Source organism: Chelonia mydas, chromosome 4 (assembly GCF_015237465.2).
Source record: "Chelonia mydas isolate rCheMyd1 chromosome 4, rCheMyd1.pri.v2, whole genome shotgun sequence".
Classification (NCBI taxonomy): domain Eukaryota; kingdom Metazoa; phylum Chordata; order Testudines; family Cheloniidae; genus Chelonia; species Chelonia mydas.
The window spans coordinates 121,740,480-121,884,658 of NC_057852.1; the positions used below are offsets into that span (position 1 = coordinate 121,740,480).

Genomic DNA, 144,179 nt, shown 5'->3' on the forward strand with positions numbered 1-144,179 from the left:
TCCTTACCTGTAACTTAAGGATATGTTATGTATAGAATTGCCAAAGTTTAGACATCTTATAGCATAGTTAAGGTTGTGCCAAGAGTTCTGTTATAAGCCTTACCTTTGACCAGGTGCATTTTGACTTTTTATAGGAAGGAGTTTTTCCTCATGAAATTTTTAGTAACATAAAGAGGGGAAATTTTCTGCCTATTTAAAAAAAATTCCAAGAAATCTTTCCTATATAAAAGCGTCCCTGTGAAACTTAAGATGCAGAAGAACTATTCTGCTTTACTCACCTAGCTGAAGCCAGTCTCTGGGCTTTGAATTTTGTCACTCCACAGCTACACACGTTCACATCTGGAGTTTATTTGGTCTGAAAAATACATTAAAAAGAACTGAAACAGCAGGTAGGAAAATAGGGTAGAGTTTCTGGATCAGAAGGGTGATTGATGCTGCCAGATTTTCATATTATCTATTTAACCTTGAAAAATAATGACTTTGTGTTTCACACTAAAATAAATAAATACATTGTTAAACACTGTAATGAGTCTAAACAGAAATCTACAATAGTAGATCAAGCTGGTTAATGATTGCATTAAAAACACCAGATTTTGGGGAGGATGATTTCATTGGTAATTATTGGTCTGAAAAAGATCAAAGGCAAGTGACAAATTTTTTCTTTTTAAATTGTTACAATACTACGACGTTTCTGAAAAATCCTTTCTGAAGTGAAAGCGAGCCTTTGAATTTGCAAGTGGTTCTCATCTCAACTTTTAAAATCCTGTAAACATCCTGTACCTAACAGATTTTGGGTGGAGTTCTCTAAATGAATGACCTGTATGATTGCTATAGTGTTTCTAGATATATTTAATAAACTCATTGATATAGGATTCTTACCCTTTCTTTAAGGACACCTTCCTCATCCTTGAGCATTAAAGAAAGGAACAGTGCCAGTCGCAAAGGTTTTGGATTCTTCATAGCCCAGTTAGAACTGAAGAGAAACTAATGTAAGAAACATCTGAAAATAGATCAACGGAAGAATTGAAGAAATCAAGGGATGTGTAAAGCAAGGAGGATGAGGATGAAACATGGCCAAGAGAGATTACAAGCCAAATGGGTACAATCTGCAAAACATCATTCAGGAAAAGCCTGGTATTGATGGCAATAAACAGAAAGTAACATTTTCAAGAATACCTAGGTATGATTTGAAAATAGTACTTAAGTGACCACCGTATGAGTATGTCTACACTGGAGCTGGGAGCGTGCTTCACAGCATCAGTAGATGGACGCACCAGCTCTACTTGAGTAGCATGCTAAAATATAGCAGCATGGCTGCAGGCTTGGGCTAATCACCAGTTTGTACCCGAGGGTTGGGTAGGTAGCTCAAGCAGTCACCTGTGTCCCACAGCCACACTGCTATTTTTAGTGTGCTTGCTTGAGCAGAGCTAGTACATGTCTGTCTGCCCATGCTGGGAAGTGTGTTCCCAGCTGCAGCATAGACATACCATATGTGTCTGGCAGCCATTGGAAAGGCAAACAGAAGTGGGATATAAGTAAAGCACAAATCACAAGAGATTGTTGAGGCACCATACTCACAATTTGTGAGGCCATCTGTCCCATCTGTACCTCTTTTGTCATGTTTTCTGTAATTCAGTATATTAGGCCTCAATTCTACAGGCTGTTCTCTCACTGCACCAGAGTGAAGGCCTATCAACTTTAATGGAGTTGTGTGGGAGTAGGAGTTCATCCATGCAGAACAGCTTGCAGGGTTGTGGTCTATGTGGGTAACAGTTTCAATACACAAGAGGGCCCAGACTGATATGAAGGAAGAACTAGTCACATTACGGGTTGTTTAGAGCAGTGGTTTTCAAACTTTTTTTTTCTGGTGACCCAGTTGAAGAAAATTGTTGATGCCTGTGATGAGGAGTTTGGGGTGTGGGAGGGGCTCAGGGCTGAGGCAGAGATTTGGGATGCAAACGTGAGGGCTGCAGGGTGGGGCCAGGAATGAGGGGTTCAAGGTGTGGGAGGGGACTGTGGGCTGGGGGTGCAGGTTTGGGGTGGGGGATTTGGGGTGCAGGAAGGGGCTCCAGGTTCGGGGGGGCTCAGGGCTGGGGATTGGGGCACAGGGTTACCTCGGGCAGCTCGCAGTCAGCGGTGCAGTGGGGTGCTGAGGCAGGCTTCCTGTCTGTCCTGGCACCGTAGACCATGCTGTGCCCCAGAAGTGGCCAGCAGCAGGTCTGACTCCTAGGCGGAGGCACAGAAGCAGCTTCACGCGGCTCTCACCCACAGGCACCCCCTCCCACCCGATCCCATTGGTTGAGAACCGGCCAATGGGAGTGCAGAGCCGGTGTTTGGGGCAGGAGCAGCGCACAGTGTCAGAACAGGTAGGTACTAGTCTGCCTTAGCCGGACAGCACCACTGACAAGACTTTTAACAGCCCGGTCGGCAGTGCTGACCAGAGCCACCACGACCCAGTACTGGGTCGCAACTTGCAGTTTGAAAACCACTGGTTTAGAGGGTAGTTAGTGTGGAGGGGATAGCGAAAAGCAGGAGAAGCAGCTACACCGAAGAGCTGAAAGCATTAAACAGCCTCTTAAAAGCATTAGACAAATGAAAAAGGAACAATAATGTGACTTTCAAAAAACAAGAAGTCTCCTAATCTTATTTTGTTGACTTGCTCTTTTTGCCTCACTCAATTTCATCTCCCCTTCTTCAAAACATATTGCATCTAAATCAGGGGCTAATCCTGCAAACAGTTACTTCAGCAAATATCCTGTTTCCATGAAAAATCCATTTGCTTCAGTGAGAATGTGTGATAAGGTTATACATGGAAATGATTGTTTGCAGTGTCTAGACTGTAGGCCCCTCAGGGAAAGAACCGTGTCATGACCGGGTTGCATGGCCATCTCCCTAACAAACAGGGATTAGATGCTATCATTAGGGTATATACAGGATAGGTAGTAATGGATAGTCCTGTGTTTGTGGCACAGATTGGGAGTCAGCAGACCTGATTTCTGTCCTGGCTTTGCCACAGACTTCCTATATATCTTCAACTCACTGAACCTCTTTGTTTCAGTTTACCCAGTTGTAAAAGTGGAGGTACAGAGGTGTGGTGAAGCTAAGGTTTGCAAAGTGTTTTTCAGATGGAAAAACTACAAGTTATTCTATATTTAATGAGCTGTACAAATAGTCTGGCATCCCCCAACGTTCCTATTGCCGAAACAAAAAAGTGCCTCATCAAATTTTAAAGGAAACTTTGAACATTTAAGGGGCTAGAAACCCTTTTGAGATATCAGATATGTTTGATATGGGGTCAAACAGTTTTCCAGCCAAAAATATTTCAATTTCACAACAATCAGCAGCAATCCTGTAAGGTTTTGGGATAGAATAAATATTGATTTGTCGTGAGACCAGATGCCCAACATTGTGCAAATACTATAAACGGAAAGTGTTTTTCCTAGAGTAATTTAAACATAAGGAATATCACAAGAAATTTGCCTCAGTCTTTCCCTTGGCCAAATCCTGTCTTATTCAGGTGAGGAGTGCTACTGACATCTGTGGAACTACTTATAGGAGAAATGTGAGCAGGATTTGGTCACATGATGTTGCACCCAAAGCCAGTTACAGTAGTGTTCCATCCCATCAAGTTTTCACTTGATATTGAGACTTGAGCTTTAAGACTCTAGCTTCTGTTAAGAGTTTCACAAGTTCATATAACAAGGATTTTTTCCAAATCACCCAATCTTTGTTGAATGTATTCAGATGTAGAATTTATCGTGCATGGTGCTATTCTACTGCTTGACCAGTTGATGTCACCAAATTCAAAGCAACTGCCACAGAGGCTCAAGAAATCTAAAAAAAAGCAATGTTAACTTTGACAACAAAATCTTCACAAAGCATGAAGCAGCACAGACCATATATGTTATCACACTGTTTTGTATGTGCATGTCAGTAAACTTCAATTTACCTGCTTAATCTCTCCAGCTACAAACATCAAGGGTACAATACTTCCAGAGACATCTGTAACAAAGGAACAATGTACAAGCACCTTCATTGTCTAAGGACAGAAAGCAAGTAAAGCTAATTGGAAATATTTTAATTATCAACATCTCTATGTTTATAGCTTCCTCATGATAGTATTTAACACTAGAAATGAATATTCTGATTACAAGGCTAAAATGGTAGTGGTTTTAGCACACCAGCTGCATAATCATGTTGACCAGTATTGTCTAGTTTGTGCTCCCCCATCTGTCTGTCTCCACCTGTTGTCTCGTCTTGTAAACTGTTTTTTGCCTCATATCTCCCCATTGGCTTGGCCTACAATTTTCTGTTTTGTTGGCTTTGCTGAGAAATGCCTTTTTAAAGCGCTTTATTGGTGGAATTAAAAAGATATAAAAAGCTTGTGATGGGATGTACGTACCCCACATTCAGATAGACAGGGAAGGAACTAACTAGAGGCTACAGCTGGAATATTCTCCCTCTACTTGGCTCTTGAAGGGATTATATCTAATGTTGCACTATGTCCTATCTTGTAGCCTGAAGACTGGCTGGTTGGCCTTCTCTGCCCTTCTGAAATCTTAAAGAGATAGCAGTTGTTGGGTGCTGGTAAGTAGGCAGACCCACTGTCACCCCCCATAAACCCAGTGGAAGGTTCCTCAGGGAGACTCTGTTCCTTGCTTGATTCACACATGCCCATTCACCCAAGATGTTCTTCATCTAATTCTGCTATAGGCATCGCTCAGCATTTTGTGTCCTTAAGTGAAATTAGCATTTCAGTGCTTACTTCTGGATGCAGGGGAAGAAACCCTAATGAAAGTGGCTAGCACTGACAAGCACAATCAGTGGTGTATCAGTTGGTATAATACATCTGATAGAAGCACAAACTTCTAGTGATAAAATCTAGACAAGATCTTTGCTGCACAGACTGCCTCACTTCAATGATTGTATGCAGTATTGTTGTAGCCGTGTTGGTCCCAGGACATTAGAGGAACAAGGTGTGTGAGGTAGTATCTTGTTGGATCAACTTCTGTTGATGAGACAGACAAGCTTTCAAGCTTACACAGAGCATTCAGTGACATACTCTCAGCTGGGGACTGAACCTTAAACAAACCGCCAAGTCTGTAACCTGTTGGGGTCTCTTGCTAGAGGCACAATTATGGAATAGATGATGGGACTCCCGTAGGGGCATCAAATAACCTCTGCATCCAGACAGTTCCACTACACTTTGCTGGGCTGATTCTCAATTACATTAAGGCTCCCATGTTTAGTGATTTTTTCTCCTTAATATTTATTTATTGATTGATGCACCTCACAATAGGGTACAGTTTCATGATCACAGAATCGTAGAAATATAGAGTTAAAAGGGACCTCAAGAGGTAATCTAGTCCATCTTTCAGCACTAAGCAGGATTAAATATACTTAGACTCAGGGCTGGTTCTAGGACATCAACTTCCATGGGAGTATCTTTGTTCAGTTTTGCTGATTGGCTAGCCAATTTTGTTTAGCTGCTCAGCAGGGGTGGAGGGAAGGGGTTGCTGAAAATGTTTTCCATTCTGGCTTGCAAAATGCATAGGTCCACTCCTGCCTAGGACCATCTCTGACAGATGTTTGTCTAATCTATTCTTGATACACAATTATTTGCAGAAATAATGATTTTCTGAAAGATCTTTCCATATACAACATTACTTCTCAATGGTGCTGAAAATCAAAATCAAAGAATCAGATGCTCCTTAAAGATAGCACAACAAAAGGAGAAGTTTCCTTTTTAGTGTGTATGGTAGGTCAATGAAATTACACAGTTGGTATGAATTCGTCTTAAAAATTTATTTACCTCAGAAATGTATACATTCATAGGTTTGTCACAAGGAAATTGGCAGTAATTCATAGAAAATGAATATTTACATGTGTGCAAATTTCACATATTACACAAGACAGTGTTATGTAGTTTTACTATACTGTGTTATGTGAGTACTTTTGCAGTTTAAGGCACTCAAGATGAATAATAATAGTCGTCAGAGGAAATAAACAAAATGCTAGTATAATTCTATATCTGAATCAACTGCTTCCTTCAAGACAGTATATTGTAAGTGTCAATGGTCTGGTATGACCTAGTCAGTTGTTTTCAGACAGGGCAGAATTCATTTGATTAAAATCTGCAAAAAAAAAAAAAAAAAACAGAGGTCGAAAGTAATAAACATTTTCTGGGTTACCTCTGAGAAATCCTCTCATCACACTAGTTCTCTCCACATAGAGTAGAACCAGCTCTAATTACTTTTTGCAAACACTTGATTGACAGCATGCTTCACATTCAGCTCTTCATATTAGAGGAGAAGCAGAGAAACCTAGAGGATTCCCATTAAAACTTCACAAATATTAACCTATTAAAAGATATTAAAAACTTGCATAGTGCTTTACATTTCCAAGCACCACATAAACCTTAGTTTATACTCAACATTCCTTTAAGGTGGGCACATAGATTAAGTGACTTGCCTAAAACCATACACTGTGTTAAAAGCTGGGAGCTGAACCCAAGGATTCTGGCTCGAAATCCAGTTCAAAGATCACATCTCTCTTTTCTAAAGGAGAATTCAATCATAGGTAATATCTAATGTGGATCCCTTTTTATTATTTTTATAAATAGAAAATCTTACCATGTAACACCTTTGTTAAATGCATGTAATAACTTAAATACAAACAGTGTCAGAAATAAAACCTGGTGTGCATAAAGATATAAAAGTCAACACCAGGAGAGATTATTGACCAGTCTGGATTCAGAAACCTTATCATACAAACTTGGATCAGTTCTATTCTCCTTCTACAGAGTTTGAGCTCATCACCATGTTACCATTACAGTACTCTTGAGACACAAAAGTTAAGAAACACAGGACATTAAAGTAGGGTATTTTTTCCCTCCCTCCCCTTGTTAAACAACATACACTGGAAAAGTCAGTTATGTGGAAATGTTGCTCTTCCTATTAACACCTTGGCTTTAGGATTTTCCTACACAAATATATGTCAACAAGAGTTACATGCACCTACCATTAATAGGGTTGTTAATGCTGCAGTTTTATCTTAGCTGACAGGAAGTGAGAACAGTAGGTTTGGGATCATTTGTAATACAGCACTTTATTTTATACAAGGACTCCAAACTGAATAGACATGTTAAAACCAACAGAAAGAACAATTTGTGATTTACACAATGTATAATGGGACCATTGTGCTCTACATATACTGAATTTGATGTGCTGACAACTTTATCCAAGTGATTTAATAGAAGTTTTATGTATTATTTACCATCCTTCCTATTGCCTTTGATAGTGATGATATGGGAGAAGTCTGAATCTCAATCTGGGTTACTCTCCAGATTATTCTCCACTTCAGCCTATATCCTCCTTTTTTCTTTCATACATACATGAAAAAGTTGTTTTATTGGCAACTATCTTTCCGATTGAGAACTTGTGAATAGGGTTTCTGATGGAGCAAACTTAATACTGGTCCACAATTGTCCAGAAAGGTTATCAGTAAGCAATATATAAAACTCCACACCCACCATCAGAGCTGAGCATACCACTGCAGGCACTGGGAGGCTGATTGCAGGAGTTAGAGATGGGCCTTCTGTAAGGCATGGCTTACAAGGCCCACTTCCTTGATTTCCTATATCCACATTGAACCAAGTTATTTCCATAAGCATCCTTGTTATTTACAGATTAATTATAAACTATTACAAAATCTCAGTTAAGCACCAGTACTGACTCAAGAAGCAATACAAGTCAGAAAATTAGTATTCCCTGTCACAAATGGACAGTGCTTTTCTTTCAAAAGTTCTCCTTTCCTAATAGTTTTGTCCACAATGCCTCTTTGGCCAGGTCCTTCCTCCAACTTCACATCCACATGATTAGGAAAGTAGCAGCAGCGATTCCTCAAACGGCATGTCTTGTAAATACCTTTCACAGCACAGCCAGATCAGCCTTTTTTCACAGAAAGAGCTGTAACGAGGGTCTGAAATCCAGCAGCCTGGTTTGGAAGGGCTTAACAAAGAGATACTTTAAATGCAAGTCTGTAGGCAGTGGGAGAACAAATGGCAGAAACAATTTCTGTGTGCAAAGTTCAGGAAATCAAACCCAGTGGCATGGGAATTCCTATTTAATTTTGGAGGAAAAACTACCATCCCTCTAAGTGCCCATTTTTCCACAGTGTGTTTGATCTTACAGTCAGTTAATTTTGCAGGCCGTGTCACCTTGGTCCACAGTAACCATAAGGACATTTGAGAATCAAGCTGTCATGGCTGGGTAAGACATGGGTGGAGTAGTATTCAACCAAACTTCCAATGTTCCAAAACATGATTTCTGAGTCCAAGTAAAACTGTGAATCCTGTTGTAGGGATAGAAAATACATCTGTAATCAATGGCACCTATGAAGCCTTTCCAAACAGACCACTACTTTGCAAAGTATTATGTACGTGACCTAAGCTCTAACCCTAAGCTCATGTCACGTAAATGATAAGCCCAAACCAAACCTGGGGATCCAAACACCCTATAATTTTACTGAAGATCATATTTGGATCTGAACATTATAGACTTCCTATCTTCATAAATGGAAGGCCCAGATCAGAGATCTCCGGCTCTAAATCCAGATCTGATTTTTGCAGCTCAGGCCTATCTGTACTTTTTTTGCGGAGGGGGGAGGGAGGAAGGGGGAGAGAGGGTGTTTGGAGGTAACGGGAAGCCTTAGGCTGATACTATATGATGTAACTAGAGCAGGTGTAAATACCATAGAGGCCCTTTTTATATACAGCATTCATACCAACCTTTTCAAAGATTCTATAGTTTCTCACTTTCTCAGCAGATTCATCCCATACAACTAATACCTTGAAAAAGAAAATGCAATATTACATTCAGCATGCATAAAAAAGTCTTCCTAACAAATTTATGAAGAAAAAACTCAAAACTACCTTTTTTGAGGAATCAGTTACATTTCTTTCAAATAACTGAGCATTGAGCATTATGCAAGTTAGGATGTACAGCTACTGCTTCAGACCTACTTCCCTTTTTAAAAAAGGGCATATCTAAATTGCTAAATACATTACTGTAATTAACTCCAATATCGTTAATTTGCAAGTAACAATTAAATGGGAGTTACATTTAATTAACTTATAGCACAGGTTCCCCTATTGTGAGTTACCTTTCCAGGCTTGGTAGATGAATTCCTAATACAGTATAATCCATTTTGTGGATGTCCTCTTGAGCTAGTAGCTTTGAACATCCTAAAATAATATGGAAACTGTAAATATCACATTCAGAAAATACTAACAAACTTAACAGATTTTGGATAGAATGGATATGTCTACATCTCAAAATCCTTAATGTAAATCATCATTTCAGTGATTGTAATGATTTAGCCTAAGAACTGATTAAAGGCTGGGAAGGCAGTTTCACAGACCGATGGTAATGGACACTTAATAGAACCTCATCATTTTAGGAAGACTCATTAGGGTCCTTAAGCAGCTAGTGTATAAGGAGGTAGTGATGTCTTAGTGGATTGCGCACGGGCTGGAAAAAAGAAACTCTAGGTCTCTAATCTCTACTCTCTCCCCAACTTGCTGTGTGGCTTTCAAAACATCACTGACTCTCTGCTTCAGTTTCCCAATCTGTATTTCCCTACTAGGATGGATGGTGTGAAGATCTCAGTTGATTAATATTTGCACAATACTTTAGACTCAATTTTTTTTGTAACGGATTCTGTGCTCATGAAACATGCTGACTGGTAGCACTGAAGCATGAAGGTCTCTTTCTCCACAGACCAGTGAATCAAGTTACATTCAAGTCAAATTGCCTGTTGTTCCCCTTCTCCTAACATATCTATGTCTCTGTCTCTCTTTAGATCATCAGCTTCTCCGGGCATCCTTGGATCATCTTCCTGAGTAATGCAAAACTCACTAGCATATATTGGATGGTACGAAACATAAACAACAACACAGCAGGCAGTAGCAATACAATTTTCTCATACTGCGCTCCCTTCTTCTCCCCCCTCCCGCCCCCCAATTCTCCAGCTTTTACTTGGAGGGATCACCTTGAGGGCATGAGAGGACAATTCAGTCGCACGCGTTCTATCATTGGCCTCTCTGCTGAGGACTGCCAACAAGCTTATGGTGGCAATTGTTGTTGAGGATACTTGTCCATTGGGAACTGAACTAAGACCATCAAATTCATTTCATATAGGTCATGAAATGGCCATCACATTATGACGACTTTTGGTCACTACCAGTCTGGGCTACATTTGAACCAGTGACCTAGAGTTTAAAAGTTCTACAGAACCCTAAGCCAGATCCCAGTCCAATTCATTGTCCCAGAAGGATACTCTGGATATAAAGCCCAATGATGGTATAAATCTTATGCATTATTACTTTATGGTCAATACTTTAACATGTAATTAGCTTTCCTAGAGGCCTCTGGTTTTCAATTTAAAAGACTTGTAATATTTTATTTATATACAAACTAATGGTAAATTATTTCATGCGTTCAATAGAAATCTCAGGTTGATTTACTAGTCTTAACTCTCACAATATGGCTTTCTAGACTGCAGGTCATTTTATTTGAGGATTTATAAGCAACTCCTCTTTCAAAAAAAAAGAAAAAAGTTAAGTTTACCTTTCTACTTCAATGGATTCATAGGTCTGGACAAATACCGAATTAGGCAGTTCAACCTGTTAAGACAGCATTTAAAAAAAATTAAAATGTGTAAAGTAAGGTAAACAGCAATATTTTAAAAAGATGATTGGAATAACTGAAACAGAGCAAAGTGTCTTTTGACATACTGGAGCTACCTAGGATTCTCTAAACTCAGGCCCAAATTTTATAGGTAACTTCTATGGTACAGCAAATATTTTGTAGAATTAAATTACACCCGTGGTCTCCTGATTTTGTTACTACACTATTATTCCCTATTGTGTGCTCCTTCAAAAGCGCTAATACATTCTTGCGTATCTGACATTACAATCAAAATCTGTTACCAGCGCTCTCATAAATTTGGCCAATGCAGTGGAGCAGTATTCTGAAGTGAAGTATTGTTACTAATTATACTAACTCCTTTCTAACTTACAGACCTGACTCAAGCCCAAATTTACAACCCCCTAAAACTTAGAAGTGTTCTCTTTAGGAATGTGCCATCTGATCTTACTTTTTCATAATCTTCATCTGAATCTTCACCAGACTTGTTTTGCTTTGAAGGTAATGCTGGTTTCTCAAATGAGAAGCTTCGGAAACTCTGCCCATCTGGTGGCGATCTCCTGGAAGAAAGAACAAAACTGAAGAACGTTTCTGCAGAAAAAGCATTCAGAGACAATAAATGCAGAACCAGTTTGTTCTGTTTCTGTTAGCTCCTTATTAGTCATTTAACAGTTTTTATTATTCACTTCAAAACTGCTGAGCAATGCGATGGACATAGAGGCTTTCATCTGTAAGGACATTTTTGCAGATATACACCATGTCCCTCACTAAGGAATGTACTTACACCGAAGCATGCATTTCCTTCTCTGTAAGAGCCTGCATGTGCTTTAAGAGCACAAAGCTATTTTTTCAATTCCTGTTGAAATCCTGATGTGAAGGATTTTTACCAGCTACAGTCTAAGACTCTATTGTATCTTTTCAGCATAACCCGACACAGACAAGATACACTTTTGTTCTTATGTGCTTTACTTTAGGTTGTATAATACTTATTCCTGTATTTCCAAGAGCCACAGTTTATTGCAGGGTTTTCAAATGCTGTGCAGTTAAGATTACAGACAAAATCAGTGACTATATAATGTCTCATAAGGAACATCAGACGTATTCACACCCTGAAGACAGTAGGGGAATACCATAAAACTTCCAGACAGATTCCTTAGCGTAGCAATTTTTAAACATGGAATCATAGAAATATAGGGCTGGAAGGAACCTTGAGAAGTCATCAGGTGTCGTCCCCTGTGCTGAGGCAGACAAAGTAAACCTAGACCATTCCTGACATGTTTGGCCAACCTGTTCTTAAAACCTTCCAAAGATGGGGGATTCCACAACCTCTCTTGGAAACCTATTCCAGAGCTTAACTACCTTTATAGTTAGAAAGTTTTTCCTAGTCTCTAATTAAAATGTCCCTTGCTGGAAATTAAGTCCATTACTTACAGTCCTACCTTCAGTAGACATGGAGAACAATTGATCACTGTCCTCTTTATAACAGCCCTTAACATATTTGAAGACTTATTAGACGTCACCCAGTCTTCTTTTCTCAAGACTAAACATGCCCAAGTTTTGGGGTTGTTTTTTTTTTAAACTTTTTTATCATTTTTGTTGCTCTCCTCTGGACTCTCTAATTTATCCACATCTTTTCTAAAGTATGGTGCCCAGAACTGGACACGGTGCTCCAGCTGAGGCTACATCAGTGCCAAGTAGAGCAGGACGTTTACCTCCTGTGTCTTACATACAATACTCCTGTTAATTCACCACAATATGATATTAGCTTTTTTGCAACTGCAACACATTGACTACTTATATACAGTTTGTAATCCACTATAACCTCCAGATCCTTTTCAGTACTACTACCTAGCCAGTTATTCCCATTTTGTAGTCATGCATTTGATTTTCCTTCCTAAGTGAAATACTTTGCACGTGTCTTCATTGATTTCACCTTGCTGATTTCAGACCAATTCTCCAACTTGTCAAGGTCATTTTGAATTCTAATCCTGTCTTCCAAAGTGCTTGCAATCCCTTCCAGGCTGGTGTCATCTGCAAATTTTATAAGCATATTCTCCACTCCATTATCCAAGTCATTAATGAAAATGACCCAGGACTGATCCCTGTGGGACAGATACACCCACCGAAATTGACAGCGAACCACTGACAACTACTTTGAGTACAGTCTTTCAACCAGACTTGCACCCACCTTATCGTAATTTCATCTAGATCAATGGTTTTCACCCTTTTTTCAATTGCAGATCCCTAAAAAATTTCAAATGGAGATGTAGAAATCTTAGTCTGTGGAGCCACAGGGGTCTGGGGACCACAGGTTGAATACTACTAATCTTGACCATATTTCCCTGGTTTGCTTAAGAGAATGTCAGTGGGGGACTGTGTCGAAAGCCTTTCTAAAAAATCAAAATATGTCTACTGCTTTCCCCACACCACAAGGCCAGTAAGTGGTACGATCTTTTCTTGACAAATCCATACTGGCTATTCTTAACATACCTATTATCCTCCAGGTGCTTACCAATTGATTGTTTAATAATTTGTTTCAGTATCTTTCCAGGTATCAAAGTTAGATTGACTAGTCTATAATTCCCAGGATCTTCTTTGTTCCCCTTTTTAACAATAGGTACTGTTTGCCCTCCTCTTGTCCTCTGGGACCTCATCCATCCTCCAGGAGTTCTCAAAGAAAATTGCTAACAGTTCCAAGACTGCTTCAGCTAGTTCCTTAACTATCCTAGGATTAATTTCATAAGGCCCTGCTAACAAGAATACATCTAACTTATCAAGATAAAGAATATTTAGATCTTTCCCTATTTTGGCTTGCATTTCTTCCCCCGTGTTCTTAATGTTGATTGTGTTGAGTATCTGGTCACCATGAACCTTTTTAGGGAAGACTGAATCACAATAGGCATTAACATCTCAGTCTTTTTCATGTCATCCTGGATCATGCTTACATGTATCATGACTTACAATCACCCACACTGCATCTGTTCTATATCCCCTTGAGAAGTATCATATCAAGTTGGCGTATAACAGTAAAACTAAGCATTGGTTTATTTACTTTCACTGATGAACATTACAAAAATGTGCAGTAACTTCACTGCAAAGCTTGGGGAAGAGGGAGAATGCTGACTTGGGCCTGATGAACTAAGTATCAGAGATATCGTTTGGTAAATATGCTACAGAAAGTTTGATCTGTTCTCATACTTACTGTAACTGGGGAAGTAAAGATTTCTCTGATCTCGATTTGAATACAGGCACAGGCGGTTTAGGTAGCACTTGTGGCACGAACAGTCCAGGTTTGCCATGTTCTTTTGGTGCTCTGGTCTCCACTGGCACTTGTGGAACAAACATCCCAGGTTTGCTGTGTTCTTTTGGCACTTTGGCCTCCACTGGCTTCTCCATTAATAGCTTGGGTTTGTTGCTTGGTAATGGAGGTGGGACCCGTGGAGAAAGGTTCATTTGTTTTAGCCCCTCACATCCTTCACTGGCCATTAAAATGCAGGCTAGAGGTAGAATCTCTGCTGATGGCGAGCAGCTCTCTTTGACACAGGAAAGATTTTTGAGATGAGGCATAGGGGGCACCGGCGGTGGTAGATCACTTACTCTACGGCTTGATGGCTGTATTTTTAGATTTGACTCCGCTCTGCAATGAAACTGGGATTCTCCGCTTGTATTTAAGAAATCCTCTGGTTTTATATCAGGTAAGCTTCTTTTAGGAGGTGGTGGAGGAACCATAGGCCCAGTGGACTGGCCTGCGTAGGAGTGCACCCTTGTCTCTGCATAGGGAACTTTTCTGATGTGAGGAACTGGAGGTGGCGGGTAGGCTGGTGGGAGGATCATGTTATCTGTGTAAGAAAACCCCACAGAACATGAGGAATTAAATTTAAAAACTGAAAATAAGATTCTCCTTTTGTTTGAAGTGAAGTTTCTATTTGATTTAGGATATTTTAGGGCATCTATCATCATGATATCTCAGTGCCAGATGGACACTTAACTTTGAAACACAATTCTGGACTTTACTAAGGGCCAAACCCTGCAGTCCTTACTCAGGCACAAGTCACATTAACTTCATTGGGTGTTTTGCCTATGTTAGGATGGAAGGAAGTCCAAAAGCATGTTGAAAAGAATCATCATTCATCGATGAAGTGAGCTGTAGCTCACGAAAGCTTATGCTCAAATAAATTTGTTAGTCTCTAAGGTGCCACAAGTATGCCTTTTCTTTTTGCGAATACAAACTAACACGGCTGCTACTCTGAAACCTTTACAGGTTAATTATTGTAACTACCCATGGCGCTTCACACATACTGAGTTAAAGCATCAGCCTATAGATGTTTTTATATTTCACATGAGTGTCACCTTTACCGGAGATCTTTAAAAGGTGGTATGACTGGTGAATATTGTCTTACCATCTGGTCTCCCTAAATCCGTAGAATCTGGCTGTAAGTAAGATTCCTCATCTTCTTCCTGGTCATAATCTGCAGATAAAATTAAAATGTGTTTAAAACTGTAAAGTACTCATTGGGATCTGATCACAGGGAACATGCATAGGCTGATTTTTATTAAAAAAAAATAGACTTTTTTTTAATTAATGAAAGTCTGGTTCCATTACAAGGGAAAACACAAGACAGAAGATTAAGTAATTTTGGCTAGTTCCACTCAGGACAGAACCACAGGCGCCAACTTTCAGCGTTCTCCACAGTTGCTGGGCTCTAAAATTGCAGCATAGACATTTGGGCCTGGGACCCTGTGAATGGGGATAGTTCCAGAGTCTGGAATATAAATATAAACTGGAGCTATAATATAAAGTATTATAGCAATTTTACAGCCCTGCAGCCCAAGTCAGTTGACATGGGCCAGCCGCAGGTGTTTAACTGCAGTATAGACATACCATAAGTGACATAAAGGCTTTTGAAACTCCATTCTCAGCAGAGTCCCCAAAGGCTCACCTTTCCCACGAGTCTGCAGTGTAGACATACCCTTACAAGCTTAAGTCCCATTGAAAATTGTACCCACTGTCTCTGTCATAGGCCTTCTCAACCCAGCTGGTCTATAAGGCCCTAACGACAACTCATTCCTCTGGAGGAGGACTCCTCCAGATGCAAAAATATTCTAATACTACACGAATGGTTAATGGGTTAACTTTACAGTTTGTGCCGGAAGCAGGTGGTTTACAGAAAGTCATGCTAAAAGTCCACATAATTCACTGTATTGCTTCTTTTTAAGCTTTTAGAACATATTATATTTAAGTGATTATAGCTCTAAGAGGCTCCTGTAAAAGTAAAGGGCATTTAATCACTCTCATTGTCAGCTTTAATAAAGATCATTTGGCATTCCCATATAGGGCAGACAGACATGGCTGAATGTTCCAAAAAGAAGTGTCTTCATCCATGCTTCAGTCAGATGTATGGGCAAGAAGAATGACTTTCTGACATTAAACTGATGGACAACTACTAAGAGCACAATCTTTTACGGTGCTTAGCAACCCCTGTAAGGTTGCTTCTTCAATTGCCACTGACTTCAGTCAGGGGTTTAGGATGCTGAGCATCTCTCAGAATCTGATCCCAAGTGTCCCTTATTTTACAATTATTGTAACCTTGCATGTATTGTAATGTTATCATAGGCATTAACAATTTTCTATTGTAATACTAGGCCAAACATTCTTACAATATTTCAGCTATTTGAATTTTTAATTAAGCCCGTAAAAGTGCTGCAAACTCAGAGTGGTTTGATGAGGAAGGAGTGATCAAAAAGTCTAATTTATTGATGGAGTAAGGAGTAAAAGAGGGAAACATTCAAAATTAAAGTCTCACCTTCATTTTCTGTTGAATGAGAGTAGTTGATATTGATGGGGCGTTCTACTGAGCCATAGAAACTGTCTGCATCAGAACCAGAGTCACTACACAAAGAAAAGGAAAGGGATTTTATAGTAAGAGGTGCACTGTTGCCTTAACGAGATTTAACAGTAGATATTCAGGTTAAGAGCACATTGGCAAGTGCTGGTCTTAGAATATTGAAAGCAGCAGAAAAACTGATCTAGTCTCATTTTTCAATTAACAGCCAAATAAATATTTCTAATTTTTAAGGACTTATAAAGTTGATATTTCAAGTGCTCTTTATAAAAGGTTTATATTTTGTTGTACTTAACCTACCTAGTAAGAAAGTCATACATAGTTAGGAATTACTGTACTTGCTACTGTTTAGTGGTAATAAAACAAACAAAAAAATCATGTTTTGTCATCAGGTGCAAAGAATGGGAAGCAACTTTATAAACATATGGGCCCAGATTTTTAAAGGTTTTTTTTTTTTTTTTTAGGTGTTACTGTGCTCAGCATCACAAGGTCAACTGATTTAGGAGCCCAACTCTCATTTTCAAAAACGATGTAGGACCTTAGGAGTCCAAATCTCCTCATTTAAACAGTGACTGTAGCAATGCCTAATAAAAGCAAGGGCCTTACTCTTTACTAAGGAATTTTTGATAAAGTGCAAGAATCAAGAAAGTGATTCTAGAATTAGCAGGTGCATACCTTAAATCTGTTACAGTTTCCTTCTTGTCATGGTAGTAATCTATTTCATGCCTCAGTGAGACCATCCACTTCTAAAAGAAACAATTTCATGTAAACTTACTCTATTGCTTTTAGTAAAGAAATGTATAAAGCGTCTGCCCTCTGAAAGGCTGGAGGTGCTAGCAATTATGGATTGACTGCATAATAACATTTACTCACTCACAAGGGTGTTGTAAGTTCCTGTGCTTTGAACATATAAAGTATTAGAGCAGTCTAAAAATGTTACTTACCACTTACTGAAATTTTGCTCTACAGATCTCAAACTGCTACTTAGAAAGCCAGATAATTTAATATTCCCATTTTATATATGGAGAAAGGATTTAACAAAGTCATTTTCCATGTTTATAAAAACTTTTATAGTGTTTATTTCTTGAACCAAAAGTCAGGATCTGAAGACATAACATGCTGTACCAATATCTGGATTAGTACAATAGCGAGAACTCAGGCTTTTCAAATGAGGCCAAGGAGTTAGGTGCCCAAATCACAGTAAGAGAATTAGGCACCCAATTTCTAAATTCCTAGGAAAACATATTCATTCCCTCCCCACCCCCCTTGAAATATATTCTTGGGTCATGGGAAGTTATTCACCTTTCTTTCATCTTCAGAGGAGGCAGAAAAAAACCAGGTCCTGTGCTTCTTGCTAATATGAACTAATTTGAAAGGAAACACGTTGTTTGATGTTGTCTCCTCAGCTGCCCGCATAACCCTGAGAAACAGAACAAGCAACAGTGTAAAAAGCCTAGTCAATGCAGTTATTTCTGTTGCGCAGGTAAATGTAGGGTCCTAATGTTCAGCTACAAAATGGCCCTTCAAATCAACTTTGTCAAAAGGCTAAAGAAAATCTAATACCCATAGTGCCATCTGCAGTATTTATCTCATGAAAATGGAGGATGCTAGCCAAAGAGAAAGGGAGAGATCATTCACTAGCGAAATCACCAAAAAGGATACCTGCTACATTTGTAACAAACTTGTTCATTATAGATTTTTAATTTTGTTATGTTATTGTACCCCAATTTCATATCATGACAGGAGGTATTTGTGTGGTTGTGCTCCTCATTTCAGGTGTCCTCACAAGGGAAATTCACGACACTACTTTTCCATTAACATAAAGGAGAACTAATATTAACTTTAGGCCTTATTTTGCCTTTCCACTCATTTTAGTGTAAGAGAGTCCTTTTAAAATAACTGATGCTTAATGACACGTGTCATTCAGCTCCTTTGAGGAGCTAGGTTAGATATAGTTGTTTCTGTTTTCCCCTCCTCACCAGGTAAGACCTTACTCTCAGGTGCACAACTCAGACAGACCTCACATGGAAATCGCTTACAAATTCATAACATGGGATTTTGGGGAGAGAAAAAGAGGTTTGGGGCTCTCAGTGCTAAGATTTTTGGTAGTCTGAAAAAATACTTGTATCCACAAAAGCCAAAGGGAACTAGGCTTATGACTACCATCACAGTTACTAGTTCATAGCTCTCATTAGGAAGTGGTTTTCAATGCTATTTTTAATGCTCTTTTCACCTCTTTTCAATGCTATTTTCCTTCTAAAGAACAGCTTTTCCTAGAGTCACTAACTCATTAGAAGACCCTGAACCAGCTGGATTTTGAACTCCAGGGAGAGATTTTCAGAAGCACTCTGCTCTCATTTAGGCAGCAAAGTTAAATATATTTTTTTAAATCTGGCCAACATGCAGCAGCTGCCATTAAGGACTGCTGAACACTTTAGAAAGATCTATGGCCAGATATTCAAGATTCCCTGTCTAATTTTAAATCCTAGGCTATAGTTTGCTGACATGGAGTCTTCACAGAAAAGGTTAAAAATGCAACAGGAACATGTTCTCTTACTAATTAAAGACATAAGGAAGTCAGTGTAAGAAATACCCACGGTGCTTTAGGACTGGTGTTGGTGAGTCAAGTGACATCACTCTTCCTTCTGAGTCACTTGAACCCAATGCTCCTCTGTACTTTTAGACACAGGACTGTTGAACGTGAGATGTAAAACCAAGGTCTACTCAAGGACCCAGATCCTCTTTTCAGACAAGTACGTGCAACTCCATTGATATGAATGAGAGTTGCACACATTTTCTTAGATTGTAAGCTTTTTATTCAATATCTGGGGCAGGGACAGTGTTTATGTCTGGGTTTGAACACCACCAAGCACAACATGGCCCTAATTCCTGGGACTTTTGGGTGGTGGTATAATATAAATATGTAAATCAATACATCACCCATGTCAATGACAGTTCCCATATTTCACATGAACACAGGTGTTAACCCTATTATCATGGCCAAATTTCAACTCAGTTAACTTTATTCTGTTTATATAAATTCTCTGTGCACTTCTAATTGGATATGGTGTTTTCTGCTATCTTCCCTTAAGAGTTGTTTAGCATGGCTGTGCACTGTTGAAGAACTGTCACACATTACTAATACTTTAAGGCTGAAAATCCCCTACAAATAAGTATGAGAATGCGTATGTGGCATTAGAGTGAAGAATCAGTAGAAAAATAATAAAACTCATAGGTTTGTAGATTCCAAGGCCAGAAGGGACCACTGTGATAATCCAGTCTGACCTCCTATATAACACAAGCCATAGAACTTCCCCAAAATAATTGCTAGAGCATATCTTGACTTCAGCGGTTATGACTAACATGGCAATGTACTCCAGATTCTGTATCCAGTTTGGTCTTGTATTGGCAGTAACTATAGTGCTGTTTTTCTAAATCAGTTTTGATTTATTAATGTGACTCTCATATATTCTGTACAGACCTATCAAATTTTGACAGTACTGTACAGCTTGAAAGAATGTGTCAATTAGATTTGTCATCACCGATTTTAAAAGCAAATATTTAATTTACATATCACATACATAGCTAGATGGGTTACAGATTTTTGCATGCATATTCTCTTGTTTATGACCATATGGGTGGTTTTGTATTGTTTCCTTTTAGCATGTCCTCTATAAGGAGGCAACATTGGCTAGCACCAGTTAACTCCAAAAGTATTTCTATTATTTTCTGATGATGATGAAGATAATTAGAAAACATGGGTTTTCTGTGATAATATCTGCCAAAAACAAAAAGGCCACATCTATCAGTGTAAATCAGAAATCAAGTTGATCCTATTTGTTAGCATTTTGACAGCTTCTCTGAAGAAATGGTAAAAGGTGAAAGGAATAGGATCTTCTAGCAAGGAAAAACATCATATTACCTATTGGAGCAGAGATCTCACATTGCAATACGGTGTAACACCAACAGCAACAGTGAGAAGTCTGCCTGTATTATGGAGTTAATGTAGGTTTTCCTCCCTGAATTAAACACAGACACCAGCAGTATTACTGTAAACATCTGTAGTGAATATGTATTTATAAAAGCATGTGCCTTTGGCACATAGCCTATGTCTCTAAGGGCATTTATGTTGACAAAACAGGTTATTCAGATAACATAATACCAACAGTTTGCAGCTTGAAACGGCAACCCCAAGATCCCTTTCCCAGTTGCCTGATCACCATCTGATTTGTATGGAGTGAATGGAATAGTCCTTAGGGAAATGTCACTGTGGGTGCATTAAATGTTCCTTAAGTAAACTATAATTAACAAAATCTGCATAACTAGAAAAAGTTACTTTTCCCTGAGTCAATGTTACTTAAAACTTAAGTAAAAGCCATGCTTTTATCTTAAACGGTGTCTGTGTATAATATAAATATTTTGTACCACTCACCTGTTATAGCCATTTAAAGAGAAAGCACCCTGTGGAGATGCAGATGTGCTAGTCTTAAAGTAGTAAATACATCCCTCATGGATAATCACAAATCTCAGTGGCCCTTGAAAGAGAAGGTGGGAGGAAAAAAATAAACTCAAAGTGAGTGAATTACTAAGCACTTTCAAACAATTCTGCCTGAATTACGCAGTTCTGGCTAGTTTAATAGATCATTATAATTGATTATTTTTTTAGCTGAATGACAAGTCACATGATACTGCAGTCAACTCATAAGCCTATCAGAATGTAACGTGCTGTCAGTTCTCTTCATTTGAGAGACAGCTGCTCTGAAGGGGAGTGGGGAGGTACTTCAAAGGATGTAAGGCTGACCCATACCTGCATTTCTCTAGTGGAGGAAAGCACTAGCATGAGACTGCAGCCCAAACCACATCCAAGGAACATAACCCAAAGGCCAACAATACCCGATCTCTGAAAAAAGCCACACTTCGTGACTGAAACTAAAATCAAAACATGTTCACGCTGACTCCAAAACCAGAGCTAAGCCTCCCTTGCCTTTATATAGTTAGAGAAGTTGGCAATAAAACTGAGTAGTTTAAAAAAAAAAAAATCAAATTCCAGTGTTTCTCCCTCCTATATCAAAAGCAGCAATTTCTTTCCATATCTGTTATAATGAAACTATATTTTATGTATTTCCTAGAAACAAAGAAAACACACAGCCTTGGATTTCTTACCTTAAAGGTATGTGGATTCCAGGAGCAATTACTGATATGAAAAATATGTTTACTCTAAATCTTAAGGTAGGGGGTTTGGGGGAGGTATACCTCCAGTTCAGAATAATAGATTTCATACATTCCAATCTGGACAAGAAGTTGACTAGAACTTTGTTTTGAAAATAATGGACCAAAATGTTTGAAATAAATGAGGTATTCCAAGTACACTGGAGAGAAAGTAGATTCATTTTCTCAGTCTTATTTTTGGAGGCACTGACATCCAAATCCAACAAACTAGAGGGAAGAAAGAAATGCACATCCTCACCCCACCCCCATCTAAAATTTTTAATATTCTAAAACAAGAAAGCATCGTCTTTAGATATTACTGTAAAATTAAATCCAATACGAACAAAACACATGAAAGGGCAAAGCTTCATTATAAACACAGTAACGCTAACTGCCTGCCTATAATGCCTGCCTGTCACTGTCCACAAATGCAAACATTTAAAGCAACCAGATGCAGTCCAGCTAACATCCTTCCCAACTTACATTTTAAGATCTGCAGTTGGGTGCCTCCTTTTTTGTGCAGGTATCCTGACTTGGTAACCCCCCCAGGCATTGTCAGTAGGTTCTGTGCTCCAATTGCCTTCATTGGGACTGGCCAGTGCTGCTCTTCTGCGGCCATTGTTCTGCAATTTAGAATGAAAAAAGTGTTTCACATTGTATGTATATTTTGCTTTAAGAAATGAACTTTCAGAAAGGAAGCTTGTTTGGAAAACATGTTTAAGGAAATAACTAACAGTACAGCAGCCAAGTATGCGGAATAAACTAGTGTCTCAGAGATTTCAGGAAGTTTGCAATGCATAAAAAAATATGGTGCACAAAGTCCCTGTTTATTTTTGTACGTATCACCAAGGTAATGACAGTGGTCCGGAGAAGAAGTTTAACTTCACGTTGTAGCAACACATTGTGAAAACATTTCCATGAAAGAAAAAAAAGGGGGGGGGCCCTCAATCTCAGTCTTTCAGAGTTATCCACTGTCTTTTGCCTAATATCCTGCTACATCCAGTAGTAACGTATACAGCCTTGCTGCCGGAAGGGTTAAGATCCACCCCCATTATTCGAAGAAGTGACATTGTGATTCAAATACAGAGTGCCCCTCATTTCTTATTTATCTCAGTTCTTTGTACTGTCATAAACCGGAGTGTGTATTACATAACATTGCTTTTAGTGTCACATGCAATACAGTGAGGATATAATCAAACTCAAATTCACCCTCCCTTGATGTTTCATTTAATGGCAGCCTACATTAATTATTGCCGCCACACTGCACTGAGTATCCTAGCAATTACAGCTCTTTCTGCTCTCCCTTCTTATGCAGTTTACAGGCTACAGAGTATTAGTTCCTTAATAACTAGTTTTATCAGCTTGGTTATAATCACAGAGAGACCCTTCTTTCTTCAACTGGCAATAAAAGGCATTGTGCAGGGCTTGGATAAATCCCTTAATTATCTAGTACTGAGAACACCCTCCATGAACTGAATAGAAACTTTGACCTTCACATACAATGCTGTATTATTCCCAAGGCTTGAACAGAGGATCTCAACGGGAGAGAGCAGGGCTCATGAACTGCTAAAGGTCCTCAGCTATTATTAGTTGATTTCAAGCTGTTTGTGACTTGAACAGATGTTGGACGCGGAGCAGAAAGAACTAAAAATTTAAAGGATCCTGTTTACTCCATCTTTTCCACAAAATATGCTAACACTGTCAGTCTATAACCTAGGAACGTGCTTTCCACACATATAATTTCACTAACTAAATTCCCTTCAGCCTAACGTGGTGACTCAGAGTACCCATTGTTAAGAGAGCAAGGAGTTTGTTTTTGCTGAATGATTCATTGCAGTCGTACAGTACATGCTTCTGTTTTCCCACGGCATGTACAGTGGGTACTTTTTTCTTTCCATACTAGTTTTCTGATTGAACAGAGCCACTAAGAATTTGGTCCATGTTTGTTTAATAAAATCATAATTATTCTGAAACGAGAGTGTGTTTGAGGTAACAGCAGTGACTCTGAAGCCATAGGCGTGAGCTGCACCACAAGTAACTAGTACCCTACTAGCTTCCTTTTCAAAACAGAGCAAGACAAAACTGCACAAGGTGCCCTAGGCCGCAAGGTTCTGAGGCATTCTGAATGGAACCAACTATCTTACCAGCTCTTGTCCCCACCCATGGCCACCTGGCTATATTTTAGATATGTATGAGGTGTCTATACCTCAGTAATGAACTCTTCCCCAGGGGACTTCCCCAATATCATTATTCCATCCACTGAGTTTCTCTGTATTCCTAATAGTCTTCCTCATTACGCTGTTCCCTCTCCGTTCTCGCTGATTCTATCCCAACCTTAAACTCCCCAAGCTACTCAGCTGGCTGTTCCCAGAGTCTCCTCCTCTTGCTCAGAAGATTGCCAGTCCATGCTGCTCCCTCTGTTCTCTCTCTGACCCGCCCTCCCAATACTTCCACAGAGGCCCCATCTCCCATGCACATGTCCTGCTTTCTCGGAGGCAGTGATGTATTAACTTATGGGCCAAAGCGGTGAAGCCATGCACACAAATGTCACACAGAATACTAGATTGTGGATTTGATTTGACCAGGTCACAATCAACATAACCCACTCTCACCACTGAGTGACACCACCTTATGTTGCCTTGAAAAAATGGTCATTAAAAAGTTACCAGAGCAGGATCCAACCTACTTGCCAGCTCCCTGCTGTGCTGACAATGATGGGGAAAAAGCCAGTAATATTTTACTTCTCTCTCAAGAGCAATTAAACTTGCCCTGGATGAGAACGTTTTTGCGAAGTGTTATGCATTTATGCATACTTGCATTGTCTGTCTGCTAAATTCAGTGCTAGTTTTCCTAAGCAGCCTAGCGCTCAGGCATGGATGTTAGTTTTGCCCTCTATTTTTAGAAAGGGTTTGAGAGATGGAGGGCGGGGGGCTGCAATGTTTTTAGTCTCAAACCCAAGACAACAGATGGAGCCATGATGGATTAACTCGAACACCACCATTAGCCCACTATAGGCTCCACCAGTATAAAGGGAACTCTCTCTTGCCCCAAATACTTTCCCATTCTCACTGAAATAGTTTCTCTTCTGCACATACGCTGTATCTGCTCCACCTTCCACTGAAGCCTCTCCCCAACCCATTACCTAATCCTTAATCATAAGATGACTTGTTCCACTGCACTCACAGAGATCTTTGATAAAAGCAACATGTTAATGAGCCAGAGATGCACTATGCACAGAAGCTTTAAGCTCCAAGAAACATTGAAGTTATTCCTGCAAACTGAAATCAAAACTGGGTTAAATGTTTTTTGTCTATACCGCAGAAGCTGAAAAGTAGGCATGAGGGAATGTGAGCACATTTTTCAGTTGGCTGTCGAAACCCAAATGTTGCAACATTCTAGTGTCATCATGGGAGTGATTTCCTTAAAATGAAGGGTGTGAAGGGGAAATCCGGGACTGACAATATTTTTTTTAAATGACAAACATCAGTCAAAATATACATTGAAATCATCAGAAATCAAACTGATGAAATTTCCTGAGATTTGGTTATGTTTAAAAAGGAGATTAAGTAAAAATGGAATCTTTCTATTTAACAGGATAGTGTCTCTTCTGTGTTACACTAGTATAACTGGAATAAACTCATTGACTTTAGTGAAGTCTCACCAATGTAACTGACCAATTTCAAGCCCCATATATATCTTCATATCACAACTGCTTACTCTATTAGGGAAAAAACATATTTTTCTAATACTACTCTTGATAATACCACAGATCCAAAAATATCTATGGAAAAGAGAGCACTAGATTCTATTCTGCCTCAGATTTCATGGACACAACTGTCAGAAAAGTTCTGATTGAAGGATCTTTATTACTGCTGATATAGGAGAGACAAAGAACAGCTTGATTTTCAAATCCCAACTGGAGTTGGCAGTTATTGCAGTAAATCACTGTATGATTTATAATCTGAGCACATTAAGCTCTCGGATCACTAATAGACAGGGAATGCCAACTCATTTTTCAGATTATGGTTACATGTCTAAATACCTGAGACTGCAGGCCAAGACAAGAGACCCTGAGCCACAGATGCTCTAAGCTGACAAGAGACAGCTCTCTCATTGACTTAATTACTCCAGCCCCCATGAGTGGCAGTAGATATGTTGGCGGGAGAAGCTCTCTCGCCAGCAGAGCGCTGTCCACAGGGGCGCTTAGATTGGTGTAATTTACATTGCTCAGGAGGGTGCCTTATTCGCACCCAAGAGACATCACTTACACTGATGTAAGCTGCATTGTGTACCTAGCCTCAATTACAGTGGTGTAAGTACACCAAGTATAACCAGGATAAGAATGGGGCCTCTTGCTGAGGCTACTCAGAAAATTTTCCCCAACTCATTCTGTGAGTTCCTTGTAACAGCAAAAAGCATTTGTTTTTAAGAAACAGATACATTCTTTTGCCTAATTTTCGTCATGCTGACCAAGCCAAGAAAACAATCCACCCTTTTCCCCTCCCAAAAAAAACCAAAAACAGAGTGGCCACTGAACACACATCCTTCCCCACCTGAAGTAGTACTGAGACTGATCCAAAGACAATCAAAGCACACCAGGAAGGGCCTTGTCCCTGTCGTACCTGGCTCCTCAGGGATCTTCTGGGACATGTCTGTTAGGAAGACTGTGCGCTCTATAGTATGCTGGGGTGGAACACAGGAACAGTAATTTATAGCACTATCTTCAATACTGAAGAGTTTTCTTTGAAACGCAGCACAGTGTGGTCACGTTACTCTCCAGCATACCTCAAAGCCTATTCATACTCTACCTAGAGCAAGTACTTAACACATATCGAGTGTTTCTTCTTTTGCAAAGCGACCATTAGAAATAGAGTTTGCAACATGTTTGGTAAATGAACGGAGTATTAAGGGGTTAGGTTCGCCTGAGTCTGTATCACAGGTAATTTGAACATAGCCGCAGTTGCTGTGATGGATCACTTGAGAAGCTATTTGGACAAAAGAGTATTGCTACAGTGTGTTTGTGCCAACGCTTGTGAAAGCCATAACAGCATACACAAGAGAAGGTGACTGAGGTAAATCTTCTACTGGACCAACTTCTGCGGGTGAGAGAGAGCAGCTTTCAAGCTACACAGAGCTCTTCTTCAGGCCTGGGAAAAGTACTCAGAGTATCACAGCTAAATACAAGATGGAACAGATTGTTTAGCATAAGTAGGTAGAATACGTGCTAAGAGACCATTCCAGTTAAAGTGACCCATTAACACCTCTGCAGTCACAGGCCAAAAGGGGTGTTAACACATCACAGATTACTGTAATAAATCATAAATCCAGTTATTTTTTAGTGTCTACCAAAATTATGAATTTAAGCTGCCAGGCACATTTCTGAAGGTGTTGTGCAGGTTTCCTTTGAGGACAAAGATTGAGAGGTCAGACATGGAGTGATTTTATAAGTGTTCACCCATGGGTGATACGGTGTTTTTGTCTTATATCATTTTTCTGTGCGAGTTCATTCAAGAATGTAGTGATTGTCTGGTTTCACTCACCTAGTTGTCATTGGGGCATTCAGTGCACTGGATGGGCACACTACACATAGTGAGAGGTATGCCTTGGATTGATGGATCTTGAAGGGTTTGTTGGTGGTGGTATCAATCATAGTAGCAGTGGAGACATGTTTACAGGTTTTGCATCTGTTGTTATGGCAGGGTCTGGTGCTACTTTGAATTGGTGGGTCCTGTGGGGAGCTTGCTTCTGATAATGAGCCCCCTTTTTTGTCCTGCGACTACAGGGACATTAATAGGCCCCTTCACTTTGAATGGTCCCTTAAATAATTGCTAACAACTTCTGCTCAACAATCTGTTCCATCTTATATTTAGCTGTGACACTCTGAGTACCTTTCCCAGCCCTGAAGAAGAGCTCTGTGTCAGCTCGAAAGCTTATCTTTTTCACCAACAGAAGTTGGTCCAATATATTACCTCACACACCCTGTCTCTCTAATACCCGGAGACCAACACAGCTACAACAGCACTGCAAACAACGGTATACGGACAGCTGAAGGCAGATGCCATTCACGTTACATTGTCCTCTTGGTAATACCACTTCAACATGAGGTTGCAGAGAGGTCCTCAATCTTGATATAATGACCTTTGGTTACTGAAACTCATCAACTGCAGAAAAGTTGCAGATTTCTGCGGCAGATGGGGTGCTTAAATCAATTATCTAAATCTTATCAAGAAATGAAATCTTATTCCTACCCATTCCTCCATTAATCTCCTGAGCACATAGGGTATATATAACAGCTAGATTCAGTTATGCATTTAGATTTACATAAAAAGAACCCAAACTAATGTAATTTTGCCCTCAAAATCTGGAGTGTATTGTAGAAGAACAACAGACCCTTTTGGCCCTAAAATCAATTAACCTAAAAATATGTGAATGTTGCAAAGACATCCAGCCTAAATTAAAGCAAATACAGATTAACAGATAAGGACTTCACCCTGCATGGCACGGCATGCCCCAACTCCCACTGAATTCAACTGGAAATGAGGCAACTTGGTATCTTGCAGTTACTGCTCAGCATCTTGCAGGATTCAGGCCTAAAAACCATGTTACTTTTATCTCTGAGCTTTCACCAACCCGAGGTTATATTGGATGTCTTAGCTTTCTGTGATATATTTACACCCTGTGTTGTTAAACACTGGGGATCAATTTGGTCAGCAAATGAAAAACAGCCTCTCAAATTTACAGCACAAAACATTAAATCTGAGTTCAGTTTGTCAGAAGTGTCTCAGCATACTATATTTGAGAATTATAAAAAGTGCCATAATTTCACATGTACTGTAGCGTTTCATCTTTAAGTCCCATCTTGACAATACACCCATGAAAAGGGAGATCTCAGCTGGGAAGCTTTTGAACCTACAAATAATACAACAAAAGGAATGGTGCAGTAAATAAAGATAGAAGGAAAGACAATTGAGAATTCCATCTTTCACAGGTGGCCTAGTCAAGAGAGAGACAACACTATACACGTAGCCAGGCTGCAAAGAGCTTGGTTACTGAAGAAAGGAAAAAAAACAGCATATTCTCAGCATGTCAGAACAAAACTCTACTATTTCAGCTTCAGCTAGCCACACATTTACTTTCTGTTCCTAAAACTGGATTTTCTAACCTTGCAGAGATCTCAGGTGCTCTTCCACTAGAAAAATCCATTTCACACTGAAACATCTTATAAAAATCAGATACGCAACATAATTTAATTTTCTCAGGTTAATCCTTTTCCTGCCTCCGTTCTCAGCAACAGTTCTGTCAGAAAGGATAATTACCGATACTGGCAATGCTGTGGAAGTCCAGTCAGTATTATGGGAAGAGAGAGACTGGGGACTGAATCCCACTGCAAAGCATTCAATTATGAACAAGTTTAATGTGAAGATAGTGTCTTCACTGGCTTTTAATTTCATGGAAGTGGGTTCCTTCCCCGTTCCCCCTGACCCCCACTTTTTTTTTAAATGAAGACTGATTCATTCTTAATCCACACAGAAGAGTCAAGAACAAAAGAGAATTCTTTTCTTTTTTCTTATTAGTTTACTCTTTATGTAGGTAAAAGGAAAAGAGCATAGATTAACAAACCACAAACTCATACTAACCTGATGACAAGATCTGACTGGCACACAGCTTTCTTACTGAACGTGGCACCGAACGAGCTTTTCCTTTGTAGAGATGAAGCCATTAGCCATTTATAATCCGCCTCAGGTAAGAAAGTTAGCATATCTCCCCGTAGTGTGCACCTATTGATTAAATATCTTTGTCACGGTTGCTGCTGCAGCTTCAGGTTTCATATTAAAAAAGGGAGGAAAAAAACCATGCCCTGACCCTTCCAGGCAGTGCAGTAGGGTCAAATGGGACGCCTCAGCAATGGGTTGCTTCCTTTTTTGTTGGCTGTGTGTGTCTCTGTGTGTGTTGCTTCCTGTTCCTGGGGTCATTGGGCAGCATTATCTCTATCAGAATTTCCTGATACACCAGAGAGGTAGTAAAACGAAACTTACAAAAATCTCAGCCTGTGGCAGACAGCTAGCCAAAAAGGGAGAGAATTTTCCATTACAGCTAGTATGGTACTTTTTTCATGAGGAAATGGAGGATTAAAAAGAGGAAGTTTTGGGGGTGTGTGGCTCTGTGCTTGAATTTACACTCAAGTGGAAGCCTGGTTCAGAATGATTGCTTAGTGCTTAAGAAGAGAAGCAAATGTTTCAGATGTTGGTGGTTTATAATAATGGAATGGATTAAATATTTATCTCTAATGTTACCCAAAGCAACCTGAGGTTGCCCTTCCTTCTTTCAACCAAAGGAACTAAAGACAGCCACCTTGTTAAATACTCATAAAACTGATGCAGAAAGTTCACCCTCTATGAAAGCAGGAATATCTTAAGTACTGTCAGCATGCTTCACCTTACACAAAGCATAAGGGAAGACAAAACCCTTCCCTAAGGCGCTTGTAACGTAAAGGCAAAATTCTACAATCGAAGGGCCATCAGATGATGATGATATATAAAATACCACTATTTTATACTGTTATAGCCCCTTCAACTGAGGGTCTTAAATTATAAAGATGCAAAAAATTCACATGCCCTACTGATGTCAGTGGGAATTAACCAGGCTGAATTAAGCAACACCACAGGATAGAAAGCACAGTAAAGCCACATAATACAATAGATGACTAGCACTGTTCAGAGTGGTGGGGACAAGACTTTTTTTAAAGAGGGATGCCATGTACTGAAAACTTATTTGGGGGATCAGCACCAACGGGCTTCAAGGAAGATGTGTGTTTTAAGAATATACGAGGCCGGGTCTCAAAAGGGAAGGGGAGAGGTTCCAAGCACAAGGAACAATATGGAAAAAGGAGAAGGCTACAAATGGTATGGTTAGGTGCATGGCTTAAGGAGAACAAAAGCTGTAGGAGAAGGATGAAATAATCTAGGTTGAGATACAGATAGCGGTGCTATTGGATAGGAAAGCAGTTCTCAACCTTTTCCATACCAGGACACCCCCGAAGTCCTCCTTCCACCTTGCCTGGACCTCTCCCCTCACTTAGTAATAAGGAATAGGCAAGGGTGGCTGAAAGTACCTGAAACCTCTACACAATCCCAAGGTTGAGTACCACTGGGACAGAGCCCTGAAGGTGAGTTATTAACATCTCTACACTTAGTCACAAATGTTAATAAAACCTCACGGTGGGAGCAGTGCTCCCGCTAATTTTTTATGTCCGTGTGCAGAATGAATTTTGTTATGTGCACCAATATGGAGGTGATGTGTGACACATTACCTTCATGTTGGTGCACACAACAAAATTTGTGTGGTGAGGGTTGGGCCGAGGGGTTCGGAGTGTGGGAGGGGGCTAAGGGCTGGGGGTGTGGGGCTGGGGATGAGGAATTTGAGGTGCAGGAGGGGGTTCAGGGCTGGGGCAGAGGGTTGGGGTGCAGGGGATGAGGAGTTTGGGGTACAGGCTGTCCCTGGTCTGCGTTGGGGGGAGAGGAGTCGTCCCCCCCGCAAGCCCTCTCTTACTGCAGGAGCTTGGGGCTGGGGGAGAGGTGCCTCTCCCCGACTGCGGCAGCTCCGGCGGGACTGGGCCGGGCCGAGCCGAGGGATGGGCTCCTCTCCCCTGGCTGCAGCAAGTCCGAGACTGGTCTGTGCTAGGGCCAGCAGGGAGGGGCACCTCTCCCCACAGCAGGGCTTAATAGGCAGCTGTGCGACCACATGGCCGCACAGCTTAGAGAGAACTTAAGAGTGGGAGGTAGGTGGGTATGCATGACGTTATCCAGGGTACAATCTGGACTGATGAACAGCTGTTCCCCCTCAGTTCTACAATCTTTTACACTGTGCCAGTGCCTTTTACACTGCTTTGCTGTGAGAGTCACCACTCCTGATCTGCTCACACACAACCTCCAGCAAGTAAGTTACCCCCATTTATATTATATGAGCTCTATAGCCAGCCACTTATGAATTACACTGCAGAGAGACACCAGCAAATTCCCCGGCCCAGACTTTACCCCAGAAATGTATGTCTTGTACTGCCCAGCTCTCTCCTGGACAATACAAGCTCATATAACACCCCTCGTTTTATTAATAGAAAATGATACGCACAAATCCTGTTATCCCAAATGGAGTTTCCCAAGCACCTGAATCCAAATATACTGAGTTAGATAAAGCAATAAAACAAGTTTATTAACTACAAAAGATAGATTTTAAGTAGGGCTGTCAATTAATTGCAGTTAAGTCACAATTAATTCAAAAAAATTAATCACAATTTATCAATTTTAATCAGACAGTTAAACAATAGAATACCAATTGAAATTTATTAAATATTTTGGATATTTTTCTACATTTTCATATTGTGACAAAAGTTCCTCCTCTGCCTTGGTGAGGACCCAATGTGCTTATTGGCAGATTTTCTCGCCTCAGAGGTTCACAGCAGCCTTCAGTTTGGCCACTTTTGTGACTCAAATCTGCCATTCACTCAGTTAGCCTCATCACTGGCCAGCATGGGGAAAGGAAGAAGAACAATCCCCACAGTCTCTGCTGATCCACCTAGTGGTTTGGAGAACAGGCCAGAGACCTTCCCCTCTGGTGGAACCCACAGTCCAGTTCAACTCCTCCAGTACCGAGTTGGGGGGAACCGGGCCCATCCTCTACTCCGGGTTCCAGCCCAGGGTCCTGGGGATTGCAGCTGTCTACAGTGGCTCCTGTAACAACTGCGTGACAGCTACAACTCCCTGGGCTACTTCCCCATGGCCTCCTCCCAACTCCTTCTTTAGTCTCACCACAAGACCTTCCTCCTGATGTCTGATAATGCTTGTACTCCTCAGTCTTCCAGTAGTACACCTTCTCACTCTCAGCTTCTTGCGCCTCTTGCTCCCAGCTCCTCGCACACTACAAACTGAAGTGAGCTCCTTTTTTAAACCCAGGTGCCCTGATTAGCCTGCCTTAATTGATTCTAGCAGCTTCTTGATTGGCTGCAGGTGTTCTAATCAGCCTGTCTGCCTTAATTGTTTCCAAAAAGTTCCTGATTGTCCTGGAACCTTCCCTGTTACCTTCCCAAGGGAAAGGCACCTACTTAACCTGGGGCTAATATATCTGCCTTCTATCACTCTCTTGTACCCATCTGGCCCAACCCTGTCACAACATATATTGTATTCTGTGCTGTAACTGAAATCAAAGTGTATATTATTTTTATTACAAATATTTACACTGTAAAATAAACAAAAGAAATAGTATTTTTCAATTCGCCTCATACAAGTACTATAGTGCAATCTCTTTGTCGTGAAAGTACAACTTACAAATGTAGATTTTTCCTTACATAACTGTACTCAAAAACAAAACAACGTAAAACTTCAGAGCCTACAAATCCACTCAGTCCTACTCCTTGTTCAGCCAATCACTAAGACAAACAAGTTTGTTTACATTTACAGGAGATAGTGCTGTCCTCTTCTTATTTACAATTTCAACAGTAAGTGAGAACATGCATTGCATGGTACTTTTGTAGCCGGCATTGCAAGGTATTTACATGCCAGATATGCTAAACATTCGTATGCCCCTTAACGCTTCGGCCATCATTCCAAAGGACAGGCTTCCATGCTATTGATGCTTTTTAAAAAAATAATGTGTTAATTAAATTCGTGACTTAACTCCTTGGGGGAGAATTGTATGTCCCCTGCTCTGTTTTACCCGCACTCTGCCATATATTTCATTTTATAGCAGTCTCAGATGATGATCCAGCACATGTTGTTCATTTTAAGAACACTTTCGCTGCTGATTTGACAAAACACAAAGAAGGAACCAATGTGAGATTTCTAAAGATAGCTACAACAGTTGACGCAAGGTTTAAGAATCTGAAGTGCCTTCCAAAATCTGAGAGGGACAAGGTGTGCAGCATGCTTTCAGAAGTCTTAAAAGAGCAAACCCCTGATGCAGAAACTACAGAACCTGAACCACCAAAAAAGAAAATTGACCTTCTGCTGGTGATATCTGACTCAGACAATGAAAAGGAGTATGCGTGGGTCCACACTGCTTTGGATTGTTATTGAGCAGAACCCATCAGCATGGACGCACGTCCCCTGGAATGGTGGTTGAAGAATGAAGGGACATATGAATCTTTAGCGCATCTGGCACATAAGTATCTTGGGATGCCAGCTACAACAGTGCCACAAGAACACCTGTTCTCACTTTCAGGTGACATTGTAAACAAGAAGTGGGCAGCATTATCTCTTGCAAATGTAAACAAACTTGTTTGTGTGAGTGACTGGCTGAACAAGAAGTAGGACTGAGTGGACTTGCAGGCTCTAAAATTTTACATTGTTTTATTTTTGAATGCAGTTTTTTTGTACATAACTCTACATTTGCAAATTCAGTTTTCATGATAAAGAGATTGCACTACAGTACTTGTATTAGGTGAATTAAAAACTTCTATTTCTTTTGTTTTTTTTACAGTGCAAATACTTGTAATCAAAAATTAATATAAAGTGAGCACTGTACACTTTGTATTCTGTGTTGTAATTGACATCAATATATTTGAAAATGTAGAAAACATCCAAAAATATTTAAATAAATGGTATTGTATTATTAACAGTGCAATTAATCGCGATTAATTTTTTTAATTGCTTGACAGCCCTAATTTTAAGTCATAACAAGTAATGAGGCATAAAAGTCAGAATTGGTTACAAGAAAATAAAATGCAACTAATACCTAATTTAACAAGCTAAGTGAATTTAAAGCAAAGTTCTCTCTCACTACATGTTACAGCAGTCTTACTGACAATTCCTTTCAGTCAGAATCTCTCTCCCATTCCAAAGCTGTTTCCTGTGTTCTTCAGATGTTGTGGATGCCGTGGGTAAAGAGAAAGGGAGGAATGATTTAGGGTGCTCCCTCTCTCATCTTATAGATTCTCGAAGAAGAGAAAACATCTCTAGCTGAGGTTCAAGAGACAGAAAGTCTGTGTGACGGGAACCTACAGCTGTTATTTTGCCAAGATAAAGATTTTTACTCACATCCTCTTTCCTGCCAAAGGATGGCCACTTAACCAGATGATGGTCCATTTGATTTGCTGACATCTGGCTGAGGCACGGGCTAGCTTTTTGTCTCTGGGGAACTGGTTTGCGGCTGCTCCTCCCATTCTTGGAACATGTCCAATAATAACACACAGAGGAATTCTATAACTTTACATGCAAAGTTGCTCCACATTTTACTAGGACAATAATGATCAGCAAATTATGAGTTTTCATATACCATCTCACAAGGCGTACTTTGTACAAAAGTTATCAGTCTTGTAACAGGGCTGTACATAGGGGTACAGACTGTCACAGTAAGTAACCCCATTTTACAGATCAGGTGCTTGAGGCATAGAGGTTATTTGCTCAAAGCTACATGGGGAGTCAGTGACATAGACAAGACTAAAGCTCTGTATTTCCGGAGTAGTAATCACTTGCTCTAACCTCTATACTGCACCATATTACTCTACATACAATACAAGGTAGATCCCAGTTTAAACCTCCTCCAAACAACAGGATGATAAAGCTAAGGACAGAATCTCCACATCTCTCCAACATCTCCTCACCAACTCCAAATCAGAGTGGATATAAGCAGGGTGGATTATTTAAAATCACCAATTTAAATTATGATATAAATCAGCTAATAGGAAACCTTGATTTAAACCATCAGTTTTAATCATGTATTGCACTCGTACATTTTAGTTATTTTTCTTAAGAGGTTATTCTTATTGGTTGGTAACCATTAAAACATGTGGATTTGCAACAAAATATAGTCTTTACACTAAATTTGGTACTTCTTTTTGATGACTAGGAGGATACACTATAGCAGCTGTGGCCAAACTGTGGCTCGTGAGCCACATGTGGCTCTTTTACAGTTAAAGTGCGGCTCCCAGAACCCCCCCATGCACACCGACAAGACCGGAGCTTGAGGCTTCTGACCTGCAGCAGCGGGGCGGGACTAGGGACTTCTGCCCTGCGGTGAGGTGGTGGGGCTAGGGTTCTGCCCTGCAGGGAGGGAGGGTCTAACGGCTTTAGCCTAGTGGGGATGGGGGGCATTGGGGCAGAAGCCCCGCGCCCCGGCAGGTATCGCCCCGCGGAGCAGGTTGTGCGTTTCTTGCTGCTCTCAAACTTCTGAAGATTATTGTATGCGGCTCGGAGGGTCAGTAAATTTGGTCACTCCTGCACTATAACTATACACAATTAAACAACTATATAGTGTAACTTAAATTTTTTTATTATGTTAGCAAAATGGTGTATAATGCAGTACATATTTACTAGGTGGTGATTACTTTTTTACTTGCTATTTGCATCAAGCGCTATTTACTTTCAATTTGAATTTGCATTAAAAATGCAAAGAAACAGTATTTTAAATTATTTTATTAAATAAAACTACCTTAAAAATGCTGGATATATATGCTTTGATAAACAATGGATTTATTTAAAAAAGAAGTATTATCTATAGTTAGTGAGGAGAACCGATTTTTTCTGGTTACTATGTCTTTCAAGATTTTAGAAATAGTAAATCCTGTCACATCTAGGTTTTATTCATTGCTTGGAAGAGGAAAACAAGCTTTCCTGCTTTTTCAGTTCCCAGCTGGTTTCTTAACTTTGAATAAACTAATCATTGAAATTAACTAATTGAATAAACTGAAATAAAGAAAATATTCACTGTGCACCTGCAGAAGAGGCTACTGCTGACGCAAGCTGGTTTTGCACTTCAACACATTCTGATTCCAGGTACTTCAACAGTGACTTCCACCAGTACAGGAGTTTGACTTTCTTTAAAACTTGGCAGCAAACATGTGCTGCTTAACATTTTGTGTATTTAATTTAAATGATTTTGATCGATAGTAAGCTTAGGCCTTAACATAAGTAGTCAATTTCAAATTTAGTTTTAAGTAAGTTTATTTTTTAAAAATAAATCTGGATTTAATTTAAATAAAATACAATTTAAATAAAAAAAACCCAAGTTATTTTAAAACAATCAGTTTTTATCAATCTTAGATGCAAGTGACTTCCTCTTTCCTCCCAAGCTCTCTACATCACCATTGACATACCATCAGCAGGCTCCTTTAACCCAGGATCAACACTTCTGTGCCACACTTCTCCATCTCCTTTCTCTGCAGCCCACATCCAGGCTGCTACCAAACCCTGTCATTTAATTCTCTATATCAGTGGTTTTCAAACTGTGGGTTGCAACCTAGTACTGGGTTGCGGAATGTAAGGCACAGGGTCATGACAGCTCTGGTAGCACCACCGACCAGGCCATTAAAAGTCCCCTCAGCGGTGCTGTCCGGCTAAGGCTGTTCCAACACCACGCTGCACCTCCAGAAATGGCCAGCAGCAGGTCCGACTCCTAGGCGAGGGGACCACAGGGCTCCATGCGCTGCCCTCACCCCGAGCACCAGCTCCAAACTCCCACTGGCCGGGAACCAGCCAATGTGAGCTAGGGGGGCAATGCCTGCAGGCGAGAGCCATGCGGAGTAACTTGTGTACCTCCACCTAGGAGCCGGACCTGCTGCTGGCCACTTCTGTCCCTTCCTTTCCACCTCTTAGGGGCAAGTGCAAGAGCCTATCTCAGTTGACTCCTGCCTTTGCTACTACAACATGCTGGTCTCCGGTGTTCACATTCCCACCTCAATCCCCTCTCATTTATCCAGAGCATATTCCTTTAGCAACTACTTGGTTCACATTATTTCTCTCTTTGAATTCCACACCGGCCTCCTTCCACACTCAAGGCAGACAGATACATAGTGCCAAAAGGATTTATCATTTCAAATTCCAAGAGCCCCTTTGGAATTTTCTGGCTGATTTTCAATTCTGTGGAGATACTCATAGGGAGGGAAATGCAGTCAAAACTGAAACTGTTTCCTGTAGAAGGCATTGGGGTTAGAGTGAGAAACTAGGTAAGAATGCTTACACAGTTCCTGATTCTGGAGAAGATGCAGTTTGAATGTGTGTCATTTCCCAGCACAGGAATAATCAGAATCACTGTGCCTTTTAGAACCATAAATGGGAAGGCTGATAAAAGTTAAACCTTCTTGAAACAGATTAACAAGGGAAGAGTCAAACTTGGCAACTTTAGGAATGTAACAGTACCCCAGTGAAACAGACAGGGAGTACTTTTACATACATCCTTCTGCACAAAGAGTGAAATTCACCCCCACAAAGAAGGCCAGCACAAGGCCTAAACACCACTAAGACTCAGTCCTTCAGTGTAGGACTCCAAGGGCTCATAGGCTTCATGCTGGCTCTGCACAGGGGAGAATTTCACCCAGAAGGATTAACTACAATTTTACCCCTTTAGTACTACAAGATTTCAATCAGGGAATTAGACTGCAGACAGAATACCACAAACCAAGGGCTCGTCTACATTACCAAGTTTTGTTGACAAAACTTATGTCGACACCGAACAGTGGACAAAACAAAAATGGCCAAAGGGTGTTCACACTTGCTCCCTCTGTCGACAGATCATGTCCACATTGGGAAAACCATTATCGACTGTGTGAGCAATGCACCATGGGTATGTAAGGAAGATGTGGGAAGGAAGACCTGATTGTTGCGCGAGTTCTCCCACAGCCCCCTCAGCTGCCGACAGCAGCACCATGAGCAGCTCTGTGAGCTCTCCGTGCTGAGGAATGGCAAAGCGGCATAGCAGTCTGCCTGCTGCCGTGTTCCTAATGCCGGGCAGAACAGGAGCATTCCAATGGTTTGCTCTTTGTTTGTTCCCCAAACGGAGCAGCGCTCAAATACTTCCAGGAGCTTTGAAAGGGCAGGGGCGCATGCCTGCAGGGCAGCAGAGATCAAAACACTGAGCAGGGCAATTAGGGCAGGCATTGTGGGCTACTGGAGGAAGCCAGTTCTGTCGACAAAACAATCAGCAGTGTCTACACTGGCTCGTTGTCAACAGTAAAGGGAGGGGAAAAGACAAAAGTCTCTCGTATGGGTGGAAGTTTTTTGTCACTAACACTGGGCGTTTTTCGTGACATAAGTCCCATTGTAGTGTGTTTGCTCTTGCATACAGCTTTTGGTGACAAAACTTGGTAGTGTAGACAAGGCCCAAGTGGCATTTGAATTTCATGCCAGCAGAAATGTGGAATTTGGATCCTTCCCTGATTCTTCTGAGTTCCTCACTCTCTACCTTTCCCAGTCAAAACCTGTTCTTCCTCTACCTTAGGTGCATGCGAACAAGAGCAATGAGATACACATCCCTAACACTGTGCTGCCCTTGCTGGCGTTCGTTCTCTAGTCCAGATGCAGCACCGTGCTGAGCGGGCTCTGCAGTGCCGCAAGCAGTTTCCTCTTGCTGACCAATTTACAGGAAGCACTGTGTGTGGCCAAGAGCAGACCGTAAGCAGCCCTGCAACAGGCCACACAGGCGAATGAGCAAAGCAGCAAGAAATGAAAATACCACTTTTTTCTTTATAAAGTGCTAATTTCTCCAGGCCCCAGGAAAAAGTCAGCTGCCTGAATGAATACCGCAGAGTATCTTTAATAACCTTGCTACGTGTCTGTATTGACCTTACACTGCAGACTTGGGGAGAGAGAGAGAGATGTAAAATAAAACAAGGGATTAAATTCCCTCTTGCTATAAGTCTGCTGGCTTCAGTGATCTTACATCAGGACTGGATCTGTCCCAGTAATTTACAGTATGACACCAGTGAAATCTAAAAGTGATCTGAAACTTGTACATTCCCAGAAATCCAAACCTTAAAATGGAGTTTGGCCATTTCAGTCACGGTAAACGGTAGAAAGCACATCATAATCATATTGACAGATGTCTCATCTGACAATGCACTCTGCAAGTGCAGTTCCTATTACATCCAATGGGATTTGCTTATGTGAATTCCACTTGTGCAGTTTATTTGTTCAGATTTACTTCTATTAGCCCCATCAGAGTTTTCTAGATGCTTTGCAGAGTGAAAATCATATCAACAATTAAAAACAGAAAATAAGGTCTCCTGCAAAACTTTCCCCAACCCAAATGAGCTCCAATCCCTTCACCCCAAACAAAGCCCCAATCCGTCATTCCCCCACTCCCCTTAGCCAGAAAAAAGCCTGAGGAAACCCGTCAGTCTTGTAGAGGATGCAGCAACAATAACTTTGAAGACACACTACTTCAATTAAAAATAGAAAAAAAAGTCAGGTCTGTCTCTCAGCTTAGAGTCTCTACCTCCCCTCTACCTGAGCTATGAACAAACTTCAGCGGAGTGTGTGCTTGGAACCTCTACGAAGCAAGACAGCACTAACTAGCTGTAGACATGACCATGACGCAGATGAAGATCCATATATCAAGTGGAAAAGGAAGAAAACTAATTTTAATGGAGCTGAACTGATTCACAGATCAACCTCACCCAAAGCTTTTCACAATTAAATTAATCTTCACAATAAGAGAAACAGAAGCATCACAGCACTGCAACTCGGCAGACCACCACTGCACTCTAACAGGTTGTCATGCATCAGTGGGATCTGGACAAGTATTTAAGAGCTTGTATACCTGGGAAAGCTATTCTATAAAAACCTAAGGTGTGCATTTAAACTGATACACCAGTATAACTCCTTGTGTAGGCACTCTTATAAGACTGGTGGGGGGTTTATCGTATGTCATATTGGAAGGGGTTTAAGCTACGCCAAAAAACCCCACTCTTATACCACAATAAGAGTGTCCACACAGGGTGTCATACCAGGAAAACTACAGCAATAACACTATATTGGTATAATTATACCAGTAAAACTTTCCCACATAGATAAGTCCTTAAAAAAGTAGACTTCAGAAAGCTTGATGCCCTCCCTTCCCCAAATCCTCAGTGTACTATATTTGTTTCTAAGACCCCAGGAAAACCTTATCTATATTCCAACACTGCTTTTAGAAAAAATAATCCTGGGACATACATCTGCTGTTGAGTCTCTCTCTTCATCATGTTAGGGAGCACAGTGAGCAACAAGTGTCTCTCACAGTGCTCCATTATAAAGCCCAAGTAACCAACTGGAGAATAAGAGACAAGAGTCACTATGTAGAATTAGAGTACTTGTGGCACCTTCAGCCCACGAAAGCTTGTGCTCAAATAGATTTGTTAGTCTCTAAGGTGCCACAAGTACTCCTGTTCTTTTTGAGGATACAGACTAACACGGCTGCTACTCTGAAACCCATCATGTAGAATTATATACAGTTAGGAATATTCCTTAACCTAAGAGAGGCTTATCTTTAATTCACTGGCAAAAAGTTCTTTAACTTGAGACCCTTAATTCTAAGGCAAAGAAGTTCTTACCCCAAACATTTTAGCCCCTCATCTTAAAGCATAATTTCTTTGGAATCTTGAGGTCCCCTTAGCTAATCAAGATTTCCATCTGTTCCCATTCACACGTGTCTGACCCTAGTTCAAGCTTTTCCCCCTGTAACTACTTCTCTGTTATATGTACCTCCTTATAAACATGGCTGTTAATTAAAGGGCTAGTTGAAATCATTATGAAGTGATTTTAGGGTGACACACACATTTAGCAAATAAAGACATTTAAAATCATGTAGGTGAATGACGTTGCAGCTTGCAGCCACCAATGCCCTATTTCTCCATAGCCCACAGACAGTGAGTGCACTGCAGATGGCTGCAATGGGAGTTTCCTCAAACATAGGGGGTGGTTTTTGGCTAGAGTTCTCAGCTCTGACTGTAACATGCTATCACTGAAGCATTTCAACTAGTAGGCTAGCTTGCGATGAACTGTTTACAATTATAGGTTGTGGGTAACACAGATGATCTCATCTATGAACTGTGCTCAGACCATACAATTAAGCTGTCAGCTTTAATAAACAGAACAGTTTGAGAGGGGTAGCCATGTTAGTCTGTATCCACAAAAAGAACAAGGAGTCCGGTGGCACCTTAAAAACTAACATTTATTTGGGCATAAACTTTTGTGGGGAAGTGGGGTTTTTTACCCACGAAAGCTTATGCCCAAATAAACCTGTTAGTCTTTAAGTTGCCACCGGACTCCTTGTTGTTTTTGCAGAATAGTTTGAGAGATCTGAACTGAAAACTTGAAAATAAATGGGCTTTAAAGATCCATTATTACTTCAGGAGTTCCAAAGTTTAAAAGCAATAGATACGGAGCTGAGTGAGCAGGAAGAACAGTTATACTGGTTTTTGCTTAGAGAGTGATATTTTAGCTAATACTTTAATTTGTATAAGTCTGCAACACATGCAAAAATTCTAGCTTGCCTTGTTGCTTATGGACAACTGAGTAGCAAGCAGCTGAAACTCCTTTCTTATCATTGAGACTCTAGTCTGCCCATTCTATCAATAAAACAGAGAACTTACCTGGCTTTTATTGCCTATTTTACTTAACACATAAAAAAACAAAACAAAAAAAACCTATCATAACTCCCACAGCAAACCTACATTAATGTCATGCGAATTTTACACAAAGATTCAGAAAATGCAGAAATGATGGCTCTAAAATCAACAATAGCTCAGCTACACTCCACATCCCACATATTTTAGGACCTACTGCTGGTCATAAAATCTATTTAACCAGGAAAAAAAGGAACCCCAGTTAATACAAGTGTGCAGTGAGGTAGAGTTACTGTTGGAACCTATTTTTTCTATTTCCTAATGGAAAGATTTTTTTTTGGTTTGATATATTTAAGGAAATCTTGGAATTTGCAGATCATCAGAGTGCAGCAAAAATTGCAAAGAAACCGAAACACTGTGGGATCCATGCTTACTTTTGTGTTTACTATTTTCTAGCTGTTCCTCATGCTAAGGCATTTTGGAAGCAGGAAGCATGTGCACACATCCCTCATTGAAAATCTCTCTAGTACAAACTTCAAGCAAAACATGTGCAGCAGTAGCCCTGGGCCTGATCAGGAGAACATGCAGGACATGGGAACAGGGTTTCATTAGTTTCCATTTTAAGGAAATCTGGGATGTTGCAGTTTTGTCTATTGTTCTTTCAAAAACATAAAAAATAACTGAGTAGAAAAGACACTGAATAAAAATCATTTAAAAGAAGATCCCTAGAGTATGACATTTAAAAAAAAAGAAAGCCCATCAATAACATCTTTCAAATATCTACCAGCAAACAGCTGCAATGAGAAAGTTTATAAATACTGTTATTGTTCCAAACAACAACGACAGTAACTCCTCACTTAACAGGTTTCAGAGTAGCAGCCATGTTAGTCTGTATCCGCAAAAAGAAAAAGGAGGATTTGTGGCACCTTAGAGACTAACAAATCTATTTGAGCGTAAGCTTTCGTGATGAAGTGAGCTGTAGCTCACGAAAGCTTATGCTCAAATAAATTTGTTAGTCTCTAAGGTGCCACAAGTCCTCCTTTTCTTTCTCCTCACTTAATGTTGTCCTGGTTAATGTTGTTTTGTTGTTATGTTGCTGATCTATTAGGGAACAAGCTTGTTTAAAGTTGCACAATGCTCCCATATAACGTTGTTTGGTAGCTGCCTGGTTTGTCCACTGCTTGCAGAATTCTGTGGAAGAACAGCCCCTCCTTGTGGGATTAGAACAGGGCGGGGGGGGGGGGTGGCGGTAGCCCCCCCGCATCTACTCCCCTGGAAGGTCTGTGGCTCGGCAGCTGCACAGCAGCAGTTCAGCTGTCCCTCCCCCCGCTGCCGTGCAGCTCCTGACCCGCCCTCTGCCTTGGAGTCGCTCCCGGGAGCTTCCTGCTTGCTGGGGGAGGGGGGAGAGGGGTGTTGATGTCAGGATGTCCCCCTGCTCCATACCCCGTCTCCATAAAGCGGAGGAGAGGCACAGGGCTCAGGGACAGAAAGGAGGGAGCTTGCTGGAAGCTGTCGCTTCCTGTCCGAACTGGCTGATCTGTTTAAAAGGGCAACGTACTTGAAGTGGGCGTCAGTGTACTGAAAGGGGCAATTCACATCTCTCTCTCTCTCTCACTCATGCACGCACCCCCCCACCCACAGCACTTTGGAAAGTCAGCACCTGTGCAGCTGTGCATGTGCTGTCAAGAGGAGGGAGTGTTGCGCTCCAGCTGGATAGCGTGGGCTCACCATGTTGTTTTTGTAGGGAACTGTTTGCAGCTACTGCCGTGCATCTATTGTGTTTCCTCCTTCCTGCCTCAGTCCATGCTGCCTTGTAGAGTGTGAGGCGACATTAACAACAGCGTATTAACCCTTGCGGGCTCAGCTGAGTGCTAGTTCATCATTTAGCAGCAAGGCATTCCTGGGGATATATCCCACCCTCTTACCCCACCACCTCAACCAAGCTTTACAATCATTCATTGCTGTGTACAATATTAAACTGTTAGTTTAAAATTGTTTAAAACTTATACTGTATATGTATATAATGTCTTTTGTCTGGTGAAAAAAATTTCCCTGGAACCTAACCCCCTCCTATTTACATTAATTCTTATGGGGAAATTGGATTTGCTTAACGTCGTTTCGCATAAAGTCGCATTTTTCAGGAACATAACTACAATGTTAAGTGAGGAGTTACTGTATTTAACTAGATGCTAAATAAACCTAGTGAGCCACTCTTTCCTTCCCCCGTCCCCACTAAGAAGCACATGATCCTGTCTCTGATATACAGGAGGTGGAAATTAGCGCCTCTCCTGGTGGATACTGGTACTACTTTATATATCAAGTTTTACCTCTGCAGGCAGATTGCTGCACCCAGCACCAAGGAGGAAGCTCAACGTCTGTCAGACCCTGAGAGAGAAAATGAAAGACATTTTTTTAAATTCTGCTTACAAAAAAAAATATCATGTGATACAATTTAAAGACAAAAAAATAACAAAGATTATCTTCCATTGTAAATTTACTGCTGCACAGCATTAGACAGTGCTGCTCTCCAAACACAGATACAGCAAAGCTACAGTATAGAGATTCGCAAAAAGACAAGGAGTACTTGTGGCACCTTAGAGACTAACCAATTTATCTGAGCATGAGCTTTCATGAGCTACAGCTCACTTCATCGGATGCATTAAATTGGTTAGTCTCTAAGGTGCCACAAGTACTCCTTGTCTTTTTGCGAATACAGACTAACACGGCTGTTACTCTGAAACCTAGTATAGAGATTAGATTTTGGATTTGGAAACTTTAACTAGGAACAGGTGACTTAAAAATAAACCACTATCTACTTCTGGGTGTTATTTTCTATATTACAGTACTGCCTAGACGAGGTCCCAACTGGGCTAGGCAATGTGCAGCCACATTAGGGAAGGGACTACCAGTTACAAAGAGTTTCTAATCTAAACAGACAGGATAAAGGGTGGGAGAGGAAACTGATGCACAGAGAAGAAGTGCTTTTCCCACAGAGCAGGTCAGTGGCAGAGCCAGAAACAAAACCCAGGTTTCCTGACCATCCAGCCACGTACCCAAACCACTGGACCGCACTGCCACTCAAACCACCCAAAAAGACTTTACAGAATGGGCTAATCTTAATCTAGGAAGGAGCTTGGTACTGTAGTAATCTGGTTATAAATAATATACCACAATACTTACACTATAGGCTTTTGGGGGCAGAAACTGTCTTTTTGTTGCGTGTTAGTACAGTGCTTTAGCAAATCTGGGTCCTGGTCCATGACTAAGGCTTCTAGCCAATGCTTCAAAGCAAATAATTACTATACTACTTCTTGGAGGATGGGAAGAGGAGGGGGCATGGTGGACACAAAAGTATCTGGAAAAGTCAGAGTTAAAGTTAGATTTAAAGACAGAGCACTACTATGTTCCATAGGGATAAGGTGCTGCTGGGTGTTTAAGAGAAGAGACAGAAGAGTCACCAGCAGACTGTGCTTAAGAATGTCAACAGCAGAGCCTGGCAGCCTCTACCTCCTCATGTGTTTCTTTGCTTAAGTTTGGGATACTGGGTTTTTATTTACCTTCAGATGAAATACTTGGTTGAAAGGGATTCCACTATACGGGACAGCAATAAATGGGATTTTTGCAGGTGAGGAAGCTACTATTTTCCCCTCTGATTTAAAATAACTCTGCAAACAGTTATAGTTTTGTGAAACTAGTTTGCTTTACCATATGATTTATAAAAATGCATATACCATTGCTTGAATACTAAGGGATCAATCGGTGGAGATCTTTCAATGACACTGCAGCTTATTTTAGAGTTAGGAAGTCCTAGGTGGGAAGGGGGGGCTCTTTTCTTTTTTGGGGGGTGGGGGTGGGGGGGGTTAAAATCCCCTCGTGAACAGTACTGTGCTCCGAGTGCGAGTATTAGCACAACACAGACCTATTCCTTTGAAGCTAAAGATGTATTTAAAAAAAATTCAGGATTAGTAATGCAGGCCCCTCTCCAGATAGGATAGACATTCCATGTACAATACTGCAGCACACATTTGATTACATTTAACAGAAAAAATATTTGCATGAATTTAAAGCTTTATGAAATCTGACCACAGTATTTCCGATTGAATTTGTACATAATTATAATTGTCATAGTACCAAGAGCATGGTGTGTAAAAAAAAAATAAAAAGTAGCACACTATTGGAGTTATGATTTTAAATACTCAGATATCGCTCGTCTTGCACAGATACTTGTTTTTGGAAGCCATGACCAGACTACGGACCAGATTTGGGCGGGGTGTGAGCAGCTGCCAGTGCATTCTAAGCTTGAGGACAAGAATGATTTCTATTCACATGCAAGCAAAAGAGAAAGAGGGATTCAATTAAGATCAGCCCCATATCTTCCACATGTCTCTTCCCCAACTAATTTGAGTGTTAACTCCATGGATTCTTGTGTGTGTGTGTGTGTGTGTGTGTGTGTGTGTGTGTACAGACATATTTTACACACACACACACACACACACACACACACTCCTGAACACTTATTTTCATGGGGGGGGGGAGGGGCGAGGGGAAATCTACTTACTTCAAGTCCAGATAACTTGTTTTGGTTTCACAATATAATGAAAAAAAATCAGTAAAAACTCATCCCTCTGAAGTGACATTTTTCTTTCCACTTTCAGAATGTTACACTGGAAAGAAACCAAACGAATTCATTGCTCTTCCTTTTCATCTCTCAATCATGGTTCCCTTTTGTCTCTGCGCTATAGCTGCCTTGGTTCACCCCAGCGAACTAGGGGCACGGGCAGTTGGCATGCAGACTGCAGGAGTTGCAAAGTAATGCCTGTTTTTTTCTTGCTTTTGTTAATCTTGCAAATAATTCTTCATGGATCATGACAATACTCTAAAATTATTTACAGTGGATTCTAATTCAACCCTTTAGTTGATGCAAAGGTTCATTAGAACAGAAAGTAGTGTAAATCGTGACATTTATTGTACATTTATTGTGCCCCAAGGATTACATGAGAAAGAGAGAAGGGTGGGTGGAGAGAAAGATCTCTACTAAGTTTACCAGAAGCTTTTAAGAATTTAGTAGGGCCAGATTCTATTCTCACTTATAGCCTAACTTCACAGCCAATGCCTGTGAAGTTAGTGGGCTGCCTGGGAGCATGAAAGCAGAATTTGTTTAGAAAAGTCACTTACATCAATAAAACACAAGTGTGTATTAGAGTTCCCTTGGAATCAGCCATCTCACATGAGCGAGGCTAATAATTGCAACTGTTTTAGTTTATCTGGATGGGATAAAGTAAGTCTGAAATTGGAAGGGACAGGGTAAATACTATAATAAAAAATAAGAAAAGTAATACAACACTGACCTTAAAACAGTTGCTGTCAAGTAGTTCATGCCCTAATCTGACCTACTTTAGAACTAAAATCTGACAGCGAATTGGGGAATTATATATTATTTTCATTTTTTTTTAAATTCAGGCTTGTTGCAGATGTACAAGTTGGAAGGCATCATCAATACGGACAAGGATCAGAATATTAAACAGGAAGATTTGGATGATCTTGAAGACTGGGAGTGACAGAAATGGGATAAAACTCAATAGTGCAAAGTCATGCACGTAGGGTCTAATAACAATTTCTGCTACAAGCTGGGAGCTCCTCAGTTGGAAGTGACAGAAGAGGAGAGAGACCTGGATGTGGGGGTCAATCACAGGATGACCATGAACTACCAACATAAGGAGGCTGTGAAAAAAGCAAATGGGATCGGACCTAAGATGCATCAAGTGAGACATTGCTAGTACAGATTGAGAAGTATTAATGCCATTGTACAAGGAACTGGTAAGACTTCATTTGGAATACTGTGTTCAGTTCTGCTCATGGAAGTTCAAGAAAGATGAATTCAAATCGGAACAAGTGCAGAAAAGAGCTACTAGGCTGATCAGGGAATGAAGGGCTATTTTAGGAGATTCCGCAGAGACTAACATTTATTTGAGCATAAACTTTCGTGAGCTACAGCATCCAATGAAGTGAGCTGTAGCTCACGAAAGCTTATGCTCAAATAAATTGGTTAGTCTCTAAGGTGCCACAAGTACTCCTTTTCTATTTTAGGAGAGGAGACAGGAACTGATGCACTCTCATTGTGCTGGGGAGCTGCCCACACAAGGGGTGCGGATCCCTTACTTGTCAGAGAATAGCACAGGAAGCTACCTGCATCTCAGTGCGCAGGGCGGTTGAGGCTGGGCAGGTTCATACATCCACCAGTTAACGGCCCAATTTTCTCCCACAGAAGGGTTAGGGCTAAAGCTTAGTGAGCAAGCGCACCTGCAGAGCAGCTGTGCCATTTAGCAGTGGCCTGAGGGCAGTGGTGAGAGTTCCTTTCCCTGTGGGCATGCAGCTGATTTACTTGAAGCTTTGTTCTGAGAAAGGATTTTCCACATCACGAAGATGTTCTCCGAAGAAACAGATTTCAAGGTAAGAGATTTCCACTAAGGCTTCCAATAGATATTTGAAAAAAGGGCAGTTATAGCTACGGAGAGTATCAGATAGGCCAGCTACATCTGTCCTGTGGTTTACTTATCAGATGTATCAAAAGGATTCCCTCCAAAACCCACAAATCAAATATTTATCTAACTCCCTTGTACTTTCTACAGCTAGACAGACTCTGGACTACATGAAGTAAGACTGGATTTTCAGTCCAGTTCCCAACACCCACCCACCACACACACACACACACACACACACACACAAAATGTAAAGCAAATAATTAGCAGAGCATACTAGCACTAATTGCTAGCTGTGACGCATGGCTAGAAAGGGTTAAACATCCGGCAAAATAAATAACCCTCAAAAGATATGTGGGGAGATGATGTTTGTGTTTTTGTGTATTTACATCTGTATGAGTAGGTCAACAATGTAATCAACGGTCCCTGTCTATGCTGTATTCTGATAATTCAGAGGCCAAAAGAACAGCCTAGCATTTAAATTAATTGTAAACACGGGATATCTCGGTATTCATCTCTTTGAAATGTACTGTGAATGGTGGAGGAACAAGCAAATGGCCTTATGTTAATTCGTATAGCTAAGTACCTCCTTCAAAGTCATCCCAATTACCTTTTGTTCCCCGAGGAAATCCCAACTTGTCAAAAGACATGAAATTATATAGAAGATCCTTGGATCCTGATTCTGTCATCTCACTTCTGCTTAAGCTTCATCAGGGGAAGTTTGAGTCGCAAGACTGAGGTCCCGGTTGTGCTGGTACGCCCTGAAGGTGATATTGGACGTTGGACTATAATCTATGAACTATTTCTGAGAGAACTATTTGCAACTACAAAGCTCACCAGCTCTGCTATGAACCTGCATCTCAATGAACTGAACTTATGTCTCTATGTATACTGATCTTTTAACCATGCTCTCTCTCTTCTGTGTTTTAATAAATTTTAGTTTAGTTAATAAGAATTGGCTGTAGCGTGTATTTGGGTAGGATCTGAAACACTGATTAGCCTGGGAGGTAATGTGTCCGATCCTTTGAGATTGGTAAACATTTTCTTTTAAATGAAGAAATAAGATTTACAGAAATGTTCATCATATTTGACGTGGGTACCTGGATGGAGGCCTGAGGCTGGATCACTTTAAGGAAACGGTGTTGTTTGGACTTCTGAGTAACCAGTAAGGTAATAAAGAAGCTGTTTTGTGCTGGTGTGGTAAATCTAAGTATTGGAATATCCATCAGCTTTATGGTGATTCTTTGCCCCATTCTTTGCAGTTCACCCTAATTGAGTGACCATAGCTGGCTCCCCACTAGGACCCCGGTCACAGTAGCCTAGCTGGCAGTACCAAGGGAGCAGCCCATGAGAGCAAACTCTTCTCTCTGACCTCTCCAGAGTATGGTTCCAGGGTACACAATCCAGCATCTTTCACAAACATTAAAATAAAATAGCTACTTATACTAGTTGCTACATCTCCTCATCCAAATAATCTGCTTCTGTTTCTCAAAGGTCTAACACTTCCTTAACTTTTAGTTTGCTGCCCATTTCAAACAATTTTGTAGCATCTGTAACATGTGGAGGAGGGGTGGGGGGGAGAAGAATTCTCTACGCTCTCCTTATATCCCCAACACAAGTCCCCAGTCAGACATTATCTAGCGATGGACAGCCTGTCAAAGACCAATTTCCATATCTGCAGCAGCAAACTTGGAAAAGGTTTGCTGCATCCCACAACAGCTGGTGTACCCGCCCCTTTAACAGCCTGCCATAGGGGGCATATTCTCAAAGAATGAGGCAGAGGTTTAGATCAGTGGGTCTCAACCTTTCCAGAATATTATACCCCTTTCAGGAGCCTGATTTGTCTTGTGTATCCCAAGTTTCACCTCACCTAAAAACTTCTTGCTTACAAAAATCAGACAAAAATATAGAAGTGTCACAGCACACTATTATGGAAAAATTGCTTACTTTCTCATTTTGTCTGCATTAAATTTTAGTTTGTACTGACTTCACTAGTGCTTTTTATGTGGCCTGTTGTAAAACTAGGCAAATACCTAGATGAGTTGATGTACCCCCGGAAGACCTCTGCATACCTCAGGGGTACGCTCACCCCTGGTTGAGAACCGCTGATTTAGATGACTAAATCCCATTCCACCCAGAAAATTGCATAGCTAGAACTGTCTGCAATGCTTTGAAAACATTCCTATCTGAGACTTTCTAGAGAGTGAGTCAGTGACTTCTGAATTACAGGAGCTCAAAAATGTTCACGTTTGGTTGATTAGTCAGTCACTTAGGAGTTGCAGGTGCTCAGCCCCTCTGCAAACCAGGTCACTTACTTGTTTGTCTATATGCAGACCCAAGTATCTAACTCCGGTCAGCCAAGTTTCCAAATGAGGGACAGTCTTCATAGAATATGTCTTGACTGAAGAGTAGCCTGGGTAATTGGCACCTGGGCATAAGCAGCCACCTTGCCATGCCCCATCTGAGTCACTCGTCCTCACTGGCACTGCGTGGGCTTCTGGGGGTATATCCCAAGGTTCTTTGTGCTGCAGTAAGCTGAGCCACGTTACAATTCTTTCCCAGTGAATTGTGGGAGAACTCATCTATCCATCTGGGCACGTAGAGGGAATTGTGGGATGGCACTGAGTACTTTAGCCTGCATCCTCACTGCAAAGTGGACAGGTCACCGGCCCAAATGAAAGCACCACTCGAACTTCTGTGAATAACCTGAAGTCAAGGGAGCAAGCCCCAGTTGAAAGCACTACCAAACTCGGGTGAGAGGTTTGTGTGTGGATGGCAGGCGGGTTAGGGACAACACCCAGTAAGACCCTGGGCTAACTGCAATGAAGACATACCCAAGTGTTTGGGGATGAAAGGTGCTATAAAGCTGCAATTATCTGAGGTGGTCTCAAGCCCTTATCGCTGTAACACAGACCAAATCTGTGACCAGGAGAGCAATGGAGAAGTAACAGGCTGTACACACTCCTCCCAGTCCAAAAAGACTGGATTACTTCTCAAATGTTTAACAGATACATTTGTTAAGCAATGTGTCAAGTTAATAATTCTTTCAGTTTCTAGCAGCACTGTCACAAGAATAATGATTAACCCTTCCAAATTTTCCTCAGAGGAGCCACACTGCAGGGTTAGCTGCAAAGTTATAAAGTAATTTCTTAAGGCCAACGTCTGCCCTCAGATGCATGTAAGCAGCTCACAATGAAGTTAAGAAGAGTTATATGTCTGGACCCAGGAGCAGATTTGTCCCCTAATGATTTTGTAACAAATTTCAGCAAAAGTCTGGGAATTTATGACGTATCCTGCCTATTTAAACAGTCACGAGTGGGAAAGGGTTGATTTTAAAAGGGATAGTAGAAATAGTTTTGAAAGGAAAATATGCAAACATTTGTTATTAAAAGATTAATTTGTTTCCAGGATGATGATTAGTTTCTGTTGGTACAGTAACTGAAGTTAAAAATAGGTTAGGGGAAACAAAGGTTCATGCCAAACCACTCTCTGCTACTCTATTTTTTGGTCTGAGGAGGCAGACTTTGCTAGACTAAAAATATCTCAGTTTTGTCTAATCAGTTTCCAACTCCCTTCCTCCTTTCTTCCCTCACATTTAAATGCAACCTATCTAGACATTTTAGTTTTCAAGTGCATTTATTAGGAACTAAAGTTATTTTTCACATTAACCTTTAAATAAGAGGAAAGAATTATAATCTAAGCTTCTTAGATGTTTTAGAAGAATCTCACAAACCATAAACACTCATTACGTTCAAGCACTCCGATACTAATCAAGTTTAAAATTTGCAATGTTATGTATCTTGAGTCATGGAATTTGCTGCCGAACCGACTTCTTGCTACAGAGGTTGTGCTCCAGAATCCAAGCATTCACTTTACACTTATGTTGCTAGTACTTTTAGTTGTGCAGAAAATCTTCTATATAACAAAATAAATATTAACTAATACATAGTTGTCTTCCTGAGTTTGCAGCCGGCCTAAAACAATAGCTCTGAGAAAGGCAAACTGCCCCCATTCATATAAATGAATAATTAACTCAGAATCCTAATGGCAAAGTTATCTTTATATATATTTTTAACTCTCTCATTGATCATTGTTTTAGCACAAACACATCCAGCCAAATCAATATACTAACCTACCACTGTTGGGTGCAGGAGCAGTAGGGCACTGGGCAACTGATTGCTATCAAGAGTTGCTGGAATGGAAAAAATAAGAGTTCAAAGCCTCTTTCACAAGTTTAAAATCAACTCTGTGCTGCTGCACAAATGGGAGGTAAAAAGGAGACTCATTCCCTTTTCTGTGCCAAAACCTCAACCACCTGCTTGGTTCCCAATATCCAAACTGCCCCCCATGGCTTCCAAGGAGCCAAAAGCCCCAAATGTCTCCTCTGCCAAAACTTTTAGCTCCTTTCTCTCTCTCTTCCCCTTCTCTGCAAAACTTCTACAAGCAGTTGGGAGTTTTAAATACAAAATTCTGGAGCACACTAGAGTTCTGGGATGGAGGAAGAGTAAAAATCAACCAATTTACTATCCAATTAAATAAAAAAACCTAATTGTTAAATTAAATATGAAAATGAACAAACATACACTTTTTAATTTATTCAAATCTGCTGCAGAATCTCTAAGCTGCTGCAAGGAGTGCTGCATCTACCAGCGGACCTGGAGCAGAATTTCAGGGCAGAAGAAAAAGATTTCCCACCCCACCGGGGCAAAGGCTTGTTCAGCTGGTTGAAAATCAAACATAAAAATAGAGTCAAATGTACTCAATGAAATATTTTTTTAAGTGTTCCTCTTCCTTATTTTGATTCTCTTTAAAACAAAAGAAAAAAGAGAAACAAGGAAATTAAATGCAAAATCTTATGTTAACACAACATGAAGATGGAGAATGATTAATCACCCCAATGTAAGGATGTTTAGAGTTAAGGCTGCCTCTATGCATTATTATAAGGCCAATCACTAAATCGCACAGCAGAGGTTTGTCTTAATTATATACTTGGTGCTTTAAAATGGTCAATTTCACAAAGCTGAATACAATTATGAGTCAAATCGGTTGGGAAAAAATTTAAAGAGAATAATGTGCATGCTAATTGGAAACTGTTTAAGAACATTTTACTAGCTGCCTAAAAAGGTGCAATCACACAATTGAGAAAAAAGGCCACACTGGATTAAAAAAAGCCTACCTGACTTAGAAAAGAAGTGAAAGCACACAATTTTTTAAAAAAAATATGTTTGCAGTGTTGTTTGCAAAGGAAACCTGCACACCTTCAAAAGGTGAGCCTAGGAATTTGAATTGATAACACTGCTAGACACTAAAAACCCTGGATTTAAATGGGACACTGGTTTCATGACCCATTGCAACAATCTGAAACACACACCACCTCTGCTTGCTAACCATTAATGGCCCACTTCAAACCCCTTTTGCATAACAATCTAACCCTTTTTGCCCACACTATCTTAAGTGATCTCCTACCACCTTATGCTTTATTCTTAACCATCTTTTCTTACTTGTACTTAACTCACTCCGATTTCTTTCCCCAGATCAGAAAAACTCTGTGGCTTATGGCTACAGAGGTTTTCAACCAGAGGTACAGAGAGGTCTTCCAGGAGGTACATCAGTTCATCTAGATCTGTCTCTCTCAATCTGGGGGTCACGACCCCACGGGGGGGGAGGGTGTCGCAGGATGGGTTTGGGGGTGGGGGGGTCACAAGTGCAAGGCCAGTGTTAGGAGATGACAAGCAGGGCAACTGCCCGGGGCCCCACGGCACAGGGGGCCCCCGCAAAGCTAAGTTACATGTTTCAGTCCTAGGCAGCAGCGGCTCGGGCTTGAGCCCCAGGACTCAGGCTTCAGACTCCTGAAAGGGATACAGTAGTCAGAAAAGGTTAAGAACCACTGCACTAGAAAGCTTATGGTGCAGCTGCACTAATGTAAGCTCTCTGTGTAGTCGTTCTACACAGAGCTCTCCTGCCCATATAGTGTTGTCTACACTAGCACTTAAGTCAGCATAAGTTATGTTGCTCGGATTCACACCTGCGAGTGACAATTTATGTCGACTTAAACTGTAGTGTAAGCCTTGAAGTCTGAAAGCCTGTACCTTCAGGAAAGAAGACTTCGACTCCCTCAGGGAGCGGATGGGTAGGATCCCCTGGGGGACTAACATGAAGGGGAAAGGAGTCCAGGAGAGCTGGCTATATTTCAAGGAATCCCTGTTGAGGTTACAGGGACAAACCATCCCGATGAGTCGAAAGAATAGTAAATATGGCAGGCGACCAGCTTGGCTTAACGGTGAAATCCTAGCGGATCTTAAACATAAAAAAGAAGCTTACAAGAAGTGGAAGGTTGGACATATGACCAGGGAAGAGTATAAAAATATTGCTCGGGCATGTAGGAATGAAATCAGGAGGGCCAAATCGCACCTGGAGCTGCAGCTAGCAAGAGATGTCAAGAGTAACAAGAAGGGTTTCTTCAGGTATGTTGGCAACAAGAAGAAAGCCAAGGAAAGTGTGGGCCCCTTACTGAATGAGGGAGGCAACCTAGTGACAGAGGATGTGGAAAAAGCTAATGTGCTCAATGCTTTTTTTGCCTCTGTCTTCACGAACAAGGACAGCTCCCAGATTGCTGCGCTGGGCATCACAACATGGGGAGTAGATGGCCAGCCCTCTGTGGAGAAAGAGGTGGTTAGGGACTATTTAGAAAAGCTGGACGTGCACAAGTCCATGGGGCCGGACGAGTTGCATCCGAGAGTGCTAAAGGAATTGGCGGATGTGATTGCAGAGCCATTGGCCATTATCTTTGAAAACTCGTGGTGAACGGGGGAAGTCCCAGATGACTGGAAAAAGGCTAATGTAGTGCCAATCTTTAAAAAAGGGAAGAAGGAGGATCCTGGGAACTACAGGCCAGTCAGCCTCACCTCAGTCCCCGGAAAAATCATGGAGCAGGTCCTCAAGGAATCAATCCTGAAGCACTTACACGAGAGGAAAGTGATCAGGAACAGTCAGCATGGATTCACCAAGGGTAGGTCATGCCTGACTAATCTAATTGCCTTCTATGGTGAGATTACTGGTTCTGTGGATGAAGGGAAAGCAGTGGATGTATTGTTTCTTGACTTTAGCAAAGCTTTTGACACGGTCTCCCACAGTATTCTTGTCAGCAAGTTAAAGAAGTATGGGCTGGATGAATGCACTATAAGGTGGGTAGAAAGTTGGCTAGATTGTTGGGCTCAACGGGTAGTGATCAATGGCTCCATGTCTAGTTGGCAGCCGGTGTCAAGTGGAGTGCCCCAGGGGTCGGTCCTGGGGCCGGTTTTGTTCAATATCTTCATAAATGATCTGGAGGATGGTGTGGATTGCACTCTCAGCAAATTTGCGGATGATACTAAACTGGGAGGAGTGGTAGATACGCTGGAGGGCAGGGATAGGATACAGAGGGACCTAGACAAATTGGAGGATTGGGCCAAAAGAAACCTGATGAGGTTCAATAAGGATAAGTGCAGGGTCCTGCACTTAGGACGGAAGAACCCAATGCACAGCTACAGACTAGGGACCGAATAGCTAGGCAGCAGTTCCGCAGAAAAGGACCTAGGGGTTACAGTGGACGAGAAGCTGGATATGAGTCAGCAGTGTGCCCTTGTTGCCAAGAAGGCCAATGGCATTTTGGGATGTATAAGTAGGGGCATAGCGAGCAGATCGAGGGACGTGATCGTTCCTCTCTATTCGACATTGGTGAGGCCTCATCAGGAGTACTGTGTCCAGTTTTGGGCCCCACACTACAAGAAGGACGTGGATAAATTGGAGAGAGTCCAGCGAAGGGCAACAAAAATGATTAGGGGTCTGGAACACATGACTTATGAGGAGAGGCTGAGGGAACTGGGATTGTTTAGTCTGCAGAAGAGAAGAATGAGGGGGGATTTGATAGCTGCTTTCAACTACCTGAGAGGTGGTTCCAGAGAGGATGGTTCTAGACTATTCTCAGTGGTAGAAGAGGACAGGACAAGGAGTAATGGTCTCAAGTTGCAGTGGGGGAGGTTTAGGTTGGATATTAGGAAAAACTTTTTCACTAGGAGGGTGGTGAAACACTGGAATGCGTTACCTAGGGAGGTGGCAGAATCTCCTTCCTTGGAAGTTTTTAAGGTCAGGCTTGACAAAGCCCTGGCTGGGATGATTTGATTGGGGATTGGTCCTGCTTTGAGCAGGGGGTTGGACTAGATGACCTCCTGAGGTCCCTTCCAACCCTGATATTCTATGATTCTATTCCACCAACAGAAGCTGGTCCAATAAAATATATTACCTCACCTATCTTGTCTCTTAAAAAAATATAACAAATAAAAGAAAAAAGAAAAGGAGTACTTGTGGCACCTTAGAGACTAACCAATTTATTTGAGCATGAGCTTTCGTGAGCTACGGCTCACTTCATCGGATGCATACAGTATGCATCCGATGAAGTGAGCTGTAGCTCACAAAAGCTCATGCTCAAATAAATTGGTTAGTCTCTAAGGTGCCACAAGTACTCCTTTTCTTTTTGCGAATACAGACTAACACGGCTGTTACTCTGAAATAAAAGAAAGGGGAACTTGAGAATAATGAATGTAAATCAGAAACTAGTAATTGTAGAAAACTGGCAAAGGAAGCAAAAGGACACAAGTAGAAATGTACTGCCAGCAGCATTAGACAATAATGAGTTTTCTGAAGTATGTTAGGAACAAAAAAAATCCTACAACTGGTATTGGTGTTAGTAGAGGGAAGTGGTAGAAGTGTCAACAATAATGCAGAAGTGTTCAAGAAATATTTCTGTTCTGTATTTGGGAGAAAGCCAGATAATATAGTCACAGCATGGTAACAAAACACTTTCCATCCCAACAGTAACTCAGGAGGCTGTTAACAGCAGCTACAAAAGATAGACATTTTTAAAATCAGCAGGTCCAGATAATTTAGATGCAAGAAGCCAAGCCCTAGCCAAGGAGCTCTCTGGGTTGTCAAGGTATGCCTACACTATGATAAAAAAACATAGCACTGAGTTTCAGAGCCCAGATCAGCTGACTCAGGCTAGAGCTCTAGGGCTATGAAATTGAAGCGTAGATGTTTAGCCTCAGGCTGGAGCCTGGGCTCTGACACCCTCTCAATTTGTGCTGTCTTATAGTCTGGGCTCCAGCCCAAGCCCAAAACTCTACAAGTTTGAAAGAACAAGAAGCAGTGGTCTCAAGTTGCAGTGGGGGAGGTCTAGGTTGGACATTAGGAAACACTATTTCACTAGGAGGGTGGTGAAGCACTGGAATGGGTTACCTAGGGAGGCGGTGGAATCTCCATCCTTAGAGGTTTTTAAGGCCCGGGTTGACAAAGCCTTGGCCTGGATGATTTAGTTGGTGTTGGTCCTGCTTTGAGCAGGGGCCTGGACTAGATGACCTCCTGAGGTCTCTTCCAACCCTAATATTCTATGACTCTCTGAATACAATTTTATAGACCACAGCCCAAGCCCCATGAGCCCAAGTCAGCTGACTTGGGCCAGCCACATCTGAACCATCGGTCTTCTATTGCAATGTAGACATGCACTTGATGATGATTTTCAAATCAGTCGTGGAAAGCTAGAGAAGTTCCAGAAGACGGGAAGAAAGCAAGTGTTGTGCTAATATTTAAGAAGAGTAAAAGGGATGACCCAGGTAATTATAGAATTGTCAGCCTGACATTAATCCCAGGCAAAATAATGGAAAAACTGAGATGGGACTTGATTAATAAAGAATTAAAGAAGGGTAATATAATTAATGCCAGTCAACAAGGGTTTATGGAAAATAGACCCTATCAAACTAATTTGGCTTTTTTTTTTTTTTTAAATGAGATTACAAATTTGGTCGAGAAAGATAGTAGCGCTGATGCTTAGATTTCTGTAAGGCATTTGATTTGGTACTGAATGACATTTTGTTTTAAGAAACTAGAATGATATAAAATCAGTATGTACACATTAAATGGCTAAATGAAAGGTCTCAGAATGCAATTGTAAATCTAGTGGGTATTTTTAGTGGGGTCCTATAGGGATTGGTTCTTAGCCTTATCGCATTATAATCTATGAAAAAGATTGGTTGCATTTAGATTGGGTTTAGCTAATGTGCTAGCTATTCCTGACCTAAACACAACCATTTCCCCCAGTATAAATGCAGGGTGGCACTTTGTCAGTCCATTTAGCTAGGCTAGAACTCAACCAGCTAAAAATGGTATGACGAGGTGATACTCTCAATCTACCCTGGAGAAAATGGTCAAGTTTAGGTCAGGATTATTTAGCACACCAGTGAAGCACAATCTGAGCTCGACCTCTTTTCCTAGTCGAACGACACCCCTTTTCCTAGTCGAACCAAACCCCAATGTCACTTGAAAGTGAGAATATGCATGCTCCTGACACTGTTGTAGCAGGCATCCCAAGATATTTATGTGCCAGATGCGCTAAAGATTCATGTGTCCCTTCATGCTTCAACCACCATGCCAGAGGACATGCGTCCATGCTGATGACAGGTTCTGCTCAATAACAATCCAAAGCAGTGCGGACCGACACATGCTCATTTTCATCATCTGAGGCAGATGCCATCAGCAGAAGGTTGATTTTCGTTCTTGGTGGTTTGGGTTCTGCAATTTCCACATCTGAGTGTTGCTCTTTTAAGACTTCTGAAAGCATGCTCCACACCCATCCCTCTCAGATTTTGGAAGGCACTTCAGATTCTTAAACCTTGGGTTGAGTGCTGTAGCTATCTTTAGAAATCTCACATTGGTTCCTTCTTTGCGTTTTGTAAAATCTGCACAAAAGTGTTCTTAAAATGAACAACATGTGATGGGTCATCATCCGAGACCGCTATAACATGAATGTGGGTAAAACAGAACAGGGGACATACAATTCTCTCCAAGGAGTTCAGTCACAAATGTAATTAATGCACTGTGCCATGCAAATGCCTGTTCTCACTTGCTGATGAATAAGAAGAGGGCTGCATTTTTCTCCTGTAAATGGAAACAAGCTTCTTTGTCTTAGCGATTGGCTGAACAAGAAGTAGGACTAAGTGGACTTGTAGATTTTTTTTTTGTTACATGACTGCACTCAAAAATAAAACAATGTAAAACTTCAGAGCCTACATTTCTAAGTTGCACTTTCACGACACAGCGGTGGCACTAAAGTACTTGTATGAGGTGAACCAAGAAATACTATTTCTTTTATCATTTTTACAGTGCAAATATTTGCAATAAAATAATATACACTTAGATTTCAACTACAACTTAATATATATGAAAATGTAGAAAAACATCCAAATATTTAATACATTTCAATTGGTATTCTATTGTTTAGCAGTGTGATTAAAACTGCAATTAATTGCAATTAATTTTTTTAATTAAAAAAATTAATTGCGATTTATCACAAGTTAACTGCAATTAATCGACAGTCCTAGACAGAAGCAGTACCGCAGATCATAGGTAGTCAATGATCTACAGATTGAGAGCCAATGCCATTAATGGAAGTAAATTCAGAAAGCTTTTTAACTAGTCTCTGTTAAAAGTTATTTCTAAATATAAAAAGAGTTAAACAGGACTCCCTCCAGCTCTGGCCTTCCTTGAGTTTCTGGGCCTTTTGAATAGGTTGTAACTCCATAACACTTTTATTTGATATCTGTTCACTCCACCATCAACCGTCCACAGAGATGGTCAGAATCCCTTTAGTGGCATGGTAGATGGCTAGGTTTATAAGTGGCCAAAAGGGCTATCATACGAGGGCAATTATTTAGCCCAGCTCTTTATAATATGGTTTTTTAATTGCCAGAGCCTATGCATTCCAGTTTCCTTTTCCCTGGGCTAAGAATGACAGGGAGAAGAACTTCCTGAGGAAGAGCTCTAGTAGAAAAACCCTAGCTAGTCAAGTTTACAGATTTAATAATTTCATTAAGATGATGTTGAAGTAAAAAGAAAACCGTACGGCGTTTAAGCATAGAAGTTTCTGGTTATCAGGGAATAAGGTACAGATTATCAAGGGGTGCGAAATTCGGTTTAGGAACGGGTGGTGTAAGGAATACATAATCTGCAATCTCCCCGACTGGGGGTAAAAGTTTAACGGTTCAAAGTACAGACATTGAGATATTGGGGTATGTTGTTCATATAATGGCTATGTTCAGGTGTGGAGTAGAATGAGTGGATACGATGAGGATCGATTTACCCTCATTTGGTGGGATTTAATGTTCAGTGAGTTTATGGTTCCAGTTCATATGGTCCGATGGAAAAAGTCTCTCAGTCCCTTTCCCACAGTTGATGCACGATGTCGTACCGGCTCACACCTCCTGGTACTGTTGGTGGCCGGTGATGTGTTCAATGTAGATGTCCCTAGACCATCGGATGGTGTCCGAGACCATGAGGCGCCGCATACTACACAGCAATTTACCACAAGAATTCAAGCTATTCCCCTTCCTCACTTGTCCCAAAGCTAAATCTGCATGAGATGAACACACTAGTATTACAGAGAGCAAATTTTAGCCCTGGTCTAAACTACGAAGTCATGTTGGTATAACTACATGGCTCAGCGGTGTGGAAAATCCACACTCCTGAGTGATGCAGTTATACCAACCAAACTTCCAGGGCAGACAGTGCTATGTCGACAGGACAGCTTCTCCTGTCAACATATTTACCTCCTCTCAGGGAGGTGGAGTTCCTACGCCGATGGGAGAAGCTTTCCTGTCAACACAAGTAGCGTCTTCACTTAGCACTACAGCAGCGCAGATTTATCAGTGCTGTAAGTGTAGACAAGCCCTTAGTTTCTGAATGGGAGGTTCGTTGAGCAGATTTGTTGCATTACTGCAACTTCTTTAACGTTTTCAAACCAGTTAACTTCTTTAAATTTTTTTTTTTTTTTAAAAAAGTCTGTGTTTCTGCCAAAGCATTTATGGCTGAGCACCTGCAGCCTCTGTATTGAGATCCTCAAAACCTCCAGAAGTCAGGCCATTACTATATGAAATTCACCCCTTGCTCGGGGAAAAGTAGTTTTCACAAAATTCCTGCATGTGCTCCATGAAATATGGGCAATCTACCTCTATAACCTCATCATCTCAGATGCTATTTTCAACACACACACACACACACACACACACACACACCCCTATTTGCACTTATAAACAGAAAAGAAGTTTATGGTGAGAGCTCTACTATTTTAAAAGGCAAGTTTTCAAAAACAGCAGCAAAAAACCTTCAAGACTGGAGTTCACAAAATATTATGGAGGCCTTATACAGTCTCTAGAGTTGAGGATACATTGCAAGTTCCACTGTTAGCCTTAGTTTGACCTGCCCTCTAATTTTATGTCTCAGCAAACAATTTGAAGATGTGTGTGTGTAATGTAGGTTAGGAGAAGAATTTTCTTCTGAAAATTTCATCCCATTAGGAAACCAGAGTGTCTGAAGTGGAGTACAAAGAGGTACACAGATGAGACTTTCAGGGACACAACTTCCATCCCTTTCAGATGATGTCATTGTATCCTCTCACTCTGAGGATACCCCTCTGGGGTACGGGACCCCTATTATTAGAAAGAGACAGCTAATAGTAATGGGGAATTCGACTGTTGGAAATATATCGTTTGATTTCTGATGACCAGAAGAACCGCAAAGTGAATTGCCTGCTGGTTGAAGACCTCATGGGACATCTAGATAGACTTTCAGAGTAGCAGCCATGTTAGTCTGTATTCGCAAAAAGAAAAGGAGTACTAGTGGCATCTTAGAGACTAATAATAAATTGGTTAGTCTCTAAGGTGCCACTAGTACTCCTTTTCTTTTTGCTAGATAGACTTATGTGCAGTGCTGGGGAAGAGCCGGTGGTCATGGTATATGTAGGCACTAATGACATAGGGAAAGGTAGGAGAGAGATCCTGGAGACCAAATTTAGGCTGCTAGTGTAGCCTATAGATAAGGCTACAATTTAGTCACAGAGGTCACAGCAGTCACAGATTCCGTGACTTTACCCCACTTCAGCTGCTGGGCTGGAAGCGGGATTGTGTAACCCTGCTCTGCAACTGGGGCTGGATGGCTGGAACCAGGACCCTGCAGCCCCTGCCCTATGGCTTGGGAGGGGCGAGGGGGCTGCAGCAGGGACTGCACACCTGTCCCGCAGCTACAGCCAGCTCCGGAGTGGGAGCTCAGCACCGCTGTGGCTGCGCCCCACACTGCAGCCGCCGGGGCTGTGTCCCCCACCATGGCATGGGACTCGGCCTGTCGTTCCCCCTCCCCCATGCGACTCCATTCCTCCCATCCCTACTTAGCCCTGCCCCCAGTTATTTTTAGTTAAGTCACGGACAGGCTCCGTGAATTTTTCTTTACTCCCCGTGACCTGTCCATGACTTTTACAAAATCTTAGCCTTACCTATAGGGCTAGCTTGCTTGCTTGCATAAAAATCTTTTCTTATGAGTTTAATCATTTGTTACATTATAAGTTTGTTATTATAATAGGTTTATCAATTTGTATTAGGGTATTTTAGATGTAACACAAGGAACCTACAGGCAACATCCTGTATGTTAAGCTAAGGCAAGTTAACATACATATGATCAATACCTTCACCCTAAATAGGTGGTGATGAGCTAAAGTATATAGTATATATGTTTGTGACCCTTCACACAGATAAGTGGGAAAGTTAAAGCAAGTTGGTAGGTAAGGCCACCCAAGTTCATGGCCTTTTTCAGACTTAACTGGTACACCACAAAGAACAAGGAAATAACTGGTCAGGACAGATATAAGAGAGGTGAGGATGAGCTAATGGTCTCTAATAGTTACAAATACATCATTAATATGCATGAACATGCCAGCCTATAGAGTAAGGGTACCCTAACATTTTTGTGGCTGAGGAAGTTAAGTTTGGACATGGAAGGAGGGCACTTAGGGATCAGGCCCTATAATAGGGGCAACCCACCATGTTGGGGAAGTTCATATTCAGCTTGTTTATTGTTAGTTCATCATTGTTAGTTCTTAATTGTTAGTTTTAAGTAAACTAAGTTAGCTTCTATAGTCTTTCTATAGCTTTTAGCTCTAGTTTCTTCTAAGTTCTTCACACTTCATTCAAGACTTGAGGAACCTGGACCATCGAATTCACTTGGCATGCCTGAGGCAAGGCTAGTCTTTTGTCTCTTATCACCAAGTTATCAAGGAAGAGTGTGAGTATTTTAATTGATAATCTTTTATAGTTTATAATACCACATGTACTGCTAGAATAACATTGCTTTTGTAATTAATTTGATTTGATTACTCCATTACTGTTCCATTTATCTCAATAAAAGGTTTAAAACTGCCTTTTGTTCTCAGTGTGAGTTTCCTTATCATACATCTCAAGGTTCCCTGCAAATTCTGTGTAGTCTGATTCTGACACAATAACCTTATCTTCTGATCAACTGGTGAGCCTATAACCAATATTATCTAAACAATATTATTAATCTCCCATAAAATCAGGCAACACTAGGTAAGAGACTGAAGTCCAGGACCTCCATGGTAGCATTCTCTAAAGTTCTTCTGGTTCCATGCACAGGGCCAGTTAGACAGGCAGAACTGCAGAGTCTCAATGAGTGGATGAGAAAATAGAGTTGGGAGGAGGGATTTAGGATTATTAGGAACTGGGGAACTTTTCGGGAAAGGAGGGGCCTATACAGGAAGGATGGGGTCCACCTAAACCAAAATGAAACCAGTTTTTAAACTGGGGAGTTCTTAAACCAAGGGCTGGGGGAAAGCTGACAGAGGAGCATGCAGTTTGGATAGAGACATCAAGTAGGGGAAGATTTATTAAAGGACATACTCTGTATCTTAGTAAAGAGGAGACGATAGAATTTGATAAACTACAGGTAGGAACCAAAGAGAAACAGTCAAACGAAGAAAAGTCAATTATACCACATGAAGGCAGACAACTTGTATACAAATGTTATGGGTGAACCCAAGTGCCTGGTATTAAATGAGGATATTGATATATTAGGCATCACAGAAACTTGGTGGAACAATGATAGTCAATGGGACATGGCAATACCAGGGTACAAAGTATATAGGAATGACAGCGTAGGTCATGCTGGTGGGGGAGTGGCACTACATGTGAAAAAAAGCATAGAGTCAAATATAGTAAAAATCTTAAATGAATCAAACTGTATCACAGAATCTCTGTGGGTACAAATTCCATGCTTGAATAATAAGAGTATAGCAGTAGGAATATACTTCCGACCACCTGACCAGGAGTGATGGTGACTGTGAAATGCTCAGGAAGATTGAACAGGCTACAAAAACAGAAAACCCAATAATAATGGGGGATTTCAACTATCCCCATATTGACTGGGTATATGTCACCTCAAGACAGGATGCAGATATAAAATTTCTAGGCACCACTAACGACTGCTTCTTGGAGCAACTAGTCCTGCAATCCACAAGGGGAGAGGCAATTCTTGATTTAGTTCTAAGTGAAGCATAGGACCTAGTCCAAGAGGTGATCATAGCTGAACTGCTTGATAATAGTGATCATAATGTAATTAAATTTGACATCTTTGTAAGGGGGAAAATACCAAAGAAACCCACCACCGTAGCATTTAACTTCAAAAAGGGGAACTACACAAAAAGCGAGGTGGCTAGTTGAACAGAAATTAAAAGGAACAGTCACAAGAATGAAATGCCTGCAAGCTGCATGGAAACTATTTAAAAACACCATAATAGAGGCTCAAACTAAACATATAACCCAAATTTAAAAAAATTAAGAGGACCAAAAAAAAAAAAGCCACCATGGCTAAACAGAGTAAAAGAGGTGGTTAAAGCAAAAAGGCATCCTTTAAAAACTGTACATCAAATCCTAATGAGGAAAATAGAAGGAGCATAAACTCTGACAAATCAAATATAAAGGTGTAATTAGGCAGGCCAAAAAAGAATTGGAAGAGCAACTAGCAAAAAACACAAAAAACAAACAGCTTTTTTTTTTTTTTAAAAAGTACATCAGAAGCAGGAAGCCTGCCAAACAATCAGTGGGGCCACTCAACCATCAAGGTGCTAAATTAGCACTCAAGGAAGGCCAGTCCATGACAGAGAAACTAAATGAATTCTTACCATTGGTCCTCACTGAAGAGGATGGGAGGGAGATTCCCACACCTGAAACATTCTTTTTAAGTGACAAATCTGAGGAAATATCCCAGACTTAGGTGTCAGAGCAGGTTTTGGAACAAATTGATAAGCTAAACAGTAATAAGTCACCAGGACCAGATGGTATTCACCCAAGAGTTCTGAAGGAACTCAAATATGAAATTGAACTACTAATTGCGGTATACAACCTCTTACCAGATGACTGGCAGATAGCTAACATGATGCCAATTTTTAAAACAGGCTCTAGAGGCGATCCTGGCAATTACAGGCCATAAGCATACTTCAGTACCAGGTACATTGGTTGAAACTATAGTAAAGAACAAATTATCAGATACATAGATGAATATGATTTGTTGGGAAAGAGTCAACATGGCTTTTGTAAAGGGTAATCATGCCTCACCGATCTATAGAATTCTTTGACAGGATCAACAAACATATTGACACGAATAACACTGTACTTGGACTTTCAGAAAGTATTTGACAAGGTTCAAATGTCAAAGGCTCTTAAGAAAAGTAAGCAGCCAAAGGGTTAGAGGGAAGGTCCTCTCATGGACCAGTAACTGGTTAAAAAATAGGAAACCAAGGGTAGGAATAAATGGTCAGTTTTCACAATGGAAAGAGGTAATTAGCGGGGTCCCCCAAGGATCTGTACTGGGACCAGTACTGTTCAACACATTCATAAATGATCTGGAAAAGGGGGTAAACAGAGAGGTGCAAAGTTCACAGACAGTACAAAATTACTCAAGATAGTTAAGTCCAAAGCTGACTCTGAAGAGTTTTAAGGAAAAACTGAGCGACTGGGCAACAAAATGGCAGATGAAACTCAGTGTTGATAAATACAAAGTAATGCACATTGGAAAACATAATCCCAACCCCATACAAAATGATGGGGTGTAAATTAGCTACTGCCACTCAAAAAAGAAATCTTGGGGCCATTGTGGATGGTTCTCTGAAAACATCTTCTCAGTGTGCAGTGGCAGTCAAAAAAGCTATCACAATCTTAGAAACTATTAGGAAAGGGACAGATAATACAAAAAATATCATAATGCCACTATACAAATCCCCTGGTATCCCACATCTTGAATACAGCATGCGGATCTGGTCACCTCATCTCAAAAAAGATACATTAGAATTGGAAGATACAGAGAAGGACAACAAAAATGGTTAGGGGTACGGAACAGCTTCCATATGAGGAGAAATTAAAAAAGACAGACTGTTCATCTTAGAAAGGAGATGACTAAGACGGGATATGATAGAGGTCTACAAAATCATGAATGGTGTGGAGAAAGTGAACAGGGAAGTGTTATTTACCCCTTCATAGAACACAAGAACCAGTGGTCAACCAAAAAATTAATAGGCAGCTGGGTTAAAACACAAGGAAGTACTTCTTCACCCAACACAGTCAACCCGTGACACTCATTGCCAGGGGTTGTTGTGAAGGCCAAAAGTATAACTGGGTTCAAAAAAGAATTAACAAGTTCATGGGGGATGGATCCATCAATGGCAATAAGTCCCGGGCGTCCCTAAGTCTCTGACTGCCAGACAGGGGATGGATCACTCAATAATTGCCCTGTTCTGTTCATTCCCTCTGAAGCATTTGGCACTAGCTACTGCTTGAAGACAGGATAGTGGCCTAGATGGACCATTGGTCTTGACCCAGTAAAGCCATTCTTATGTTCTTGTGAAACAGTTTTCACAGTGCAGTTTAAAAAATTAGCACTCAATATATTTCAGTGTCTCATGGACTCTTTTCAACAAAGAACATAGTTTAGATTCCTCAACTGGCCTCAGTCTTCAATGAAGGATGCGTTTTATATTCCTTATTTGATCTAGACACTTTAACATAGGATACTTTGAAAAGCCGAGGAGAAAAAACAAAAACAATCATCATTAAATGCATCTGTGTCATAAGAACAGCTGGACATATACAAATGTGAAAGAGACAGTTTAAAAGATACACACTCCATTCCACATTCTCATTAGAGAAGGTGGCTAGCATCCCACCATACCCCTCCCAAAAAGCCTCCTTTCAACCAGGCTTGCACATCATCTCTGCTATTCCATGACCCCTCCATTCAATTGCCTGCACCCCAGCTTCCTCCCACAGACTCTTGTAATACCCTGGTTTGCCCCAACCCACCACAACCTTTAGAGGCAACTCTGAAGTGCCTCACTTAAGGGACACATTTAAAAGAGAGTGAGGTTCCATGGAAGTTACAAGCATTGCTGGCTATTTGGAGAAGGATCAATAGGTCACAAAGACCTGGGGCCTAACAGAATTTTTTCCCCCAGCAACATGGATGGGCCTGAGGACTTAAAACACTCCTTCCCTAGGACCTGTGCAGGTTAATCCGGGCCCTAAAAGGTGTAACACACTTCCCATTTGTTAAATACTTCAGGTGTTGCAGCATCAAAAGAAACCCTTGGAATCCTCTGCGTCAAAAGACTGAATGCAGGGTGAAGTACTCCAAGGTCATTTGGTATTTCTGAGGAAACTCTGGAGGCTGCCTGGGCCACTATATCTGGGTAGGAAAGGTCTCATGGAGGTGGTAACTGCTAAACACCTCACCAACATTACAAGACTCACCTATCAGTTATCTTGGCAAAATCTGACACTTCTAGAAAACTTAAACGGGCCTGCAGAAGCAATAAACTCAGATCCTGATCTTGCAAACACTTACGTACATACAGTAATTTTATGTATAATGGGACTACTCGCATCCGTAAGCGTCTGTACGATCAGGGCCTAAACCACCAACAAATAACTGACCAGATGCTCACAGGGCTACACGTCCCACCGAAAGTAAAAATATGATGAATTGCCAGAAGACTTGTAATTGTTGTTTTTGTCAGATGTCCAGCACCATGCAACCGGACAGAAATTCCAACAGTAACAGGACACTTACAAGTTAAAATTCATATTAAAAAAAAAAGAGAGAGAATTAACCACCTGTGTTGCTAGCACCTCAGATTTTTAGAAATTGAGTTTATTTTTCACCTCTTAGGTTCTTGTGCTGCAAACGCACATCTGCCTAATTTTATTCATATCAAAGACAGTTGGACTACTCACATGGGTAAAATTAAGCACAGCTGTAAGAGTTTGTAGGCTCCAGGCTTTAGACTATCCACTTCTTGCATTTTTATCAGTTTGAGCAATGTAAACAAACCATTCAGTTTTTAATCTTTCAGTTTCTGATTGCATGCATCGGGAAAATAACTGCAATGTTCGGTTTTCAGCCACTACATTAGAATGCTAGATAGCTTTTAAAAATAAATTGTTCCCATTCATATTTTTATTTCAGTGGAAACATTTCTATTGGCATTCGGTTTTGTCAAATATTACTTAAGAAAATCTAGGCTGACCCGACAGCACCCCTTCAAGTATTTGATCTTTAGTAACTAAACTGAAAACTAAGGATGTGCTCTTGCAAGCTTATGTGCAGCGTCTATCTGTGCTTGGGAACTTAAAGGATCAGGATCTAAACTGTGACAATACTGGTCTTATGAATAAGTCTGTATAAACCAGCCTGAAATTTCTGCAACAAGACATTTTTGAGCTATGAGAGATCACAAATACAAAGATTTAAACCTTAGCCAAAAAGTGGTTCCTTCCACACCCCAAAAGAAGGAAAAAAAATCTGTCTTCTTGCCTTTGACAAAGCATGAAAAAATTCAAGCCAAAAGGAGTTTATTGAACATTTGGAGATTTATAACAAAAACACACAGATATGAGATTATAAAGGAAACAATATTTAACCTACCACTATGCAGGCTCACTAGTAACTCCCTGTCAGTGGGGCATTGACTAGAGAGCAATGACTCACCTCCTCACGGCGAAATACAGAAATGGGGTGGGGAGGAAGAGAAACATTCTAACATCTTTGGAGATAAAAGGAAATTAATGTTTTGCATCTGGTGTGCAAGTTATGTCTGAATAAAACATGCCCCAGAGTCTGCAGCTATACATTCCTGCACAAATAAATAAAAATTAGAAATAAGAAGGGAGATATGTAGTTGGCCATGTGAATTGATTTCAGATCCCAGTCTCAGATTCACAAGCTAGTAGGAGGCAGAGACTAGCCATTCACAGCAGCAAGCCTATCAGATAATTTATTTTAAATACCTCTAACTAAATACAATACTAGGACTCATGGAAAGTGGCAGATTAACTGAAAGCTGAAGTGATTCTCATCTACAGACCAAATACAGCACAAACAGCAGCAGGAGAAGCTTCTCCACATCACCTCAACGACGGGCCCACAGCCTACCCATGATAGCCAGCTCATAGGAGTACAAGAGCAGGTAAGTCCCCATGCTCATTTATTCCTGGGCTTCTCTGTTACTCACAAGCTCAAAACATACCAATTATTATGGTGTTTTCTGTAATGTGAACTTTCCACTGAGAAGCGGGCCAATTCACTTCTTTCCTCCTCCCCCCCGCACCCTCCTCCCTTTAATTCTGGATGGCAACAGCTTTCAGTCATCATTGACCTGGGTTGGATTCAAGCTGGTCACTTAAAAGATTAAAGGACCCAGATTCCACTACATACTACTACCCAAGCCAGCTTCCCCAACTCTGGTGACCTGAGCAGGGATGTTCATAGAGTTCAGTTTCTCAGATAAATGTTAGCTGCAAAGCCTGAGGGGACTGGAGGTATGTTTAAAGCAGAGGAAAGTGATCTTCAAAGCTTTCAGGGGCTTAAGGAATATCTTACCACTACTACACCGCTGTCCCTGAGGAAAATGTTTTTAAGCCATCTAGTTCTTTGCACACCTCTCCTTTAAAAAGCCTCTCAGCCTTATGCTTTAATATCTAACTCTCACATGACTGGAAAAATACCAGGAAGCACTTGTGAATGCCTACAGTTTGTAATTCAAATACCAAAACACCATAAAGGCTCAAAGTTAGTTGGAAAGTGATGATTTTTAAAAAGACAGCACAAGGCACCCACTCAGATTCGCAAATTCTAAGGCCAAAAGAAGGGGCCATTGTGATCATCTAGTCTGACCTGAAAACAACGTTAAGTTGTTTCCATACAAGTCTCCCCCTACTTTCCCTCAAATACAACAGACTTCTGGGCTCACCCTACTGAGCTGCTCTGTCCCTCCCTCCATCTGACCTCCTGAGGTCCCTTCCAACCCTGATATTCTATGATTCTATGATCTGCAGACACACAAACCAAAGAGATATCTGAAAGGAGGAATGAATGCTGATTGCAAGGGTCAGATGCTAGATCTATTCTCCCCTAAGGACTACCACAGAGACTTTCCTCTGAGAAACCAGGGTGACGGGCATACTATTTTTAGGGTTGCTAAAATTGTCAAAAATAAGGGTCTGCTTTCTTAGCACCCCCACCTCTCCTCTCGATATTATCATCGTTATTATAATTAATATTAGCAATAGCAATAAGCAGCACTCACCTACACTTGCCGGAAGTATTATTTGCAGCTTTTTGAAGCACTCAGCAACTCCTGATCTTGTTGTACACAGAGATGAAGAAATAAGGGCCATCCCTTGTAATAAGGGACTGTTGGCAACCCTACCATAAGCACCTTTCTAGCACCAACTACATCAGGCATGCCGCGTTCCAAGCCCTGCGGATGGTACGCTGAGCTTCCAGCCTGGACCTGTTGCAGGTAATTTCTCTGAAGCCAAATAATGGGTGCAAAACACACATTACGCCAACAGATCCTAGCAACTCAGAACCTGCCCGGCTCACCAAGAGGGAATGTTTGCATTTGAAACAAAACTCATTTTTTAAGCCACTGTGAGTCATCGGAGTTTCCAGCCGCCTTTAGGCTACGGCTGCAGGATTAGCCCGGCAGTCCTCGACCTAAGCAATGCTGCTTAGTCTGCAAAGCGCTTGGTGACTAATGCCACACACACCTCCCCCCACCCCACCCGCGGCCAGGAGAGCAGAGCGGGGCCGCCCCCAGTCTAGAGCGCTTGCTGCACCGCGCTGCCGGGGACGGAGCCACGAGCGGCCTCCCCGCAGCCCATCCCGCGGCAGGCGAGGGGCCGCCCCCCTCCTACCGTGCAGCAGGAGCAGGCAGGGGGCGAGAGGCTCGCCCAGGGCCACGGGAAGGGCGCCCCAAAGACAGCCCCGCCAGGCAATCCCCGGGGGCGCGGCCTGGAAGGGGTTAAGCCAGCCGGAGAACGCCCCCAACCCGCCCAGGCAGCGGAGCGGAGCAGGGGCAGCCAGGCTCTTTCCCGGGCGCTGTGGCTCAGTCCCCCCGCCAGCAGCTCACCTGGGTGCCGCCGGCTTCCAGTCGCACCTGGAGCGGAGGCCCGGCCGCGCAGCCCCTTCCAGCGCTGGAGCCGAGCCCCTGCCTGCTCCCTTGGAGCCCGGCCGCTTCCTCCACCTGCTCCAGCTCGGCTCTTCCTCCCCGAGGCGCGCCCGACTCCTCCCCGGGAGGGCTCCGCGCGGCTCCCTCCCGCGCGCCCCCGCTACACCTCTGTGGGCGCGGGGAAGGGGCCGGGGCTGGGGCGGCCGCAGGTAGGATGCAGGAGAGAGGCTCAGCCCGCCCCGCGAAAATCACGGGCTGCCTGCAACGGGACGTGGTGAGGCAGGCCCGTGAGTGACAGTGCGCAGGTCTGAAGGATGTTGGGACTGTCAAGTCCAATCTGAGGGTGAATCTGACCTAACACTATTAGCCCCATACAAAAAAGTGGTGTTGTTTTTTTCTTTAGCGAGCCCGTCAGGTACTTGTACGCACGCCAGGGTTTATGCGTTCCTAGTCATTTTGAAGCCAGCAGCAGATCGTGACTGTGTTTGTCTAGATCTGCTCCTGTATCACTTTGCACCCCAGTGGTAAACGAGCTTTTGTTTTGTTGTGGGCATTGTGGCTATTAAAGAGACTTGAGGACAGGCCAAGCAGGAGCAAGGATATCTGGCTTCTAGTCCCAGCTCTGTCATTATCTTGCTGTCACATGGGATCTGAGCTTTGAAAGATATATTTACACTTGTGGTGAGGAATCCCAGTGAAATCATGTGTTTAACTTGAATCCACTAGGACAACCCACATATTTGCAGTGAAACATGCATAAATTTTTGCAGGGGCTAAATTTATTTATGCCTCAGTTCCCCATCTGTAAAATAAAGGAGGACAAGGTATTATCAGTTTAATAAACACATCTGTAATCTGGTTTAATGAATGCACTAGAGCTGTTCGTTTTTTTTTTTTTTTTTAATTTTCAAACAAAGTTTCATTCAAAAAAAATTCAGGTTTTTAAGTTTTCAATTAAAAAATTGAAATAAAATGCATATTCTCATTGTTGTATTTTGGTTCCCCCCTGCCGCCATTTTTAAAAACGTTACTGTTTTTTCCACTGCACTAGGCACTTGTCTGCATCTTTAGATAAAAATCTGTCTCTAAAACACTTTTTGAAAATGGGACTTTAGGCTCCTAAACTATTTAGGAGCTTTTGAAAATTTTATCCTAAGAGATTTGCTGATAGCCGCACAGCCAGTCATTGTCAGAGATAGGATTTGAATTTAAGAGTTCACGGCTCTCAGTTCTGTACTCAGACTACTAGACTACACCTCTTTCTACTGAGGTGAATACATAATTAGCCTCTCCCTACCACTCCTGATACTTTATTCACTAACTTTTACACTCTAATAATAACTGACTTTAGTTTTAGGATGTACAACAAAGAGTGTAGATGTATCATAGTAGATGAAAAACTTACATTTTTCCCCATTTCCAATCTTTTGAATGTTTTAAAAGTTGATATTCACCGCACTGCAGATGACCCTGCAAAGCTGCCCACACCACTTAAGCCCTTAGAGACAAAATCCTAGCCCAGAGTAATCTAAAGGTATTTTGTCATTGACTTCAGTGAGGTTGGCATTTAGACCCCGATCCTGCAAACACTTATGCACATGCTTAACTTTAAGCGTAAATAATCCTATTCACTTTAAGGGGGGACTACTCACGTATAAAGTTCCAGCTATGCCATTGTAGCAATGTAGCGTAGACACTTAATACAGCAACAGAAGGGGGTTTTCCATTGCTGTAGTAAATCCACCCCCTCAAGAAATGGTAGCCTAGGTTGATGGAATAACTCTTCTGTTGACCTAGCGGTCTCTACACCAGAGCTTAGATTGGTTAAACTACCGCTTTCAGGGGTGTGAATTTTTCCACATCCTTGAGTGACATAACTAGATTTATCTAAATTATAGGTGTAGACCAGGCCTAAGTCTTTGCAGGATCTGGGTCCTAGTTCTTAATTTGAGGCTTAAGTGGTGTGGAGAGCCTGGAATAAGTCCTCTGCAGTGGGTGGAATTTCAAGCACAATGCAAAAGTATTTCAAATCTGCTATATTTTTTTACACTCATAACAACCATTCTGTACAATCTCTATGACTATATTTGAAAGCATGTTCATTTTCAAGAAGCTGAGACATTTATGCCAAACCTCAAATTCATATTCTGATTGAAAATAAAATTTGTCAGGGAAGTGCCAGACAAACACAGTATGACATTTTAATGTGCTTTGAACAACTGAGATTATATTGTGATTCTAACACATTCCCAATTTTCAGATTCTTGAGTAGGTTGGTAATTTGAATCTGAAAGATACTTTGCATCTCAAGAATTTCTCAGGTGATGTGCACTCTATCATGCTAAGATGGACTTACGGCCAGTATTGCTTTAATTTCCTTCTGCTTACGTTAGTTTCTGTCACCATCTGGGAATATATTGCAACTGAAATCACAGAAACAAAACTTCAAGAAAACCAGCCCAGAGAGGCTCTGATCTTGATTGGAGCCTCTGAATGCAACTATAATATAAGTAAAGAATATTTGCTTTTTGGATATATGAAGATACTAACTGTTCCTCCAAGAAACATACATTTAGCATTTAAAAATAGAAATATTTTAAATGTAAAGATGTTGTGTAGTTGTGTTAATCAAAGCCCTAAAGAGGCAGAAAAGCCTCTCAGGTACAAAGATAAATAGATAAAATAAGAACAAATATTTGCATATAGAGTATTTCTTCTGTGTTCATTGGACACGTATCACCTTTAACAAGAATGAGCTCTCAAAACTGGAGACTCTGATACAAAACCAATGTTCCACACAAACTTCCACATGGCTGGACTTTACAAAAACAAGACAAGCCATTGACAAAGCACACTTTACTTCTCTACAGAGGAAAAAGGACAGTAAACGATCTAAACTTCTTCATGCCACAGGGGGCTAAAATAGCGGTGCCTGTAACTCACCCAACAATATTGTTAATCTATCCAACCACACACTTAGCCCGGCAGAAGAGTGTGTCCTATCTCGGGGACTCTCTTTCTGCCCCACCACCTCCACAAACATGATACAGTTCTGCGGTGATCTGGAAGCCTACTTTCACCATCTCCGACTCAAGGAATATTTTCAACACACCACTGAACAGTGCACTGACCCACAGAAACCCTCTTACCAACACTACAAGAAGAAGAATTCTGCGTGGACTCCTCCTGACGGTAGAAATGACAGACTGAACTTCTACATAGAGTGTTTCTGGAGACGTGCACAGGCTGAAATTGTGAACGAACAGCATCACTTGCCCCATAACCTCAGCAATACAGAACGCAACGCCATCCACAGCCTCAGAAACAACTCTGACATTATAATCAAAGGGGCTGACAAAGGAGGTGCTGTTGTCATAATGAACAGGTCAGATTATGAACAGGAGGCTGCCAGGCCTCTCTCGAACACCACATTCTACAGGCCACTATCCTCTGATCGCACTGAGGAGTACCAAAAGAAACTACACCATCTGCTCAAGAAACTCCCTGCTGTATCACAGGAACAAATCTACACAGACACACCTCTAGAGCCCCGACCAGGGGTATTCTATCTGCTACCCAAGATCCATAAACATGGAAACCCTGGGGGAGCGGGAGGCTCGGATACACTCAGTGATACCACACCAGGTACATAAGTATAACTGGTTTTATTGCCAAAGTATAATAAGCTTCCCAGCCTTCACACATTACTAAATACGTGCTTTCCAGCAAGCAAGCAAGAATCAATGCTTACACCGCTTCTGCTATGGACAGTCCTGGACCCTCCAGCCTTGTCCTTGTGGGCTTGTAGCAGGCACTGCTCCAGCGTGGGGAATTCCTGGGCACCCACAAGGCCAGGGTCCGCAGGTGAGACTGTTCATCTAAAGCAATTCTCATAGTTGCTTTTATCATCATCTCCTTCTAAGGGGGGGGGCGTATTCACCCACAAGGAGGCTCTGGCAAGAAACAGTACTGCTCTCTATTCCCACACTCAACACACTCTGGGCCTTCCTTATCTCTTTCCTTGTTTATCCAGTCAAGTGTCTGCAAGCCAGCCTGGCCGGTCAAAGCCAGTTCACTACTAGCTCCCTCCGAACCATTCTGTAACAATAGCCCAAGGTAACGGGCGGTCAGCCCCAACACCTGGACGCCCCATCATCTGAGGCATTGGCACTCTTACGGCAGGGTTATCTGGCTATTTGGACTCTCTCCTCAGACCCTACGCTACCAGCGTTCCTAGCTATCTTTGAGACCCCACCAACTTACTGAGGAAACTACAATGCATTGGTGATCTTCCTGAAAACACCATCCTGGCCACCATGGATGTAGAAGCTCTTTACACCAATATGCCACACGAGGATGGACTACAAGTTGTCAGGAACAGTATCCCTGATGAGGCCATGGCACACCTGGTGGCTGAGCTTTGTGACTTTGTCCTCACACACAACCATTTCAGATTAAGGGACAACTTATACCTTCAAGTCAGTGGCACTGCATGGCCCCACAGTATGCCAACATTTTTATGGCTGACTTAGAACAACGCTTCCTCAGCTCTCATCCCTAGCGCCCCTACTCTACTTGCGCTACATTGATGACATCTTCGTCATATGGAAGGGAAGGAGGCCCTTGAAGAATTCCACCCGGATTTCAACAATTTCCACCCCACCATCAACCTCAGCCTGGACCAGTCCACACAAGAGATCCACTTCCTGGACACTACAGTGCAAATAAGTGATGGTCACATAAACACCACCCTATACCGGAAACCTACTGACCGCTATACTTACCTACATGCCTCCAGCTTGCATCCAGGACACCACATGATCCATTGTCTACAGCCAAACCCTAAGATACAACCGCATTTGCTCCAATCCCTCAGACAGAGACAAACACCTACAAGATCTTTATCAAGCATTCTTAATACTACAATACCCACCTGGGGAAGTCAGGAAACAGATTGACAAAGCGAGACGGGTACCCAGAAGTCACCTACTAGAGGACAGGCCCGACAAGGAAAATAACAGAACACCACTGGCCATCATGTACAGCACCCAGCTAAAACCTCTTCAGCACATCATCAACGATCTACAACCTATCCTGGAAAATGATCCCTGACTCTCACAGACCTTGGGAGGCAGGGCAGTCCTTGCTTACAGACAGCCCTGCAACCTGAAGCAAATACTCACCAGCAACTACACACCACACGACAGAAACACTTACCCAGGAACCAATCCCTAGAATAAACCCGTTGCCTACTCTGTCCTCATACCTACTCTCGTGACACCATCACAGGACCCAATCACATCAGCCACACCATCAGGGGCTCATTTACCTGCACATCTACTAATGTGATATATGCCAGCAATGCCCCTCTGCCATGTACATTGGCCAAACCAGACAGTCTCTACGTAAAAGAATAAATGGGCAAAATCCAACATCAGGAATGATAACATACAAAAGTCAGTAGGAGAACACTTCGGTCTCCCTGGACATTCTATAACAGATTTAAGAGTAGCCATACTTCAACAAAAAAACTTCAAAAACATACTTCAAAGAGAAACTGCAGAGCTACAATTCATTTGCAAATTTAACACCATTAATTTGGGCTCAAATAGGGACTGGGAGTGGCTGGCTCACTACAAAAGCAATTTTCCCTCTCTTGGTATTGACACCTCCTCATCAATTATTGGGAGTGGACCACATCCACCCTGACTGAATTGGCCTTGTCAACACTGGTTCTCCACTTGTAAAGTAACTCCCTTCTCTTCATGTGTCAGTATATTTATCCCTGTATCTGTAATTTTCACTCCATGCATCTGAAGAAGTGGGGTTTTTATCCACGAAAGTTTATGCCCAAATAAATGTTAGTTTTTAAGGTATCACCGGACTCCTCATTGTTTTTGTGGATACAGACCAACACGGCCACCCCTCTGATACATATCACCTTTAGTCTCACACTAATTACACTAATACTGAAACATATTGCAGTTAATTTAAGTCAATCTATTTTAGGGCTCAATTATGGCTCTGCAGAGGCTGAGCAGTTCGGGGAGGGGAATAAAGTGTGCCCTCAAAGTAGAGATGGCTGGCGGCATTGTGCCTTTGTAAATCATGATACATCCTGCAGCTGTGAGGAGGACTTTCTGCACTTGTATAGCATGTGGCCACAAGCCGTGTTTCCCTCCCCACCTTCACCATGTCCATGGCAGTCCTGGGTCTAGGGTGATGGGAACATAACACTTCTGGGGTCATTACTGCTGCTAGCAGCAGCAGCTGCCAAGCATTTAGAGCCAGATTATGGGCTGCTCCCGTATAGGGAAAAGGCTCCCTCTCTCCTGCCTATATTCTAACGTGCCTCTGCTGAAGAAGCCCTAATTCATCTATCAAGATTAGACTTTTTCTAAAAGATCTGCTCTGGGAGTTATTTTGGGGAAGCTCTGTGGCCTGTGTTATACAGGAGGTCAGACTGTGACGACAATGACCCCTTCTGGCCTTGACATCTATGAATCTATCATTTGGCCCTTATTATCCATGCTACTGAGCTCTGGAGATTCAGTCAGCCACATAAAACAGCCGAGGAGCAAATGCAAAAATTGTACCGCTTCGTTTATGCAAAGTGTTTGTGGGGGGTGGAGGGAAGGTATTTGAAATATGTGCACAAACAGAAATTTAGATGAAGGGAAGAGCAATCTATTGTGCCCAGGGGTTTTAGCTGGGAATTTCCATTCACTAGGATATGTCTAAGTTAGGGTGACCAGATGTCCCAATTTTATAGGGACAGTCCCAATATTTGGGGTTTTCTCTTATATAGGTGGTGCCTATTACCCCTCACCCTGATTTTTCACACTTGCTATCTGATCACCCTCGTCTGAATGAGGCCTGTGTCTCCTCCTTTCAGCACTGTTTCCCTGCAGCAGTGAAAGGCTGTGGCAAGTCATAAAATTAATTACTGTCCTTGTTTATCAGGATGGCACTGGGCAACTCATTGCTGGCGATTACATACATGAGAACAGACAGGAAGGACCACGTTTCACCAACACCCATCCGCTGCAAGGGCTGGAAATTGATAGCATGGGGTGTGACCACCTGATCTTATCTGATCATTCCTGTTCAGTCCTCCAAAGAAAGGTGGGAAAACAGCAGTTTCTGCCAGGTACATCAGGGGAAGATTTCTTCCTCACCCAAAATGCAGTGGTCAATTTAACCCTGTGCATGTGATCAAGAAACACAACAGTTAAACACTTATCCCCATTCATACCCCCTCAGTGAAACTGGTCTCATTGTTCTTTTCCCATTTTGAATCCAAGTAAGTGGATTTTACCAGTATCTGCAGGGATAGAGAATTCCAAATACTAATAATCCTCTGAAAGCCCCTCCATTTATTTAATACTCTGAGTAGACCACGTCATACTGTGATCTCCTCCCACTCTTTCCACTCTGTTACAAAAAAAGTACACAGTTATGGAAAACATAATTCCAGTCTACTGCTGAGTAAATTACTTTCATGCTGTCAAAGTGATACAAACGTCGTAGCTGCAAAGTTTCCAATAGGAAACTACTGTTAGTGTAAACAAAACCTTTGTGTTATTTTATACCAGCAGGATTGCTGGGAGTGAATTCAAGCCAAAGAAAGGGATAAGGCCTTTCAGAAAAAGTGGTGTTTAGCTTGTGTTTATGCTTATAAAGCATGAACACTAGGAGATTTAATGGCTGAGGTTTTTAAAGCCTCCTAAAGAGATTTGGACACGCAATTCCCATTAAGATGAATAAGAATTGGGCATCCAAATATTTTGGGAGTCTGAAAATCTCAATCTGCAAAGAATGGAGCGGATTAAATATGCTAATGAAGGGTATAAATGGGGAATGAAGGGGATTCCATTTAATGGAGGTGGGGGGATAAGAGGACCTGAATGCTGTTAGGAGGCTATATCTGCATCTTGTCCTGAGTATCCCGGCTGTAGACCTGGAAATACCTAGGAACTTGTTCCATACTTTTTCTATGGGCACTGTGTGTGCAAACTAAGCCTTGGTCTACACTAGAAGTTGAGGTCGAATTTAGCAGCATTAAATCGATTTAACCCTGCACCAGTCCACATGACAAAGCCCTTTTTTTTTACTTAAAGGGCTCTCAAAATCGATTTCCTTACTTCACCCCCAACAAGGGGATTAGCGCTTAAATCGGCCTTGCCGGGTTGAATTTGGGGTACTGTGGACACAATTAGACGGTATTGGCCTCTGGGAGCTATCCCAGAGTGCTCCATTGAAACTGCTCTGGACAGCATTCTCAACTCAGATGCACTGGCCAGGTAGACAGGAAAAGGCCCGCAAACTTTTGAATTTCAATTTCCTGTTTGGCCAGCGTGGCAAGCTGCAGGTGACCATGCAGAGCTCATCAGCAGAGGTGACCATGATGGAGTCCCAGAATCACAAAAGAGCTCCAGAATGGACGAAACGGGAGGTATGGGATCTGATCACTGTATGGGGAGAGGAATCCGTGCTATCAGAACTATGTTCCAGTTTTCGAAATGCAAAAACATTTGTCAAAATCTCCCAGGGCATGAAGGACAGAGAGCATAACAGGAACCAAAGCAGTGCCATGTGAAACTTAAGGAGCTGAGGCAAGCCTACCAGAAAACCAGAGAGGCAAACGGCCGCTCCGGGTTAGAGCCCAAAACATGCCACTTCTATGATGAGCTGCATGCCATTTTAGGGGGTTCAGCCACCACTACCCCAGCCCTGTTGTTTGACTCCTTCAATGGAAATGGAGGCAACACGGAAGCAGGTTTTGGGGACGAAGAAGAAGATGATGATTATGATGATGATTGATGATGAGGTTGTAGATAGCTCACAGCAAGCAAGCGGAGAAACCGGTTTTCCCGACAGCCAGGAACTGTTTCTCACCCTGGACCTGGAGCCAGTACCCCCCGAACCCACCCAAAGCTGCCTCCTGGACCCGGCAGGCGGAAAAGGGACCTCCGGTGAGTGTACCTTTTAAAATACTGTACATGGTTTAAAAGCAAGCATGTGAAAGGATTAATTTGCCCTGGCATTCGCGGCTCTCCTGGATGTACTCCCAAAGCCTTTGCAAAAGGTTTCTGGGGAGGCCAGTCTTATTGCTTCCTCCATGGTAGGACACTTTACCACTCCAGGCCAGTAACACGTACTCGGGAATCATTGTACAACAAAGCATTGCAGTGTATGTTTGCTGGCGTTCAAACAACATCCGTTCTTTATCTCTCTGTGTTATCCTCAGGAGAGTGATATCATTCATGGTCATCTGGTTGAAATAGGGTGCTTTTCTTAAGGGTGGAGGGGATAGCCATGCGCTGCGGGGAGGCAAAATGCGACCTTGGAACGAAAGCACATGTGCTATGTATGTAATGTTAACAGAAAGGTTTACCGTGAAAGAGTGTACCCATTGTTCTAGAAAATGTGTCTTTTTAAATACCACTGTCCTTTTTTTTCCTCCACCAGCTGCATGTGTTTCAAGGATCACAGGATCTTCTCCTTCCCAGAGGCTAGCGAAGATTAGAAGGTGAAAAAAATGTACTCGCGATGAAATGTTCTCTGAGCTCATGCTGTCCTCCCACACTGACAGAGCACAGACGAATGCATGGAGGCAGACAATGTCAGAGTGCAGGAAAGCACAAAATGACCGGGAGGAGAGGTGGCGGGCTGAAGAGAGTAAGTGGCGGGCTGAAGAGAGGGCTGAAGCTGAAAGGAGGCAGGATTCAATGCTGAGGCTGCTGGAGGATCAAACTAATATGCTCCAGCATATGGTTGAGCTGCAGGAAAGGCAGCAGGACCACAGCCCCTGTGTAACCAACCGCCCTCCTCCCCAAGTTCTATAGCCTCCTCACCCAGACGCCCAAGAACGCGGTGGGGGGGCCTCCGGCCACCCAGCCACTCCACCCCAGAGGATTGCCCAAGCAACGGAAGGCTGGCATTCAATAAGTTTTAAAGTATTAAACTTTTAAAGTACTGTGTAGCCTTGTCCTTCCTTCCTCCACCACCCCTCCTGGAGCTTCTCTCCTCCACCACCCTTCCTTGGCTACCTTGGTAATTATCCCCCTATTTGTGTGATGAATTAATAAAGAATGCATGAATGTGAAGCAACAATGACTTTATTGCCTCTGCAAGTGGTGATCGAAGGGAGGAGGCGAGGGTGGTTAGCTTACAGGGAAGTAGAGTGAACCAAAGGGCGGGGGATTTCATCACGGAGAAACAAACAGAACTTTCACACCGTAGCCTGGCCAGTCATGAAACTGGTTTTCAAAGCTTCTCTGATGCGCACCGCGCCCTCCTGTGTTCTTCTAACCGCCCTGGTGTCTGGCTGTGCATAACCAGCAGCCAGGCAATTTGCCTCAACCTCCCACCCCGCCACAAACGTCTCCCCCTTGCTCTCACAGATATTGTGGAGCGCACAGCAAGCAGTAATAACAGTGGGAATATTGGTTTCGCTGAGGTCTAACCGAGTCAGTAAACTGCGCCAGCGCACTTTTAAATGTCCAAATGGACATTCTACCACCATTCTGCACTTGCTCAGCCTGTAGTTGAACAGCTCCTGACTACTGTCCAGGCTGCCTGTGTACGGCTTCATGAGCCATGGCATTAAGGGGTAGGCTGGGTCCCCAAGGATAACTATAGGCATTTCAACATCCCCAACAGTTATTTTCTGGTCTGGGAATAAAGTCCCTTCCTGCAGCTTTTGAAAGAGACCAGAGTTCCTGAAGATGCGAGCATCATGTACCTTTCCTGGCCATCCCACGTTGATGTTGGTGAAACGTCCCTTGTGATCCACCAGTGCTTGCAACACTACTGAAAAGTACCCCTTGCAGTTTATGTACTCACCGGCTTGGTGCTCCGGTGCCAAGATAGGGATATGGGTTCCATCTATGGCCCCACCACAGTTAGGGAATCCCACTGCAACAAAGCCATCCACTATGACCTGCAAATTTCCCAGGGTCATTACCCTTGATATCAGCAGATCTTTGATTGTGTTGGCTACTTGGATCACAGCAGCCCCCACAGTAGATTTGCCCACTCCAAATTGATTCCCAACTGACCGGTAGCTGTCTGGCGTTGCAAGCTTCCACAGGGCTATTGCCACTCGCTTCTCAACTGTGAGGGCTGCTCTCATCTTGGTATTCTTGCGCCTCAGGGCAGGGGAAAGCAAGTCACAATGTTCCATGAAAGTGCCCTTACGCATGCGAAAGTTTCACAGCCACTGGGAATCGTCCCAGACCTGCAACACTATGCGGTCCCACCAGTCTGTGCTTGTTTCCCGAGCCCAGAATCAGCATTCCACCGCATGAACCTGCCCCATTTGCACCATGATGCCCACATTGCCAGGGCCCGTGCTTTGAGAGAAGTCTGTGTCCATGTCCTCATCACTCTCATCACCGTGCTGACGTCGCCTACTCGCCCATTTTCGCTTTGCCAGGTTCTGGTGCTGCATATACTGCTGGATAATGCGTGTGGTGTTTAATGTACTCCTAACTGCCAAAGTGATCTGAACGGGCTCCATGCGTGCCGTGGTATGGCGTCTGCACAGAAAAAAGGCGCAGAATGATTGTCTGCTGTTGCCCTGATGGAGGGAGGGGCGACTGACAACATAGCTTACAGGGTTGGCTTACAGGGAATTAAAATCAACAAAGAGGGTGGCTTTGCGAGAAACAGAATAGCCCCCTCAAGGACAGAACTCAAAACCTCTAGGATAGAATTCAAAACTGGGTTTAGCAGGCCGTTGATTTCACAGAGGGAAAGAGGAGAAAATGAATACAAAACAAATCTGGTCTATTTCTTGTTTTGATCCACTTCATCTATCTTTATACATCTTACTGGCAGCAGACTGTGCAGTACGACTGCTAGCCATCGTCATCTCCTGGGTGCTTGGCAGAAGACAGTGAACTATGACTGCTGGCCATCATCTTCTGCTGGCTGCTGATTAAAAGACAATGCACTGCCGGTAGGACTGAATCGCCATGAGACAAAACTTAAAAGGGAACTGACCTGGCTGAGTCACTCCCATGTTTGCCCAGGCGCCCCTGACCTCATCGAGGTCGGTTAAAAGAGCACCCAGGACTACGTTGACGACGGCTACCAGTCATACTGCACTGTCTGCTGCCAAAAGGCAATAAACTGCTGCTGTGTAGCAATGCAGTACCACGTCTGCCAGCACCCAGGAGACATACGGTGATGGTTAGCTGAGCGGGCTCCATGCTTGCCGTGGTATGGCGTCTGCACAGGTAACTCAAGAAAAAAGGTGCAAAACGATTGTCTGCCCTTGCTTTCACGGAAGGAGGGAGGAAAGGGGGGCCTGACAATATGTACCCAGAATCACCCACAACAATGTTTTAGCCCCAGCAGGCACTGGGATTTCTACCCAGAATTCAAATGGGCTGTGGAGACTGCGGGAACTGTGGGATAGCTACCCACAGTGCAACGCTCTGGAAGTCGACGGTTGCCCCGGTACTGTGGACACACTCCGCCGACTACATGCACTTAGAGCATTTGTGTGGGGACACACACAATCGACTGTATAAAAACGCTTTCTACAAAACCGACTTCTATAAATTCGACCTAATTTTGTAGTGTTGACATACCCTGAGAGAGACATCTGCCCACTGTGTCATGCAAAGAGAAGTGAGTGAATGCATTTTAATTCCATTGAAATGTGTCTGTGGAGCCTGCAAGAAGGAGCATGTTAGCCTCATACCACAGAACTGCTGGCAGCCTCCCTGCAGCATCAATCCACATATTCTGTGCTGGAGTAGGAGTTGCAGCCTCCCTGAGTCAGATCCACTAGCCCCTCCTGGCCCCCACGCTCCACCCCAACTCCACTCCAAAGTGAATGTTAACACTGGCCTATGAAAGCCTGGCCCAGAGACGATTTCCACAGTACGCTAAAAGGCAGAGACAAGCCTGCATGGCCACACCATCACTTGATCGTGTGGGGCATCAGGGTGTTGTACTGCCCCATGTGGTGGCCCTTCAAACCAATTGTGGATTTCACCCTTGTGTCTCACTTTTCCCATTTGAAAGAAATACGTATCCCACAGAAGTGTTGCAAGGACCAATGCATGCCTGTGAAGCACATGCTATGTCACTGCTAAGAATTAATGCATAACTCTAGGGTTGTGTTGGCTGATGTATTTTCATCTGTCCCTCTCTCCTCGGTAATTCATTTTCTTTAAAATATAGATAATATTAGTCCTGCCATGCGTGCAGGGGACTGGACTAGACGAGTGCTCGAATTCCCTTCCAGTCTTACAATTCTATGATTCTATTTAATACAAAGAAAAAACTACTGGAAAATAATTAACATGAGAACAAAGAGAAGAACTAATGACTTAGTATTTATATTTCAGTAGTATTTAGGCTCTAATGGGCATAGGAAGACCTGGTGCCTGCACGAAAGAGCTTACAGTCTATGATCTCAATCCTGAAGTTGGGCATATTCCTGGCTTTACACATGCAAGTAGTTCCACTAAAGTCAACGAGACTTTGACTTGTATAAAATTAAGTATATATGAGTAATTGCTTGCAGGACAGGACCTAGAAATCCAAGCAACCTACAAGGGATCTGGGAGATGGATGCAATCAGAATATATATAATTGAATACACATTTTTAAAAATAGAAATAATATAAACTATTCCTGCTTGTGTCCCAGTTTGCTAATTTCTGGTAGCAGTCACCATAGAGGAGGTTCTTGAAAGGAGCTGAAGAAGGAGAGGGTAGCAGCCTTATGGATCTGTTCAGGAAAGTCATTCCATGTGTGGATGAGGAAAAAAAGAATGAGAAAAAGGAGCCAAGATGGAAAGGATAAAACGAAATCAGCGACTCTGGTACAGTTAACGGTGAAGCAAAAGTCTGAGCTGGAGAAAATGAAGCTAGAAGCAGAGGAGGAAGAGGATAATTATGTTTTGACTGGAAAGGAGGATTCAGATGGGGGAAATCCAGTGAGTAATAGGATTAGAGGGACAACTGAAACTGTCAATATATATTATAAACTGTTTCCTCATTAGTATAAAAGAGCATGGATGGATGGATATTTCTGCAGCCATCTGATAAGCTTTGCTTGCTGATTTAATTGGTTCCTAACACCTGAGCTGCCATGTTAAATCCATTGCTCACACAGGGCCCAACCCCGCAGCCACTGAATCCAATGAGATTTTTGCCACTGACTTCAATGGGAGCTGAATTGGGTGCAGAGGAAGCATTAGAAACTTCTGCAAGATTAGATCCTGTGCTGACTCCTATGCTTTGAATGCACAGTTTGAAAGGTTTGGATCAATACTGGAAGTGTAGTGTACAGGCTTAAACCTGGAGTCTCAGCATGAGCCAGGTTGAAAGCTTCTCAGAAATATCTGTGCCGTGGGCACAGAGACTGAGCTGAACTGTCCTGTACCCTGAATTCTGACCTAGAGGTGCCAACTGTAAAGGTGAGAAAGTTCTGGTTTCCTCATCAAACTTTCTTGATGGTAAAGGATACAGCAAGTCACCAAGAAGGGCCTGGACCCTCTTCCGGCCAATAAATGAAAGGAGCTCTAAGTTCCTAAAAAGCCAAATTTAACAACCAGAAGCGCAAAGACAGCATTGGGTTTGTAACAAGTGTAGACATCTGTCCAAAAAATGTGCCAAGAATTCAACTAATAAGCAAAACACATGACTAAAAGAAACAAGGCAGTGTTGTTTCATCAGGGACACTGTATGGTACTGTTCAGTGCAATTCAGAAGAGCACATACTCAGTGACTGTGACTGACATAGCGAAACAGGACTGACAGAAGTCCCTGACTTGAGACCTGGAAGAATATTTCAAGAGCAATATTTTCCAGGCAAATTTGTCCAGGCTAATGCTATATCACAGGCCCATCTGTAACAGTCCCTGTGGCAAAATTTGTTAGACTGGAATTAGGTTAGGGAAATATGAAGTAACCATTATTCATGACTTACCACTGACAGGCAATTTTATTTTCTCTCTAGCATCATAAATGTATATGACATTTTTAGATAGCTAATGTTAGTCAAACAAGGAACAGAATCGATTCCTGTTATGGTCTAAAGGCACAAGCAAGGACAATTCAGAACAAAATAAATACAGGAGAGGCTAGTGGAGTTCTAAGGAATAACTTTGACACTACAACCATTGTTTGTATCACATAGCAAAGTCAAATGAGGATACAGTAGGAAGAATGCCAACCTGCTGTTTCTTGCCAGCCTGCCCCAGTGTGCTAGGTCACTGCACACCACAGAAAGCCAGAACATTACAATAATGTAACAAAAAAGGGCAACAAAAATGATTAGGGGTCTAGAGCACATGACTAGGGCAACAAAAATGATTAGGGGTCTAGAGCACATGACTAGGGCAACAAAAATGATTAGGGGTCTAGAGCACATGACTTATGAGGAGAGGCTGAGGGAGCTGGGATTGTTTAGTCTGCAGAAGAGAAGAATGAGGGGGGATTTGATAGCTGCTTTCAACTACCTGAAAGGGGGTTCCAAAGAGGATGGCTCTAGACTGTTCTCAATGGTAGCAGATGACAGAACGAGGAGTAATGGTCTCAAGTTGCAATGGGGGAGGTTTAGATTGGATATTAGGAAAAACTTTTTCACTAAGAGGGTGGTGAAACACTGGAATGCGTTACCTAGGGAGGTGGTAGAATCTCCTTCCTTAGAGGTTTTTAAGGTCAGGCTTGACAAAGCCCTGGCTGGGATGATTTAACTGGGAATTGGTCCTGCTTCGAGCAGGGGGTTGGACTAGATGACCTTCTGGGGTCCCTTCCAACCCTGATATTCTATGATTCTATGAATCAACCAAAGCCTTATTATTACCCAATACCCTCAAGGCTTACAATTTCCATGACAAGCAGGAAGCCGATAGTAAGCTAATTTGTAGTAATTTGTAGCCGATAGTAAGCTAATGTTTGAGCTACTGAGGCTCTGGGAAGGCAATATAGTATGATATAGAGGGTATAAGGGATAGTGTAAAATTAAGGTGGGTCTGAATTTCAAAATTCAGATCCCACCCGTCTCTAACTGTATGCCATGGGTTTCTCAGTCCTCATTTTGTTTACCCATAGATCTTTGTTCCTTCTGCTAACTCTGAGGCATAACCAGGGGGAAAAAATCAGATGATTGCAATTTATTTTTCCAAACATGACGGAGCAACCACATACTTTCAGCATAAAGTGTATTTTACGTCTCCCTACTCTAGCCCACAGGGGAGTTGAAATGTTCAATTTGTTATTGCTTGTAAAGTACTTTGAGATCCTCAGATTAAAGGCATGAAGAATGCAATGTATTATTGGGCTAAATCCTGCAGTCCACACTCAGGGCTAAAACCTTTTTGCTGAGCTAAGCCATGGTAGCTGGGCTTGGTCCTGGGGCCTCCTCCTCTGACACAAGTTGGGAGTCTTGTGTAACCACAGAAGAGAAAGTAGGATTTGTTCCTCAATTCTTGCTCAGGTAAAACTCACTGAAGTCAGTAAACAACTCCATGACTCATTCTGCTCCTAATAAAGTCTGAAAATTTTGCCAGCATCAGATGGAGCTGCCTGATATTGCACCATCTGAAGTCAATGGACGGACTCATGGGCTCATATCCTTGAAGGTAATTAAGCACCTAACTTCTATTGAGTTCAATGGGAATTAGGAAGATAAATACCTTTGAGGATCTGAGCCTCAGTGACTTCAGTAGGACTGGAATGTGCCCTGAGAAGTGCACAGTTTGGCCCTTTATGATTATTTATATTGCACTGTGATTAAAAAAAAATATAGTCCTGCTCACTGACATACCTCTCAGCTGTACCTTCTTTTGAAGGACATGGCTCATTTTAGTCTCAAAGTCAGCTACTTTCCCCACAAATCTAGTGTCCCCTTTTATTGTAGATCAGAAATACAGGATAATGAAACTGACATTACAGAGTTATTCACACTAAAGGAAGGAATACCACAGTATTACAGGCTTCCTGTTTAGAATTGTGGGTCCCTCTCATTTTGTGTCTTTGAACTAGATTGAGAGGTATGCTATATGCACTCTGTCCTCTGCCCTCTCTAATGTTAACTAAATACCCATGCAGATAGCTCACTTTGAACATCAAAGAGTATATTTTGCATAAATTGTGCTTCTAATTATAAATATAATATTTGTTTAGTTAAATAATAGTTAAAATAGCATTTGTTTAGTTAAACATATCAGACATGTAAATGATTTCTCCCCTGACAGCTGCATCTAGATTATTCATATATTCTAATAATAGTTAATTTAGCTTTTCAAGCCAAAAAGTGTCATTCCTATAAGCAATAATTTTGTTGACCAATGTACTAGTGCCAGGTCTTGCTCTCACTGAAGTCATGGTAGTTTAGCCATTCATTTGACTACAAGCAGGATTGGAACTTTAGTCTCACTTTCACATTAGTATATGAAGGGATCTAAAATATTTTTCCATGTCACAGAATGCAGCCAGTTATAAAACTGTGTGCAGGAACTATTCTTTGCATGGGGGTTAAAATTACTTTGAAAAAGCATTTATTTTAAAATAAGACAAAATAACACTAAATCAATGGAGTACAAAATAAATATTATGCACCAGTATAAAAAAAATGGGGAAAAATACAACATCTAACCACTATAGTAGTGGGCCTTTCACTTCATTTAGTTTTGCTACTTGCACAATTCAACATCCAATAAATGGACCTAGTATTCAACCATTACATTACTGAATTAAAATTATATTTACAAATTATCACACCAGCTTTAATCATTACAAGTAAAAATACAAAACATAATACAGCATGAATTGCTAAAAGAAAAACTAATTATAGATCACTGGTGAAGATGATCATATGGTTACAATATGGGACTGAAAGTTCTGGACTCTAACTAGCTCTGCCACAAATTTTCTACATGACCTTGGTCAAGTTACTTAACCTTTCTAGGCCTCAATCTCCCCATCTGTAAAATGGGAATAATACTTCCATACCTCATAGGGTTATTGTGAGATTAATTAATGGTTGTTACACTTCGAGATCCACAGATAGAAAAGTGATTAAAAAAATGTGACCGATTATGTATTTAGATTACTTCTGGGTTGTGTGTAGGTTGAACAATGAGATTGTGGCTATACTGGGTCCCAGGCCTGCTGTGATATCTCTCATCTTTGGGACAGGAATAGAGAGGATTGCCAAGAAAGACTACTGAAAAGGATCCCCATGCACAGCCATAGCATCTGAAAGGGACAATTGTTCTTTTGTTTTGTGTATGGTCTGCAGCCTTCTCAGGAATTTTGCCCAGGTTATATTATTTGTACAGAGCTAGATCAGATCCTTGAATAGTATTTTTGAATTCTTTAAGCATGGCATGTATTTAACTGTAAGTAGGATAGTAAAATTGTGTTATCCCATGTGTGTCTACCTTCATGAATAACTGCTAACATTTACATAAATATACAAACAACTGACTTCCGTGGAACTCATCGTCTCAGTAACATTTGGGATGCTTTAAATAATAGCCAACCCCTCCACTTAATTTCTCCTAAATAGCCACTTATTTGAATCTTGATTTTTAAATCTTTACAATCACTCTGATATAGGGTTGCCAGGTGTCCAGTTTTCTACCAGAAAGTCCAGTCGAAAGGGGGACCTGACAGCGTCCGGTTGCATGTACTGACCGGACACCAAAAGTCAGGTTACTGCAGGCAGGGAGTTGCTGGTTCATCAACCCGCACTAGCCCCTGCTCAGCCAGGGCCGTCCCCTACCTGCATCTCCTGGGCAGGCAGGCTCTGCTTTGGGGGCTGCAGGTGCCATCCCAGCCCCGGAGCAGGAGGAGCCCTGCTGGTGAGGGTGGCATGTGGAGAGGATTGAGCGACTAGTAAGGGGGTGGGGGGAGAGCAGCAAGCAGGGGGCAGGGCCTGGGGAGAAGAGGCAGAGCAGGAGGTCCAGTTTAAAATTTTTTTTAAAAAAATCAGAAAAGTTGGAAGCCCTACTCAGGTAATTAATCTAAAAAATTCCCCACTTAGTTCATTGAAAAGTGTTAAAACAGTGCAAGCCCCAGGGTGACCAGCCTCAAATGTGAAAAATTGGGACAGGGGTGGGAGGTAATAGGAGCCTATATAAGAAAAAGACCCAAAAATCGGGACAGTCCTTATAAAATCGAGACATCTGGTCACCCTAGCAAGCCCTAATGTAGGCAAGGCTTTGGCAGCTGTAATCATTTCTGCCACTGTGTTTAACTAAAACAGTAATAATGGTTCTCCCTGCTGGAACCTTTGTCTACAATAGGGCTCCCACTAGTTTTAATACCCGCTCATCTGGGGATTCAGTTGGGGATTTCCTCACCGCCTTACTTTCCATTACGTAAACACTGTTTGCTACATTGGTATCAATCCTAGTAGCATCTATGATGAACCACAAATCCAACTGATATTTAATTACAGTACTTCTACCTAGCTAACAGCTTGCCAATTCAGCTAATCAATCACAGAGCAAGCTCAGACTTTGGGGGAATACCTTTGTCAAATAAATTATCACAGACTACATTTCTTCTTGCCTGGAGATGGAGTGTTCTCTCCAGTTCTGCCTGGAAACCTGCCTGTAATGGATTACAACAGGCCCACACGACTATGGTAAAGGTTCAGTTTCCTGGGCCTCTCTTCCCTTCATTCTTTGTGTCACCAGCATTCATTATGATTTTTAACATGAGTCTAGGTATAGCTGGGATGGCTTTGATTTCTTTTCACATTTCCAATGACCTGTCATAGGGTATCTTTATTTTCTATCAAATCTGTTTTGAAATGTATTTTTTGAAGACAGTTAAGTAAATTATTCGTAACCTGTCCTGTGTTCAAAACTTTCATAAAAATATCATCCATAATTGATCATAAGCTTTGATGAAGAAGCTTTCATTTTCTCTTTTCTTCTTTGGTTTATACTCAGCAGGCAAACCAGCTGGTAATGTCTAACATTGCTAGTCTGCTTTATATTCTGCTGTTTCAATATTTCATCAGCACATCTTTGTACACAGGTATTGTAATCCTACAATAAATATAATTTTCAAGAGTTCTTCCTTACACAAACGTTTCAAAATACAGGCTATGGGACTGGTCTTATGAGAGAAATCTGGCTGCATTAGGCAACCAGCCCACCAGTCTCTGTGTAGGCAGAGGAGACGGACATTATTGTACAAAGTGGCTCATAGAATGAAAAAACTGTATGCAGGTGTTTGTAATCTTGTTTTTTTTTTTTTCAATTTTCAATGCACTATGTATCAATCTATAAGGTCCAGCCCTGAAAAGTAGAAGCAGCCTTAGCTTCCACTGACTTTGATAGCCACTGAGCACTATGCAGGAGCAGGGCTGCACCCTAATTTCCATCCAGTTCTGCCCTGCTTACTCAGGAAAAACTTCCCTTGAAATCAGTTGTGTGCCTACCCTAACTGGTGCAAATTGGGTGACTAAAAACATAAAAGGCTATGTAGTACCAACCATTTTCACATGAAAATCACCCTGTTTGTGCATGCAATCCTGGTGACTGCATGGGCAGAGATAAGCACTGTTGTTCACGTAGAACTTAATCTTCCTGTTTAGAAAACTTGGCCCAGCAAGCTTTTACATTTGTGTGATACCTGGTTCAAATCCTCTAGTATTAAGTACTGCAAATCCTGACACTTGCAAAGTCAATGGGTGTTGGGGCCTTGACCACAATGGGGATTTTGCCCCTGTATAGCTACATTGATGTAGCTGCGCCAGGACAGACTCCAACTATAGATGGGCTGCATAGATGTAAGAAGTGATGACTTGCACATCCATTTCAAACCAGGTGGGCCACGTCAGTGCAAGTCACTCTTTCAATCAGCATCCAGCCCTCGTGCAGACAAGCTGGACTGGTGTAAATTTACACAGGGTTAGAGGGTAAAATTTTCAGAAGTGCTTAAATGACATAGAAGGCCAAGTCTCACGGGAAATAAATTGGAATTAAGCTCCTAAGACACCAAAATGGTTTTGAAAATTGTACCCAAAATTAAAACCCAGTGTAGAGGTGGCTTCAGTAAGCACTGCAGGATTTGATTGAAAGCTAGTGCAGAACATACAGCAGTATAAGATCAAAGAAAGTGTACTCTGAAGAAAGACTTCATTTTCTTCTGTCCTCAGTTCCCTTTTTAATGCTCCCCCAATTACACTTCACAGACACAGCCAGGCTTCAGAGCATGTGCACCTCTTTACTGGATGTGCATGTATAAATACAAAGTGCATTACACACACACTTACCAATTTGCTGGTAGAAAGACTGACAGGCAGAGGACTAGGGAGTTGATTAACTACATATAAAGGTTTAATGGAACAGAGGGACTGGCAGAGCACATGTATTTATAGGCACACGGAATTAAGAATCTGTAGCATGCAGAGTCTCCCTATGGCAGCTTTGTTGCCTATGATCTCTCTAATAGTGTCAATGTTTCTGTGACGTTGCATCCCATAATGCTTTATGGAAATATGCTTATGAATGTATATATATGACATAACTGGAATATATTTTATGCTACATATGCCATGTAACATATCTCTGAAAAGGTTATGATTTACTGAATATATTCATCCTATTTGTATGCATGTGTCATTTTTGTACTCCAAGTTATGAATATTGGCTGTATACTTGTTTAATTTTAAATAGCCTCAGTGAAGCAGTTGGTCAGCTTCCTGAGAAAAGACTATTCTCAGTAAGTGCCCAATCAAGAAGCCTTTAAGCCAACAATGAACTTGGAGATGCCAATCCACATCTGAGCTTTCCCAGGAATGTGGCTTGGCTGGTAAGGAACTCAGTCATGCATGCACATGTGACTTGCACAGGTGACTCCAAAACTCCATTTTGTAGCTGGATTCTACACAGGGGGAGGGAGGGGTATCCACCCACAAGAGAAAGTCTATTTAAACCCCTGGGAGACCCCTCCATTTTGTCTTCAGCTGGCTCCCCCTCTGCACCCCCAAAGGATACCTGAAAGAAACTGGAACAAAGAACAGGAACCACAGGGCAGGGGGGATGGGGATGAGTGATTGCTGGACCCAGACTAGAAGCAGACTAGTCTGTAAAAGGAAGCTTACTGGAACACCTGAGTGTGAGGTTTTATCTGTATTCTCTTTTCTTACTATATTAGGCATAGAGCTGTGTGTTTTATTTTATTTTGCTTGGTAATTCACTTGTTCTGTCTGCTACTACTTGGAACCACTTAAATCAATCTATTCTGTATTTAAAAAAATCACTTTTTACTTATTATTTAACCCAGAGTATGTATTAATACCTGGGCAGGGGGCAAACAGCTGTGCATATCTCTCTATCAGTGTTATAGAGGGAGAACAATTTATGAATTTACCCTGTATAAGCTTTATACAGGGTAAAACAGATTTATTTGGAGTTTGGACCCCATTGAGAGTTGGGCATCTGAGTGTTAAAGACAGGAACACTTCTTAAGCTGCTTTCAGTTAAGCTTGCAGTTTGTGGGATGTGGTTCAGACCTGGGTCTGTGTTTGTGACCAGCAAGCATATCTGGCACAACAAGGCAGGGTTCTGGAGTCCCAAGCTGGTGAGGAAGGCAGGGGCAGAAGTAGTCTTGGCACATCAGTTGGCAGCCCCAAGGGGGTTTCTGTGATCCAAACTGTCACAGTTTCCATTAGTTCTTTGTTGACTAATCAGCCACTTTCAGTCTCAGGGCTTGGCTACACTTGTGAGTTACAGCGCAATAAAGGAGCTCTGGGTGCACTAGGTCACTACCCGTCCACACTGGCAAGGCACATAGAGTGCTCTGACTCCATGGCTACAGCGCTGCTGGTACTCCACCTCGGCGAGTGGAATAACGTTTGCTGCGCCCTCACTGGAGCGCTGCAGCGCCAGTGTGAACGAGGTGTTGCTTTACTGCGCTCTGATCCGCCTCCAGAAACGTCCCATAATCCCCTTAAGTCAAGTGGCCACTCTTGTCATTGTTTGGAATCGGCTGTAGGAATGCAGAAATGCCCTTTGAAAGCTCCGTTTCTGATAGCTGGCTGCTTATGTGCTCCGAGACAAAGCAACCATTAGTGTGGAATGCTGTGTGAGAGAGAGAGAGAGGCGGGGGCGGGGAGGAATGGGGGGTCTGCTGCTGTCTAAACTTACAAGACAGCATGCTGACATGCTCTTAGCCCCCCAAAACCCCACTCTCTCTCCCCGCCACATACACACAACACACTCCCTGTCACACTTCACCCACCCGCCCACCCCATTTCCAAAGCACGTTGCAGCCACTTGCATGCTGGGATAGCTGCCCATAATGCACCACTCCCAACGCCACTGCAAGTGCCGCAAATATGGCCATGACAGTGCACTTGAAGCTGTCATTGTGGTCAGACTGCAGCGCTTTCCCTACTGCGCTCTACAAAGGCTGGTTTAACTCAAAGCGCTCTACACCTGCAAGTGTAGCCATGCCCTCAGTTTCCTAAATAGGAGCCATTTTGCTGCCATTCTGGTAAAAGAGATCCACACTATTATTGAAGGTTTAAACCTGCCAAATCAAATTTTCCTAACTCACAAGGAGTTGGGATGAGAGTCACTAAAGTTGTCACAGAGAGGTGCCCAGGTCCCTCCCTATGCTAGCAAATCTCTTTATGCCCTGGAAGCATTTACCCTTGCAGAGGCCAGGCAGTGTTTCTACTGCTGCACTCCCTGCTGCTTCTAGCAGTAGGGAGCTGCATGAATTCCCACTAGGATCTCTATAGTTGAGTGCTCCAGAGAGAAGGCATTCAATAAACACTCTTCTGGTCACCCTAGCCAGGCCATCATTCCAGTCAGAGGTGCACTGGTGGCCTCCCACCTCCCCCACCAAAGCATGTGGCAGCTACCTTGCTCCACTGCAACCTGGCCCTCTGCCAGACAGAAAAGGTGATCTTGTGGTTAAAGCACTGACCTGGGACTTGGGAGATTGGGAGTCAATTTCTAGCTCTGTTACAGACTTCCTGCATGACACTGTGCAAGTAACAATGTGCCTCAGGCCAGGCCTACACCTAAATCTTAGGTCAGCCTAGCTACCAGCCCTGGGCCCCCAGCTCAGCCTCTGTCATAAGGTAGACACTTGTTTCGTGTCCACAGCGAGACATGTATGGGAAGGCGCCAGTCCATCCTCTTTGCCACACCCCATTTTCCCAGATAAAGGTGCATCCATAACCTAAGTCCAAGACCTTCTACTGGCACTCCTCCCAGTCTGACTGGTTCCAGGTATGGCTCTGCCCCAGCATCATTCAGAGTAAACCCCAGACCCCCAGCCTGGCTGTAACAGCAGCCCAGGTAATCACACTAAATTATTGGGCACTCACCCAATATGCCCAGGCTTGCTGCATCTGATGTGCAACACTGGACTTCCCAGTTTCCCTGGCTGCCCCAGAAGCGCTTCCACTATAGTTGGGACTGAACAGCACTCTGGTAGTTCCCATGCAACCCTGTTTTCAGCTATTCAGGTTCTTCTTCCATTGAGAGCCTCTTGGTGACTCCCCGGACCAGGTTATCCTCTTGTCTGGTCTCCCCAGGGGGCCACCACTAGTCTGTCACACTGTCACACTGTTCAGGCTGCTCATGCTCAGCTACTTCAGCCTTAAAGAAGGCTTCTGACCATTTGACTGGCTCCCCCATTAAGGCAGCTCTGGGCTCCCCTGGAAAGGACCTTCATGATTTTCCCTGTGGAACTAGTAGTCTCTGGGCATAACCCTCATGTAGCGAGGTCCTATAATCTGAGCCACTGTCCATAGTCATGCCCCCTGTGGGAATGGTTTGATCTGAAACAGCACCAGTACACCTCCGGAGTCAGTCCCAGTCTATCCATGATGGCAGCCTTCACCACAGGACAGGAGGCCACCTGCTTTTCACTTACTGCTCAATCGGCTGCCTGTGCCTCACCTGTCAAACGATGCCATACATAGGCAGGCAACTCATCCGGTATTAAACTGTACAGTCTTGTTGGTCAGATTTGTCCCAAGTGTCATACTCAGACAAAACCAGATGTAGTATTGTGCAGTATTGGGTGGGGGGTGCCGTTTTGAAGAGTGCACTGCTCTGCCCTGTGACATTACCCAGAATACGATCTGGATTGTTGAACAGTTGTGTCCCCTCAGTTTCCCCACCTGGGGTGCCCTTTACCCTGCTTTGCTATGAGAGCTACCACTCCTCGTCTGCTCACACACAGCCTCCAGCATGTAAGTCACTCCCAGTTGTACTGTATGAGTGCTATGGCCCACCACTCATGAATTACACTGCAGAGCGATACCAGCAAGTTCCCAGTCCCAGGGTTTCCTCCAGAAATGTACGTCTTCCACTGCCCATCCTTCTTCTGGGCAATACAAGCTCATATAAAATCTGTCATTTACTAATAAAAAGTGATATGCACAAATCCAGTGATCTCAAGTGGAGTTTCCCAAACATTTCAATTCAAGCACACCTGTTTAAAGAAAACAATAACAACAAATTTATTAACTACAGAAAGAGAGATTTTAAGTGATAAGTAATGAGACATAAAAGTCAATATTTGTTACAAAGAAATAAAAGGTGAACAACTGATACCTAACTTAACGGGCTAAGTGAATTCAAAGAAAAAGTCTCACTCACCACATGCTTCAGCAGTCTTACTGGCTGAATTCCTTTCAGACAGGACCACTCACTCAGTCCAAAGCTGTTTCTTTGTTCCTCAGGTGTTGTGGGTGCCATAGGAAGAAAGAAAGGGAAGAATATTTTGGGGCATCTGTTCCCCATTCTTATACCTTTTCCTCTTCTTTGAGAATCATCTCCAGCTAGGGTTCAGGAGACAGAAAGTCTGTGGGGATGGGAACCTGCAGCTGTTTCTTTGCCAAGACGTAAATTTCTCACTCACACCCTTTTTCCTGCCAAAGAATGGCCACTTAACCAGGTGATGGTCCATTCGATTTCATTGACACCTGGCTGAGGCGTCAGTTTGCCTTTCGTCTCTGACGAAGTGGTTTGTGGCTGCTTCTCCAGATTTGGAATATGCCTTGGTAACATCATAGAGTAGAATCTTACAACTTTACATACAATGTTGTCACACATTTTACCAGGACAATAATGGTCAGCAAGTCGTGAGTTTTCAGATGATACGTTGCAAGGCACAGTTTGGACAAAATTTATCATAGTCTTGAAAAAAAGGGTGGACATAAGGATTCAGACTGTCACATGCCCCCACTGGCATGACCTTGCAAGCACTGTGCATCAGAGGTCCCTGGGGCATGGTGGCACAGGCAGGGTGGCATGGCACCCCCCATGTAATTTGATTTTGCATGCACCATGTATTCAAAGTCATGCTGGAAGGGGCAAGGTCAGACCTGGCAGGTCAGGCACACACCTTTCTGAGAAGTACCAGAAAGTCTGTTGGGAACGTGTGAATGACCACCCTAACTATGCAAAGTTGCCAACCCTGTTCTTCCCAGCTTGCTGCACTGGCCACTTGCTCGACTGTATAAAGGAAGGTTTCTGGGTCATCCTCCGGCCCCTGCATCATCAGGCCATGGACCAGCTGGCCCATGCTACCCTCACAAGCATCAGCTGAATTCCCCAGAGGCCCTGGGCCCAGTTGCTTCTGCAACCACTCTTGTTGCTTCAAAAGCCTCCTGACACCACAGTTGAGCAGAAAATTGTGCCTCTTGCTGTTTCTGCAGGCTCTCTATCAACTGGAGAAGCATAGCCTGGGTCTGTTGCTGCAGTGCAACTGTCTGCTGCTGCTGCACCATTACCGACCTAGGTATCACCTCCTCCATCTTTCCTGATCCCACATAATGCATGCGGTGTCAGTCAATGCTCAAAGGCTCCAATTTCCCTTTGATTTCAAGGGCTGATCACCTGCCCACATTCTTGCCCACATGTGATGAGCTGACCTTCTCTCCAGATCACAGGGGACCCACTGCCACACCCAGAGTCTCTTTCCTGGCAGTTTTATTTTCCCCAACACAGGAAGATTTAACAAAATGAGTTCTTCAGCCCACCCTGACTTACAGCTCCTGTTACACCCCAACTAGGGATTTTTCCCCTTTACCACTCATTCCTTCCTGTTTCAAGGCTTCCGGCAGGAAGCTTTGGTGCTCTGTTCACTAGGTACCACCACCCAGGGTTCTCTCTCTGGAGGCCCTCCCCATCAGGTTCCGATTGCCTCCCCTCCCAGGGAGTTCTGGCAGCCTACCCCAGGGAACTTCCTGCTGCTCCGACTCACCACAGTGTCTCTCCCATCTAGACCCAGGTGCCTCTCTTAAATCTAATTGGTTCAGCTGTCCAGTCACAGGCAGACTGGTCCTGCTCCCTCTTAAAGTGGACAGTCACTCTGTGACACTAAGGCCAGGTCTACACTACAAACTTACAGCGGTGTGAAAAATCCACACCCCTGAGTGACAGTTATACTGACCTAACACCCGTTGTAGACAGCGCTGTTGATGGGAGGGCTTCTCCTGTTAACAAAGTTACCACCTCTCATAGAGGTGGATTAACTATGAAGCTCAGCATAGCAGCATCTTTACTAAAGCCCCACCATGCAGCTTTTTAAATGTAGACCTGCCCTAAGGTACTACCTAGCTCTTATATAGCACTTTTCATCTCAAAGATGATCACTATCATTATTCCCATTTTAGAGATGGGGAAACTGAGGCATGGGGAGGGCTATGATTTGCCTAACACCAACCAGCAGGCCAGTGGTGTTGTGATGGGGCCACATAATTACCAAGACAGAAAAGTTATGGTTGTGTAAGATCTGAATGAATCTTGCCCTTAGGTCAGGGGTGGACAAACTTTTTGGGTCAAGGGCCACATCTGGGTGGGGAAATTGCATGCAGGGCTATGAATGTAGGGCTGGTGCACAGGGTTGGGATGCGGGAGGGTGTGCGGTGTGTGTGTGTGTGGGGTGCGGTGTACAGGAAGGGGCTCGGCAAGGGGTTGAGGGCACAGGAGGGGTGCGGAGTGTACGAGGGGGCTGAGGGCAGGGGGTTGAGATGTAGGAGGGGGCTCAGGGCAGGGGGTTGGGGTGCAGGAGGAGTTCGGGGTGCCATCTCTGGCCCGGTGCCACTTACCTTGAGTGGCTCCAGGGTGGCAGCGGTGCACAGCAAGGCTAAGGCAGGCTCCCTGCCTGCCCTGCCTTGTGCCACTCCCGGAAGTGACTGTCACAATATCCCTGTGGCCCCTGGGGAAGGAGAGGGGGGCAGAGGGCTCCTCGCACTGCCCTTGCCTGTGGGTACCTCCCCCAAAGCTTCATTGGCCGCGGTTCCCCGTTCTCGGCCAATGGGAGCTTCAGGGGAGGTACCCGCAGGCGAGGGCAGCGTGTGGAGCCCTCTGCGCCCCCACCCCCAGGGGCTGCAGAGATGTGCCGGCCGCTTCCAGGAGCAGTGTGGGGCCAGGGCAGGCAGGAAGCCTGCCTTAGCCCCGTAGCGCCACAGGGGGTGGCAATCCTGCAGGCAGGATCCAAAGCCCTGATGGGCCAGATCCGGCCTGCGGGTTGTAGTTTGCCTACCCCTGCCTTAGGTGATATTTCCAGCTTACAAGCTAATCATACCAGCAATGCAAAAGCCATCACAGACTCTCATAAGCACTGTTAACTGCTACAGAAGTTTCAGAGTCCAGGATAAACTGCCCTCTCTCACAAACCAAATCCAGTGAATGACTGGATCCTCTGAGAACACTGTGGGTGGAGTGGGGGGTGGAAATCTTAGGAGGAGGCATGGGAGGAAGTTAATAGAGAAAATCATCCAGAAATAAATGTGGGAGATTCACTATGATTAATCCACTACAACATGAAGCATCATATCATTAGCAAAACATAAAACTGCTTGATGGAATCATAATCTGGGTATCCAAAGAAACCAGGCTCAAATAAATAACAACTATAGCATCACAGCGGCTAGAAACACTCCTACAGGAAGTGGATGCTGACTAGAACTGAACATTGTGGAACTGTATCAAAGAACAAGTAAACTGACAAGTCAGGACAAGAGAACCCTGATGTTAAGAGAAGACAGAAGGAAGAGTCTGAAAAGATATTGTATGGTCCTTGTTTCTGGCTCTTTATGTCTGGCTTGATTGTGTATGGAGACTGAACTAACCTTTGATCCTTACAAATGATTCTTTCATGTCAGGTTTGAAGCACATTGGCAGGGCAGTGTGGGGAAGCTTGCGCTGCTGCTTCTAATGCTGTATGCATTCTGTACATAAAAGACTTTGGTCTCCAGGGTTATCAATCCAGTACTTTTTGCGGGACACTAAATTCCCTGGAAAAAGATAGCAAAGTTGTTGGTTTGTTTTTTTTAAACGCGACATAGCTTAAGACATACATTTGCAAAAGTTAGGGCCAGAATCTGATCTCATTTTTGTTGGTGTAAATCCAAATTAACTTCATTGACTTCAGTGGAGTTACTCCTGATTTACACCAACACAGCAGAGATTAGAGTCTGGCCTTCAGTCTTTTATCAGTTAAAATGCAGTCTGGCCTGTCCAAAAGGAATCAATTGAAATTCAGACTGAAGGGGTTTATGCCATGCTACAAATAGAAAAGCCAAACAAAACAAACATCAGAACATTTGAGAGTCAGCAGAATCCTAATGAGAATCTTCCTTTATTAATTCAAGTTTCTTTTAACCCCCTCTTCTTCCAATCTTATTCCCTCTGCAGCCAAGACCATTTAGTACGGATGACAGGTAGACAGTGGAGTGGGAGCACAGGAAACTCTAGTTCTTCCTCTTAGTTGTAGCCAGACAGTGGCAAGTTTCCTATCCTGACATTTGCCCATTCTATAATAACAGCATTGTTATGGTAGATCCTGAGCCATGCATGGTAGGTGGGGGGGGGGGGGGGGGGGGGGGGGGGGGGGGGGGGGGGGGGGGGAGGGGAGAAAATAAAGTATATTCCTATCCCAAACTTCTAGTCGCTCTTAAAATCCTTCTATTTTTCCTGTTTAACCAATATTTCAATGTAGTCCAGATCAAACTAAATCTGGATTACTGCACTGCTCTGTACCTCTGGAGACCTGTATTTAAATCTCAGTCAAACTGCAAGAGATACTTTGGAAAACAAGTATCTTTGGAAAGGAGAATAATTAAAGAAAAAAATCTACCTCATTATTTCCTCCAACCCAGACCAATAGGCTGTGGCATTCCAGGGTGCAATCCAGGCCGGTGAGGGGCTGTCTCATGCCTTCCCTGCAACCTTGTGTGTGTTACAGTTAGGGCTGTCAAGCGATGAAAAAAATTAATTGCAATTAATCGCACTGTTAAACAATAAAAGAATATCATTTATTTAAATATTTTCAGATGTTTTCTACATTTTCAAACATATTGATTTCAATTACAACACAGAATACAAAGTGTACAGTGATCTTTTTTATATTTAGAAGTATTTGCATTGTAAAAAAGAAAAGAAATAGTAGTTTTTAATTCACCTAATACAAGTAAAAGTTGAACTTACAGATGTAGAATTATGTACAAAAAAAACTGCATTCAAAAATAAAACAATGTAAAATTTTAGAGCCTGCAAGTCCACTCAGTCCTACTTCTTGTTCAGCCAATCGCTCAGACAAACAAGTTTGTTTACATTTTCAGGAGATAATGCTGCCCGCTTCTTGTTTACAATGTCACCTGAAAGTGAGAACAGACGTTCTCATGGCACTATTGTAGCCAACGTCGCAAGATATTTACGTGCCAGATACGCTAAAGATTCATATGTCCCTTCATGCTTCAACCACCATTCCAGAGGATATGCGTCCAAGCTGATGACAGGTTCTGCTTGATAATAATTGAAAGCAGTGAGGACCCACGCTTGCTCATTTTCATTATCTGAGTCAGATGCCACCAGCAGAAGGATGATTTTCTTTTTTGGTGGTTCAGGTTCTGTAGTTTCCATATTGGAGTGTTGCTCTTTTAAGACTTCTGAAAGCATGCTCCACACCTCGTCCCTCTCAGATTTTGGAAGGCACTTCAGATTCTTAAATCTTGGGTCGAGTGTTGTAGCTATCTTTAGAAATCTCACATTGGTTCCTTCTTTGCATTTTGTCAAATCTGCAGTGAAAGTGTTCTTAAAATGAACAACATGTGCTGGGTCATCATCCGAGACTGCTATAACATGAAATACATGGCAGAATGCAAGTAAAACAGAGCAGGGGACATACAATTCTCCCACAAGGAGTTCAGTCATAAATGTAACTAATGCATTTTTTTTTTAACGAGCATCATCAGCATGGAAGCATGTCCTCTAGAATGGTGGCTGAAGTATGAAGGGGCATACGAATGTTTAGCATATCTGACACATAAATACCTTGCAATGCTGGCTACAAAAGTGCCATGCAAAGAGATTGCACTACAGTAGTTGTATGAGGTGAATTGAAAAATATTATTTCATTTATTTTTTACAGTGAAAATATTTGTAATAAAAATATTATACACTTTGATTTCAATTACAACACAGAATGCAATATATATGAAAATGTAGAAAAACATCCAAGATATTTAATACATTTCAATTGGTATTTTATTGTTTAACAGTGAGATTAAAACTGTGATTAATTGCAATTACTTTTTTTAATCACGTTTAATTTTTTTGAGTTAATCATGTGAATTAACTGCGATTAATTGAAAGCCCTAGTTACAATGCTTTGCTGCTGCAGCTCTCACCTGGGCTGCTCAGACAGCCTTTCAGCATGCAAGTCATAACCCGGGCATCTGTGTGTAACTGCAGCCTGCCAGCCACACTTGGGTTACACTCTGTCTTTTAACAGCCTGGGTTACTTCTGCAGGGTGACCCCAACAGACTCCCTGTCCCAGGCACCCAGAAGTATGTTCTGTACTGTGCAGCCCTCTCCTGAACAGTCCAAGGATACTAGGTCCATTATCTCATTAAGGGAACAATACCCAACAAACTTGCCGCCTTAAATGGAGTTACCCAGAAAACTTAACCACATTGGATTAGTTTTAATTAAGGAATAAAACAAGTTTATGTAACTAAAAAGAGACTGTAAGTGAGTACAAGTAATGAGGCATAAAAGTTAGAAATGGTGACAAGAAAAAAGATAAAATGCTTTCTGGGGCCTAATTTAAAACTATACTTGATTCATAGTAAAGTCCTTACCACATTCTTCTAACACCATTAGTGACCAAAAACTTTTCAGGTCAGGACCCCTCCCCCAAAGTCTAATGGCTGTTTCCTTTGTCTTCTGAGGTGCAAAGAGGGAGATTGACAGGGAAAGAGATAACTTGGGATGTTTGCCCCTCACTTTTATAGCTCAGTCCCCCCAAAGTTCTTTTCAGTTGAGAGCAAGGAGATATTAAGTCTGGTGGGGAAAGATGCTTCATTCTATTTTCTTTCATCTGTGTGTGCTGAGATGCAGATTCTTTGTCTTTTCTCACTTCCTGTCTGAGGACTCTGTTTACAGCTTATATAGAAATTGAGGTAGCCACACATCCCTTTGTTTAAGACCTGCTTGACTAGTTGTGTGTAATTGGGGCTATGTGAGTTTGAACAGGCTCCTTTAATATTTTCTGGGGGGATTTAAATGATACTTCACGAGTCATATTTTATACAAAGATTACTAGAATAATGTGCAGGGTGTGAATACAGGAGTGCATTCAGTTACACAGGGCCCACTATTCTGACATTTTTGGATGTCAATGCATTGTCAGTTCCACCCACAGAATGACTGGTCCATGACTGGTATACAGATACCATTAGTGCCTAGGTATTTATTGATTCCCATAACCATAGTGTCTGAGATTGTACCTTCTATACTCTTTCAAGCCATGCACTACCCCTCAGTGAGACTACTCTGACTTTGTCCACATAGGGAAAATGAGGTGTGTACATGTTAATTAGCACCTTTTAAAAATATTTCTTATCACACAGCACAGGCAGAAACATTTTGGTTTTGAAATGTGTTGGCTAGTTGTGTATTCCTCATGAGTAATACACACATTATTAAACATCACTGTCTGTCAGAAATTATGACTTGTCTGCAGACTAATTTCAGACATCCTCTGGGCAGGCATCTTGAGAGGAGGTTCACAGCAGTTCAGCTGATGTGTCAGAGGTTTGGAGGTGCACACAGTATCTGCACATTTAGGCTCTATAGCAGAAGTTCTCAAACTGTGGTCCATGAGCTCCATTCAGGTGGTCCGCAGATAGTTCCCTCTTAGGGGCGTGCCTTGGCGGCTGCACACAAGAGAATGAAAGGCCACCCACCTAATTAGTGGAGCCACACAGGCATGGCTTCAAAAATTAGGTGCCTGGACCCTGGAGAAGACGCACATGTAAGATGAGGTGGTGGCCTTGGGGGGAATAGAGGGGTAGTTGGGAGGGGCCAGTGGGGTGAGAAGAGGGGGTGGGGGGAATTTGGGACGTTCAGGGCTGTGGCAGCCAGAGAAAGAGGTGACTTTCCCCAGCTCCAGGGCTGTGGCTGCTGGGGAGAGACCCCCCCCGCCCTCCTAGCCCCAGCTCGGGGGCTGACGTGGGGCGGGTGAGAAGGAGAGACCCCTGTCCTTCCCAGCCCCGCTCGGGGGCTGCCACGGTGGGGGAGAGAGGGCACATCTATCGCATTAGAAAGGTAAGACTACTGATACTGAAATATGAGTAGTGTGCTTTTATTTGTAGAACAAAAAACGTTAATTATTATTGTTATTTTTAATATAGCGCTTGTATCCAAAGCACTTTACAATAGTTAGCTAACAATACAAACAACATTTGGAAAGATCGTTAAGTGGTCTGCTGAGATCCTCATCAATTTTCAAGTGGTCCGTGAAAAAAAAAGTTTGAGAACCACTGCTCTATAGCATGGAAATACCCTAACATACTGTCTTCCCCACTGTAAACTGAAGGGCTGATAGTCTGTTAACTTGGTCTTGATGAACACTGCCTTCACCAAGATGAAATTCCACCCTCAAAGCTGACCCTGTGGGCCCTGATCCAAATCTCATTGAAATGAACTGGACTCGTTCCACTGACTTTAGTCAGACACTAAGCAAGTCCCTGTCATATGGCTTGTTCAGTATGCTATTAGGAAAGATGAATTGTTGTGACAAAACTCATTTGTAATCAGAAGTGTGGGAAAGCAAATACAATGTACAATGGAAGCGACTGAACACTGATCTTTTTTGACATTTAAATATAAATGTGCCACGTTCTGTCCTCTAATGCTCACACAGATATCCCTGCAGGGGTACATTAACATGCTTACTGCCATGAGACACATCTCCCTTCTAAAGATCTAGTGTACATATTCAAGAGTGTTTATAGTTTTGGGGTCCAGGTCCTTTTAAGAAATCTCAGACTGGTCATCAAAAGTCATTAGTCACTTTTGAAAATCTAAGGGCTTGTCTATATTGGCACTTTACAGCGCTGCAAACTTCTTGCTCAGGGGTGTGAAAAAAACACACCCCTGAGCACTGCAAGTTTCAGCGCTGTAACGTGCCAGTATAGACAGTGCACCAGTGCTGGGAGCCGTGCTCCCAGTGCTGGTAGCTGCGCCCCTCATGCAGGTGGTTTTTTTAGAGTGTGCCAGTGAAGACCTAAGCCCTAAGCCACTGCATTTGAGCTTTACTAATATGTTCCATTCACTTTTTCATTTCCTTTAATAACAACCACCCCCAAACCTCTTTTCATTTGCTTTTCATATTTTTCTTCACTCTCAAAAGTGAATTAATTCATCTAAGTCTGTCAGCCCACAGACACACTTTAAAAATAGCAATGGCCTGGGTTTGACTTGCCCACAACATCTTACTTGTAATGTTTGAAGTAACACTTCTATCTATTTTTGGACCATTTTTGTAATTTGAGTCTAAACATAGCTGCCGCCCTCTAATTACTGCCTACGTAGGATGTATGTTTTGTACACAAAGTCATCCGTTTCTCTTTTCTTTGTTATCCACTCCACCCACACACACACTCACCACAGATGAATGACAAATGTAAAGCAGAACCTCTGTGCTTGGTTAGTGGCACTAGAAAGAGGAAGTTCAGTCAGACACGTTAACTTTTGGTTAGTGGCTTCAGTTTGGTAGTAGTGGGACAATACTGTTGCCCCTTTTTCACCTGAGCAGCTAGTCAAAGTTTGGGACCCTGCGGATTTTCTACTCCCAAGTAGACTTTGGGTCTAGAATCTGGTATCTTATTGGATGTATTGGATTTGCCAGTGAAACTTTTGTTAGTAAAATTCTGTGAGTCGGCGTGTGAAAAAAACACCCCCCTGACTAACATAAGTTTCACCAGCAATAGTGCTGGTGTGGATAGCACTATGTCAACCGGAGAGGCTCTCCTGCTGACATAGCTAATGCCGGCCACTCATTGAGAGTGGTTTAATTATGCCAGCAGGAGAGCTCTCTCCTGCTGGCAAACAGCAGCTACACGGGAGGCGTTTTTTACCACTACAGCTGTGCTGCTGTAAGGTCCGTAGTGTAGACATAGCCAAAGGTGGAGGGCTTCTGATTAACTGATCCTGACAGTTACATTAACTGAAGAGTTAGTTCACACCCTTCAATCTCAGCAAGGTTTTAACTCTACCCATAAAAAGATTTCAATGAGCTCCAAACACTACTTACAAGATTTGGGTCTGATTCTGGAAACGTGTGTGAATACCTTTACCCACATGAGTAATCACATTGAAGTCAATGGGACCGTGCATACAGGAATATACCAACTGTCATATTGAATCAGATCAGAGTTCTTTAAAGCACTGTGTTTTGTTTCCAACAATGCCAGTATCATAATCCTCAGAGGAAGGTGCAAGAAACCCCGATGGAAAATTATGTTATAACCTGCTCATAGTAGATTTTTTTCTTCTTAATCCCATCATTAAGAGGTTGGTTTATGCCCTGAAGCCTCAGGGTTTGTATTCCTTTTAAAAATAATCCTATCTAGCGTCACTGTGGATGTTCCCATTATCCATACACATCAAATCCTTTTATAAATTCTGCTATTAGCCTCAATGAGATCTTGTGGCTGTGAGTTAGCCATAGGCTGGTGTGCACTATGTAAAATGGTGTTTTCTTTAGTGTTTTGGTTTCACTAAATGTTCCCTTGACCTATTATGAGAAATGGGAAGTACCTTCTCTATTTGTTATTTTGAACACATCTGTCACCTCTCTCCTTATTCATCTCTTCTCTGAACAAAACAGTCCCCATCTTTATATTCTGTCCTCATGGAGTAATCTGACTCCACGTCTCATTTGCTTGTCTCTGTAACCCCCTTAATTTCTTCTTTACCTTTCTGAGACAGAGTGAACAGAACTGCACACAGTATTCCAGCTGAAGTCATACCATTGATTTTGGCATTACGTTTTCAATTTTTTTTTGTCTGCTGCTGCACTTTCACTGGAGATTTTCCTTAAACTGACCACAGCTAATCTAGAACCCACTGAGGTGTATGAGTAGTTCAAATGATTCCTTCCAGTATGTTACTTTATATTCATCAAAGGATTTCATCTGCTGTCACACTGTCCATACACCTAACTGGTTGGGGGTCTCCTGAAGCTCTCCACACTCTTCTGCAGTATTGACTAACCTAGAAGATTTTGTATCTTTTGTAAGTTTTTGCCACCTCAGTTGTCACCTCCTTTTCCAGATAATTAATAAATGAGAGAGGGGAAAAGGGAGAAGAGAAGAGAGGGAATAGAACTACTATACAATAACAACAAAACATGGCTGCTGTACAGTTGGAAAAGTGAAACTAACTGAAGGCCCTGATCCTCTTGGTGAGCGGTGTTTGGTGCAATAATGCAGCAGGTGAGAAGCACAAAGGTGACCTTAAACCACTTCTACGCTCCTCCTTTATGCTCCCCCAATCCTGAGTAGGGTTGCCAGGCATCCAGCTCCAGCTCTACTCTGGCTCAGCACTGATGCTGATGTTCTGCCTCCAGCTCCCTGGCCTGCTTCTTCTGGCCCCTCTGGCTCTGGTTGCTGCAGCTCTCCTCCCTGCACAGGTCTGCTCTCTGGGCTGCTTCTGTGGCTCTGCTCCCAGCACTGACCTGCTCCCTGGGCTGCTTCTCTGGTTCTCTCTGGCTGGCATGGCCCTGCTCCCCAACTCAGCTCAGGCCCCTGCTCTCTCCTTAGCTCGGTCCCACTCTGTCTGACCCAGGCACTTCCAGCTCACACAGAGGATGGAACGTCTCTGGCCTCCTGACTCCCGCATTGGTGTGCCTGCCCTGTCAATCAGCCTGACCTGGAGCATGGACCTCTCCCCAGTCCCCTTGGGGACTGTCCCCTTCCCCTTTCTTTTGGTACTGGGAACTAGTCAACCAAAAAACCCGCACTGAATTTTAGTAAGGGGCCAACAGTCCCCTTACACTCAGATCCCCATTTTGTCACAGATATTTTTAGTAAAAGTCAGGGACAGGTTGTGACTTTCTTGATTTTTTCTTTATTGCCCACTCCATGACTTTTACTAAAAATATCTATGACAAAATCTTAGCTTTGCTGATGAACCCAGGAAGCTGAATAGCACATACTGCCCCCTCAGCTGCCCCGGAACCTGCATGGGGCATAATAAACCAAAAACTTCTCCTACCAAACCTGCAACCAGGCGACTGGCGGCAGCATCAATGCCAGGGACTGCCCATGACTAATCATTCACTGGAAATAGATGAGAAAACAGATTATCTGTCTCTGTCTTCAATTATGCTCCTGTGTAGTTCCAAGGAATTTCAAAGCAGGATGATGTGAGAGGTGATGCATCAGAGAGAAAATCATATCTCCATCATGCTGTTTGACAGTCACATGGTTTTTAGTCTGCCACAAGATTGATAGTTCATGTTTACACAGTTTCCATTTTAGGCAAGCAAGCTGGGATAAGGGGCTTATTTGCCAGCAGATCTTTTCTCCCTGTTTTCTCTAATATTCCCCACTCCAGTCCTAGGACTCCTGAGGAATTTGGCTTGCTATGAATATAACACTCAGTTAGAAGAATGGGAGAGCTGAGCTTGGAACAGTTATACAGTGGGGGCTTAGCTAATGTTCACTCCTGACCCAGGGCATACACAGGGTAAATGACGCCAGATTTGCACCCGCTACTAGAGTCCGCATTCTGCCTGATGACAGATGCTCTAAATGCCAAGACCAACCTACTCCCAGCCAGTCCTCCCTGAGACTTGAGACATGAAATTCTTGGATGGGGACTCAGACTGTTGGCGCTGCAAAATTATTATTCTGCTCAAAATTTTCAAAGATAGGCACCTCAGCTGTACCCCCAAAATATGTACATCTAGAGTCAATGGTCACAAACAACTGACACCACACTCAGGTTAAACAGCACTTTTATGGCACTCTGACTAGTACCCAGGACCCTTGCTTCCAAAACCACAGGTTTCTACTTCTTCAACTTAAGGCTCTACTATTCTGTAGAAGTGCTACTAGAGCTTGTATCATCTAGAGACTGCAGCCTTTACACTGCAGGTAATATAGGCAAATACAGGCAAATAGCAGGGCTGCTATTCCAGAGGTCAGTGGTACATGTGCACTTAGTCACTAAACTAGTGTAAGCCCACACAGCTAATTTTGCATGCAACTATATCTGGAGAAACAAAAATGGATAATTTTGTACCCAAGTACCCATTTCGCCCACACAAATCCGTACTGTGGTGTTTAGTAATCACTCCAAGGTGCTTGAAAGATCCTCTTTATTCATTGACCAGTTCCAACAGCTTCTCTACAACAGAACATAGGCTTCTGTAGTACTCTGCCCCAAGTTCCCACCCTGGGAAGCTAAACCACTTAAAGGTACAGTTCCCAATACCAGAATATTGTCTTATGGGATATCAGTTTCACTAGTTCTGAATGAATGCTGTAAACACAAACCGCCATAAAATGCTAAGTACTCTGAAAACAAATCAGGGCCTAGGTATCTCAAACTGGGCACCCAAAATTAGTGGGCACTTGACAGTTTTAGCCTTAATCTGTGTGTCTTAGTTACCCAGCAATAAAATAGGGATAATAATACTACTTCACCTCACCAGGATGTTGTGAAAATAGATTCATTAGTGTGTATGAAACACTCATACTATGGTGAGAGCACCAAAGAAATACCCAGGCAGAAATAATTGTGTGTTCAGAGCAGGGTTTGGATGGTGTGTGTTAAATAAGAAATGTTTAATTCACTGAATAAGGCAGGAGTCCTGAGGGAAACTATGTGACCATGTAACTAAAGACTGTATCATAATGCATACGCACGGGGGTGTGGGCGGGGGGGAATTATAGTTGTACAGGAACCTTAATTCTGACATTTCCTAATCTGATTGCTTGACTTTGCCACTTTAATAGTCCTCTTTTAAACAGTTTTTTGTTGTTGTTGTTTTTTTTTAAGACATTACAAAAAACTCTTCAGGTCATCTTCATCATAAGGAAACAAAAAGGACAAAAGCCCAATTTCTCTTCTTTTGCAGAATACTTTTAAATGGTCCTATGCTTGCAAAGACCCAAATAGGAGGCAAAGGCAGCAACTGGAAACTCAAGTATAACCAAACAAGAATCTCAAGGCAACAATACTTCATTGGAAGTGTTCATGTGTTAGACACAAACGCCATTCTGAACTGAATGAGAGCTAAACGGACAGAACAGGAAATGTTGAAGGTTCACCCGCCCAGCTGCAATAATGTCAGATTGTTTTCTGTGTCACAGGAGGGAGCAGTTTCCACTGGGTTGACAGAAAAGACACCATAAAAGTCACTCTAACCATTCATGTCAATGCAGTGTTTGTCACACAGGTGCGCGCTGGTAGTTTGGACACAGGATCGGGAAGCAGCAATTCCTGGGTTTTAATTCAGCCTCTGATGCTGACTACTTTTTTGATTTCTGGTAAAGCTTCGAGCTTGATAACACTGCCCTGCAGTTCTGGCTGCCAGCGTCTGAGTAGCAGTGTACACCAAAGTACTGAGCTCCAGCTCCCCCGTGTGGACGCCGTGGGCACAAACTAAGTGGTTTCTAGTCCATGTTAGTGCAATCCTCTTCAAACAGGACTGTGAAGAAAAGGAGTACTTGTGGCACCTTAGAGACTAACCAATTTATTTGAGCATAAGCTTTCGTGAGCTACAGCTCACTTCATCGGATGCATAAAAGTGGAAAATGCAGTGAGGATGTTTTTATACACACAGACCATGAAAAAATGGGTGTTTATCACTTCAAAAGGTTTCCTCACAAAACCCATAAGCTCATGAAAGCTTATGCTCAAATAAATTGGTTAGTCTCTAAGGTGCCACAAGTACTCCTTTTCTTTTTGCGAATACAGACTAACACGGCTGCTACTCTGAAACCAAACAGGACTATGTTAATGCAAACTAGGAACCTCGTGCCTGCAGAGTCCAAAGGGGGCGGGGAAGGAAACGGGGAGTTTACAGCTCAGCACTTACAACTACAGGGGTGTGGATAACAATGTGCACTAGACTCTGGGGTTGTGTACATATAGCCTGAGTCTGTCTTCACTGACAAACAGTGTGTTTTTACCGCAGAATAATTAATGTGCATTAGCTATCCCATTGTAAAAACAGAGGAGTTTTACTGTGCAGTAAACTAGGCAAGGTCAATCCCAGGCCTTCTGACCTCACCTAGCTACCTCAGAGTACACACTACAATGTTTTGTCTCCATTTAGCATTTCACAGCAAGATAACTATCACGTTTGTTAACTTGCTATTCAAAGGTGCTCCCCAACACCTTTTTAAGGAGTGAAGAAAAAAACAGACTCTGCCTATTCTCAGGTAAGGGTGTTGTGAGGATCAATTCATGTGAGCAAAGTGATATCGGCCCTGATTCAGCAAAGGGAGTTAAGTGTGTGCTTTGCTCAATCAGGGCCTTGATGGTGAAGAAAAAAAAGGTGGGGAGGGGCCTGCAGGTTTTTAACATGGTTTTTGCATAGGGGTGGGTGGCTTGAAGTACTGGCGCATGTGTGGAGCTGGCAGCATTTGAGTATGGGCAATGGTTTTGTAGGAGGTGAACTGATGGTATTGCATTTTCGTGTTGTAATTTTAAGTTATTGGCAGAGCACTCAGAGCTGGTGCTTTGTTTATTCTAAATCTAAAATATGACAGATATGCTAATCATCATCAGTACAGACAGGCACATTTTACAAAATCCAGTTACCACTATGAAACATCCTGGACATAGGTACTTCATATATCAACTGTGTCATTGCAAGAAAGTTAGTATGCCAGAGTCTTTGGCCTTAAAGTGGCTGCAGACAGCCAGTGGAGAATTCCCTCTGGGTAGGGACACTAGCCATTAGCATAATTCTCAAGGAAGCACCTCTGCTGCCTTATACACCTGATGCCCTTCCAGTCTCAGCATAAAGGGAAAGAGAAGAGGCGGGTGTGTCAGGGCATTCTGGGGGCAGGGGACGGTGAGAGTGTAGTGGAACAGAGCTCTGCTATGCCTGATCTTCCTCTGGAGTAAGCAAGAGCTACTGCTGTGCAAAAACTGGGAAGCTCTAAGTCTGGAATCTGTAAACAGGTCCCTGCAGCCACCCCTATTCAATGCCTCCAAGCACAGCTCAGATTTGGAGAATCATGGCCATTGAACTAATTTGGTAGCATTAGATGCTCAAATTATTTTTATCCAGAAGATCAAACAAATTCAGGGCAGACAAATTCAGACTTCTCTTTGCTGCTTGTGCTTGATCCTCCAGTCCTCAAAAGGTAATCCTGGTTTTTTAGAGTCCCTAGCACTCCATGCTGCACTATTTTAAAGTTAGCATTAAAAGTGTGATTTTGTTCCTGGCACTGCCACTGACTTGCTGTGTGACTTTGGACCACGGTACTACAAACCTCAGTTTTCGCCTCCTTGAAATAGAAATAAAAATAATCTTGTTGTGTTGTAAGATTTACTTCATGTTTGTACAGACCAATGGATGAAAGTCTAGATACACAGTTTTCACTTATAGAGTCTACCTATCAGTCTACCTAGATTATGGACAGGTAAACCAAGTAGAATACGAAGAACAAACCAGGTGGACCAAAACTTTGAAAATATTTGTGAATTCAAACTATTTCATAAAACAAAACCCATATTGTTTCCCATGGTGATTCACTTAAAGAATATAGTTCTGGTTCTGCCATCAAGCCCACCAGTAACACCTACGCAAGTGAAAGGAGAATCAGACCCCATGTGTTGTTCCATTCAAGGAAGTGTGCTATGCAAATTAATATGGAAAATAAGGAACATAGCATGTATGCTGTTCTTCTATCTCAGAATATAGAGAAACACAGATAAGTGATCAGTTGCTGGGGGTAATTGCTTGAATTTGTAGCCCTGCTACTGAAAATTTATCTATTTCAAGGGCTTCCATCATGGTAGTATCTAGGTACCAAAAATAATACTACTCACTTCTATAGTGCCCTTCAGCCACAGATCTCAAATCACTTTACAAACATTAATGAATTAATCCTCACAACACCCCTGTGAAGTAGGCAAAGATTATCAGTAGTCCCATGTTACAAATGGGAACACTTCCCCTCCCCCACCTCTAGAGTATAATGGATAATGCGTGACAACCTATGGAGCCATTACTATCTGTAAAGTGGCAGTCACCTTGAGTGCCTCCAAGCACCTGGAAAGAGTACCACAGTCCTTTTCTTTCCCTGGCACCCACTGCAGGGTGTCAGCGAAACTTGGGATGTCTTCAGTAGCTTGACCCTCTGGCTGAGTCAAAATCCAAATGAACTCCTCCCAAAGTATTAAAGAGTCTATTTCCCCTCGCGAGGGTCTTCAGCCCCAGCTCTAGGCCCGTTAAATTCAGCCCTTTGTTCAGGCTCCCAAATAATCCTTCTTGGGATTTACACCACTTTATCTGTGGCCAGTAGGAGAACCCAGGCCGGCCCACTACTCCAGGTTCCAATCTAGGGATCCTATGAACAGCAGCCACAAATTGCTTACTCCAATTCATCACTGCTATTTCTGTGAGCATTTTCCTACCAGGCCGCTTTATCTCCAGTCCTATCTCAGGACCCAGCATCCTCAGATTCGTTCTTTCTCTCTCTCTCTCCCTCCCCGCACCCTCCTTCAATCTCAGTGTAAGTTCAGCCAGTCATAAACCCTGGCTACTTATCAGGTGCCTTTGGCCAGAAAGAAGCACCCTTCCTCACTCCTGTGGTCCCAGCCAGGAATTTACTGAATTGCTAAGGCCCGACAGCGCCTTTTATCTGAGCCTGCTGGGCACAGATTGGCTGCTTCCGTAATGCCTCTCTAGGCAGCCCTGGAGGACCCACCTTCGCTGCTCCATTCCTGTCACTTGCTGCTTCCTGGTGCAGGGGGTTTACTAGGACCACAGGGCAATAATACTGTTGTCGCAACAGTTGCATCTGCAGAAGAGGCCTGGACCATGGCATAATTTTTCATGAAGGTATGAATGGAGCTCCACATAGCTGCCCTGCAAAGGTCTAGTATAGGTACTTATTGAAGAGATGCTATTAAGGTTGCCTGTGCTCTCGTGGAATGGGCCCTCACCCTGTCCAGGGTAGGAATACACAGCAGCTGATAACAAAGAGTGATACAGCCAGAGATCCACATAGAAAGTCGCTGAGTAGATAATGCTAGTAGTAGTGGAGTGATTGCTCCACTATAGCAACAAATAATCTAGGTGTCTTCCTAATTGATTTTGTCTTCTGCAGATAGAACATTAAAGCCCATCTGACGTTGAGAGTGAAGTCTCCTCTCCACCTTGGAAACATGAGGTTTTGGAAAGGATAGTGGAAAGCAAATAGGTTGATTATGTGAAATTCAGAAACTACCTTAGGGATACATTTCAGGCGGAGTCAAAAGAAACCATCTCCTTATGAAATGTGGTGCATGGCAGGTCAGCTTTGAGTGCTCCCACATCACTCATCCTTCTGGCTGATGTGATGGCGAATAGGAAGACAGCCTTCATGGACAGGTGGAACATGTGGCCAGCAATTCAAAGAGTGGATGCATCCGATGAAGTGAGCTGTAGCTCACGAAAGCTTATGCTCAAATAAATTGGTTAGTCTCTAAGGTGCCACAAGTACTCCTTTTCTTTTTGCGAATACAGACTAACACAGCTGCTACTCTGAAACCTAAAAGTAGAATATCCTTCAACCAGAGGATGGAAGGCACTGATTGCTGCTAGCAAACTAATGGAAAGCCCCGATGTCTTGAGAGTGAGGATGTAATCTAAAGTAGCAGGAATACCCACTGTTTCTGGAGTAACTGATGTATCCAGATAGAGAAATGCCTCTGCTTAACTAGTTAACATTTTCTGGTGGAGTCTTTTCTCCTTTGATTGAGACTTAGTTGAACTGCCTCCAAACATGAATGTTCTAGATCTGATGCCCTCCGAACACCAGGCCAAGAGGTGAAGAGGGTCCGGGTTTGGATGTTTTATCTTTCTGTTCTCCTGAGTTAATAGATCCAGGAAGGGACAGACGCTGATGGGAGGATTGATTGACATTCATAAAAGTCCAGAAACCAGAATTGTCTGGGCTAGTTCAGTGTGATGAGAATGACTCCAGCTTTGTCATACTGAATCTTTTGCAGAAACTGTGGAAGCCGTGGGATGGAAGGAAAGGCATACCTCAGGTGGTCTATCCAGGATAACAGAAAGGCATTTCCCCTGGAGTCCTTGCCCAGTGCTACTCTGAAACAGAAGGGAAACTTCTTGTAAGTCTGGGAGGTAAACAGGTCCCAGGATGGTGTTCCCCACAAAGATTTCGTTCAGGATGGAACTGTGTATCTCCTATTTGTGGTCTGTGGAGAAGTGCTTGCTGAGATTGTCTTCTAGAGAGTTCTGTGCATGCTGTAGATATGTTGCTGAGGCTGTGATGTGGTTCCTTATGCACCTCTTCCATAAACTTATTGCTTCTATACATAGAGCAGTGATACTCAGACTTCAGTGGTTCAGGAGCCAAATTAATGATCAACTTTACCCAAAAGAGCCACAGTAGTGTGAATTCATTTTTCTATAGTACTACTGTATATATTCATATTTAAACAGTATGACAGGGGAAATATTTAGTTTTTATATATATATATAACTAACCCCATTTATTCGACCCTTCATTATGCAGCTCTCCGTGTTAACCAGACAACCAACGCACGCAGGCCAAAAGGGGACACTCTCTCCTGTGGCCACTAGATGGCGCTGTAGCATTGCACTTTCCCATTCTCCAGTTTATACGTATTTTTGATTATCAGATCTGGCCCCGGTTCCAACTAGATTGGATTAACGGGGTTTTGCAGTATATATTATTCTCACAGCAAAATGACTGATGACGTATTATTATTTTATCAACTTCAGTTGCTTAATAACATAGTAAAAGCATCTTGATTGGTTAATAGTTAAATCACACAGTGTTTTAATATCATATGCTGCAAAGAACTGCAGGAGACACATTAAAGAGCCACTTGCGGCTTGTGAGCCTCAGTCTGAGTATCACTGCCGTAGAGTAAGAGATTTCACTCCAGCTTGTTTGTTTATATAGAAGACAGTTGTCATGTTGTCTGACATTATCTGTCTGTGACAGGACCATACAAGTGGGAGGAATGCATTGTAGGGTTGGTGGACTGCCCTTAATTTTAGGAGATTGATATGCAACATGCACATATGATATGCACATGAACTCCTGAGGAGTTCATGCAGGGCCGTCCCTAGCTATTCTGGGACCCTCCGCAGCCCCTCTGCAGGGTGTTTGTGTGGGGTCCTAGGCCTCCATGGGGGGGGCGGGGGCTGGCTTGGGGGGCAGAAGAAACTGCCCCCCAGTTCTCACTGGTGGCGTGAATGGGTCTGGGTCGCTGCACTTCCCACTGCCAGTGAGTGCAGGCCTGGCACTGCTGCAGTCCTCAGGAGAATGGGGGCAGGGCTGGGGCAGAGCAGCGTGGGAAGAGGCGGGGTTGGGGAAGAGGGGGGGGGGCCATGGGGAAGAGGCAGGGCAGGGGCTGGAGCAGCACGCAGCTGCATAGGGCACCAGGAAATTTGCTTCACCAAATTTCCTGATGCCCTATGCAGCTACGTACTTTGTGTGTGGGTAGGGACAGCCCTGAGTTCATGTGTCTTGCACAGAGTGACTGCCCAAAGGGACTCTCCCACCTAGGAGGGATGCATCTGTGATTATGGTTGCATTGGATGTGGATAGAAGGAAAGGGACTCTTCCACGTACTTGTTCCAGATTCATTCATCGTACAAGAGAAGCCTGACTTTGGCAAGAATTATTTCCTTGGTGTTCATTTTGTCTCTGTCTGGTAAGTAAACAGAGTGGAGCCAGACCTGTAGGAAATAGAAGTGAAACCTGGAAAATGGTGTTATGTAGGTACACAAGGCCATGTGGCCTAGTAGAGAGAGGCAGACTTGACTGTGGTTTGAGGTCTGAGAGTGACTTATGCTGTCAGGCTGTTCATGGCCTGTACGCTGTCCAGAGAGGTAGGCCTTTGCTGAGGTTCAGTCTAGGGGTGCTCCTATAAAATGTAGTATTTTTGTGGGAGTCAAAGTAGATTTTCTGTTTACACAGTTTCCTAAGGATGCCAGAAGGTGGACAAGGATAGGGCTGCCAACTGACCCTCTTGGTTGGATCTGTCCATTAGGAGCCAGTCATCCAGATACAGGAAGATGGTATAGCTGCTTCATCTCATCTGGGCTGCCACCTCCGAGAGGACTTTCATGAAGACCCTGGGTGCTGCTCAAATGGAAGTACTATGAACTGGTAGTGGTCTTGTCCCACCAGGAATCTGAAGATATGAATGTTCACATGAAAGTAAGCATCTCTCATGTTGAAACCCATGAACCACATGCCTTTTCCAGGGAGTGGATTATTGATGCTAGTGTAACCATGCAAAATTTTGATTTGCGAATAAAGATATTCAGCTGATGTAGGTCAGCAATGGGTCTCCAGCCTCCTTTTTTCTTGGAAACTATGAAATATGGGCAGTAGCACCCTTTCCCTTGATGCTGAGGTGACACTTGATCTATAGTCCCTTGCTGTAGGAGAAAGCCCACCTCCAGATGGAATATCTCCTTGTGAGAGTGGTCCCTGAAAAGGGGCCAAGCCCCTGGAAAAATTCCCCCCCACCCCCGCTCCCTGGCGGCAGAAGCCATGAGCCCCAGCTGCCAGGCAGGCGGGGCAGAAAAAGCCCCCGTGCCCCGACCCAGCTCCGTGGCAGCAGTGCCGAGCAGTGGAAGCCCCCCTCCAGCGGCTCCCGACCCCCTCCCTTGGCAATGTTCCCTCTATTTTTTTCCATCCATATGTGGAATGAATTTTTTTATGTGCAGCACGAATATCAAGGTAATGTGCTGATGTGCACCACCAGTAGAAACGAAAAACCTAGATATAATATATATTTTGAAAAGGTTACCATGAAGAAGAAGAAAGATTATTAAAACAAGGGATAATTAACAAGGTGCACTGCTTAGGATGTTTATTTAATATGAAATCAAATAAAAAGAAAATTAACACTGCAAAATTTTCAGTAGCCTTTTAGAATCTTACATGTATCTATTCCTTTGAGGCATAAAATAAAATTATCCATTTTCTTGACATAGAAAACAAAATATTTTATCATTAGTATTGATGCATGAAATAAAATAATTGTTACGGTTTCTTTATGCTTGAAATTAAAGATTACATCTCTTGGCTTGACACACAAAATAGTTTTTTATCTAGTGTTTTTATGTATGCTATATATCCCCTTTTGTTGTGACTTGTGACACATAAAATTAAACATTCTTTTGTTCTGAGACATGAAAGAAATTACTTTATTTATTTTCTTAATTTAGGAGACCACTAATCACTGTCATGGAATGAGACCCCGAGCCAGTAGTTGGCAGGCTAGATGATGGGGCAGATACTTGCCACTGGTCACGAACCTTTTCTCTTCTGTCTTTACCACTTTTCCAGTGTTTATATACAGTGTCAAAGTTTACTTCTCCACCACTTGAAGTGTGAAATTTGATCCTCATTAGCATATCCAGGTGATCTTCTTTCAATCTGTTTCATGATTTAGTTTTGATATTATTCATAAGGCTAAAGCCACGCTCACAGTCAGCACTGGAAGCTAGAAAGGTTGCACATATATCCACCAGTCGTAAAACTACACTGTATTGTTCTGCATTTTGTAGACTGAAACTCATCATTTCCTGGAAATTTGTCATCAACTTTGCTTCATGTTTCTCCGCAATTATGTATTTTTAATCATTGTACTGGCTCACAATGAACTTGTTCTTCTCCATGGTGTTTTGGGCAGATGACTTCACTTGACTAACGTCCAAAATTTTGCTATATTTGTCAACTAGCTTGCTAATGTTTTCAGTGCCAGATTCATAACTGATTTGCTGTGATGAAAGTAAGGCAAAGTCAAAAGCTGCCCATTCATTTAGTTCGTTTTCTGGAAACCTTTGATTCAGATGATCACACAGTAGGGATACGAAACGTAGAATAGATTCACCGCTGGACTGTTTATCTCTTGTGCTAGATGCAATTAGATTTTTCACAGTGTTGCTCCAAGAGACTGTTTCTTTGAGACACTGTCCTCTCATCTTGCGGATCTGGGCCCTTGCTAACTGTACAGCTTCGACTGTTGTTAAAGAGTTCTTCTGAAAGCATTTGGTCAGTTTTGCTAATTCCTATAAGACATCATTTAATGCAGTTAGAGTGATACGGTAATTAGTATCAGAGAGCTTATTCAGGCAGTACTTTGCTATCGGGTCATTATTTTCTGAGATTTGATGTTCAAAGTATCTAAGAAGGGTCTCATAATTGCTCATCAAAGCACTTACAGCGAAATGTCTAGATAGCCACCTCACTTCATTAAGAGGTTTCAACAATATAGTCTCATTTTCTGTGAGATTTGCCATTTCCTCAAATTGTCCTGTTTGGACTGAGGATCAGCAGAGGACTGTATAAATGGTCTTCAAAAGTGTCTCTATTTTCTTCATCACTGGTACCAGCATTGACTAACCCCAGATCTTCTCGATGGGCCACACAGTGTTGTTCTATTAAATGTGGAATGCACTGCTTGGCTTGTGTGGCAACACCATTGTTCCTCCCTAGCATGACAGAAGCACCATCTGAAGTGAACATCACCATTTTCATCACGTCCAGCTTATTCAGAGTGTAGAAATCTTTTATAGCAGCTGTAATAGCTTGCGCATTACAAGCAGATAATTTAATAATTTCACCAAGCATTGTCTTATGCACTGCAGATGCTGCAGTTCTGAATTTAAAGTAAATTATAAGCATCTTGTTAACAGAAATAGCTGTGTTTTCATCAATAATAAGTGGATGATAGGAAGACAGACGAATCTGCAACATGATTTCTGCATGGACAACACTGTTGATTGACTCCAAAAACTCAAAAGTATAATTTTTGCGACGCCAGCTCGCTGGTACATGCAGATATTTTGCCATTTATGTTTTGCACAGTTCATGGAGCTCTTCATTTATACTGCAAGCAGAACATTGTCTATGAGCATTTTTATTTCTTCTGGCTTTGAACATTGTCTTTCCATCAGTTCCAGTCTCTTCTGTCTGGCTGTGACGTTAAGAGTGTAATATAATATCTCATTGAAAGGTGATAGGGCCAGAAAGAGTTAATTAACTCAGGTTTCAGAGGAGCAGCTGGGATAGTCTGTATCCGCAAAAAGAACATGAGTACTTGTGGCACCTTAGAGACCAACAAATTTATTTGAGCATAAGCTTTCGTGGGCTACAGCCCACTTCATCGGATGCATGGAATGGAACATATAGTAAGAAGATATATATATACACATACAGAGAACATGAAAAAGTGGAGTAAGAGTGGAATAATATGCAAACTAGATACCATTAACTTGGGTTGAATAGAGACTGGGAGCGGCTGGGTCATTACACATATTGAATCTATTTCCCCATGTTAAGTATCCTCACACCTTCTTGTCAACTGTCTAGCTCACGAAAGCTTATGCTCAAATAAATTTGTTAGTCTCTAAGGTGCCACAAGTACTCCTTTTCTTTTCACAGACTAACCTGACCCATGGCCGAACTTTAAAGACTGGTTAGGAAGATATGTAAATGAATATAGCTTTGAAATGCAAGCGTGTATTGTTGGAGATAGAAGAGTAGATTTTTGCTCAGGTCTTGTGATGTAAGCAAACAAGTCTTGTCTATGGCTATAGCTTTGATTCAAAGATTAAAAAAAGAATATTAACATATACTTGCGTGAAATAGTATTATTGTCTATGTCTCTTTGAAGGTTGTGATAACCTGTATCTGAACTGTTTAATGGATAAATTATCCTGTGCTAATTGCCATGATGTTTGGAAGAAGGAAAGTTAAGCCTATTGTTTTCTCAGGCCAAAAGGCTGCAGAAAATGTATAAAAACCATGGGACAGGATCCTTCTTCATCTCAGATCTGCTTTGGGTTTCAAGCCATAAGGATTGAGATCCCCAGTCACTGACTGGAGTCACCCTGAATATGGACATTGGAGTATAATCTATGGACTATTTCTAAAAGGACTTTTGGCAGCTACGAGCTCATCTCTGCTATGTAGCTGAACTTCAAGAATTGAATTCAAGTCTGTATGTACATTGATCTTTTAATCAACACTCTCTCTCTTTTCTTTTTAAATAAATTTTAGTTTAGTTAATAAGAATTGACTGTAAGTGTGTATTTGGGGTAAGATCTAAGTTATTATTTGACCTGGGTCTCTGGGGCTTGGTCCTTTGGGGTCAGGAGAACCTTTTCTTTTATATGATGAAATAAGATTTTAGTAACCATCATCATATCTGATATGTGTGTCTGGATGGAGGTCAGAGGTTGGGCACTTTAAGGGAACTGCGTTGTTTGGACTTCTGAGTAACCAGTGAGGTGCAATAGAAGCTGTTTTGTGCTGGCTTGGTAAATCTAAGTATTGGAATATCCACCAGCATTTGGGGTTTGTCTACCCTGTTCTGTTTGCAGTTCACCCTGATTGAGTGACCTCAGCTGGCTCCCACAGGCAGCACCGTCACACTGGCATCAGTGGTTTCTAATAGAATACTTTGCAAGTCAAATCCCAGTGGGTGAGAATTTATGCTTCTAAGAATATGTACAGCAGATTCATGACCTTTGCTTGATAAATGCCTCTTCATGTCATCCAACTTCCATCCATCTTCCCATTTCTTTCTTGTACAGAAGTCGTTGAATATTCTAGCTTCAGCATACATTTTGCAGATCAAGCCCACATCAGCAGTGTACTGGAATATTTCCCTCAGTTGCACATGAATCTTGCCAGTTAAGATTCTGTTTCGACTATTTCATCCAGCCACTCTCCTTTGAACATGAGGCAGCATTTCTTCTTAGGATTTGCCCCTTTGTTGGTTGACGCTGTTTGCCTTCGTTTACACGTGGCTGTTAAAAGGAACAGAAGGCGGTGATATATCCTGCTTTTTAGGTAAAGATCAGGGAGCATGTATATAACTGATATTAAAAAGGCAACTGCTCCTGTTGCCTTGCCAAGGCTGAATCAGGAAAGTAGAGCTGAAGGTGGAGGATGAACTGGCAGGGATTGGGATAGATGCTTTAAATTGTTTTCAGCTAATGGTTAAATGTTATTTAATGGAGTTTGAACACTTTTTGTTTGCAAAATTTAGGCAAATTAAACTAATGTGACCTGTGATTCTTAGCACTGTATACTATTAAAATCACACGATCCATTGTCTACAGCCAAGCTCTACGATACAACCGCATTTGCTCCAACCCCTCAGACAGAGACAAACACCTACAAGATCTCTATCAAGCATTCTTACAACTACAATACCCACCTGCTGAAGTGAAGAAACAGATTGACAGAGCCAGAAGAGTACTCAGAAGTTACCTACTACAGGACAGGCCCAACAAAGAAAATAACAGAACGCCACTAGCCGTCACCTTCAGCCCCCAACTAAAACCTCTCCAATGCATCATCAAGGATCTACAACCTATCCTGAAGGACGATCCACCACTCTCACAGATCTTGGGAGACAGGCCAGTCCTTGCTTACAGACAGCCCCCCAACCTGAAGCAAATACTCACCAGCAACCACACACCACACAACAGAACCACTAACCCAGGAACCTATCCTTGTAACAAAGCCTGTTGCCAATGTGTCCCCATATCTATTCAGGGGACACCATCCTAGGGCCTAATCACATCAGCCACACTATCAGAGGCTCGTTCACCTGCACATCCACCAATGTGATATATGCCATCATGTGCCAGCAATGCCCCTCTGCCATGTACATTGGTCAAACTGGACAGTCTCTACGTAAAAGAATAAATGGACACAAAATCAGACGTCAAGAATTATAACATTCAAAAGACAGTCAGAGAACACTTCAATCTCTTTGGTCACTCGATTACAGACCTAAAAATGGCAATTCTTCAACAAAAGAACTTCAAAAACAGACTCCAACAAGAGACTGCTGAATTGGAATTAATTTGTAAACTGGATACAATTAATTTAGACTTGAATAAAGACTGGGAGTGGATGTGTCATTACACAAAGTAACACTATTTCCCCATGTTTATTCCACCCTCCCTCACCCCGCACTGTTCCTCACACATTCTTGTCAACTGCTGGAAATGGCCCACCTTGATTATCACTACAAAAGGCTTCTTCCCCCCCGGCTCTCCTGCTGGTAATAGCTCACCTTACCTGATCACACTTGTTACAGTGTGTATGGTAACACCCATTGTTTCATGTTCTCTGTGTATATAAATCTCCACACTGTATTTTCTACTGTATGCATCCGATGAAGTGAGCTGTAGCTCATGAAAGCTTATGCTCAAATAAATTTGTTAGTCTCCAAGGTGCCACAAGTCCTCCTTTTCTTTTTACTGATTTGACTGGCAGATACTACAGTACCCATTTTCCCCCACCTATGGGATCCAGCTGCAGGGTTTAGCATCTGCACAGACAATAAACAGCCAGCAAGTGGCAGCACTAACTTATGTAGTGATGGTTTAACTCAGTGGTCCTCAACCTTTCTGTGGGAATAGCATATTCCTATTCCCAGAAGACTGTGGCAGGCGTCAGACACCCCGCCGCCGCAATGCCACCGAGAAGTGGCAGCAGCAAGAAGCGTCACTGCCGAAATGCCACCGAGAAACAGCAACGCTTCTCGGCGGCGTATCGGCGGGCGGTGTCCTGCAAGTGCACACAACTGCCCCGGCAGGCGCCATTGCACCCGCGGGCACCGCGTTGGGGACCCTTGGTTTAACTCAGTGATGTGGAGTGTAGATTTACTATGGCTTGCAAGAGGTTATGGAACATTTATTTGGAAGTAAAGAATATTTGCAGCTTTTTATCAGTCCCAACATTGTAGCAGCACCAGTTATCAGTGAAAGATGCAGTGAACATAATTAACCAAACTGAAAAATACACACAACTGAAGTGTATTTTGATTACAGCCCATGTGTAAACCAACTGCATCATATGAGACTGCACATAACCAAACAAATGAGCAAACCTCATCTTCTTAATGACATGGCTATCCTGGATAGTGCAAGAATGTAGCAGTGGTTAGGAGTTCAACATACTGGATTTGAGGGGAAGCTGGTAACCAGTGATAGGCCAGCAATTAAATATTTAATTGCTTATCATCAGTTCTGAACTGGAACTCCGAATCTAAACACCTCTGGACTTTGGGTGCTTCTGGACCCAGGACACTGGATCCTAGATCCTGCTGCCAGGGTTCGGAAGTGGAGATTTAGGGAATGTCTACACTGCAATGTAAGCCTGAGCTCAGACAGGGGCTCAAGCCCTAAGCCCTCTTTTGTCTACATACAAATCTCTCAGCCTTGGGATTGGACTCAGGGTTGTGAAGAGCACAGCAGGCCACAATAATATGGACAGCACTGATGACACTGGCATCCAAGTGGATTTGTAGACCCCTCCAATGGGATGTCAATCTGCCAGATGCACCTTCAACCAGCATTCCATACTTGCTGAGAGTCCATTTAAACCTTTTTTTGCCAGGCCCTCTGATATCGGTATATGGCTTCATAAACCAAGGCAAAAGAGGGTTCACGGGGTCCCCAAGAATAGCAGTGGGAACAGTAACTCCATTTATGACAATGACATTTGGTGGCATCCTTGAATGCAGACTTCCAATCAGCAGAAAATCCTGGCATCATGAACTTTTTCAGTGCAACCCATGTTGATGTTCCTAAATCAACCTCTGTAGTCCACAAGGTCCTGCATGATGATAGAGTAGTCCCCTTTTTGGTTTGTGTACTCATATGTTCCATCAGGAGCGCAGACTAATGGCACCTGAGTCCTATCAATGGCCCTGGCACAGTTTGGAACCCTGCTTTCTCAAAGCCAGCAGTTACTGCCACTTTCAGGTAAACCGCACACCTGATTGCCTCAGAAACCTCCACCACCACTTTACTCACTATCAACTTTCCAAACCAACTGGTTGTCAGCGGACCTGCTACAGCCTGAAGTAGCCAGCTTCCATACAGTTATAGCAACCTGATTTGGGACCAGCATGGCTGCCCTCATGTGCGTGTCCTAATGCTGGAGGGGTGATGCAAGCTGCTCACACAACTCCAAAAATGTAGCTTTCTTCACGCGAAAGTTCTGGACCCACTGCTGGTCATCCCAGGTCTGTATGACTATGCGGTCCCACCAGTCTGTGCCTGTGGCCCTGCTTAATTTGTGATGAAAGAGGCACCAGGGTTCAAGCAAACTTTTTACATTCATAACTGATGCAACAAGCCCAGAGGTGCTGGGGCTATGAACTGCCAAGCCTAGAGGTACTGGGGCTCAGCCCTGGCAAGCCCTGGCACAAATTAAGCACTGCCTGTGGCCCTGCTCCAGAAGTGGCTATCGTGACCATCATGGGCAGCATCAGCCAGTTTGAGTCTGCCATGTCTGTATCCTCCTCCTCTTCTTTCTTCTGCTCTATCATTAGCTCTGTCAGGTGCCTTCAGTGGGTCAGAAAATGCCACCAGAATATCCACCAGCTCTTCCTGTTTCCTTAAACAAGCGTGAAAGCACAAGCAAGAGAAGTTTTTCAAATGGTGACGCCTTCACGTTGCTGGCTCCGGTCACTGGGAGCACATGGAACAAAATGATGGCTCAGCAGGATGTGTCGGCAGGCAGCTCAAATGTCGTGTGTGGGTGGACAGTCAAATGTTCCCACACTGCACCGCAAACAAAGGGCTAGAGCATTTTGGAAAGGCACTAGGAAGTCTGAGGTATGTTTTGTTGAACTTAGGCCTGTGTACTGCTGTGCATATGTTGGAGCTCCAGGTTGGGGCTTGGGTTCAAAAAATCTCGACCTAGGGTCAGCAATCAGCGTAGATGCTCCAGCACTGGGGTCTCAAACCCAGGGTCTACTGACTCGAGTTCCATTAACTCTGGTCTTACATTCCATTGCAGACCCTCTAAGCTCTGCCTTAAGCTTACCCAGATCCTAGGCACTAAAATTCTTTCTGCTTCCAGGCCCTTGCCCTCATATTTGAGAGTATGTCTACATTACAATCGGAAGGTTTGATTGCAGCATGTGTAGCCATGCCCAAGCTAGCTTGGAGCTAGCAGTGAAGGCTAGGGTATGTACCCAGTGTCCCAGGAGGGCAGGGCTAGTCCATAAAGCTGCCTGTACTACCATGGCTTCACTGCGATTGTTACTAGATCAAAGCTAGCTCAGGTATCTCTACAAGTGCTGCAATCACACCTCCATACTGCAGTGTCGCCACATCCCCATTGCTGCCTTCTAGGGGCACAATTGTTAACTTTAAAAAAAGCTAAGGAGACGTAGATACATAAGCTTTCTTGGGGTCAGGTCTCTGTGGGTACATCTACACTGTGCTAAAAACCTGCAGTGCCGAGTCTCAGCGCTCACGGGGTTTGCGGGGCTTGGGCTGCAGGTCTAAAAATTGTAGTGTAGATGTTCGGGCTCAGACTGGAACCTGGGCTCTGAGACCCTCCCCTCGCAGGGCTGCTGATCCCAGGCTCCTGCCCGAGTCCGAACATTCGCAATACAATTTTATAGTCCCACAGCCCACGCCCCAGGCCAGCTGCGGCCATGTTGGGGTCTTTTATTGCAGTATAGACTTATCCAGTGTGTGTGTGTGTGTGTGCACGTGTGGGGTTGCATGCATGCCCATGCAAGTTCCTCCATCTCTGAAAAAGCGGAGGTATTTTCCAAATAGTGTTTGCCGGTGTGACAGAGTGAATAAACCCCACACTAGACAGTTAAGGGTGCAGGAACAGCACTGGGCCTGGGAAACCCTGCCGTGAAAAGCCGGCTGGGCATGCTCTGCTTGGAGGACGGATTTACAAGGAAGTCTCTTCAGCACAGCAGGGTGGTGGGCAGAGAGAGGCAGACCTGCACTTGCTGCTGCAAAGGGATTATGTCAGGTAGGCATCCCTAGCGGGAGATCTGCTGCACTGAACTGGGACTCCCTACCCTGCTGAGAAACATGGACCAGGTCTCGGGGGCCAACTGCCAGCCGTGATGAGCCCCAAAGAGAGGAGCAGAGTGGTAGGAAGAAGCCCAGGTGGTGGACTCCTGCATTATGGTGCTCAAGAGGGCCCCTGGGTTGGAACCTGGTGGAGTGAGAGGGCCTGGTTCCCCTACCCTGCAACTGCTAGGCGTTTCTACCTCAACCCTGCCTAGATTTAGAAACAGCCAAACTGCCATCAAATCAACACGGCTGACACAGAGCCCCTCATCTTCCTTCTCAAGCTCTCTGCACTATCTCCCTGTTCCATCCAAGCTTGCAGGCTTGGGGCTCATCTTAAATCCTACCCTCTCCTTCTCCACCACACTGACACTGTGACCAAGTCCTGTAATTTCTTCCCTCACAACAGTCAGATTGCTTGCTGGTGGTTCACGAAGAGCAGGCTGGTTGCATGACTTCCTTCTTTGTTTCCAGTTTCACAGGCACCTAGGCTCTTGCTTTCAATTAAAAGCCTGTAAAAGACCCTGGAAATAAGGAGGAGGAGTCAGGCTAGCTGCATCTACCGGCTTTCACTGCTATGAAAGAGAAGGAGGAGAGGAAACAGGGGCCCCATCAGGGTCTGCAGCCTTGAGTGGGGAGGCCACTGCTAGCTATCAGTGGGAAAGGAATGTCTACGGAAGCAGTAACTGTAGAACTCAGAGATACGCTGCACAATTTTGAATAGCAAGGGAGGTGGACCCCAGACCAAAGGGCAAGAGATGTGGGATGTGTGACAACCTATTGGTCTGCAGTCTGGATGTGCATGAGAACACCCATAACAACAGTCTGTGGTAACAACTCAAGCCCTCGTGAGGATTCTTAACATTAATATAGCGCTCTCTGTTTTCAAAATGCTATACAAATACAAACTCAGTAGTAAATGCTCAACACCCCTGTGAAGCAGGTAACTTATTCTTTGCACCTTGCTGATGGTGGAACTGAGACACAGGGAGGTAAAGTGACTTGCTCAAAGCTAGACAGCAAATCCATGTCAGAGCCAACAATAAAAATCAGAAGATCCCAGGCCCTATCTTCATATTCAGTCCACTGGATTACTCCATATCTTATTAATTATATATTTTAAGTACATTGAACCAATAGACTGAACTGGTTCTGCCACTGGCTTGTTTCATTTAACCTGTCTGCAGAATGGGTACACACAACAAATATTTAGCTGCCTCAGAGGTGTTGAGTATCTTAATCAGTTAATGTTTGTGAAGTTTTTTTGAGAGCCTGGGATGAAAGGTGTTGAAGCAGCAAAGTACTATTATTACTACTAATATTAAGATATTTAATATGTCCAAAGGAATAAGCATAAAGAACAGAGAACTTTACACTGAGCAGATTAAAAGCAGAAGGAAATGGCCAAGGGACTTTACAGAGTTGCTCACTTTAACGAACTACACTGATAACGCTGGAAACACCCCACATACCCCTCTTCTCAATATATTTCTCTGGAAGATTTTAAGCAACAAAAAATTCTTATCTGCTGTTCTGTCAGAGCCAAGACTTTGGTAATTGCATGCAATGGGCTATATTCTTCTCTCAGTTACCACTGATCTCACTCTGGGTTTGCACTGATGAATCTGACATCAGAATCTGGCCAAATGCCTTGGACATCTTGTCAGATTACACCATCATGGGTATGTCTACACTACCCGCCGGATCGGCAGGCAGCGATCGATCCAGTGGGGATCGATTTATCGCTTCTAGTCTAGACGCGATAAATCGATCCCCGAGTGCTCTCCCATTGACTCCTGTGCTCCACCGCCGCGAGAGGCGCAGGTGGAGTCGACAGGGGAGCGGCAGCAGTCGACTCGCTGCAGTGAAGACACCACGGTAAGTCGATCTAAGTACATCGACTTCAGCTACGTTATTCATGTAGCTGAAGTTGAAAAACTTAGATCGATTCCTCCCCCCAGTGTAGACCAGGGCCATGAGTCAAACCAGATCAAGAAATATAACCCAGGTGTCATGATTTTACTCCCCTTCATCTGCAGTGGATGTCCTGCTGATGTCGCTGGGAAGGATGCAGAAAAATCAAGAGTAGTTCTGTCTTTATGTGGTAACTAAACTTATTATCATTACTATTTATTCTTGCTTTGGAACATTCTGCAACACACAGCATGTACATGGGGGAGGGGAGCATGTTGGTAACACAAGTGTAACCCCCTTTTCTTTTTTTCTGGTGTTCTGCCGAAAACCATTGCTGTAATTACAGCTGCTGTTCTGAGTTGACAGGGAAACATTCCCAGACAAGGTGGCAGTATAGAGGCTTGAGTGACTGCAAACAAGTAGTTGCCATTTCAACACACTAGGACTGCAGGAAGTTAACAATGCTCAATAGCTGTTTTGAAGCTAGTTTGGAAAGCTTCATTAAGGGAAGACATTCCTGCATGTACACACATACACCCTAAGGGCACGTCTTCAGTGGCAGCGCTTTAACGTGGCTTGTGTAGTCGCAGCAGAGCATTGGGAGAGAGCTCTAAAAAACCCACCTCCGTGAGGGGAATAGCTACTAGCGCTGGGAGTGCGGCTCCCAACGCTGGTGCACTGTCTACACTGGCACTTTACAGCACTGAAACTTGCTGCACTCAGGGGGGTGTGTTTTCACACACCTGAGCGAGAAAGCTGCAGCGCTGTAAAGTGCTAGTGTAGACAAGCCCTTAGTTAGAGACTGGAAGCTCCTGACCAACCAGCAGAGAGTTCTATATGGGGTACAAACTGGGAGCAATTGCTGAGCACCAGTCAGATCCAGCTCAGCCCTGCAGGGAGGAGCTAACACTGCCCGTGTAACCCAGACTGAATCTGTGAGTTGGATCTCAGTGCAGTTTCCTGTAATCTTATAAAAATCTGTTGGATTTAGGCTGGGAAAACACCATAAAGGAGGAATTGTAGATTGGAGGCCAAATGTCTTCATGAGTTGTATTACATCATGGAACCAAAGACACCGTGTGAGCCTTACAACAATGCAATTGTCAGTTTCTCTTATTTTGTATGTGCTCTATATTGTGAATGCTGAAACAATTGGTTTGGTGGTACAACTAAACGTTTTATCTAGTTGTCAATAAAATACCTAGGGCCTATATGAAAGCAGAAGATATCCAATTGTCAGAAGTTCCAATCTATTTATTTTGTAAGATATAAATATATATAATTTAAGGTTTAGACCTTGAACTATCTTCTTTTTAAAATAAAATAACAAATCTCTAGTTAGTGATGTTAGTCTAGCAAGGGAGCATTGTAACTCTGTGTTGTAATGGTTTATTTTTGGAGTGTTATTCTCTAAAAAGAAATTTAAAACTGCTAATTATGCCCACGTGAGTGTGTGTAACCTGTCTTACGGAAAAGACTGCCACTGAATGCTGAAGAAGAGAAAGAAAGTGAATCCTATTATAATTCCCACTTTTAGTATGTAGAGGATTCCCATAGAAAATCTAGTCTCTCACAAGGATATGAACTCATGGTCTGTGCAATTGCTGTATATCAGATAGAGGAGTTCTGTAGTGCAGAATTAATTGGTAAGTAAATTAAGTAAGTAAATTGACTTACCTCCCCTTTATGTAGGTTGCACAAGTGCTTTACCAGGGAGCTGCGGGGAGTGGGTGTTGGGACTAGACATGGTGCAGAGGCATACAGCCTCTGCTTGGATGGCCCCGATCTCCTACAGATCTCTGGAGTTTCTTGCAATCCTTGGGCATACATCAGATTTTGGAGGTGGTCCCTAAAACGTTTTCTACAGACCCAACCCCAACTGTGGAGAGCTTTACAAGGGAACCCCTGCTATGTCACTGTCTGTGGGTTTTTCCATGGGAAGACACAATCTGGGCCTGTATTATTTACCTCAGTTGAGATGCAGTTTGTATGAAAGACTGTGCAAAATATATTTGCATTAAATAGTAGGGACCATTAAATAGTGGTATTTTAAGAATGGCATTTGAACATCAAATACTGTCATGGAGTTAAGACTCTCCCCCACAGAAAGACTACCCTTTTGCACTGGAATAAATCAGGAGTAAGGCCTTTCAAGTCAATGGTAGTACACTGGTGGAAATCCAGTATCAGTATCCAGTATCAGACCTTGCGAGGTCATCTAGTCCAGTCCCCTGCACTCATGGCAGGGCTAAGTATTATCTAGACCATTATGTCGACTATATATTCCCCTTTTGAGTAAGCCTGTCACCCAGGCTGGAGAAAGATTTTGGTTTTCTATTCCAACATATCAGTATCCCCTGTGTTAGGGGACTGGAGAACCCCCATACAGGCCTCACCATTAGATGCTCCTGTGTCCCCTGGGTGAGGCACCTTTACCCTTCTTGTTTTTAATGTTTATCTTTTTAGTATGTGTTTCATGTTTTCCAGCAGTAGGGGGAGCCATGGTTGGGCATGTCTGGACATACTGTGTATGTGCATGTCACAGGACTCATATGTAGCCTAGGGTTGCCAACTTTCTACTTGCACAAAACCGGACGCCCCTGCCCCGCCCCTTCACTGAGGCCCCGCCCCCTCTCACTCCACACCCGCCCCCCCGTCGCTTGCTCTCCCAACCCTCACTCACTTGCTCATTTTCACCAGGCTGATGCAGGGGGTTGGGGTGTGGAAGGGGGTGAGGGTTCTGGCTGGGGGTGCAGGCACTGGAGTGGGGCTGGGGATGAGGGGTTTGGGGTGCAGGAGGGTGCTCCGGGCTAGGCCCGAGGGGTTTGGAGGGAGATCAGGGCTGGGGCAGAGGGTTAGGGGTGGGGGGTGAGGTGAGGGCTCCAGCTGGGGGTATAGGCTCTGGGGTGGGGCAGGGGATGAGGGGTTTAGGGTGCAAGAGGGTGCTCCGGGCTGGGACCGAGGGGTTTGGAGCGCAGGAGGGGGATCAGGGCTGGGGTAGGGGGTTGGGGTGCAGGCTCTGGGTGGCGCTTACCTCAGGCAGTTCCTGGAAGCAGCAGCATGTCCCACCTCCGGCTCCTACGCGGAGCCGCAGCCAGGAGGCTCTATGCGCTGTCCTGTCCGCAGGCACCACCCTTGCAGCTCCCATTGGCTGCGGTTCTTGGCCAATGGGAGCTGCAGAGCCGGTGCTTGGGGTGGGGGCAGGCGGCAGGCAGCAGCACGCGGAGCCCCCAGCTGCTTCCTTAGCCCCACTGCGCCGCCGACCAAACCTTTAACGGCCGGAGCCGCCAGGGTCCCTTTTCGACCGGACATTCCAGTCAAAAACCAGACATCCTAGTGTAGCCTATATATATCTGAGTGTGTTAAGAGCTTCTCTGTGTGGTGTAGAGGTGACAGACTCCTCTAGACAGAGGAAATGGTTCATCTGACCACGGGGAGTGATATTTTACTTGGTTGCTGTAATTGTGGGCCAGGATCATATTTTTAGATCCTATTGTAGTTTTCAATAAATGGTTAAAACCACCAGGTCTCTCTCAAACTTGACTGAATTGCTCTGGGGGAAGGGCAGTTCATAACACCTGACTTTCAGTAATCACACTTTGGTATCTCAGGGAAACACATAACTCCTGTGTTCAGCTGCTGCTACAAATCACTGTATAAATCACCTGCTATATGGTGCTGTGGCATGAGATGAGCAGGCTTTCACCTTACCCCAGAAGGTAAAGCAGATACCACTTGTACAGTGGCCAGAATTTTACAGCCCACTTACACATCAAATCTGATGTTTGCAGCGTTTGTAGTTTAACATAATAGCTTCCCAACTATCTTGCAACACAATTCTCTGCCAGGATAAAAATTTGTTTAGTGGGCTGTTCTCTGAAACCATTCCTGATTTTAGGCTTAGTCTACACTAGAAAAGCTATACTGGTATAACTATATGCAGCTAGTGGATGTTAACAGTATAGTTATACCAGTAAAAACCCTTGTCTGGATGCAGTTATTCTGGTATAAAGATGATTTATATGTTCCTGTATGAGACAGAGCTATATATCCTGTGTGAGACGAAGCTATATCCACACTAAGGGCTTGTCTATACTACCCACTGGATTGGTAGACAGAGATTGATCCAGCGGGGGTTGATTTATCATGTCTAGTCTAGATGCGATAAATCGACGCCTGTGACAGTGCCCCCCATAAGGCTTTATGGAAATATGCTTATTAATGTATATATATGACATAACTGGAATATGTTTTATGCTACATATGCCATGTAACATATCTCTGTAGAGGTTATGATCTACTGAATCTATTAACCTTGTTTGTATGCATGTATCATTTTTGTATTCGAAGTTACGAATATTGGCTGTATACTTGTCTGATTCTAAGTAGATTTTAGTGAAGCAGTTGGTCAGCTTCCTGAGAAAAGACTATTCTCAGTAAGTGCCCAATCAAGAAGCCCTTAAGCCAACAATGAACTTGGAGACACCAGTCCACATCTGAGCTTTCCAAGGAATGTGGCTTGGCTGGTAAGGAACTCAGTCATGCATGGACATGTGACTTGCCCAGGTGACTCCAAAACTCCATTTTGGAGCTGGACTTTGCATAGGAGAGAGGAGGAGGTCTCCACCCACAAGAGAAGGTCTATTTAAACTCCTGGGGGACCCTTCCATTTTGTCTTCAACTGGCTAAAGAGAGAGCGTCTCCACTCCCAAAGATACCTGAAAGAAACTGGAACAAAGGACAGTAACTACAGGGGATGTGAGTGATTGCTGGACCCAGACTAGAAGGAGACTAGTCTGTAAAAGAAAGCTTACTGAAACTGGTGAGAATTTTTTCTGTATTCAGTTTTATTACTGCACTAGACTTAGACTTGCATGTTTTATTTTATTTTGCTTGGTAATTCACTTTGTTCTGTCTGCTACTACTTGGAACCACTTAAATCCTACTTTCTGTATTTTATAAAATCACTTTTTACTTATTAATTAACCCAGAGTATGTATTAATACCTGGGGGTGGGGGCAAACAGCTGTGCATATCTCTCTATTAGTGTTATAGAGGGTGAACAATTTATGAGTTTACCCTGTATAAGGTTTATACAGGGTAAAACAGATTTATTTAGGGTTTGGACTCCATTGGGAGTTGGGCATCTGGGTGTTAAATGCAGGAACACTTCTTAACTTGCCTTCAGTTAAGTCAGCAGCTTTGGGGTACGTGGTTCAGACCCTGGCTCTGTGTTGGAGCAGACTGGCATGTCTGGCTCAGCAAGACAGGATGTTGGAGTCCCAGACTGGCAGGGAAAGCAGGGGCAGAAGTAGTCTTGGCACATCAGGTGGCAACTCCCCGGGGGTTTCTGTGACCCAACTTGTCACAGACGCCCAAGTGCTCTCCCGTCGACTCTGGTACTCCACCAGAGCGAGAGGCGTAGGCGGAATTGACAGGGGAGCGTCAGCCATTGACTCACCGCAGTGGAGACACCGCGGTGAGTAGATCTAAGTACATCGACTTCAGCTACATTATTCACGTAGCTGAAGTTGCGTAACTTAGATCGATCCTCCCCTTCCCTCCCAGTGTAAACCAGGCCTTAGTGAGGTTGTACTGCATTAACTATATAGGTATAGTTAAAACAGTACAACTTGCTAGTGCAAACAAAACCTTAACAATGATTTCAAGTAACAGCTTGCCAACTAGCAGCAACAGAATATAACATTTTTAAATGGCTGTTGGAAACCATTCTTGAGACTAAGGTAATCACAGTTTGATTAGTTATTGTTTCAACAACAGGCTAAGTGCTCGGGTACTACAGTGATGGTTGCAGATGAGAGATAGATGCACTTTCCAGATAACTAAAAAGACAAGGTCTCTGCCCAAAGAGCGTACTACTATCTAACTAGACAAGAGTGGTTGGTGGCCTGTAAAAGCAGCAGTGCGGCTGAGTGGTGCAAGCATGTGTTTTGTCAGTTTTTTTTTCCTGAAAGAGAATTATATTCTGTGCTTTTATTAACACTTTTGTTAGGAGCAGACTCTAGTTTGAATATCTTTTGGGAGAAATAGGATGGACATGAAGGATAAAGTGGAGGCATAGCAGGCTGGGTCAGGCCTTGGTCTTAATCTACACGGCTATCAACAAGTGAGGGCATAGCTGTATCAGAGACCACTTCTCCATTCTTGATCCTTTGAAACAATGAGCTAACAAGGCTGACGCTTAAGCTCTTGAGTGCTACAGTTAAAGTTAGCATTCAAGGGTGCTGAACTTTGCAACTACTGGAGGAGATATCACCAAGAGAAAGCCTAACTGTCTTCAGAGGTTGCCACAAAGTCTTCATGCCATATAGAAACCAAGCAAACACTAATACACAGAAAGAAAAGAAAAATCCTTCCAAGATTGTTGGAACCTGTGAAAGGTGACAATCAGAATCCATTACAAAGTTTATGTTGTGTTCAGTGCTTAGATATGCTGGGCCTTGTCGGGCTCTCTCTGAGAGAGAATGGCAACATTCTTTTAGAAGGATTTTCAATGGAATTCATGTCTTGTTCCTGGTGTCCACTGTGAATGCCGGCTCCTATCTCTTTCTGATCATGTTATCTGAGGTTTATTTCTTGGTTGTGCATAGCACAAAATGTGGGAACACAGGGCACATATTATAAACAAATCTCTTTAAAAAGCTATCATGAACTTTGTGATTTTTTTTAAACTTTGGAGTTTATTTAATTCCTAACGAAACAACCCATTTCTGTTAAAATTTATTCTGATACAATTCACAGATAGCTCTAGACATTATGTTTCTAGGAAATCACAGGGCACCAAAATAGCCAAAAATTAAGGCCTGCTAGATTTAGATTAGATAAGAGGGAGAGTGGAAAAAGATAAGAGGGAAGGGCCTTAAGCAATAATGATAGCGCTGGCCATTCTGGCTGATGTACTGAAATTGGGTTTTTTGATCCATTTCTAAAAATGTTTTTTGAGCACAGCACATTTTCCAGCGTGAATGGGGGTGTACAGCCTCTGCTGTTTAGTCAAAGTAGGGCTCAGATGTAGGCTGTAAAAGACTGGGGTTTTCCTTGGTCATTCAACCTGGAAATTTCACCCTATTCATTTCCTATGCTCCCTTCCTCTGTAGAACCAGAAATCCCCTGAGTTGGGGCTAGAAGCCAGCCTTACCAAGCCAGGACAAGCTTTCATTGCCCTGTGGTATGGAACAAAATAAGAATAAATAATAATAATAAAAGATAATAGAGCAGTTCTATTTACTTTTCAGCATACATCAAATGTCTGTTACAATGTGTCTGGGCCCATGCACGATTTCTTACAATCAGAACTCAGCGTGCCAATTTTAACAGAAAAAACAAACAAACTTAACCCCTGAATATTTCTAGGTTTTTATACCATGCTCACTACCATGGTGGATGAGCACAATGCAGATACACAGAGAAGGCGGCTCCCAAACCCTCAGACAAAGGCCTGAGAGAATAGGTGGAGCTGGCTTTTCAGAGTCCACTTCTGTAGCTCGCATTGAGTCTGGCCTACCACTAGAGGGCAAGGGAAGACCTGAAACACTGCAAGGAGGCAGGTTTCAGAGGGGTAGTGGTGTTAGTCTGTACCAGGAAAAAGAACGAGGAGGATGCCACAACTACTCCTCGTTCGTTTTACTGCAAGGAGCATGCTCTTTTATACTTCATTATATTCTCTGATGCAAAGAACTGACCTATGAGCCCTGGGGAAGCCTGGGACAGCCCCTCCCCCACCCAATAGGGGTCATCTAGGAAGGTAAAAATTAACACTGGCCTAGCCCTTTTTCTTGTAAAGAGCCTTGAATATATGAATGGGCATAAACTGATCACTAGGTTGAATGGAAAAAGCAGCTCGGCCCCCATTTCGGCAGTCGGAGCCTGTGGGAACCTAGAGATCCCCTGACCCTCTAACACACACACTTTGTATCAAATGAGCCAGTTTTATTTGGAGTGTATCCCACAGAAGAAGCTCACTAACCCTCCCAGAGTCTCTGGCCACCCTTGTGCAGAGTGGTCTGACTATGGTGGGTGCTTATATTTTGATGGGAGGAAAGTGGCAAAAGATTATTCTATAGGCCTGAACAAAAATGCTATGGCCAGTTCTGCGGATGTGAGATGTGACAAGCGGGGGCACAGACAGGATTTATAGGATCTGGACAAAGGGTAGAAATAAGACTTCCCTTCCCCACCACAACCACACACACATTTTTTTCATCTCTCCCTTCCTTCATTTTATCAATCTCTCCTTTTTTTCTTGACACTGAAGAAACCAAAACAACAACAACAAAAAAACCCATAAAACAATCAAACCCCCCAATCTGAAATGACTTTTTCTTTTTTTCTGCCTTTTTAGAACTTAGAAAAAACACAGTAAAAGATTTCACGTCACAAAATTGAGTGGCCAGTTTATGCCAGCTCACATTTTCTTTATCTGTTTGGGAGAGGGGCTGCCAGGATCCACTAGCCAGCTCTGTGAATCAGAGTGGTTAATAAACAAAATGTAAAAAGATTGTCTTGCATGCAGACAGCACTTCACTTGCCTTCTAGTGTTAGCCCTGACTCAAAAAAACAAGACAGAGAATTGCAGTCTTACCAAGAAAAGCAAGCATGTGGGAACGGGGTTCTTGGTGTATTTATATTGTGCTCATGTATTGTGAGAGGCTCAGGATCTGGTCATGAAGAAAAAAAAAAAGGTTATTGCTCTATTATTAAATCAGATTCTTGGCAGGAGATTAGATACGGCATAATAGGCCATGTCTTTTCTGCCTGCTAATTATTTTCCAATCTTGATTTTAAAAGCTTTTTATTTTTCTAAATATTTTGTTTATTATTTTCCTAAAATATATGTATACACACCCCCGACGACATGATTGTGTATATATAGTTACATGATGGTTTCAGGCTGCCTCCTATTAACCAGGAAAGAACTGTCTCCTAGCTGACTGAGCTCAAAGGTCAACCACTGACGTGTTTACAACAAACACCCAGGCTAAAAGAGGAGGAATTTATTAACCTAGAATATGATTATTGCTTAGTTAATACAAAGCACGTGCGAGCTATTCTTTTATTAAATGGACATTTTAAATTAAAGAGAATATAAAACCTACAAAACAACCTAAATGGGTTAGTAAAGTGCTGAAATGGTAGTGGGTTTTTAAAAAAATTAAAATCTCTCTTGGCCTAGAAGCTGAATCACAGATCACAGCTTCATTGTTCTAGGCCAGAGGTTCTCAAACTGTGGTCCGTGGACCACCAGTGGTCTGCGAGCTCTATTCAGGTGGTCCGTGGATAGTTCCCTCTAAGGTGCATGCCTGGGTGGCCATACACCAGAGAATGAAGGGCCACCCACCTAATCAGTGGAGCTGTGCAAACGTGGCTCCACTAATTAGGTGCCTCGACCCTGGAGAAGATGCACATGTAAGGTGAGGTGGTGGTCTTGGAGGGAATATGGGGTAGGTTGGAGGGGGCAGTGGGGTGAGAAGAGGGGGTGGGAGGAATTTGGGATGTGCAGGGCTGCGGTGGCCAGAGAAAGAGGCGACTTTCCCCAGCTCCAGGGCTGTGGCTGCAAGGGAGAGACGGCCCTCCTTCCCAGCCTTAGCTCTGTGGCTGCTGTGGCGGGGAGAGAACCCCCCTCCTTCCCAGCCCCAGCTCGGGGGCTGCCATGGTGGAAGAGAGAAGGCACATCTATCGCACTAGAAAGGTAAGACTACTGATATTAAAATATGAATGGTGCCTGTGTGCTTTTATTTGTAGAACAAAAAAAAGTTAATTATTATTGTTTTTTTTTAATATAGCGCTTTTATCCAAGCGCTTTACAATAGTTAGCTAATGGTACAAGCAACATTGGGAAAGATCATTAAGTGGTCCCCTGAGACCCTCAGCAATTTTCAAGTGGTCCACGAAAAAAAGAGTTTGAGAACCTCTGTTCTAGGCACTTTGTACGATCAAGTAAAACAAAAAAGGTCCCTGCCCCAGACAGCTTGCAATTTAGGATTATGACAAGACTCAACAGGTAAATATAACAGACAGGAGGAAGACTTGAGGAGTGGGAGGATAAAGAAAGTAAAATGGGCCCATTTTGCATCAGTCAGTAGTCTCTGAGGTCCCAGGTTGTCATCTGCCTAACCGAAAGGCAGTGAGAAGCTAAGACAGTGTCTTCATTGCTTGAATACAGCTTGAAAGTTCAGAATATAGGAGCTGAACCAATCAGAGCAGAGGGATTATAGTAGCCTGGGTAGAGAGATTTGCAAACTCACAGTGCAGTTACTGAAAAATTATTCAAATTGCTGCACTCTGATTGACTTATAGTTGCTGTCAGTCAAATCAAAGTACAGAGGTTTGCATACTGCATAGTTTTTGAGAAATAAACATGCAGTGTGTCACAGTTCAAGGCAATTGTACCTGTATTCCCCCTCAGTGGTCCCTCAAGGCCACCCACTCCTGGCTCCTTAGCCATCACCAGTCTTAGGTAGAGACCCATGTTTCTTTCTCTCCTGGTGGGATTTTTCCCAGGCTGCACAGTTCCCTGCCTGCACTGGGATATTCCCAGAAAGCCAGACTGCCTAAACAGGCCAGCATCTGCACTTGGCTTACTCTTCAAAGGCTATGAACAGTGGCAGTTATGAGTTACCACACAGCTCTTTATAAGCAAGCACATTTATTTTTAAGGTCCAAGCACTGCAAAGAAAACATTAAAACCAATAGAAGTTCCTACACACATGCTAAGAATTCCCATACGCATGGTGAACAGAGGTCACCCATCAATCTTACGGGACCTCAGTAGACAAAAGTCCTTCCAACCCTTCCCAGGAAGCATTGGGGCCCCCCTTGGACAAGAGGCCCTGTCCATTTGCTGGATCAGAAAGAAAGCCCCGAGTCGGTTTAAACTCAGGCTATTTATCAAAAAGTCCTTTCTTTGTATGTTGGTGTAGCGGGATAGTCACCCTGCTCCGGCCCTGAAGGGGTTAAACCAGCCCTGGGAGAGGGCTGAGGCTGCGAGAGGCCTGCTGCTGGGGAAAGGCTGATTGGGGAAACAGCCATAGCTGGGCCATGCCCCAATCAGGCCACAGCGGGCGCTGATAAAAGGGCTATGAGCCAGGAGCTCGACACTCTCCCTCCAGCTTCAGAGGGAGAAGGACCTAGCTGCCTGGGAGCTGAGGGTGCAGGCAACCGAGAAGAGCTGGGGAAAGGTGAGAGGAGCAGGGGAGCTCCTGCCTGGCAACTCCCCAGGCTGCAGGCCTTGTCAAAGGCCAAACCAAGTACTGGGGTTGCAGAGGCTGCAACCCAGGGGTTAGGAAAAGGCAGCAGGTCCAAACCCCTCTTTGCCAATGATGAATGGCTTGTATACTGCAGTCTGCCCCAGTGAGCAGTGGCTAGATGGTGACTGGCAGTAGCCATAGACTGAGGCAAGGTGGGGATAGAGGGTTGGGGGTTCCCTGGGGAGGGGAAACCCAGAGCTGTGGAGGTATGGAGGAGGACAGAACCCTGCTGTAGAGGGGCACCAGGGTCTGGGAGGGACTCGGGGGCCAACAACAGGTGAGACACAGACTGGCAGAGGGCGCTCCGGAGCTAGAAACAGAGCTAATTCCCAGGATGACCAGCAGGAGGCGCTGCCGGGTGATTCCCGCGTCACTACAGTTGGTCTCTAGAACTAGTATGTGTGAGCCCCTCTGGAAGTAGTATAACCTGAGTGAATTTGCGCAATCACACCCTGTCCTCCCCCATTCTTAGTTCCTGGAGAAGAAAGACATACAACCTCTGATCCACAATAATTCATAAACCTAATACAGTAAGAGCTCCCAAAGACATGTGGGAGATTGACATAGCTGTCACACAGTGATTTGGCAAAGCAGCTGCCCATAGCTAATTAGAGTCTAGGGAATTGTGGTACTAATGAAAAACTGTGCAGTCAGTTACGCATCAGTAATGATCCAACAACAACTTGCTCTCTGGCTTTCAGAGTCACTTTCACATGAGTATAATCAAATATAGAAATGACTTATGTGATTACTTTAAACTCCCCACAACAGAAAGTATGAAAAACCCACTTCCCAGGACTATTCCACCATAAGGGAAAGCACTGTGATGATAATGAAAAGGCAGACCAAGGGTTGACCACAAGGTGTGCCTGGTACCATGCTCTGAAGCTCAGTAAGTTACCTGAGTTTAGGTTCATTCACTGAAACCACTTTGCTTTCAATCCTTAGGAGTCCACATCTAGGGACTGTGACATCACACTAATTGTGTGGCCATGATGGTTTAATGCAGATGAATCCTAAAGCATTTATAGATTAAAACCAACGTGAACTGTATCTAGAATCAGATAGGAAACCAGTGCAGTTTTTGGAACACAGATTCAATACGCCCACCACTGAAGCACGGCACTAAGCAAGTAGGATATTGCATTCTGCATTAGCTGAAGCTTTGGAGAGTGCTTCAAGGATAGCCTCAAGTAGACCACATTGCAGTAGTCCATTCTGAAGCATGACTGTGGTGATGTCTATGTTGGCAAGGAAAGGCTACATCATCTTTACTAACCATGGAAGAAAAGAGACATATTGTACAGTATGAACTGCCTGGGATTTCAAATACAACAAGAATCCAAAAATGTTTTGAGAAGGCAGGGGTGTGTGTGTGTGGAACAGCCACAGCTCCCATCAGTTCCCCCTGCCAATATGCATCACCTCAACAATAAGCCTCAGCCCATTTGTTGTCATCCAAGTCCCTGTTTTGGCTAGACATAAAGAAAGCAAGGAAACTGCACCACTGAGCTCAGCTATGAGAGTCAGGGTGAGAAATCTGATTTACCTGGTTAGCAGTTAGGTACTGTTGTGGAGGGTGCTTAAGACAAACCTGATAGCTAGATACCATTTATGAACAAAGATGACTCAGGTTTTCAGTATTAATTTGTCGCTCAGTTGTATTACATTCCTCTGATCTACTTTTTTACTTAAATTGATGGTGATGATGAGATACTGAGATTTTATTTATTTATTTAAATAACATCACCTCTCCCTTGGCCTGTGGCATAATCTCGGTCAGCTTCTGAATTCTCGGAAGCCAGAGTCTTTTCCATTGTTAAAAAATAAATTAATATTAAATTTTAATAGCCAGGAGATTGGGTACTAAAGTTAGTAACAGCATAGAAGGGAAATGGCAGAGGATTGAAAATGAAAGAGTTAGAAGGATAGAAACAGAAAGCTGACCAATTGTGAGAAAGAACATCATGTTCAGGGTGCGGGTAAGGTCTCTGCTGAGCAATAAATTTAGTTTCAATGGCTTTCCCATGTTAAGCTTATGTTAACTGGTTCTGACGTAGAGGTTATGCTTATTTGAAATGACCTGGGAAATGACATATGAGAGAGAGAGAACTGAACCTAGTGGCACACAGTTTGCCTCTTTCTCCAGCTTGAGGTTGGAAGTTTTTCTACAAAGGCTACAGTAAATAACATCACTGAAAATGCATTAGACTTTACTGGTAATCAAGAAGGAAACTAAGAGGCAGTGTACAGAAATGTATTTGTGATGGGAAACTGATGACACAAAAGAAACCTGCATGAGGGCACATTCTCCGTTTTATAGATAGGGAAACTGATCTGCATTTTTTCTTGATCTTTCTTTAATCTTCTTTCTAGAGAAAAACACATGACATAGTATGGAGAAATGAATGATCTCATCAGAACTGGCTGTTGTCCTTACACTATTACTCAGCAAAACTGGATTATCTCTCTTTACAGATAATAGCCATTATGGAGGACCTCAATTTTGACTCTTGAGTCCTTCCTTAGACATGATCTGAACCAAAAGTTCAGATTCAAACATCTAAACTTTGATAAAATATTGAACTGAACCTAGATTGATCTTTTCACCTTGTGCTCATCTCTGTTTAAAAACCACTGTTTTGTGCTGATCTCTCTACAAATTTCCCCTTAATCACTCTGCTCCCTACAGTTTCCCTATCTATAAAATGAAGAT

At 42.8% G+C, this 144,179-nt stretch overlaps 1 protein-coding gene across 5 annotated transcripts; it reads right to left on the reverse strand.

The window, feature by feature from the left end:
- Positions 1–5,786: 5,786 nt before the first annotated feature.
- Positions 5,787–72,229, reverse strand: SH3BP2 (SH3 domain binding protein 2). Of its 5 annotated transcripts, XM_037898192.2 has the most exons (15): positions 71,880–72,229; positions 44,396–44,453; positions 29,395–29,535; positions 22,241–22,380; positions 20,982–21,084; positions 17,852–17,969; positions 17,225–17,295; positions 16,511–16,596; positions 15,107–15,175; positions 13,909–14,545; positions 11,158–11,266; positions 10,629–10,684; positions 9,163–9,244; positions 8,789–8,848; positions 5,787–8,352 (listed from the first exon to the last, which is right to left on the reverse strand). In XM_037898192.2, the coding sequence occupies exons 3-15, from the start codon at positions 29,514–29,516 to the stop codon at positions 8,215–8,217; spliced, it is 1,791 nt and encodes a 596-aa protein (XP_037754120.1). In that variant the 5' UTR covers positions 29,517–29,535; positions 44,396–44,453; positions 71,880–72,229; the 3' UTR covers positions 5,787–8,214. The 5 variants fall into 5 exon arrangements, with proteins under 5 accessions (XP_037754120.1, XP_043400712.1, XP_037754123.1 ...); XM_043544777.1 differs by lacking the exons at positions 29,395–29,535; positions 44,396–44,453 and having other exon boundaries at positions 71,880–71,913; positions 71,951–72,229; XM_037898195.2 differs by lacking the exon at positions 29,395–29,535.
- Between the last annotated feature and the right edge of the window lie 71,950 nt (positions 72,230–144,179).

Bases quoted from the DNA above. Each gene is read 5' to 3' on its own strand.
- SH3BP2 (XM_037898192.2), bottom strand. From the start codon at position 29,516: ATGCTAACTTTCTTACCTGAGGCGGATTATAAATGGCTAATGGCTTCA. The intron at 16,597-17,224 runs GTATGCACCTGC...TTCTTTGTGTAG, and splicing joins GAAACTGTAACAGATTTAAG to TGACTCTGGTTCTGATGCAG. The intron at 14,546-15,106 runs GTAAGACAATAT...TTTCTTACACAG, and splicing joins GGATTTAGGGAGACCAGATG to ATAACATGATCCTCCCACCA.